This window comes from Amaranthus tricolor, chromosome 6 (genome assembly GCF_026212465.1).
Source record: "Amaranthus tricolor cultivar Red isolate AtriRed21 chromosome 6, ASM2621246v1, whole genome shotgun sequence".
Lineage (NCBI taxonomy): Eukaryota > Viridiplantae > Streptophyta > Magnoliopsida > Caryophyllales > Amaranthaceae > Amaranthus > Amaranthus tricolor.
The window spans coordinates 30,003,343-30,147,521 of NC_080052.1; the positions used below are offsets into that span (position 1 = coordinate 30,003,343).

The 144,179-nt window shown below is 32.3% G+C and overlaps 8 protein-coding genes across 15 annotated transcripts; 6 read left to right on the top strand and 2 right to left on the bottom strand.

Moving 5' to 3' along the window:
• The first annotated feature begins 18,783 nt into the window (after window positions 1–18,783).
• LOC130814926 (uncharacterized) lies at window positions 18,784–22,513 on the top strand. The gene is made up of 2 exons (XM_057681204.1): window positions 18,784–19,509; window positions 21,811–22,513. The coding sequence occupies exons 1-2, from the start codon at window positions 18,882–18,884 to the stop codon at window positions 22,200–22,202; spliced, it is 1,020 nt and encodes a 339-aa protein (XP_057537187.1). The 5' UTR covers window positions 18,784–18,881; the 3' UTR covers window positions 22,203–22,513.
• A 4,813-nt stretch (window positions 22,514–27,326) lies between these two features.
• LOC130814928 (vacuolar protein sorting-associated protein 28 homolog 2) lies at window positions 27,327–29,266 on the top strand. Of its 2 annotated transcripts, none has more exons than XM_057681207.1 (2): window positions 27,327–27,799; window positions 28,232–29,266. In XM_057681207.1, exon 2 carries the CDS (start codon window positions 28,400–28,402, stop codon window positions 29,027–29,029), a length of 630 nt encoding a protein of 209 aa, XP_057537190.1. In that variant the 5' UTR covers window positions 27,327–27,799; window positions 28,232–28,399; the 3' UTR covers window positions 29,030–29,266. The 2 variants fall into 2 exon arrangements, with proteins under 2 accessions (XP_057537190.1, XP_057537189.1); XM_057681206.1 differs by having other exon boundaries at window positions 27,327–27,605.
• A 2,127-nt stretch (window positions 29,267–31,393) lies between these two features.
• LOC130814927 (sphingosine kinase 1-like) lies at window positions 31,394–39,427 on the bottom strand. Its single transcript, XM_057681205.1, has 10 exons — window positions 38,933–39,427; window positions 37,454–37,576; window positions 37,281–37,381; window positions 36,153–36,225; window positions 35,885–35,971; window positions 35,720–35,797; window positions 35,177–35,247; window positions 33,715–34,008; window positions 33,100–33,222; window positions 31,394–32,546 (listed from the first exon to the last, which is right to left on the bottom strand). The coding sequence occupies exons 1-10, from the start codon at window positions 39,267–39,269 to the stop codon at window positions 32,355–32,357; spliced, it is 1,479 nt and encodes a 492-aa protein (XP_057537188.1). The 5' UTR covers window positions 39,270–39,427; the 3' UTR covers window positions 31,394–32,354.
• An 836-nt stretch (window positions 39,428–40,263) lies between these two features.
• LOC130814929 (uncharacterized) lies at window positions 40,264–50,186 on the top strand. Its single transcript, XM_057681208.1, has 4 exons — window positions 40,264–40,494; window positions 47,291–47,396; window positions 48,879–48,999; window positions 49,770–50,186. The coding sequence occupies exons 1-4, from the start codon at window positions 40,379–40,381 to the stop codon at window positions 50,027–50,029; spliced, it is 603 nt and encodes a 200-aa protein (XP_057537191.1). The 5' UTR covers window positions 40,264–40,378; the 3' UTR covers window positions 50,030–50,186.
• Window positions 50,187–56,541: 6,355 nt separating this feature from the next.
• Window positions 56,542–61,675, top strand: LOC130814931 (calmodulin-binding protein 60 C-like). Its single transcript, XM_057681217.1, has 9 exons — window positions 56,542–56,984; window positions 57,077–57,213; window positions 57,977–58,052; window positions 58,431–58,495; window positions 58,847–59,340; window positions 59,554–59,714; window positions 59,803–60,006; window positions 60,307–60,541; window positions 60,636–61,675. The coding sequence occupies exons 2-9, from the start codon at window positions 57,092–57,094 to the stop codon at window positions 61,196–61,198; spliced, it is 1,920 nt and encodes a 639-aa protein (XP_057537200.1). The 5' UTR covers window positions 56,542–56,984; window positions 57,077–57,091; the 3' UTR covers window positions 61,199–61,675.
• A 428-nt stretch (window positions 61,676–62,103) lies between these two features.
• LOC130814930 (anaphase-promoting complex subunit 4) lies at window positions 62,104–94,469 on the bottom strand. 7 transcript variants are annotated; one of them, XM_057681213.1, is made up of 26 exons: window positions 93,855–94,469; window positions 92,131–92,203; window positions 87,450–91,718; window positions 85,728–85,800; window positions 81,047–85,315; window positions 79,325–79,397; window positions 78,590–78,912; window positions 77,624–77,712; window positions 77,365–77,476; window positions 75,190–75,281; window positions 74,306–74,389; window positions 73,831–74,070; window positions 72,212–72,286; window positions 71,604–71,755; window positions 70,843–71,003; window positions 70,657–70,757; window positions 70,507–70,581; window positions 68,618–68,797; window positions 67,269–67,351; window positions 67,081–67,179; window positions 66,208–66,312; window positions 65,545–65,683; window positions 64,567–64,794; window positions 64,315–64,467; window positions 63,138–63,219; window positions 62,104–62,849 (listed from the first exon to the last, which is right to left on the bottom strand). In XM_057681213.1, exons 8-26 carry the CDS (start codon window positions 77,690–77,692, stop codon window positions 62,734–62,736), a joined length of 2,346 nt encoding a protein of 781 aa, XP_057537196.1. In that variant the 5' UTR covers window positions 77,693–77,712; window positions 78,590–78,912; window positions 79,325–79,397; window positions 81,047–85,315; window positions 85,728–85,800; window positions 87,450–91,718; window positions 92,131–92,203; window positions 93,855–94,469; the 3' UTR covers window positions 62,104–62,733. The 7 variants fall into 7 exon arrangements, with proteins under 7 accessions (XP_057537196.1, XP_057537194.1, XP_057537199.1 ...); XM_057681211.1 differs by having other exon boundaries at window positions 77,952–78,912; XM_057681209.1 differs by having other exon boundaries at window positions 62,105–62,849; window positions 77,624–77,723; window positions 77,952–78,912; window positions 93,855–94,468.
• A 24,700-nt stretch (window positions 94,470–119,169) lies between these two features.
• Window positions 119,170–125,667, top strand: LOC130814932 (bifunctional riboflavin kinase/FMN phosphatase). The gene is made up of 11 exons (XM_057681218.1): window positions 119,170–119,477; window positions 120,217–120,334; window positions 121,388–121,574; window positions 122,548–122,675; window positions 122,824–122,893; window positions 123,304–123,369; window positions 123,514–123,668; window positions 123,777–123,872; window positions 124,782–124,933; window positions 125,050–125,133; window positions 125,218–125,667. Exons 2-11 carry the CDS (start codon window positions 120,247–120,249, stop codon window positions 125,371–125,373), a joined length of 1,182 nt encoding a protein of 393 aa, XP_057537201.1. The 5' UTR covers window positions 119,170–119,477; window positions 120,217–120,246; the 3' UTR covers window positions 125,374–125,667.
• A 9,215-nt stretch (window positions 125,668–134,882) lies between these two features.
• Window positions 134,883–136,701, top strand: LOC130814933 (F-box protein At1g61340-like). Its single transcript, XM_057681219.1, has 5 exons — window positions 134,883–135,247; window positions 135,342–135,549; window positions 135,645–135,719; window positions 135,814–135,888; window positions 136,037–136,701. Exons 2-5 carry the CDS (start codon window positions 135,346–135,348, stop codon window positions 136,286–136,288), a joined length of 606 nt encoding a protein of 201 aa, XP_057537202.1. The 5' UTR covers window positions 134,883–135,247; window positions 135,342–135,345; the 3' UTR covers window positions 136,289–136,701.
• Window positions 136,702–144,179: the final 7,478 nt, after the last annotated feature.

The window sequence follows — 144,179 nt, forward strand, 5'->3', positions numbered from 1 at the left end:
TTAAAAATTACTAACCAAACACTTTGTTAATTAACCAATTAATTAAATAGTCAAAAGCTCGAAACCTACCAATAAAATATAGAAAAAGCCAATTTCCATACCCAAAAAAATAGAGATTGTAGAGTATATTAAGCCCCCACGCCCCACAGAGAAAAAGAAATGAAAAACGAAACTTAAATAATGAATTTGTTAACCTATAATTGAGATCGACATACAAACAAATCATGATTATGTTTGTACAATTGATGTATTATACATTTAAATTAAATTTACTTAATTCTATGTTACAACCTAATTATTATATAATATAAATTAAATCCTAACAGAAAATTAAATCCAAGTAAAAAAGGAACCTAATCTATTTTAATTAATATTCTAATCACATGCTCTTTCCAAGTCCATGTGACTTGTCGGCTCCATTTTTTTTTAACATATTCATATAAAACATATAAGAATATTATCCATAAATAAATACATTTATTCCGTCGACAATAAAAAAAACAAAGTTTGGCAGACAAAAAAAAAACCTTTTGTCTTTAAGTCTGGCGACAAAACTAGAGACAAAAATAAAGACATTTTTTGTCGCCAATATTGTTGTTCAAAATTTTTAAACGGTTTATGATAAGTTTGACTGAACAATAAAAACTTGTTTGTGACAAACTCTTTGTCACCATTTTATCTCTCTTAATTATGGTGACAAAACATTTGTCACCAAAACTTTATAAGCTAAGTATTGTGTCATATCTCTCTCCATTTCCTATCTTCCTTCTTTGATCTTCATATTCCTACAATTCTTCCCCTTCCTTAAATCCCCATAAACTTATTTTTACAAGAAGCTTAATCACTTCATTAATAGAAGCTACTACCCTTCATTCTCCTTCCCTCGAAAAGAATACTTATCTTCTCTCTAATTTCAAACCTTTTGAAAAATCTTCCCAATATTGAGTTTTGAATGCTTCGATCTGGGTTGTATTTTCTTTTTTTTTTTCATGTGAATGTTTCGATCTGGGTTGTATTATTGGATCTAAATTGTATTTTTGTTCTTGTTCATGTGGATTTTGGGTTTGCTTTTGTTCTTCGTTTTTGTGTTGTTGTTCAATTTTATTCTTTGATTTTGTGTTTTCTTTTTTTTTTTTCATTTTTATGTTGTTGGGTTTTTGTTTTTGTTGTTCATGTTTTTGTTCTCCAATTTGGTTTTTTGTTCTTCATTTTTTTCATTTTTTTGTTCCTTATTTTTTTTCAGATTTTTTGTGTTGGGTCTTTGTTCTTTTTTTGTTTATGTTCTTCATTTATTTTTCAATTCTAGGTTTTTTTGTTCTTCCATATTATCAGACCATTTATTAATTTCTAGAATTTTATCTATTTTTCAGAATTTGGAAAGGATAATTAATTTTTTTAGAGAATAATTAATCTAATAAAGAACCATTAAAAATTTACTAATTATTTTTTACTTAAAATTTAATTTACTCATTAAATTTTATTTAATTCAATTTTGTTGTGTAAATATTACTTTAATAATGTATATTTGTTAAAAAAAATTAAATATTTGTTGTTATTGTTAAATAATAATAGTAATTGCTATTATTATTTAATAATAATGACAAATATTCAATTTTTTTTATGACCTGTAATCAATGTTAGCGACAAATGAGGAGATAAGTTTTTTTTTTGGCAACAAAGTTTTTATTGACAAAGCATTTTGTCGCCTATTTTGTCGACAAACGTGTTTTGTGACAAAATAAGCGACAAAAATCCTTTGTCACCATATTGCTTTATATTTGTTGTGCGCTTTTAATATGATCATGAACCACGCGCATAATATGTTATAAAGATATCATGTTTATTTGAGTTTTCAAATTCAAAGTGTTATGAATAATAATATAATGTAATTCATGGGATTGTTTTGTTGCCTTTTGACAGAATGTAAACTCTGCTTATTTTCCTTCCGGTGTACCTCCTCTCTACATCCTTAAGTTTTCTTTTCTCCCATGTCTTTAATGTAGTTTTAATAATACTTATGAATTAGCTCTAATGTGCTAGCTTTGTCTGGTATCTATACTTGTGTATAAATTGAATACTACTAGTGTAAAGCACGATGCCTTACTATACTCTAGTCTCTATGGTTTGTTCTTTGTTTATGCTAGATTTATCATGCACCAGACTAGATTTCTACAAGTGAAGCAAGTCAAGTGAGAAAACAATGAATGATCTACAAATTTACCAAGGATGGAAAACAAGTACTAAATACAAACATCCAAAAGCAACTATGAAGACGTTTTACATTAGTTTTTATCCTGTATTTTTACTTTGTTAATAATATAATTAATAATAATATTATTAGTACTATAATAGAAAATAATATAGTAGTATAAAATTTCCCTCTAAAATTAGTTTAAAAAGTAGTTATAATTTACATTACCCACACTTATAACTGTAGAAAAACAATTTATAAATCAATAGGAATTTACTTAATTTCCCCACGCTTATTAGTAAGGATAATGTCCCCACGCTTATAAGTGAGGCTGAAAGTGCATTTTCTCATTAAATGTGTATTTTTCCACACTTATTTAAGTGTGAGGAATTACTTTAGCCTCCCATATAAATATAGACAATAACAATTTTAGGCGTGAAAGGAAACAATTTTTTTTTTGTAGTAACTATGTTCCTTTGAAATTTGACTGATAATGATATTTTTGTTAAAACTTAGAGAGATAAGGAGGAAGTAGAATGAGTAAAAGTTAGAAGATGGAGATGTTTTTACTCATTGGTGTGATTTTTACATTGGTGAACTTCCATATTTATAGGCAAGTTCACCTACAATTACATTAAATGCATTCACATTAGGGTAAATTTATTAATTACCTTTCACACTATATTCATTAATTACCTCTAAAAAAGAGTAAAATATTATTACAACATTTCTATTTAATATTGCCTCGTTAAAAACCTTGTCAGGAAAAACCCAATGGGATAAAAACCTGAACGAAGGGAAAAAGAGTGCAGTAAATATGATTCTCCCCCTGAGTTCAACAGATATTTCGTAGATGACACATTCCAATTTTATATACAAGCTGCTCGAATCTCTTTGATGGAAGGGACTTTGTGAATAGATCTACAAGATTTTCACTTGATTGAATTTGTTTGACTTTTACTATTTTGTACTTCTAGAAGTCATGTGCAAAGAAAAGTTTTGGTGCTATGTGTTTGGTTCTATCCCCCTTTTATGAAGCCTTCATTAACTTGCTCAATACAACCTGTATTATCTTCAAAAATTACAGTTGGAGAATTTATTATCGAGTTTATCCCACATTTTTCTTGAATGTGACCAATTACTGACCTTAACCAAACGCATTCTCTACTTGCTTCATAAAGGGTGATCAATTCTGCATGGTTTGATGATGTAGCTGTCAGTGTTTGTTTCATGGATCTCCAAGATATTGCGGTACCTCCATATGCGAATACATATCCATTTTGTGATTTGGCCTTATGGGGATCTGATAAGTATCCAGCATCTGCATAGCCAACAAGAGTAGCATTTTACTTTGATCTATAAAATAGTCCAAGATCTTTAGTTCCTAGAAGGTAGCGCAACAAATGTTTTATTCCACTCCAATGTCTCTTCGTTGGTGAATTACTATATCTAGCTAATAAATTAACAACGAAAGCAATATCAGGTCTTGTATTATTAGCTAGATACATCAGAGCTCCAATTGCGCTTAAATATGGCACTTCAGGGCCAAGAATCTCCTCGTCTTCTTCACAAGGTCGAAATAGATCATCTTTTGGTTTTAATGATCGCACTATGGAGAGCTCAGCGGACGAGCACTAGTGGAAAAAAATGTATTTGCTGCTCAATATTTGCTGCGGTTTTTGTGTATTAGCAGCAAAAAATAGAAAAACGTATTGAAAAAAAAAATACTCTAATTGCTGCGGTTTTCCTAAGGACCGCAGCACATACCCTAGCATCATGCATTTATTGCTGTGGTTTATGCACAACCGCAGCAAATACCCTAGCAAAATTGAATTAATTGCTCCGGTTTTCTAATGAACCGCAGCAAATGACCTTTGCACAAATAAAACCCGCCATTTCTTTTTATTTCTCATATCTTCTCAAATACGTTATACAGTTGTTCTTCATTGAAAAAACGCTTCATCTTCATTTGCAATTTGTTCCTCTTCAACATCTTCACAAACGCTTCAAAAACGCTTCATTGTGTTCGTTTCTTGTGTTCATCTTCATTTTCACAAACGCTCTTTTATTCATTTGCTGTTATTCATCTTCATTTGTACGTGTTCGTGTTGTTGTTCATCTTCTTCATCTTCACAAACTTGTTGCTGTTCATCTTCACAAACTTGTTGTTGTTCGTGTTGCTTCTTTTCATCTACTGTACATCATCAAACTTGTGTTTTGAAGGTAAATCCTTGTTGCTTCTTGTCGCTGTTTTTATTTTTAATTTTATTTTGAACTTTTGCTGTTCTTGTTGCTGTTTTTATTTTTATTTTTATTTCATCATCAAACTTCGAATTTTCATAAACGAATTTTGTTGCTGTTCTTGTTGCTGTTCATCGAATATATGTTTCTGTTCATCTTCTTGTTGTTGCTGTTCTTGTAAAAAATCTTGTGGTCATTTGAGAAGATGAAGTTGTTTTTGTTGTTGATGTTGCTGTTCATAAACCATGTTTCTGTTCATCTTCAACTTAAAATCTTGTTACGTTGTTGTTCTTGGTTCTTATTCTTGTTGTAAAAAATCGAATATAATCTTGTTGTTCTTGTTATTGTAAACTCAATCAAACAATATATCAATAAAGCAATATCAAATAAAAAAGGGCAGTTTCGTCATGAAGAAGATGAAAGACTTCGAATAGGATTTGTGTACGTAGGTTAGATCAGTCATGAAGTATAATGCAAGAAAAAAAAACTCTTTAGTTTAAGAATATTAATTATTAATTTTGGTCTCTGTTTTCGTTGTATTTATTATATTTATTTTACTAATTTGCATTATTCAAGTTTTTCATATATATGTATGTGTATATATATATATATATATATATATATATATATATATATATATATATATATATATACATATATATATATATATATACATATATATATATATATACATATATATATATATATACATATACATATATATATATATATATATACATATATATATATATACATATATATATATATATATATATATATATATATATATATATATATATATATATATATATATACATATATATATATATATATATATATATATATATATATATATATATATATACATATATATATATATATATATATATATATATATATATATATATATATATATATATATATGTTTTACATTATTCAAGTTTGTTAAATATTTGTGATATTTGTTAAAAATATGGTTTGTTGTTAATTGTTATAAGTATTAGAATTAGAAATAAGTATATATGTTTAAAATTTGTGTATTAATTCTGTTTTGAATCAATTAATCACACTAATTAGGATGACAAACGATCATTCTTGGATGTATGGAAGCATTGAATCGTCGAAATTTATTGATGGCGTATTAGAATTTTGTAGTATTGCGGTTGAACATCAAGTTAGGACGGGGGGAGTTGGTTTTTATTGCCCATGTGTCAGTTGTGGCAATGTATCAAAGGTAGATAGTGTTGATATCCTTAGGGAGCACATACTTCGACGTGGGTTTAGGCCTCAATATCATGTTTGGGTTTGGCATGGTGAGGAGGGAGTTTACAAAGAGAAAAGTGTTGTTGAGGACGTCAATAATGTGGCCGATGTCAATGAGGATGTAGTAGATCATGTTGATGGGTATGAGACAGATGAAGAGAATGTCGATGAGGATGTGGATCGTGTTGATGAGATGATGGAGGGAGTCGAGGATGAGTTAGGAAAACGTCCTCGTGTTGATCGTGTTTTTGACTTGTTGATCTAGCAAACTGTCGACCAGCCCTCCTTCGGCTCAGCTTCTAGGAGTCCACGGGGATTGTTAGAATGGTTTTAGGACCTTGATAGCTAGATCCAAGTACCAAGATTCCATTTCCACTTTAGCCTAGGTCCTGGATGCATAGGTTTGGTCTCCACGTGTCGTGCAAGGTGGTCTGGTCACTAGTTTGATGCTGTCAATTTCGCGTTTTTATTTGTCAATTTCGCGCGTAAAGTAGGTCAAACATGGTTTGTTATGCACGAAACTTGGCACACAACACTATTTGGCATATATTATTGTGTTGAAATGGTTAGACTTGATAATAATAGTCATATGCTAGAAATTAGAAGTTAAGTTGCGATTTTATGCGTTTTTAAGCGCTTTTGTCCATTTCGCGAGTAAAGTAGGTCAAACATGGTTTGTTATGCACGAAACTTGGCACACAACACTATTTGGCATATATTATTGTGTTGAAATGGTTATACTTGATAATAATAGTCATATGCTAGAAATTAGAAGTTAAGTTGCGATTTTATGGGTTTTTAAGCGTTTTTGTCAATTTCGCGCGTAAAGTAGGTCAAACATGGTTTGTTATGCACGAAACTTGGCACACAACACTATTTGGCATATATTATTGTGTTGAAATGGTTAGAATTGATAATAATAGTCATATGCTAGAAATTAGAAGTTAAGTTGCGATTTTATGCGTTTTTAAGCGTTTTTGTCAATTTCGCGCGTAAAGTACTCAAACTTGGTTTGTTATGCACGAAACTTGGCACACAACACTATTTGGCATATATTATTGTGTTGAAATGGTTAGAATTGATAATAATAGTCATATGCTAGAAATTAGAAGTTAAGTTGCGATTTTATGCGTTTTTAAGCGTTTTTGTCAATTCCGCGCGTAAAGTAGCTCAAACTTTGTTTGTTTTGCACGAAACTTGGCACACAACACTATTTGGTATATATTATTGTGTAGAAGTTGTTAGAATTGAAAATCATAGTCATATTCTAGAATTTATGTGTTAAGTTGCGATTTTATGCGTTTTTAACCGTTTTTGACACTAACTTCTATTTTCTCTTAGTGCTTTCAACAACCTCCTTCTTCCGTTGACTGCGGCTACTACGCGCTGAAGTTTATGGACGATATTATAAATTCCGTGAAGGAATTTGGAGTCGAAAATATAGATGCCGTAAGTATTTGTTACGTTCTTAATTAAATATATTATTGGTAAAATCTAAATGTTTCTATATTAATAGCTTTTATTTTAATATTATAATATAGGTTTTAAACGACATTCCGAGGGAAACACGCACTTTGAGAAGTGAAGAGATGCGCGAATTAAAAGACAAGATTGCCGTGTATCTTGCTAATATTTGTCCTTGATAAATTGTAATTAGTATATATTGATTATTTTTTATAGTTTATTTAATGTATATATATATATATATATATATATATATATATATATATATATATATATATATATATATATATATATATATATATATATATATATATATATGTACGTACATTTTATATTATATATATATACGAGCGAGAGTTTATTATTACAAAGAGATTAATGTTGATTATCTGTGATTATCATTGGATTAATCACTGTTATTACATTGTAATATTATTGCATTATTATAAGGATTAAACGGAAAAAGAAAAAAAAAAAGAGACTTATTGCTGCGGTTTTAAGCCTGACCGCAGCAAATAATGCCACACTTATTGCTGCGGTTTTTCCCCCTGACCGCAGCAAATAACACCCATTATTTGCTGCGGTTTTAGCCCATGACCGCAGCAACTAATGCCCTTATTTGCTGCGGTTTTGAACCGCAGCATTTAAAGTAGGACATTTGCTGCTATCACTATTGCTGGGGGCCAAAACCGCAGCAAATAATGGCAAAAAAACCGCAGCAAACGAGATTTTTTCCACTAGTGGAGCTTTGTCCATATGAAATCTTTTTTGGACTTTTTCTGTATAGTTGGATTGGTGCACAAAGATTCCACCCCTTAAGTGCTCCATTTGTAATCCGAGGCAAAACTTTGTTTTCCCAAGATCTTTCATTTCAAATTCTTTCATCAAATATTTTGCAGTTTGTTCAAGCTCTTTGGGAGTTCCAATGATATTTAAATCATCAACATAAACTGCAATTATAGATTATCCTGATTGAGTCTGTTTAATAAATACACAAGGACTGATTTGGTCATTTTTGAATCCTTCTTTCAGGAGAGATTCACTAAGACGGTTATACCACATTCTTCCAGATTGTTTTAGTCCATAAAGTGACCTTTTCAGCTTTATGGAAAACATTTCTCGTGATTGGTGGTTTTTTGGCAACTTAAGTCCTTCAGGGACTTTCATATAAATATCTGTATCAAGTGAACCATATAAATATGCGGTCACAACATCCATAAGTCGCATTTGCAAACTACTGGAGAATACGTTTCTTCATAATCAATCCGTGGTCTTTGGGAAAAACCTTGTGCTATAAGTCGTGCTTTAAATCTAACAACTTCATCTTTTTCATTTCTTTTTCTTACGAACACCCATTTATAGCTGACCGGTTTTATACCATTTGGTGTTTGGCTAATTTGTACAAAAACTTCTCGTTTTTCAAGTGACTTTAATTCCGCTTGAATAGCATCTTTCCATTTTGGCCAATCATTTCTACACTGACATTCTTGTATTATTCCTGGTTCTATATCATTTTCATCAAGTGTTATTTCGGTGGCGATTGAATGAGCGAGTGCATCATTAACAATAGCATTCTTTCGATTTATTTGCCTTTTAGTTGAAATGTAATTAATCGAAATTTCATTGTTATCTTTAATATCATTATTTTCTTCTTCTCTGAGATTTTCATCCTCATCTCCAAAACTTGTTTCTTTACAATTCATTGAAGAAGTAATATTGATAACATTTGCCATTTCATTCAACCTTTTGAATTTTCATTGTTTCAAATCCTATGAACCAAGTGGTCTTCCACGCTTCCCGCGTGCAATAGATTCATTTTCAGTGGCTTTGTTATCAATGGGAATTTCAATTCGTGCCGGAACATTTGCGATAGGAATATATGATTTTGTCACTTGATGCTTTGTTTCTACAAATACATTAGGTAATCTGTTTGCAATATATTGATTATGGACAATTTTTCTAACTTTTTGTTCAGAAGCATTCGTTTTTGGATCATATATTTTCAAATGCATTGCATTCCATGTGAGATCTATTTCCTTCTTATTTGGGTCCACTTTCTCTCCCCCTAAGGATGAAAATATTGTCTCATTGAAATGACAATCTGCAAATCTAGCATTAAATAAATCACCAGTCATTGGTTCAAAATATTTGATAATTGATGGGCATTCAAATCCAACATAAATTCTCATTCTTCTTTGTAGACCCATTTTTGTACTTTGGGGTGGCGCAATAGGGACATATACTGCACATCCAAATATTTTCAAGTGTGAAATATTTGGTTCTCGACCATGCACTAATTGGTGTGGTGAATATTTATGATAAGCACTTGGTCTCAATCTTATCAATGACGATGCATGTATTATTGCATGGCCCCACGCAGATGATGGCAATTTCGACCTCATTAATAATGGTCTTGCTATTAATTGGAGTCTTTTAATCAATGATTTAGCCAGACCATTTTAAGTATGAACATGAGCTACTGCATGTTCTACGTCAATTCCAATTGACGTGCAATAATCATTAAAAGTTTGAGATGTAAACTCTCCGGCATTGTCAAGCGTTATTCGCTTAATTGTATAATCTGAAAATTGATTTCTCAATCGAATGATTTGAGCAAGTAATTTCGCAAATGCCACATTTCTAGTTTGTAGGGGACTTACATGTGACCATCGTGTTGAGGCATCAATCAATACCATAAAATATCTAAATGGCCCAGAAGCAGGATTAATTAGCCCACATATATCTCCATGAATTCTTTCTAAAAATTTAGGAGTTTCAGTAGCAATTTTATTTAAAGATGGTCTAATTATCGATTTTCCTTGTGAGCATGCAAAACATGATAATTCATTTGGGCGGAGAATTCTCATTTTCTTCATTGGATGTCCAACTGAATTTTCAATAATTTTTCGCATCATTCCCACACCAGGATGAACCAATCGGTCATGCCATAAATTCATCATTTCTTTATTATCTAACTTCTGATTAGACACCATGTTTATCTCAATCGGTTTTATATTAATGTGATATAATCCCGATGAGTATGCTGGTAATTTTTCATGAATGCTTTTCTTGCCGCATTTTTCAGATGTGATGCATAAATATTCAGTATGATTTTCGGTCATTGTTTCTAAATGATAACCATTTTGGCGTACATCTTTGAAACTTATGAGATTTCGTCGAGATTTACTCGAATATAAAGCATCATTAATTACTAGGTTTTGTCCCATTAGGAAGTATTATTTGAGTTTTTCTATATCCTTCAATTAGTGTAGTAGTTCCAGAGATTGTGGTGACATCTGCTTTCACCATCTTCAACTCAGAAAAGTATTCTTTGTGCTTTAGGATAGTGTGAGTTGTTCCACTATCTAGAAGGCATTGATATTTGAATCCATTTTTAAACTGATCCATATCTTCATATTAAATAAACAGATAGTTATAATAAAATTTCATTAACGTTAGATGATATAAAAAGAAAATACAACTAAATAAGCACCACAACATTGTTAAGAAAAATTCAAATATCTTCGTCATGTTCTTTATCATTTTCATCGCCATCTAAATAGAAGTCTGAAAGGTCAAGATTAGGCATTGACGTGCTTGCTTTATTATAAAGATCGACATTAGGAATTGAGGTACTTGCTTTATTAAAGTTTGCTTCCACACCTTTTCCCTTTTTCTTTTGGGAAGCTAGATACAGCTCCACCAAATGTTTGGCAGTATGACATGTATGTGCCCAATGCCCTGTCATGCCACATTTGTAACAAATACTTTCTTTTCCTTCTTGATCGCTATTTTTACTATGATATTTAACTTGTTTTCCCTTTCGAGAATTATTATTGTAATGACCATTTTGATAATTTTGGGGAAAGTGGCCTCTACCGAATCCTTGAAACTTTCTACCATGTCCATTAAAATTTCCACGACCTTGTCCTCGTCCTCTTCCTTGGAAATTTCCGCTTCTTTTACCACGGTTATTATAATTTTCACGGCCTTTATTCTCAACAGCATGTGCTTCAGGCACATGTGTTTTAGTAGAGTGTGTCTCACGGATAGCTTAAGATCCAATAGGTCTCATATTATGATTTTTCCAAACAAGATCATTATGTTGTTCAGCCAGTGAGATACCTACACTCAAATCTGAATATCTTTTGAAATTTCTTTCCCTGTATTGTTGTTGCAGAATAATTTTTGATGGATGAAAAGTAGATAATGTGAGTTCAATCATTTCTGCATCAGTCACCGAGTGCTCACAATATTTCAACATTGATGCAATTCGGTATAATGTTGAATTGTATGAGAGTCTTAAAATCAGAAAATCTTAAAATTTTCCACTCATGGCTAACTTGTGGGAGAAGCACCCTTTCGTGCTGATCAAATCTTTCAACAAGAATAAATCTTTCAACAATGTTTTGGGATCTTTTATGAATAAATATTCAGATTTAAGGCTATCATGAATATGATGTCTCAAGAGGACTAAGGCTTTGGCCTTTTCTTGATTTGTAGCTACCTTTATTTTGGTAGCTTGAGTTCCATTTATTGGATCCTTTTCTTTTACTTCTAATACAGTATGTTCAAGTCCTTGAGCTTCTAAGTTCATGGGATCTTCTTTCCATTCTAAGAATTTTTGTCCAGTTAAGTCTAATATGCTGAATAGTCTATTGGTAATTTCTGCCATACTTGCTACATAATATATAATTATTTTGTAAGTGTTTGACAATGCAATAATTCTTGTATTTTCATAATAATAAACCATTAGAAAAATTATGATGTTTTAATTTTATAATCTTCTCCCCCTTGGTTTATTATTATGAATTTGTTGAAGATAATAAATTTAGGAATAAATCAAGAACAAGAGAAATAATAATAATAATAATAATAATAATAATAATAATAATAAGAAGAAGAAGAAGAAGAAGAAGAAGAAGAAGAACAACAACAACAAGGAGAATAACGAAAAAAAAAATTAAAGACAATAAATGCTAAAGAGGGTAAGAAAATAGTATTTACATAATATATTAGTATAATTTATCATACAAAATGCATTAGCAAACAAAAGAAAATATGACAAAGAAAATCATGTGCATTTTGTTTCTTCTTCTTCAAAATAAATTACTTCTTCATAATTATTATAATTCTAATGCTACAAGAAGGACCACTAAACCCATAATTAAGGAGATATATAATTTGAGTTTGGCAAAATTTTCTTCAAATCTAAAAGTATTGGAAGAGGAAGAAGATGAATTGTTTTTGTAATGGTGGTACATTGTCGGTGGAAGGAAGAAGGAGAAGGAGGGTTTTTGATGTAAAGAGTAAAGTTGAAAGGATAAGGGGTATGTGGTAAAAAAATTGGGGTAATATGATTTTAGAGGGTTATCCCAAATTGTACAATATACCGTATTATTTATGTATACTTAAAAGAAATACGTAAAGTAAAAGGTAAATAAAAAAATGCACATGGATATAAATGCAAATACTGCAAATAAAAAAAATGCACATATAAATATACGAGAATAAAAAAATAATACTAACCGTCTATTTAGGCGGTAAAAGAAAAACAATTAATCAGCCATATAGGCGGTTTAAAGAATAACAAAAGAAATAAATAATACTAACCGTCCATTTAGGCGGTTAAAAAAAAAAGTTAACCAGCCATATAGGCGGTATAAAATAAAATAATAACAAAAGCAATAAAGTGTCCTTGTCATCCGCAAAGGTGACGTATTGTCCAATAAATTATTTTATGGGTCATTTAAATTTATCTTGCAACGTTTAGTAATTGTTTCTCCCTCATCATCTTTGGTTCTTTTATTACTTGGTGAGGGTTTATTTTCAGTTGATGTTGTTGGGGCATTATTAGTTGGTTGTGTTGATGAATTATTTGTTGTACTGGTGGAATATTAGTCGGTGGAACTAGTAGATTATTAGTTGGTCGTACATGTGAATTACGAGTTAGTGGTACTGGTGGACCATTAGTATTAGTGGGATTATTATGTCGGAGCTGATTTAAATCAGTCCTTTCTGGGTTTGTAGTGAAGGGTATGGAATTATGCTCAATTATAAAATATAAAAATGTGTTAGAAACACCTTGGATGATGATGTTGACACCATTTGATTGTTGGTCCATTTGTGGATACCGATGAAGAAAAATGCTTAATTAGGTTTTAAAAAAATATTACCTTCTTGATTATTTAGGGTATAGCTGGTGCTGATAACGTGTTGCAACTTAGAAAGATAAGGAGGATGTAGAATGAGTAAAAGTTAGAAGATGGAGATATTTTTACTCATTTGTGTGATTTTTACATTGGTAAACTTTCATATTTATATGCAAGTTCATCTACAATTAGCATTCACATTAGGATAAATTTATTAATTATCTTTCACACTATATTTATTGATTACCTTTCACACTATATTTCAACAATTTGAAAAAAAATTTATCAATAACAATTTCAAAGACAAGAAAAGTACTCCTATTACAAATAGAAAGAGCAAGTGTACTATCTGCTGGCAAAAATCTGGCATATATAAAATGGTCGGCGCTTAAGAGAATTATTACAGATGGGACGATGGAAGTAGCACGTGCGCAGCGCATGGGCCCGCCCCACCTTATTGGCCCGGAGTCTCTGGATCCTCCAACACAACACCCGAAAATAACGGTCCCATTAAAAATAAGTTGACTGTTATTTAACATTATTAAATTTTTATATAAAATTTAATATTACATTCTTCTAGCTTTACACTTCATCTTACTCTTTTGTGTAGGAGACAACTACACTTTTTTTCTACTTCCAGTAAGGCAGTAACTTGAACTAACATCTAATGACTGCTCTTTCCAAGATTGCACTATGTTAATAAATGATTAAATCATAGAAATAGGATAATTTACATATGTTTTGACATAGTTGCATAAATTTAGTAGAAGTACAAATTTTCATTTTGAGATCAGATGAACTAGGGCCATAAACGAAGCTGGCATATAGTGTAACACGTGCTATCGAAAGAAATTGTTAAGAAATTCTAGGTTTGGTCTAGTTATGATCACCGATTGTTAAAGCAAGTGCCAATAATCTTAATGATGACGTTAACTTTAAACATATAATCGAACATGCTTTGTCTTGTACTTTGGAGAAGGTCGACAAAGATGTGTCGGATATGGGTGGTTCAAGGTTTGAAACGGTTGATGAGAGTTGCTTGATCAAAACAATAAGAAAAGAAGCAAACTGTGACTCTGTGAGTGGCTCGACCAGGCGCTCGATCAAGCAATGCCTAACTCGACCGATTGAGCGATGTTGGCTCGGTCGAGTAGAATATCCTGAACAAATCAGTAGCTTCACTAAAAGCTCGCTCGACCGAGCGAGGTAGTGGCTCGATCGAGCGGTAGTCGAACAGACTACATTGAATCCTGTTTTTGGTCAGAATTTGTAGTGATTATGCAATAATGTTGTGCATTACTCTATTGTTTATTGTAATGTATATTGTCATGGTTAATTGGGGTGTTAAAAGTGCTTTATGATGAGTAATTGAGAAGTTCTAAGAATGATACCCACCTTCCACTATAAAAGGGAGTATCATTCATAGAACAAAAATCACCACAAACACACATATTGTTGAGAGGGCTATTGCATTATTAGAAACTTGAGAGTGTTCTTACTTTGCTTTAGTATTTGTGATCTTGAGAGATTGTTCTCAAGATAAGGGAGGTTTATTATACTTGTAATAGTTGAATTCATTATAATAAACTACATTTGAGGGGGAGGTATTCAAGATACCTCATAAACACTTGTGTTCATCTTTTGCATTATGTTTTTCATTTGTTTTTCATTGTTGAACCTCTTAGAGGCTTTCATTTCAATAAATTGAAATTTAAAAATGAATCAGCTGTTGAAAATAAGGCTTCGTGCTTCCTCAATTAGCTGATCAAATTTCAACATGATTTAACAGTTTAAACTTTGGCAAATTACTTTTCGTGAAATTGGATAAATATATCCTGCAACAAGTGCAACAAGACCACTCTCTTCATATGAACAACACAAGGTTAATGCTGGGAACAATACTGAAAACATAAACAATGAAGACACAAGTATTGAGGAACAACGAGCTGGACCCAGTCCATCCCAAGCAAATGAAGCTGATGAACAGCATACAGAGTCCTGTACCTGGAAGAGGAAGAATAAGGAACAACCTGGTGTTCCCAAATGCAGACAGAAGACCCAGCGTGTTCTATTTTAAAGCTTCTGTTTTCTGTTATAGCCGTTAGGATTTTAGGCGCCTTTTCTTGATTGTATAGCCGTTAGAATTGGAAGCCAATTCTATAAATAAGGCTCTCCTCCACTTTGTAATTAGTTTTGAGTTTTGAAATCATTCATGAACATTCATCATAGTTAATTGATCATTCAGAGAACAAGTGTTGTTTCTGTTCGTTGTTTCTGTCTTGCTAAGGTTGAGTGTATTCAATCCAGAGAGAATCATACTTCTCTAAGATCACGTTGATCATTGAGAGAATTGTGAGGATTAAGGCCTTGCAATCCTTAGGGGAATCAGTGTCTTCTTCCAGGATAAGTAGTCATTCAAGATTACTTAGAAATCAAACCCAAACAGACGAATTGATCAAGAAACCTTCTGTTCTTGATCGTCTGTACAAGTGTTCGTGTGATTAAAGGTAATAAACGACATCTTTCACTGCAAACTTGATCCATATCCATACTTCATTGGTACTTTTATCTTGTTAGTTTCTTTAATTTATTATTTATTTTGTACTCTTTGAGTGTAACTGTAGTTTGTTTGTCATGATTTTAACGTAAAGAATAATCTTTTGAGAAAAAAAAGAGATTAAAAACTAATGTGTTTTCACGTTTTTGCCTATAACTCATATTTCTAAGGTCTAGAGTCTTCTGGCTAAGTCCTATAACTCATATTTCTAAGGTCTAGAGTCTTCTGGCTAAGTTCATAATGATATGACAACAATGTGATAAAGATGTTAAACCGTAATACAACACATGTGTTTTTCACAATGAAAAATATAATAAAATATATATCATGATTGTCAAAATAGTAATATGCATGTATTTGTTGTCGGGTAATAAGGATACTTTATCGTTAATTTATTCAAGGGAAATAAATTTATTTTTACCAAATGAAAGCCTTAGTAGTTGATAATTTTTTTAAAATTTTGATATGAAGTTGTTAAATATAGCATGGAGTAGGTGAAAATTTGAAGTTCAAGCATGACATTAAAATTACATGTTTCTTCTAAAACAAATCTGATAAATTATTAATTTATTATATATAGAAAACTGATATCAAATGATTTAGCCGTGAAATGAAAATTTGTTAGTCCTTTGACAACTTCGGAATTTGGGCCCTTGGCAGTGATATCCTCTATATTCACAGAGCTAACACTGGACGCTTAGTTAATATATAATCACTGTTTATGGAAAGAATATAAATATTTCAACCAAATTTCATATCATTATTAATTCATTATATTATGATCTATTTAAGGACTCATTATCAATAAATTATTTATAATATGCTCCATAAATTATCTAAAAAAATTAAATTAATAATCCTAATTCATGTCATTGTATTTAACTAAGTTTTATACCAAAGTCATTTCAAAAAAAAAAAAAGTTTTATACCAAAGTAGTATGTTCACACTAATTTACCACTCACATATCCCAAAATTAAACTTTCTAATTTTTAAAAAATGTTTTAATCTTTTTCTTAACAGCTTGTTTGATTGTTGATATTAAAAGATAGTATTGAAATGACTAGGGCTGAACAGGATTTGGTCTAAACTGTAAACCAAACCGGACCAAACCGTAATTTAAGTATTTGGTCTGGTCTACGGTCTGAATGGTCTGGTCCGGTTTTTTTTTTTTCTTTTAAACGGTTTACGGTCCGGTCCCGGTTTTTAAATTAGTAGACCAAACCGGACCAATAAACCGTAATAGACTCTAATATTAGGGATTAGGGCAAACATTTTCTTCCTAGTTCTCTTGATCCTGCTGCCGTAAATTAGAAAAGGCAAAAGCTGCCCAGGCCCAGCATCCTCTCTTCTTCTTCCTCGCATCCTGCCCAGGTCTGAGACGCCACGCCATCGACTCTTCTTCTTCCTCGCATCCTGCCCAGTGCCCAGCAGCCCAGGTCTAAGACGCCATCGACTCTTCTTCTTCCTCGCTTCCTTCAACTCTTCAAGCTTCAACCCATCGACGACGCTCTGCTTCTGTGGTTCTTCGACGCTCCTCCTCCAATCTTCATTCTCCAATCTCACCATTCACCACGGAATCAAGTGTAGAATCTCGTAATGTAAGTATATTGGTTGATTTTTTGATTTTTTAGGGTTCTTTTTATCAGTTTTTGTTTAAATTCGAATTAGGGTTCTAAATATTTCTAAATATACAGTTTTCAATTTTGTTTATTTGCTTAATCTCTGCTTTTGGTTGATTTCAGTTGAATGTTAAATGAAATAATCTCAACTTCCTTCAAAAAGATTGCTTAATCTTCATTCTGTTTATTTGCAGTATTGGAATTTGGAAGAATCAACATTTTGTTGGATTGTTTAATTGGTTATGGACGAATTAGGGTTCTAAATTTATGCATTGAAATTTATGTGATTGATTATGTGAAATTTATGCGATTTAGAGCATTTTGAGAGTAATTTGATTGGAAAAATTGTTAGGGTTTATGTTTAGGGTCTATGTTTGATTGTTTTTGGATATGATTTGCATCTGGGTGTTTGTTTTTGATATTAAATTTCATGTTAATGAATTGAATCATATAACTTGCCACTTGCATTGCATTAGAACATATAACTTCTTTTGATTCAACACTTGTATTTCCTTGTTTGCTCAACAGGCTTATGAGTTGATTATACTGTTCCACTGTCAACTTGGTGTCAATATGGCTTGATTCTTGTTTATTGACAGCATCAGTAGACAAATATGGCTTGATTCTTGATTCTTGATTCTCACTCAATTAAAAAAATTTCAAAAAAAAAAAAAACCGTAGACCAGACCAGACCAGACCGTTCTAGAACGGTCTGGTCTGGTCCGGTCTGGTCTTTTGACTGGTCTGGTCTGAAAAATTTCCAGACCGGAATTTCTGGTCTGGTCTGATTTTTCTGTCAAATCAGACCAGATCGGACCGTGTGCAGCCCTAGAAATGACATATAGTGTAAATTTTCATAATATTTAATTACGTCATTTATATGTAATAACACTTTGATAATAAAAAAGTTTTTTTATTTTCAATTTTCAATTACCAGTTTATATCACCTTTTTAAATGATAATATATTAAAATGAGTATTATGAAGATTATGAGATGAACTATGGGAACAAGTATAACCGTATAACCATTAAAATTGCCAGTATTTTTTCTAATTAGCTTTATATTATTATTATTACCATTTAGCAGTGATTAATAAATAAGTGGTAACTGGTAAGTGCATGGAGCAATGTGGTTTCTTATAATAGTAACACACTAACACCCATACCTTACCAATTGTCACACTCATCAATACCATTTATATGATCCATATCCAACGGCACAAATTCATCCCCCCATCTTCATAAACCGCGTCCAAAAATCTCCCACCCCACCACCCCCATACTACTCCTATATAACTTATAACATCCTTCTTCCCTACCATCCTCACTCAATTCCCCCATTCACTCTTTAATCCCATAATCCCATATTCAAATATTCAAAAAATCTAATTAAATGGAAAAAATACAACCCCTAATAATGTCCTTGAAAATCATATTAATGTCAATTGGGGCAATCTCATTTGCCATCCTCTTATCCGTTAGAATTCCTAACACTGTCGTCGTCTCCGACCTCACGACGTCGTTTTCCGCCCTCCGATCATGGCTTCAACCACCATATCTTTATTTCATCATCAACGCCATCATCATCACCATTGTCGCTTCGTCTCGCTTCCACCACAACCACCATGCGCCACCGAGTAAAGACACGTCATCACCTCATCTACCACTGCAGCTCCATCATCAGCATGACGTCATATCTGTTCGTGCTGATCAGTTCTCACCATACGGTATCGTTTCACATGTGGCGGAAGCTGTTGGAGGTATTAGGGGGTTTGAGTATAACGATGTCGTTTCTGTTAAGGATGTGATTGAAGAGGAGGAAGTTGTTGTTAAGAAGATTAATGATGAATCTATGGTTGCGGAAAAGTCCACGTGGACTCCTCCGCCGCAGTCTAAGCCGTTGATTAGACAGGAAGCTTTTGAGAAAGTTTCGCCGGAGTTTTTATCGGCTAAGCCACCGGCTACTTCGAGGTTTGGTCATCATCATCGCCGTCCTGCTAAAGCTAATACTCAAATTGAAGGTAAAACACTCTTCGTTTCCTCCTGTTTAAATTTCAAAAGTTTATTTAAAACATTTATGAAAATTTAATTTAAAAAATTTAATCTTTTTGCTCGTTGGTTTTTAAAAATTCCACCTTTTAATTATTGTTTAAAAATTTAAATTTTAATACTGATCTCATTAAGTTACTTGCAAAATTTAACTTTTTTAAAGTACTGACCTCATTAAGTTACTTACAAAATCCAGAAGTAGAGAGATTAAGAATCAAAAAAAGGTAATATAAAGATCGGATTTTTAAAATATAATTAAAAGGTCAAATTTTTAAAAGACAACAAGCAAAAGGTGAAATTTTTTAAATTAAAATTTCCAAACACTTAATTAATTAAATTATTATAACATGGAAAATTTTAAAAACCTTCCCAATTTAAATCAAGTTTGGTGAAAAATTATATTCCTACCTAGGAATATAAGAATAATTATAAGTTAGGGATTTGAATTTATTTTAAATTTAATATTTATATATGAAGTATATTTTTGCGATTTTAAGACACAGGTTATACATCAAACTTAAATTTGTACTAATTAAACTCAATTTCCTAGCAATTTTGTAGTTTGTTAATGTTAATAAATATGAGTGATTTATACTTGGTTTTTTCTCTCAAACAATACTTTTAAACAAAAATCGTAGTTCACTAAAAAAAATACTCCTATAAAAGAGTACACTATATTTTTAAAGCTATTCTCAGTGAGCTGAGTAAAAATACATTAAATAAACTTATTGTTAGTTTTTATTTATTTTATATTTTTTCAATATTGTCAAGTTTATAAAAGAGTCAATTAAATTAATGTAGACTAATATTTCACACTTCTTATTTAATTTAGGGGTGGTCATAATACTTATTTGACCATGTTAAAATCTCTAATGTTTAAACGTAAATCTGTTAAATTAATATTATTTCATTTTTTTCCACAAACAATAAAAAATTGTTATATAAATATGAGTTATTTATTTTAAAATATTATGGTGTAAGATATTTGAGATGTTACGTTGAGGACATGAAGTGTAGGAGTAATTTTTGGATGTTGCTATAATGCTATGTGAGGGTACGGTGTGACATTTGACCAACAACTAAAATATTCTAAAAATTCACTTTTGCTAGAATCTTCATATATCTTAACATATAAAACAAGTGGCTTTACTGTACTGGCTTTATTTTAAAATAATTAATTAAAATTTAGATCTAATGAAGCCGTTACTAAAGTTGACCATGACTTAACACTTTTCTACTTAATCTAATGTGAATACTAGAAGTTTGAAATAATAATAGTATGTTGACCTTTTAATTTAAGGTTATCAACTAATTCAAGGAAATTAGTATCATGTTCATGACGTTTAAGATCAGCATCTCATTTTATTCAAGATCTTAACTAACTATTTATCAACACGTTACATTATTACTTTCTTTTTAATTCATTGCTAATAGCATCTTGCCATCTTTTAAGTTATAAGCTATTGTTATTATATTTCTACTCACAATTTAATTTAATTTAATTTAAATGGTGAGTCGTGTCATGATAGATAAATTATTTTTATAGTTGTGTTATATAAAAGTACGTATGAGATGAGTTGTTATCTCTATCATTAATTTTACTTGTAAAATTGAGATATTATGAACACAGTTAATTAGTTGTGACTTGTAAAGCTGATGATGTTAATGATTAATTGTTAAAAAGAAATTTATCTTGATTGATTTGAATTTGAAATAGGAGTAAAATTTGAAGAAGGATGAATCAAAATGGTCACCTCTTCCCACCAACTCGTACCTAAATGTTATATCCACTTTGATTATTATCCTTTGACATCTAATTAATTAAATAATTAGTATTTTGTTATTCATCAATTACCATCACAAAAATTTCCTTTCTCTCTTTTTAATATGACATCATTTAATTTAAGATTTATAAGAGTTTTTTTTAGTCAAATGATATTATTTTTTATAAGGAATTTTATTTTTTGACAAAATGATCATATGCATACACTCAAGAGATGTTCAAAACATATAAATTGCTTATAATCAAATCGGATTTGACCGGACACAAAAGTGAATTAGCAATTTTGTAAAAATTAATATAAATATAAGACCCAATTTTAAACCAACTCGAATCATCTACTCGAAATCGATCCAACTATCCGAATGAATTAACAACTCAGGGCATAGACCATACTATATTTCCTAAGTCCTAACTATGTTATAATAATGATTAGTTCTAAACTAAATTATTTTTTGTCTAATATTGTCTAATTCACCAATAAATTTTATAGGTGGATCAAAAGCATTGAAGGTACTAAAGCCAAAGAAACAAGATACATTGGAGAGTACTTGGAAAGCCATAACAGAAGGACGCCACATACCTTTGAATAGACATCTGAAGAAGTCTGATACGTGGGAGCATCAAGACCGTCAGATTGACTTGCTAAATGATCCATCTCCTTTTCCAACGGTGGTGAAAAAATCTGAAACGTTCCATGAACAACGAACCAATTATGTTTCACCACCTGTCACGTCAACGAAGTTAAAGAAAGAGCCATCACTGAGTCAAGATGAGTTGAACCGCCGAGTTGAAGCGTTCATCCACAAATTCAACGAGGACATGAGATTGCAAAGGCAACAATCCATGCAACAATTTATGGAGATGATTAATCGTGCGGTTTGATTTATAAATTAATGTAAAATAAATATATATATGGGAGTGGTTTAATGTTATGTACATTAATATTAATCTTCTAAGATATGTATTTTTGCTTAATTGTCATTAATTTTGTTAGTTTAATCAACTACATACTCGAGATTAGAAAAATAGGAGAAAATAGTTTTTTTTTAATAATTTGTTTTTGCATGAAAAAAAAAAAGACTAGCTAGCATTTCTTTCATGTTGTAACTAATAATAATAATGTTGTTTTTTTTTATTCTGTAATTCAAAAAAAAAATAATATTAACATAAAACATATATTTTTCTTTTGTAAATTTCATTTTGAATTATACTTCTATGTAATATTCCTTATAGTATTATTCATTACATGTTGAAATGTCAATTCAATTGTGAATGGTCTTTGTAAAAATCATTGTAAGTTGAAGTACATGGAACATGGGAGTTCCACAAGTACAGAAACAGTTAGGTCACCTGCCTATTATTTGGCCCACCTTGTTTACCAAATTGATAAGTCATTAGTGGAATTCTAGAAACTAAAGAACCAACTCCACCATTCCCCACAAAATTGTTATAATAAAAGAATAGATAACTTTTGTAATTGTTACGATAATGTTAATTCATCTTAAAAAAATAAGTAATTAATTTTATAAGTAAATATTAATTTTGATTAATAAAAAACAGTTACAATCGGTATAAATCAAGTAAACTAATAGTTATCATAATCATAATAATAATAATTTGATAATGTTCAACCATCACAAAATTAAATTGCTCTTGAATTATATTTATCCATAAGCAAGTATATTATTTTTGTGGGGAATTTTTTATTATCTTGCTTATATAAAAAAATGCAAAAGTTATGATCAATTTTGCTAGTCCTCATACTCCTCAACTTATATTTTTCAAATAATTTATTAAAAAAAACACTTCAAAGTGATATACATATATATTAATTAGATTATATATGTATTATATCCAATAATAATTGAAGGACAAAGTTCTTTCTAGACCCCATGACTTTCAGTATATTAAAAACAAATTATATGAATGTAATAAATATAGATGGGACAAAAATTGTCTGACTGTTGCATGGTGTCCCTGCACACTAAAATCTTCAATTAAAAGCTTTAGCTACTTGGAACTCTCTCCTCCTTGTTAGATTAGTACTATATCTTCAATCTCATGCATGTATGTTGAAGCTGAAATCATGAAAGCAACTTTGAGGTATAAATACCTGAATTAACTGACTTCTTTGCTAACTAACTTCTGCCCACCTATTTTTTATTTTATTTTATCGTCTATTAGGATTCAGAACATACTCACACCCTAAAGTGTCCATCTTTAGTTGTAGATAAATATTATAAAAATTGTTATTAGTATTAGATATGATCGACTAATTTTTGTTAGTGATATTGTTTTTTATACTGATTTGTTTTAGTTCATTTAACTAATCTTGTATCGTTAAGATTAAGACAAGATTAAGACTTTTACACTATTTTTTTTGTCGAGAATTGAGTTCAAATCATCAAAAATTATAGTGGGTGTTATTAGTTATGAGCTTTCCTAACATCAATGGCAATGCCTTATCTAGAAAAATTGTGTGTGACTAAACTCTAGCAATATGCAATCTTTATGTATAAGGTTTTTTCTTAGAAATTTCAATTTTTGTATTCCATGCTTGAATTTTTACCATTTGGCACTTGTAAGAGGAGTTTATAAGTCATATTCTTAACCATGGTTGTCATATATTTAATTGCTAATTAACTTCTATTTTTATTATGGAAACTTATAGATGAATACACTCAAAATTCATATAATAACAAATGAAAGGTTTCAATTTTAGGGTTATTGTGTCAATAACTCAATCTAAACATTTTTTTGGTTTGTTGTGAGAGGTGGCCACTTAAACCTTAATGTAATAGACCAATTCAAATTTTGAAGTATTGCATCGCAAATTTTAATGTTCATGTAATAATTCTATTCACTGATTTTTTATTACAATAGCTTTTATATATATACAAATATATACTTCACATGACAAGATGATTTAATTTAGTATTGAATAGGATAGTCCATCTGCTGAAAATAAATCTAATTTTAAAATAGTTTTAAATGAATTCATTTATTACATGAGTTCGGAGAAAAGGTATGACAGGTGCAAATTTTAATAATCGCAAGCGCACGGTTGATGTGTAGCTACGGGTCGAACACAAGGAGGCGAGTCAATCAAATTGGTTGTTTCATGACTACAAGACACGAATCACGAAAACAATATGGTCGGGGAAACTAATACTACGATGCAAAAACCGAAACCAAAACAATAACTTGTATGAAGATAATAATGATGCAACAAACTCTAGGATGTCGGACATCACCTAATTCTAACATGGGAATCGATCACTCTCATGATTGTATAAATTGAGTCATTGCCATAAATAAATGTGATCTAATTAATCTCAAGCTTCCGCGCTATTGATTAATATCGATTTAAGACCAAACTAGTGCTAATCCTCAAACTTCCGTTTTATTGGCTAAACTAGTAGGAATTTAACCTAAAAATATCTCAATCCTAAATTGTAACTAATCTCAAACTTCTGTTTTATTGAAAAAGTTAATAAAGATGTTTAAATCAAGATTCATTAATCGTAGATTTAATTATAGACCCAAATTCACACAATCAATCGATACAATGTCATCCCATGCTTCGAATTAGGGATTATACCCTAACCCTAGAGAAAAAGATTACTCACTAAACATGATAGTAAATATGTAATTCATAATGAATGATGGCATAGGAGAAATACTCAACATAAAACGATGAATAATTTCAATGCAAGAGATAAATAACAAAGCAATTAATAGAGAAAACTTACTAATTACGAAGAACAAGTATGTAAATTGCAAGAGGAATTCATGTAACAACAAGGTTTTGCAACCAAAAACTTCCAAGAAAAATAAATCTCTACATAAATTAATTAAAAACTCCCCTAGAATAAACTTAACTTCTCCCATATAACTAACTCTATTTATAATATCTACTAAAAAAACGTAACTACTGAACAGTCAGGGGAAAACGCCGACTCGACGGTCAAGGACCTCAGTAGAAAGTCGAGTCGGCTTTTGATGAAGCAAAGCAGTGATTTTTCCAGAACTTACCGCCGAGTCGGCGGTCACTTTTCTTCCACAAAAGCCGAGTCGGCGTTTTGCGCTGAAAAGTCGCAGCAAATTCAAACGGTCATCATTTCTTGCTCGGTTGTCGAAATTGGATATATAATATACCGTTGGAAAGCTTTTGAAGTCTAGTTTCCAATGCCGTAAACCTTGCATTAATGAGATCTTTCTATCAAAAGTTATGACCAAAAGAGTGGTGCATATATCAAATTTCACTTTAAAACTTTTGCATTTTAAACACTTTTCAACTCTTTTGCCCATCTTCATTGTAAAACATCTTCAAACGAGAAATAATCTCCTTAGTTTACTCCGTCACCATAAGAATTATGCTTAAAAAATGATCAAAACCGCTCAAAATCAACATGAATAACTAAAATAGGTAAAGTAGCATAGCTCTTAAAAATAAGCACGAAATTACTAACTATAATCATCATTAAGGAGTATCAATTTATCAAGGTATCCCACATCCTGTCTATATGATCAATCTTCTATTTAATGTCATTTTAACCATTTTATAATTCAGCTATTGTTATTTGTTTCATCCTTCTTAAGCAGACCTTCTCAAGTATTAAAAATCATGTGCTATATCTATAAATTAGGTGTCAATTATTGAAAATGAATGTATCTTTTTAGATTTTAAATATATTTTACACAAAATTATCATATTAAATTTGTTCAATAAAATAAATTAAGAATCTTAATTGAGAAGTGAGATGATTTAGTACTATAAATAGGATCAAACCTCAAAATTTGAAGTTAAAATGTAAAACCCTAGATTATTGATTGGTTACACATCCAAACAAATGTTTTAACTTTGAGCTAGGCTGGGTCAGTTCATTATAAACTTACAGATTGGAAATATGGGCCTACGAATTTAGTTAAGGAGTCTTTAATGATTGGGCCTACAAATATAGTTTGTGCATTTGTGTCTGGTTCGGCCATTCTTAGTTGGGCTTTTATAGATTGTCAAGCAACTAACTCCAAATGAAGGCAACATTATCAATAAAAAAAAAACTCAAATTTTTAAGTGAAGCAGTCTTACGGTGATAATATTTTTATTTGATTAGCCTAATATATACTTAATGATTTAAAGTATTTACTTATAATAGTAAAGTGATCACTTACAATTTTTAAATGATCACTTTGTAAAGTCATATGATCCGATTGGTCTAGATTTTTTAGACTTGGGTAATGGATGTGTTAAGGCATTCCAGTAGCTATTGTTTAGCATAAAAAAATTTTTACTCATTCCATTTTTTTTAGTTTATTATTATACCCTTGTTTTGATTCCCCTTATTTTATAAGAGTAACAAGAACAAAGGGAAATCACTTTAGTGTTTTCTTTCTATATTAATGTTAAACAACCAATAAGTTTAACACTTATAAATATTATTTCCTTTACATAACCCTTTCTATTCCATTACTTTTTAGCCTCCACACCAAACGACACCTTAGACAACACTTTTAACCCTATGTGATCACATACAATCTTAAAGAAATAGACTATTTATATAGGCTTGTTTCATGATAAGACAATCGCATACAAGACTTGCTAATAAAAAGAGTGGATTTCATACCAACAGAACAAATATGGACGTAGGATTTAAAAAATTTACCAATATATGCTTTAGTTATTCTTGTGAGATACAATCTCAATGTGATGTTCTTGTGAGATACAATCTCAATATGAGATAATTTCCACATTACGGTGATTTATAAATCATCACAAAAAGACAAAAAGAATAATAATAATAATAAAATAAATAAAAACAAAAAAAGTAAATAAAAATTACAAAATTCTTACCCTATGCATACCATATTAAAGTGATTTAATATTTACTTAGACTTTTTTAATTTAGGGGACCTCCCTATAATGAAAAGGTACCATTAGGCTCAATTTAGGTCATAAATGTAGTGGTTATATTGAGTTAGATTAGGAACAAGAATTGAACATGTATTAAGTAGCAAAAAGCTAAAAAGAGGCAAATAAAGCAAGAACACTTTAGTATAGAGGTAGGGGTATTGAGAGCAGCAGATGATGGCGTAATCAATAGCAGAATTTACATCTTTTTTATCACACGCAACCTCTTACCTTTCTGTCCTCAATTCTACATTTTCTTATCTTTCTCTCTCTTTCTTTCACCTGCTGCACATCTCTCCCTTCCCTCCCCTTCCATCCCCCACTTCCCCAAAACCGCGTTCTTTGTCTCTCTTTTATATTTCTACTTATTTCCTGTATGTATTTCTTTCTCACTTTCTTTCTTTCATTAGTTTTCTCCCCTTATATTCATTGCTTTTTGTTTACCTATAAAGTTCTTGACTTTACCTTAATTTTTCATGAATTGGGTGTTAATTTTGTGCTTTTATTACCTAATTTTTGGTGGGTTTTTCTTGTTCCTTCCGTTCTTAAACTGGGTTTTTCCTGAATTGTAAGATACCCGTTTTATTAAGTTCTTAACTTTATCTTAATACATCATGAATTGGGTGTTGATTTTGTGCTTTTGTTACTTGAATTTGTGGTGGTGGTGGGTATTTCTTGTTTTTCTTTACGTAAAATGGGTTTCTCCTAAATTGAAAGATACCCATTTTATTTTTATTAATTTTGATAAACATTTTATCTTAATATTTGATGAATTGGGTCTTAATTTTTGCTTTTATAGCCTAAATTTTGGTGGGTTTTTCTTGTTTTTTCTTCGCAGAAATTGGGTTTCTCCTAAATTGAAAGATGCCCATTTTACTAAGTTTGCTAAAGATGTGATCTTTATTGCTTAATTGATGGTTATTTATGATCTGTGATTTTTTATATGGGTTGATTGATTATAATCTGATTGTATCTTTGGTTTTTGATTGTTGTTCTTCAGTTGACAAGTATTCTCTGCGCGTGTCCCTTTCCTTCTCCAATTTTAAACCCATAACAATTTCCATTTCAGAAACCCTAAACCTAATTATTTAAAAAAAAACTCAAAAAGAAATCCTATATTTGAACTTTTCCTTATAAACCCACTTACCAAGATCTAGCATTATTCAAGATGGAAGTGAAATTATGGAATGATAAGCGTGAAAGAGAAATGTATGAGAATTTTGCTGAACTATTTGCCATTATTAAGGCTACTGAGAAGCTAGAAAAAGCTTACATTAGGGATATTATTTCTCCTTCAGAATATGAAAATGAATGCCTCAAATTGATTACCCATTTCAAAACCCTTTCTTCTTCATTGAAAGATACTGTCCCCAGCATTGAGAGATTTGTTGATACCTATAAAATGGACTGCCCTGCTGCTTTGAATAGGCTAGTCACATCTGGGGTACCTGCTACTGTTGAGCATAGGGCAGCAGCTGCTGCTTCCTCCACCACTTCGGCCGCTATTGTAGCTGAATGTGTTCAAAACTTCATCACGGCTATGGACTCGTTGAAATTGAACATGGTGGCTGTTGATCAAGTGTACCCTTTGTTGTCGGACCTCTCGTCATCGCTGAATAAGCTTAGTTTATTGCCACCTGATTTCGAGGGGAAGACGAAAATGAAAGAGTGGCTCGGTCGGTTGTCTAAGATGGGAGCTTCTGATGAATTGACTGAGCAGCAAGCAAGGCAACTTCACTTTGATCTTGAGTCATCATACAACTCTTTCATGGCTGCTTTGCCTAATGCTGGTACTTGATTCATTTGGGTGAGCTTGTAAATAATCATATACTATATACTATTTTGTGCTCTTTTTGTTCTTTGTATGTAGTAGTTTATGTATGCATTGGCTGGTTTTTGATGGATCGTGAAGAATCGAATTGTTTCCTTACGATCTATGATGGATTTTACGCCGGTGGTCGCTGTGGAAGTAGGAGAATATTTTGTACCTGTGAACTGACTTCATATGTTAAATACAATCTGTTCGTTATCATTATACATTCTCTTGCTCATTTAGACATTGTCTCACATTTTTGGTTACTGTTTAGAATCAATAGAGCAGAATATACCCTTGATAGAAAGTTTATAGCCCCATTAATTAGTTCTTGATGAAGCCTTTTTCTCTTCTAAACCTTCATCAAATGGCATAACCCTTCAATTTCAGGGATATATTTTTCCTAGTGGGTGCTCTTTCCCTGTTCTTTTAGTTAATTAGTGTATCTTTTCCTCTTTGATGAACTTATTACTCGTGTGGTATGTTTGATAGATTAAGATTTAATAAGAGCGAAGGGAGTTTTTTTCGACTGTCAGTATCTCGTATTTTGATAAGCTTGTTATAGTTTGTTTTACACTATTGTTCATGTCGAAAACACAGAGTTTTGGATGACCTGTAAGTGTTTTTATTTAAAACACGACTGTAATCTAGCATGTAGGTTAGAGTCTCGATAATAAAATAACACTGCAATCTGTGAGCTTCTAAGAGCCTGTGTAGCAAAATGAGTGAGACGGATGGAACGTCTGTTGTGATAATACCAGTAGATATATTATTTTCTTTGGTATACCTTATGCTTTCAACTTCACTGTTCGATGATAAAGACTGCATCACTCTGCGCTGTTTCAATCTTGTATACAATGAACCTAGTCCGCTCATATCATGTGTATTTGATACGATCTACGGCTGCTTATTTTCCTTGATCCTATAGATTCCATGTTGGATTGAAAGGTAGGTTTTCCTAGATTATTGCACAACTTGTTTTTGTTTGGTTGAAGTGGAAAAACTAGGAAGTTCATTAATTAACCAAAAAACAGGGGACAATTTGTTAGGTAGTTCCATAATTTATCCTCAAGTTTTTAGTGAAATGTTTTGAACTGTTTTGTGGGCGTTCTACATACAAACCTGATTTTCTCTTTTGGTGCAAAAATTAATTATATACATTCGACAAGATAAGTTTAGAGCTGTCGGTGTTCAGCATTACAAAGATTACTAGCTTTATTTCAGAAGGAGCAACTGAGATTTATGTAATGTACTACATCATGAATGGAAACTAAGTGATGGAGTTAGTGTATTTAATATATATAAAGTTTCAGTTGTAATAATTAAACTCTACCTAATCTTAGACATGGGCATGGTTATCTTATTGTGTTCATGGACAGCCAAGCACAGATAGCTCTGGCATGGCCTGCCCTGGGAAAATGCTAACGTTTACCAGGTCGGATGGAAAGAATAGTGAAAATGTGAGATTGAAAGTGAATCAAAATGAACAGAATTGAATCGAACCGAATCAAAAGAATAGTGAGAACTGAGAATGAATACAAAGTTGTCTAAATACGGAGTACAATTTGCTTGTTTTAGAAAAATTTAGTGAGTTCCTTACTCCATCCGATATGAGTTAGGATTACGAGGACTTTAAATGCATTGAAAGAGTAGTGAAACGTCGCCCACTCACTGATTTTTATGATCAATATGTTGTCACTTTCTTTATCTCCCTTGTATATTTTGTCATTTGATATTTCTGCACTTTTGGCAAATACTTTTACTTTCTTAGATCTTACGTAAATGCTCAACAATTTTTAACTTTCTCTGTGTTCAGAAGAGAGAATATAATGAATAAAAGTAGCGGAATATATTTAAAAATAAATTTAAGACAAGTTTATTATGACGGACTAATATAAAAAAATAAGACAACTTCTAATCTTTCATTGAAAAATTATTATCTTTTAACCACTAATTATTAGCCAATATTTTGATTTTATTTGGTGACCTCTTTGCGTCATTTAAAAGATCATCCCTAATTCCATGTGTTTAAACCATGTTGATGATTTGCATGATGAGTAGTTGTTATTTTCTTCTTCGAAGAAAACCAAAAATACAAAATCTTTGATCCTTTCTACTAAAAGAAGGTTATATACATACTACTTACAACTTTACAAGTTACAACTAGAATACTCTTGTACAACACGGAAGTTGTCCTAATTCAAGTTCAATTTACATCTGTATCTTATTGTCCGTTTAAGCTACTCTATGAATGTATTCCAAGATTGTAAACTCATTTGAATCCATTTATCAAAAATCTAACACGAATACTAAAGATAAATTGAAAATTATGAGCAAAATTAATCTGATCTGAAATGTTTCAATCCTTTCATATCCGATTGCCAAATGTCTTGACACAAATACTTAAAAGATAAATTGAAAATTACAAGCAAAGTTTATCGATAATTTTTGGGTCGACATAGTGTAAAGATGCGCTAATGGTATTAATACAGTTATTGTAAGGCCTAAATATTAGTCGAATTATAAGATACCCTTGATTATTACACCTTTTCAAGCAGAAAATATCAATTCGTTTGTCTAGCAAACCTTTATAATGCAGCTGATACGATATGATGCAGCCTTGTTTTTACGCTACGATGCAACAACATACCATAGAAAAATAGTGACTTGATTATTCCACCCTTAATTAGACATCAATACATTTCGTTGGTGAACAGCTAACAGTGAAAGGATGGAGCAATAACACCAGAACTTGCAAACTGTACTGCTTATCAACATCTATCTCTTTCACTCTGATGCATTTATCACTTCACATTTCAGAACATGGACATCAAAATCAAAAGATTTAAAAAGCTGATAACTTACACTGATAGATTTAACAGTTACAATACATGATGTATAAAACAGTCACCCCTTGAATAATAATACTAACAGCAACCAATTTGAGATTGAATGAAACTCACACATCTTGCCGTTGTAGTTGCTTTTCTGTCTTTGCGATAGGAGTTCGATTCTCTGTCACCTATAGGAAGAATGAATGCCCCCTTACCCTCTTACTTGTAGGGATTCTCCTTATCATCAAATAAATAAGTGTAGCAACTTGATCAGATGGAGGGGTATTAATCATTGAAAATCCTCAACCATAACCGAATTAATCAGAAAGAGCTGGGGCGAGCAATACAAGCGCGGGAAATCAAGATTTCTTCCCAATCTAAACATGTACGAGCTAAAAAACGCAATCAAATTGATCAATGTTGATAAATATACATGTGTTGGTGAAATTCTAAGATGAAATAGATACACAATTTTCCTATAGAGGACAAAAAAGAGTAGCTAGACCTTGATCAATGGTAATTTGAAGATTTTCATATGACATTAAGGTCTTTTCCTCACATTTGTATGTACCGTTGCCTCTAGCCAACACCTCGCCATCACAGTCTATAATTCCTCCCTTTGTTGAGTCGTTGACACGTGAACCCGGCTCCAAAATTATGGCTTTCACCTGATACCAAATCAATGTGAAATATTAAGTTTAGGAATAAGAACATTACATTTCTTATGTGGAAAATGGATGAAGATTGAAGGACAAGCATCCATCTAGAGTTCATATAGAAAGAACCACAAAACAATTCCTACTGGAGTTCATTACATTGTAAGTAGTTAGCCAAAGGCAAAACAATATGTAAAATGTCACAACCCCAATGATAGTGCAACAACGGCTACATCACCACATAGCGGCCATATCATAAAGGTTTGAGTTTACTACAACCGAAGTATGGGTATTAATAACAGCAAAATCATTCGTATTAACTATGAAATCCATTTCGCGACTGATACCGCGACCGTGACCAAAATCATATTTTTGTACTATGACCCAATGCCAAGTGGCTCTCATCTATGCGTGGTTTGAAGGGGTCAACATATACAACCTACCCTTGTAATAACAAAATGGTTGTTTCTGATTGACCATTGATTGCAAAGACCATTTGCGATTGTATAAAAAAAGAAGAGATACACAAATTGATGGATAAAATTGCGCAACCTCGATAACTCACCTTGAAGTATAACACGTGTGGTGACTTGACATGGTTACCATTGTTCAATTCAAGCAATATTGACAGCAAAGCCAATTTCGAGCAATCCTTAATAAGGATTATATCTAAACAGCCATCTGAAAACTGCATGTAAGCAAAAATTATGCGGTGCATAAATTGACAGGCCGAAGATATAAAGGAAATGTACTGATAAGGGGAGTGCACGGTTGGAACCCTACAAGTCTGAAAGATGGAGACAAAAAACAACCCATATATTGGAAGTGGAAAGGAATATGAAAAGCTTGGATTTCCAAATCCCAATAGCATATGGTAGTTGAAAGAAATGAAGGGCAAAGGAGAACACTAGCAATGATAACATAAGTTGAATTTTTGATTCGTGCAGTTGATTCGACTTCATCAGTTTGGGATGAATTATAATTCCCCAGCTTCAACTAATGTTCAAAAAAGAAATCCTTCTTAGAAGAAATCTTAGTACTTATACAAGATTCATGTTATTTAATATCAAAGGAAACATTATCCACGTGTAGGATGATGGCCATGATTTCAATGACGAGCTCAACATGGCAGCACAAAGTAACAACATGATTGACTTAGCTTATATGTAATAAAACAAACCTGGGCATTTGGAGCTGCCAATGCTTTTTCACTACCCCAACGTACATTATGGATCCAAACTGAAACAAAAGGTCCTTCTATGGTCCTCCAGTTCATGTTCTTTAGATCAATGTCAGGCCCTACATGACCGCTGGCTTGACCATCAGTCTGCTTTATATTCAAAATGGAAAATGGCACATCTTGAATTGATGATACTTTTTGGCTTATCTTCTCTGTGTAATCTTCATAACCAGATGCAGGGACGAAATGAACGCGTCCATTATATTTCCTCAACAGTAATATTCTTTTCAGAGCCTGTGTGAAGAGAAGAAAAGAACACCTTCGAGCAATTAACATGGTTATAACCTTGTGCAATAGAATCTAGTTATTAAACAGAGAAAAAAAACGAAGCAAAATCTTGCATCAGAATTAACATTTAGATTCCCAGCAGCTCCTTTTAGAGTTATGGGTTATTGAAGAATATAAGCTATTTTCAGGAGCTCCCAAGTGTCACCAGCAATGCCTAGGTTTTAATCTCAACAATACGGGGTCGTGCGCAACATGAACAAAAATAAATCTACATGAGACTCAGTGACAAAGATAATGCTTAATCTGGCTTTATATAACTACAAATCTAGAGTTCAACACAATGCCGAAGTCTTAATTCCAAAAGATTCAGGTCGACTACATGAACAAATAAATCAGTTCCAGTAGTCGTTTACATGAATTCTCATTCTCCATTCATTTTGATTTTCTACATCTTAACCGGTAGATCTAAACATTTCATACCCTTTTCCACTCTTATCATCTAGGCCATCTTTGGTTTGCCTCGCCCTCTTTTTAAATCCCCCCAATTGCAACAATCCATCATTATAATCATATAAAAGAAATCAAATTATTGCCTCCCTCGGATTCTGATCAATACAACTTATATTAGAGATAGCTCCCACTAATGGCATGCAATAAACCAACCCAGGACCCAAAAATTCCTTAAACAGCATATTTAAGGCCAATATCTAGAGCAATTGTTTTTCAATACCCATTGAGAAATGACCTCAACAAAAAAGTTTCACTTGGTAACTCCTTGCAGCTGGAGTTAACCTTAATTGGATAGAATGGAAGAGGAACACAACACCACATGTTTATTCACCAGCTTCATTGATCACGAACTCATCAAATAGACGGACGAAATCAACAAATTCAAATCTCAGACATGAGTATGGGGAAAGAAACAGAACATAAATAGGATAACCCTTGTTAAGAAAGAAATAATGGCCAGTGTTTTTTTTTTGAATTGCAGTTTGTAACCAATAAACATGTCACTTGCTCGTTCAGATCCCAATCTTTTCTGAGCTCAGCATGTATGCAGTTTTATAATCAACCAGTTTAAATCAATTAAGAGAGCTTTGAAAGGGGCACAAGTAATTTCAATAAAGCATCACAATGTCTGAAAGGAGATTGAAGGGATTTTAGTACAGCTCACATATAAATCGAAACGAGCACTTCCCATCCACCTCCATATTTCTGATTCGAGGTCAATATCTGCCACGAGCCCTGGCACACAACTCAAATGAAGTAAGAATTCAATTGAAGAACAAGGGAAAGTTCAAGCAGCACATATGACATAGTACCAATGTTACTCATACTCTGATTTTGAATTAAACTTTGCATGTTCGTAGTCCAAAATAATGTGCCAAGCATCTAGTATCGAACAAATGTGCTTGAAGCAAAGTGTAAAAACAAGAGCATCATATTGTATTGTTCAAGTCGTAAATTTTTTCAAATTCATTGAATCTATACTACCCGCATCATAAAAGAAGCGAAAAATGTGTTTTTGGCTGATTCATGGAATATCTAATGGTTTCGGCCAATATTTTACATCACAAAATTGCATCATCCCCATTAACAAATCACCCTGACTGTTCACACAATTGCAATCAAAACAGCATGTTTGCACCGACTTCAAGTCAAATGAAAAGTTATGAGTAACATAGCATAGTAGTCTAAATGAATGATCATCTCATACCCCATGCAAGCATCAAGACACTAAAAAATCTTGTATTCCCTTGTAAAACAGTAGCAACATCGAGGGAGGTCTTGTGCCCTGCCACAGAAAAACACCAGTTGAGTGGATGAAGCAATGACGCAAGAGTAACAAGGAAATATGGCTCGTCAGCATATTAGTACTAACCCCGAATGATTGCAATAGTGGCATTAAATGCAGATAAAGGATCACCACCTGAATCCAACAAAGACTTAGCTACAGCGTTTCCACTACCTACAAAAAAAAATGAAAATTCACCAAAAACAAACATATGACGGATTGATGAATAACATTAGCCTTATATTACATAGCCAAGAACTATAGGTCAAACTAAATGCACAGAAGACCATAAGTTGCCATATTGAATTTAAGTTCATACGCAGCACACAAAGAATATGCTGAGCAAAATGAATACCTGCAGGAATCACACCAATAGGCATCTTTATAGCAGTACTCCAATCGTCTCTTTGCAGCAAGCCATTCACAACCTACTAAAGTCAAATGCCTGTAAATAACATGTAATGCTGTAAAAAAGGAACATTTATAACAGACTTAAAACATTTGAACTTAAATCTGCTGAGCATGCTTGGAGTAGGATTATGCTTCCTTTAACCTCATAGAAATTTCTACTGTTATTTTGGTTAGCAGGCTATGACCTACGGAACCCGGACCCAGATAAAGGTGTTGGATTTGAAAAGACATGAGAGTGATAAATTAATGTAAAATTTTAAAACACAAGAAACACTGTCATTTGGATACAAGAAGCAACAAAAACATTTCATATTATTGGTTGAGGAAAACAAAGTTTAAGAATGAACACAAAACGTACTCCAGATGCAGCTCACTGCTTAACCTGTAAGGTTATACCATGCAAACTGAGAAAAAATTATACTCCTTTTAAATAAAAACAAAGAAATTACGTAGTTTATAACATATTTTTGGAGTATAGGAAAAACTATATATTTATCATAAATAAAAAAAACATAACCTACTTGGAGTAAAAAAGAACAATAGCAATTGAAGACAAGATTTCTACAGCTTTGCCTAAGAAAACTGTATACCTGTCATACACGACATAAACAAATGGGTTTCATTTCCATGTGTTTAAGAAATTGTGTTCTAATGCCACAAAATCAAAGACACTTCTTTGTGAACAAGAACAAGAACATGGAAACCCTTATCATGCTGTATGTGCCCTTTTAAGTCCTAATAGCGGTCTTTTATCTTTATTACCTATCCAAGTTACGAGATGCAACACAAATTGACGTAAGATCGTCAGTAACAAATACATTATTTGGCTTTATATCATACTAATCTACGACCAAGTAAATTAATTCCGATGATCCTCTATACATATTTTCCTCCTCCATTCATTCTTATATATAACAAAAGCTGAATTCAGAGTCTTTATTAACAAACATATAAAAAAATTTATGACCCAAGCCACACAATTCAAATCATCATGCAATGTGATGCAAACAAGTCTCTAGTAGAAGATTTCACTTTATATCATAAAACCACTAAGAAGTAAAAAACAACATACCTCAACCAAGATGCCATCACCACTAACACAAACAACGCCATCATATTTAGTAAGATCCAGTCCGTGAACAAGTTCTTTTGCGTGCAGTTGATATTGAGTTTCTATTAACAACAACACACCATAAGTGACTAAGTGAAGAAGCAGAATGTAACTAGCAAGCACAAAGTAAGAACCTTGCAATGTAAATTGGATTTCGGCATCCTCAAGCAAAGGTTGAACAGTGTTCTCAAAGACATTTGTCGCAGACTTCTTCCCGCCAAACGGGTTCACCAAAATAAATAACCTCTTTGGACGACCTACATCAAGTTAACAGGAACTTTACCTTATTAGTCAATTGTCAATATATGTCATTGCTCATCATAAGATATCCAAGCCTGCAAATTATGAGGAAAAAAAAATAAAAACAAACATGGAACAAACTATTCATTGATAATTCATGGGATTACATCTCTCATAAATCTCTTAATTTATCTCCCGCAGAGTTAAAGTTCCCTACAATATTTGGTGTCTATAGAATACAGAGTACAGACATATTCGTACACCATAATGTCTAGCACAACTTACATAAAGATTAATAAAGGAATGATAGTTAGACAATCTTTGTGCAAACTCTCAGATGGGGCTGCAGTTGCAATGCAAAGACAATGTTGCGGTCAATGCGCATGATTTTGTGGTTATCGCAACCTATATTGCAGTCGCAGTAACTTCAAAAATATTTACAATGTGGTTGCGATACAGTAATAAAACTGATATTTTGCACTATGTTGACAATTTAAAAATCTTGTTGAGCTAAATAATTTCTGATTTTATTTTTACCAATGCCAAGCTTTATTTACGAGGAAAAATTTTGCTCAACGTCCTCATCCTCCTCTTGTTGATCAAAGAATAATAATCTTAGAGTTTAGTTAAAAGTTAAAGGTCAAAACCCTAGAAACACACACGCATGCCACAGGAACAGGCGTTACCACAACCATGAAAAACACATTGCAAATCAATATCAACATAGATGAGCACTAAAACATAGTGAAAACAATCATCCTCGTCATCATATCGCCACCATATAGTTTTTTGAGCTTTACCACAACCGCCAACCTTAACATAGGCGGAGAAAACAACAAAATCATCCGCATTAACATCGAAAGTCATTCTGCAACCACGCTAGTATTAGAGATTTTGCACTATGCATTAGACCACTCAAGCTAAACATCTACCATTTTCAGCATCTCACTATTCACATGTCTTGACATGGATCCACAAATCAATAATACTAGTATTAACTATGGTTTCCTATAAGACCAACAAAAGAAGAAATACATTCAACAGATCAATCATTAGCTAAAATTAGCCAAGGGCATTGAGCAATTGATCATCAACTGAAAAGAAAAAATTTTTGTTCATAACAGTTAAAAATATAAATTTGCCCATAAGTTTAAATTAGCAATAGACATTGTACAATTTGATTTAGCATTTACAATTCATGGGTCTTGATTAGGAATTACAAATTTATCATTAACCCCAAATTTCTCTAGCTAATCATGATCAAAAACTAATATATTCAAATCAATCAGCTACTTAATTTACACCCATATTCATTAAATTCACCAAAATATCTCTACACAATTCAACCAAATATGTTGAAGAACAGTAATTACCAAGAGAATCAAGAAATTCTCGAAGCTTCTGAAACCAAACATGAAGAGATTCATTTGAAGAAACCTCAATAACTAATTTCCTCCTCGCTGATTCCTCGCTAGGGAAGCAAAACAAAATCCCACCATTATTAGTTTTGACTACACATTTGAGAATAATTCTTGAACCTTCTAAGGAAATTCCAAGAACTTCTTTTTCTAAAGACAAGCATTTCTGATTTCCTAAGTCAATCCACTGGAGAGTACCGTTGGAGTTAAAGGTTAATGGAAGTTGGGTCCCGTTAAGAGTAACTGTTTCTGAGAGTATGACTGAAGATGATGATTCTTGTAGAGTATCCATTGATTTGGATTTTGAAAGGAAGTTGTTGGAAAGATTGAAAGAAGAAAATGGAGGAGGATTTGGGTTTAGATGTTAGGTAAATCAATCAAACTTGTTTGACAAACGGAGAAATTAGGATCATAAAAAGTTAATAACAATATAACATCTTCGGATTAGTGGTAGTAAGAGATTGATTTATATCGTAAAATTTTATAAAAAATTTTATATCATTCTCATAATGAAGAAATTTTGATCACAAAATTTTTTTTTTTACAAATTTTCATTTTATCTAATACTACCTCTCCGATGGTAATGCATTGAAATGAATTTTATGAAGAAAATGAGATGATTGAAGTTAGACAAGCATCACCTACTAAACGTGCCGATTAGGTTCATCTTTATTATATTTGTTTTTTTTAATTTTGCTACTGCACTGTAGTTTGGCGAAACATGAGGAAAATTATTTTTATAAGTCTCCAGTTATAAAACATTTAATTCCATTAACTTTGATATTTATTTGATTATTTCTTTCAAAAACACAAGTTATCCCAACTTTGTTCATTTCAAGAGGAACTCATCCATCTCAATTCTCATCATTAAAGGGTCTTCAAACAAAACTACAAGGCGTTTAAACAAAAGAATTATGAGATTGTATTTTATGGCGGTTTTATAACGTTTGAGCCAAACTAAAACAAGATGTAAAACAAAAGTATTAACTCTTCGTGTCCAGTGGTCAAAGATTATTAACACATCAAAATAAATTTTTTTATACCCGTCTTATATGAAACCGCAAGACAGCCTTAAAACAAGAAGCACATATACTAAATTTTAGGCTATTTAATCTAAATATAAGGTATGTCTTACAATAAATCGTCTCATAAGTTTTTTTAAAGTACTTATCTTAATAAATAATTTATCTTAATATTTTAAAAGTGGATTTTCTAAAAGAAGTTATCTATTTAAGTATAATTGTTTTTAAAGCCTAAAATTGAATGATATTTTTGTGGGAGATTGTGTTGGGTTTATAGAATTATTAGTGCTAGAAAACCAAAAATAACGTAAACAAACCTTTTCCTTCTTTCCTCTCCTTGTTACTCTCTCAAATCCTTGCAAGCAGGTGAGCTGTGAGCATGGAAGCAGAGGAAGCAGGTGCTGTGGTTGGTAATGGCATAAGAGGTCATCACATCAACAAGAGAGCTCTTCGTAACAAATCTCTTTCCATTACTTTCAATGAGAAAAGCTTGAGGTATTCATTCTAACTCTCTTTCCCAACTATAACAACAATCCAATATATTCAACTTTGTTTTCTATTCCCCTTTTATGCTCATTAAATGATTTTTCAATCCCAGAAGCTTAATTTATATATATGCTGTTGCCTGAATAGATTGAATTTTTATTTTTGGCGAAGTAATGATCTTTATATGTTATATCTGCCGAGTAAAGTGTTTTAATTTATCAATGCTGGGTTTGTGATATCTCTTGTAATATTTGTTGAGAATTAGGTTTTGGGTATGTCATGAATTTATTACTCATGGAAGAAAAATTTGAGATTATGCTGTATTTGAATTTTATCTTTGGCGAAGTAATGTTCTTTATCTGGTATCTGCTGAGTCTACTGTTTTAATTTATCAATGCTGGGTTTAAGATATCTCTTATAGTACTATATGTTAAGTTATGATCTGGGTATGTTTAGAATTTGTTGTTCATGGGAAAAAAAATTGAGATTCATGCTGTAAATTGAATTTTTAGCTTTGGGTAAGTAATGATCTTTATCTGTTATATGCAAAGTAAAGTGTTTATCTGTTTTATGGTTTAACACTAGTTTTGGGGTTTCAATTATTTCTTTGTTAATCCTTATTCAATTGTAATGGTGATAATATATATACATGAGTTTTCGAATGACTGTTTCTAAATAACTGCCATATTAACTGTTGTACTAAATAACTGCTATACATGTAACTGCAATACATAATCTAACATTCCCCCTCAAGTTGGGTCGTAGGTCACCAACACCCAACTTGCATAAAACTTCTTCAAAGAACTGAGTTCCAACTGCCTTTGTAAGAATGTCTGCTAGCTGATCTTTTGATTTTACATGTGGAGCTTGATTACTTGGGCTTCTAATTTCTCCTTTATGAAACATCTGTCGACTTCTACATGTTTTGTCCGATCATGTTGAACTGGGTTTTCTGAAATATTGATAGCCGCTTGATTATCACAGTATAGCTCACAACTCCTTGTAGGGGTGAATCCCAGTTCAGTTAGTAACTTTCTCAGCCATAGGACTTCTGTGATTCCCTTGGCTACACCTCTGAATTCAGCTTCTGCACTGGACATAGCAACCACCTTTTGTTTCTTGCTCCTCCATGTGACTAGATTTCCTCCCACTAGAGTAAAGTAGCCTGATGTCGACTTCCTGTCATCTCTATCACCTGCCCAGTCTGCATCTGTATATGCCATAAGATCAAGGTGACCATTTTTTGATGTAAGACTTTCTTTCCAGGGCATCCTTTGAGGTACCTGAGAATCCTATGAACTGCGTCCATATGCTGAACCTGTGGTCTGTGCATGAATCGGCTGACTACTCCTACTGCATATGCAATATCAGGTCTTGTGTGAGCTAAGTAGATTAATTTCCCTACCATGCGTTGATACTGCATCCGATATACCAATTTTCCTCCTTCAATCATCTGTAGTCCATGGTTCATCATCATTGGTGTTTCAATGGGCTTGCAGTCCAGCATCCCTGTTTCAGTTAACAGGTCTAGTACATACTTCCTCTGGGATATGAATATTCCTTTGTTTGATCTGAGAACTTCAATCCCTAGAAATTATTTCAGTCTACCAAGGTCTTTCATCTCAAATTCTTGGAATAGTTTTTCAAATTTACTATTTCCTCTCTGTCATCCCCAGTAATGATCATGTCATCGACATAAATTATCAAACATGTTATTCTCCTTCCTCTTTGTCTAAGAAACAAGGTGTGATCCAAATTACTTTGCATGTAACCGAATCTCTTCATCACAGAGGTGAATCTTCCGAACCATGCTCTAGGAGACTGTTTCAACCCATACAAAGCCTTCCTCAATCTGCACCCCTCATTTTCTAAGAACCCTGATGTAAACCCTGGTGGAGCTTCCATGTACACTTCCTCCTGTAACTCTCCATGAAGAAAGGCATTTTTTACGTCAAACTGATGAAGGGGCCAATCTAAGTTTGCTGCAATACCGAACAGAACTCGAATTGTATCAAGTTTAGCAATTGGAGAGAAGGTTTCTGAATAATCAACTCCATACGTCTGAGTGTATCCTTTTGCCACGAGTCGAGCTTTGTATCTTTCAATCGTGCCATCTGATTTGTATTTGATTGTGAACACCCATTTACATCCGACGACTTTCTTTTTATTTGGTCATTTTTCCCATGTGCCATTCTTCTTGAGAGCGTTAATCTCTTCTTCCATAGCTTTTCTCCAGTGAGCGGAAGTTAGGGCTTCTTCGACTGTGGTTGGGCTTTTGGTTGTATCTAGGGTTGCCTTAAATGCCAAGGCACTCTGTGACAAATTTCCTGTGCCAGACTTTTCAATGGGATATCTCGAACGTTTTGCTTCATACTCGGGATCATATCTTCTTGGAGGAACTCCTCGAGTGGAACGAGGAGGTAACATGATGCACTATCTACATTTTGACTGTCATGATTCCCTGTTTCAACTGTATCTGTGACGACTTCCTCATTCAAAGTATCAACAATCACATTATCATTGTTAGTGTCTTCTGGAACAATATTATCAAGATTTGTATGACTCACTTGATGATCAAACAGGATTGGTAGCGGCAGAGGAGTGGACAAAATGTCTTGGTGAGGTGACTCTGTAGCATTGTCTACTTGATCTTTTGGGTCTAGGTTGGACAACCACGAACTAACTAACCATCTGAGATCGTCATTATGCTTCTCCCCCTGACATTGAAGATGGTGGTAGTAGTATTCATTCTCGATGAACTCGCAATCCATGGTGGTATAGACTTTTCTAGTTAAGGGATCATAACACCGATAACCCTTTTGATTCCTACCATATCCAATAAGAACACATTTGACTGCTCTTGGTTCAAATTTGTGTCGGACCCTAGCTGGACAGTGGAAAGTGAACAAAGACTGTGTACCCAAATATACGAGGATGTAGAGTATGTGAGGAAGGTACAGAAAAATGGGTTTGGAGGGTGGCTAAGGGTGTGTGGTATTGAAGGCTCTTTGTGGGAAGTCTATTGGTAAGATAGTTGGCAGTGGCGATGGCTTCAGGTCAAAGATGAGTGGGAGCATGGGAATCAAGCATAATAGCACGGGTCATCTCAAGAAGTGTGTGATTTTTCCATTCTACCACTCCATTTTGTTGGGGTGGATTAGGACAAGAGGTCTAATGTATAAGGCCTTTTTGCTTAAAGAATTGTTGCATGTTAGAGTTAATGTATTCTCTACCGTTATCAGTTCGAAACATGCGGGGTTGGGTTTGGAATTGGGTATAGATCATATTATAGAATTCAACAAACACATGAAACACTTCAAGATTTCTGTCTAAGGAAGTAAATCCAACTCATTCGGGTACAATCATCAATAAATGTAATAAAGTATGAAAAACCATGTAATCCTACGACGGGAGCAGGACCCCACACATCAGAATGAACCAGCGTAAAAGGCATATCAGCTTTATTCAAACTATTAGAATACGAGTGTTTATGATTCCTCGCAAGAATACAAGTTTCACACTTAAACTCAGCTTTTAGCCCTACAAAATTAGGAAAAAGTTTTTCTAGATACCCTACTGATGGATGTCCTAGACGTCGATGCTAAGTCCACAGTTGTTTTTCCTCTGACCCGCGAACAAGAACTGCTTTGCCTTTTTTGAGTCTCCTCTTCCAAGTAGTATAGTCCACCTCTCTCAATACCATGCCCAATAATTTTCCCTGTCTGAACATGCTGCACAACACAACATTCAGGTTTCATGAGAACAGTACAATCAAGATCTCTAGTAAGTTGGCTTACTGACAATAATTTATGTGACAGGTCAGGTACAAATAAACAATTTTTTAAAGTGAGATTTTTTGTGAAAGAAATAGTTCCAGCTCTGCTCACTTTAATCCCTTCTCCATTAGCTGTTTTAATGATGTCTTTCATAGGTGTGTCATGAGTCAAAAAATCGCTCAGGTCATATGACATTGTATCGGTAGCACCACAATCAAAGATCCAACCCCCTTCAAAATAAGATGAAGTATTAAAAGAGGACGAAAAATTTTGGGATGGGAACAAAGAGGCACGTGACACACGTGACCCCCTTCCCCATTTAAAGGGCTGAGGTGCCTCTCTGCCTCACCCACTCCCCTTAACCCTACTGTATTTGTGCCGTTTGAGAGGGAGAGAGAGAGTCTCATTTTCTGCTCTTGGTACCTTTTCCTTCTCTCCTCTTGATACCTGTCACGTTCATGGCTTCTTCTCCTTGTTTCTCCCCTTCCTCCATGGATGCGGGTCCTTCTGTACTCCATCCCACTGTTGCTTTTCCGGTCCGATTTTGATTGGAGGATCGTGCCGGTTTTCTTTCCTCCTTTTTCTTTGTATCCGGCCACCACTCCGGATAACCTATGAGTTTAAAGCACTCGTTTCTTGTATGTCTTGTACCACCACAGTGGGTACAATTTATGTGAGTTTTATCATCTTCCCGCCGATAAGGTCTTCCTTTGGCCGCAAAAACTCCACCGGTGCCCGGTGATTCCAGATCTGATGAGGGCTCCGTCTTCATGATTCCACGCCTTATTCTTTCTCTCCTTATACTCGCATAGGCCTCTTCCACTGTAGGGAGTGGGTCTAGGAGAAGGAGATCTCTTGTAACCTTGTCAAATGTTTCATTGATTCCCGCTAAGAACCGGTACAATCGATTTTGTTGGATTAATTGATTATAGATGATGATGTCGCCTGGATCTTTCATAGGGTTTGATTGTCTCCTGTCAATTTCTTTCCATAGCACTAGTAGCTTGCTGTAATATGTTTCGATTGTGTTTGTTCCTTGTTGGATTTTGTTGGTTTTGACTGTTAAATCGAATATTTGCAGGCCGTCTCTCCCACTACTGTTAAGTGTCTCAATCCCTTGCCACAAAGTTTTGGCTGTCGGGAAATCAAGATACTGATTCACTAGGTCAGAATCTATATTATCCAAAATCCATGAGATAACAATTGAGTCGCTTCTGATCCATTGGTTGTACGCTGGGTCATTTGTGGATGGTGGGTTGTTGATGATGTGATTGAGACGATCTCGTCTAATGGCTAGGTGCATCAGCCTGGACCATTTTGTGTAATTCTGGTTTGTTAATTTCTCTGAGATTGAGAGGGTATGGGTGCTGGTCACGGTTTCGGTGGGCGGTTTGTTGGAGTTTAACTGTTTGAACAGTTGCAACAATTGTCCCATTGTGACCGGTTGGTTTGGTGCTATGACAGTTCTTGATTCATCTTCCATTTCTGGGCTTTAGGTAAGTTAATCGGTATATAATGAAGCTGTAAAAACGATTCAGAATTGTTGCCGCTCTGATACCATATTTTCTGGTTTAACACTGAGTTTTGGGGTTTCAATTATTTCTTTGTTAATCATTATTCAATTGTAATGGTGATAATATATATACATGAGTTTCAAATAACTGTTCCTAAATAACTGCCATATTAACTGTTGTACTAAATAATTGCTATGCATGTAACTGCAATACATAATCTAACATTATCTATGATGGGTTTTAGCAATCTCTTGTAATATGCGCTAAGAATTAGGATTTGGGTATGTTAATATTTTGTTGATCATGGGAAATAATTGAGATTTATGCTGATGTTAATATGTTTTTGCCTGAAGTTGCATAAAGAATTACGAAAAACAATGATGACTGTAAATGATGTTTTTTGTCTAATAATTGTGTCAATATTGATGACTATTCTCTACTTAGTTTGTAAGGAATTGGAGAAGGTTAGAAGTTATAGTATTAACTATTAATGCTGGTGGTTATTTCCAATGAGAAATATGAAGTTAGAGACGTTATAGTATGGATTATGTAATGATAGATATCTTTTAATTGGTATCGCTGAGTAATTTGGTGTGTTGGTAATTTCCAAAGAGAAATGTGAATGTATTATCTATGGAAACATTGTGGAAAACTGTCAGCTTAGGGAAGGATTTGAAAACGATGGAATACGATTTACATGTTGGGCCTATGTAGTGCATAGGAGGAAATAGGAATTACCTGGTTCTGGAAGAGACGAAAGCAAGGAAGACAACTTTGCTCTAGATCTTTAAGGTGTTAGGAATATCATTGGGAAAGGTGTTGGTATCTGAGAAAGTTTTCAAATTGGTTGATAATTGCGTTCGGCTAATGTTATTTTTGGGGTTTTTTACCTCATCAACATCTGATAACATAGATAGAGTGAGTTTATGGTGCTATGAATTGTGGGACCCGACGTGATTATGAGATTGGTGTGGCTCTTAAGCATATGCTTCTTATCGAGGCATTGGTCTTGGTGGCATTGTATCTATTATTTCAAGATGAATTGGCATGGTCTAAACCATTCAATGGTTAAAGTAACTCAATTAAATTTCATGACATGAACAAAATTGTGGGGTTTCTTGAAATGTTTATACTAAATAATTATGAATTATAGTATGTTAACCTGTCAATTCTCTGTGCAATTGAGGGACGTTGTTTTTTCAAGCCACTTCGGCATATTTTCTTAAAATTTGAGCGAAGTTTAGGGTTGCGATCAACTGTCATGTAGCCACTAACCATCTTGTTTGTGAAATAAAATATTGTCTCTGCTTGGAGCTATAATCCAACTTATGTTTTCGCATAGAGTTGTGTTTGAGCTTAGATTTATTAAGGCTAGGGTCATGCTTCTTGTGAGCTTAGATTTATTTAAGGCTAGGGTCATATGTTTTGTGAGCTTAGGGGTGTGAATTTACTGATGTGGTGAGTGCAGAACCTGTTAAGGAATTGCAGAATGTAACAGTGATTTGATTGACACAGGGACTTTGTTGATGGATTTCATAAGCGTAAGAAGAAGCGGAGAAAGGAAGCTCTGAAGCAACAAGAAGAAGCAGAGAGACGCAAGCGCCTTGAAGATCGTAAGTGGGTATGTTCATCATTTGTGTATCCCATATTAGTTATGACTATTGGTGTATTTTGATTGTTCATTTTCTTGTCATTGTATATCTTTAGGTTATTAAGATGAAAATGCTTAAATTTTTATCATGTCATGTATGACCGTATGTGTTGAAGTCTAGTTATGTTTAGCCATAATTGAGACACCCCTGGTTTCTGTCCTTGTTTGTTTGTTTAATTCCGAGACCAATAAGAGATTTTCACTTTTCAAGTGTTGTCGAGTTAAGTCATAGACAAGGGTATATGAGGAAGATTGCATATATATTCAAATAAAATGAATATCAAGTATCATACATACTAGTAATCTTCTATTACCTTTATCGTTTTTCCTTGTGCCATCTGAAAGCTGAACCATGTCTAGTTTTAGTTATATGTTGCTTGAAACCTTGCTTGTTTGCATTGTTGAAAATCTTAATCTAATTATAGGTGAATTTGGATGGGGAAAAGTGGGTCCTATGGAAGATATCAGAAGAGGTGTTCCATATGCTTGTTTTGCTATTGCTTAAGTTTGCACTCTGCCTAACATGGGGAAACTGACCTTTTTCTCTATGTCAAGGAGAGCATAGGGTATTCCGTATATGCTCTTGCTTAAAATTAACTTGTATACCCTGTTTGAAAGTCCTTGCGATTTTTCGACAAGTTTTGCCACGATATGATTGCCTTGAAGCACCATACTTTGAGTTCTCATATCTGCGTCATCCATCTCCTATTGCAAATTTGTGTTGGTATCACCTGGACCTTTTGCTCATGCATCATGTGACAATATTTACTCGTCATGTAGCACACACTCTTAATTTCTAACTAATGTTTGTGAAACTAATGTTGATGAAGATGATTGAATACCAACTGTATAATATTTACTTAATGTTTGTGAAACTAATGTTGATGAAGATGATTAAATACCAATATTTACTTGTATAATAGTTTTATGAAATTCTGTCAATTAATCAATATGAGGGTGTTTGGCAATTGGTTGTTGGCTAGTTCAGTTGGCTTTTTTTATGAGCAATTTACACTTAGCATTAATACTTTTTGTTAGTTGTTCAGCTAGATGTATAATTGAAGTGTTAAGAAGTTGTTAAGTAAAAATTAATCGGTGACCGTGGGTGTTTATCAAAGAAAAAGTGGGCATAAAGCCAAAAAATTAATGAACAAGCGACTTAGCAGTTCTTTTGTTTTGGCTTAAAAGCTAGCTTTTCAACCAGCTTAAAAAGTCATTTACCAAACACTTTTTTTAGTTGTTTAACCAACTGAGAAGCCAAAAGCCAAAAAGTCAAACAATAATCTAGTAAAAAAAAAACCATTTGCTGAACACATATGACTTGAAGCACCAAGAGTTTTGTCCTTCCTTGCTATAAGATCATAGGTGGCAAATATTTAAGAATCAAGATATGACATGGCCTAACCAAGCTTTTGTTTAAAGTGTCTTAACTTGGTTTCCTTTTTGCTACAGAGAAGAAAGGAAAAAGAATATGCCCTGTATGGTGGGACATCGCCACCTGAAGCTGACGCTGCGTTGGATGATGAAGATGTGGAGCATAGTGATAAGATGGAACTAAACCCATCAGTTTCTGGTACTGTCTCCCCTTATGGAAGTCTGCTTTTTCATTAAATTGGTTATACAGCTTGATTTTATTAATTTTGTTTCATTTTTCATATGGTGCAAGAGATATACTTTCTCTAATCCACTGTTATTTTCACCCGTCGCTTAGCTGATTGATTGTGAGTCGGTCTAATACATTAGTAATGCCCTTTTGTGATGAACAAACATACATCCTACAAGTAAACTGAGTCTTGGGTGATACCGAGTCTTGTTTCGCGCTATACCAGTATTATGAATTTTGAGATTTTACCGATGGAGAAATCGTGTCACTCCAATCAAAAGTGGTAATCTTTCTCTCGGAATGACTTCATACACAATAATCAAAAGTCAGCAAAGCATACTAAATACTATAAAATCAATCAAAGGAACTCAAAAAGATTCATACTCTTCTTTATATCCAAGACAACCAATGGTTTGTGACCTTGAAAATAAACTTTTGTTAGCTTTTCAGATGCTATAGTTAATAATGACAAGATTCTTATCTAAAAATGGATTATATATATGCTTTGATACCAATGAATTCCTTTACATTGTCCTATGATACTCTTTGCTTGGAGTTTGTATATCGAGTATCGACATTGACGTTGTTGGGGTGCATGTGAGATACTAGTTTCTTTGGCAAAAGCAGATTTTGCGGATAAAATACAATGTCTAATATTGCTACTTTGTGGGAAGCTGTGGGAAGCTTATGCTTTACTCTTAACTAAATTTTGACACTTTATGCACTTTTTTCTATTGGAGGGATGAAAGCATATGATAATGGCGATATGATGGTTACTGTTACAACGAGGGCTATCACTCGTGAAGAAGATTATCCTACCCAAAAAGCAGCAGCACCACCGTCATCAGTGTCTACTGACGGAGCTGAGAAAAAGCATAATATTCCTGTTAGCAAGAAGAAATCCTTTAAAAAAGTCCGTAAAGGTAGATCCCGACCAAAGCTAAATTCCAAAAGGGATCGAAGGAAAGGGAAGAATAATGCTAATAAGAGACGGCACTAGCTTATGAATACCATTTTGTGACTTTTAATCAAGACTTTCATTTTCTTTTGGTGATTTTGCTTCTGAATATTATCAAGGGTAAGAGTAAGACCTTGCCGTTTGGGTGCCTAGATTGTAACCACTCGATAGCATCGGAGTAATGTAATGTTTTTGATGATTTTGTCTAGTGCTTAAAGCCTTAATGATGAGCTTTTTTAGACATGGTCCACGAATTTCTTTGTTTTAGGCTACCCTTTTCGCAACCATGGAACATGATTGTCTTTCCAGTGTCATGTCGATATAGTTACAATTCATACGCAGACAACGCTAACTCATTAGCCTACGTTCGTCTGTGCCTGTTACTCAAATAATGCAGCTGAGGCATGGCCCTACAATCCTCCTGGGTTCCAAGCCTCCAACTATGTTTTCTGTCATGTTGCAGGTTTCTTGCCATCTTTTTCTTTCTACCAATCTTTTTTGGTTTGGAATTGTTCAAATTTCAAACTCAATTACACCCAAGTACTCCCTGCTGCATATCAGTGTTAACACTGAGATGGGAAAAATGGGTCAAAGGGTAATCACGTGATGATTTTTCAGATTCCTATTCTGCACGTTATTCATCATTAGAAATAAGTACTCTTATCCCTTTCAATCTTAAAAACTTCTATCGAATTAAGTGGCTTTAATTTCCACTTCAACCTAAGTAAGATTTACCACACTTGAATGCACACAATATTACTTTTATAAAAATAAGATATTATTTTTAATTGACTTTTGATAATATACATAATCTGTAAGGCATAACGAAATCATGCGCGACTCCCTGCAACTAACTTTTTGCAGTTTTATAATAATCTGAAACCAATATTAATACTATAGTTTTCAAAGTCTAAATATTTGAGAAAATTTTAGTTGTTCTTTTTAACTGTATTCTTACATATTTCTGAATATTTTTGTGATTTTAATTAGGTGGGTGAGTTGCTCGTATGGATTCACACAAAGGGCGAATAAAAATGCTTTATAATCTATAAATTTGTGTTCGTCTTTCATATATATTTTTCAAAAATTAAACTTATATGTAACTAAAATAAAGAAAAATTAGTATAAGTCAATGTGAATTAATATTAAAGAAAAATTAGTATAAGTCAATGTGAATCAATATTGAAGAAAAATTAGAGCAAAAGAAGTCGAGGAATACCTAGGATAACGTGAGAGGAACAAATTAAAAGTAACATGCATGAACTTCGCCTCTCCAAAGACCTGACTAGGGATACAGACAGTTGGCAGTATCTTATTCACGTCTTAGATTACTAAACTCGTTCCTTTTACCCATCGTTTGTTATTGTTCATTGTCTTTAATTAGCTCTTTTTACCTCCTTCTTTGCTTTTATCTTTATTTTTAATTATTTGTACGTATTCTATTTGGTTTATTTGTAAGTGCAAGTTTCTATCTCTTTGAAGACCTTTCTCGAGCCGAGGGACTGTTTGACCGCACTCTCTTCTATGGATATGAGTTGTCGTCGTTCTTCCCTCTCCAAATCCTGATCATAGTTTTCTATGAACGGGATACACTGAATATGATGATGTTAATAATCCCTTATTTTCAAAATCATATGCAATTGAACACCTTATACAAACTGATTTTAAATCTAATTCCCAATGTCTAGGATTAAAAATTTGTTAGGGCGTAAGAAAGCATTTGTATCCCTAAAGCCAAGCTGAATCCCACATAGAGCAACTAAATTTGTTTAATTAGATGCTCTTATTTTGCATCTGTACATACATTTTGTTCAATTAATGCATTTGCCATCTTTACACCAAATGTTTTCATTTTCCTTTTTAATTATATTTTTTGGGTTTGACTCGTTTGGGGACAACAAATCATAATTACTAGTTATTATATACTTATTAATCTAAGGATTTTTCTTATGTTAAACTTCAAAGTAATTAAGGAGTGACCTCTTTTTGACTTAAACTTTTGTTTTTGTTTTTGTTTTTATTAACTATAGATACTTATTATCCATTGTTTTTTTAATTGAATGATATTCTTTCTGTCCCTACAAGAAAGTACTATATAATTCAAAGATGCGAGAAATTTTTTGAGTCATATGATGTAAATTCAATGTTTTTTGTTGTTTTGCTTAATGTTACAAATTTAAAAAATTTAAAAAGTGTAAAATATTTGATTTTAGTTTAAAAAAAACTAAGTTTTTAATGAGTGATATTCTAAATGATTAAAATAAAAAATAATAAACTTTATAAGAAATAGGAGTATTTCTCTACTCATGTGTCTTCATAAAATTTGATTACCTTTTATTGTTAATTTGAAATGACAAATATTATACTCCATAAAATAAGATACAGAATTAAAATCATATATTAAAATGCAAAGAATTACCCTACTACTAATAATCAGTAGGGCAGTTCCATATTTTTCTTCTGGTCGATTAAACAATAAAAAAATAATTTAAAAGTACAATTAGTGCACTAAAGCTTTACAATTACGTTTCTGTGGATGGACAGTGGACTCATGTGCCACAATGTGTTTTGATTTCACATATTCTAATTTCAATATAGAAATTATGCAATTATTTTTACAAGAATATTCAATTATTAACTAAGCCAATAACAAGTCCCAAAATGGGACCCACAAGTTTATCATTTAGGACTATTATCATTTATGATCATATTAAGCTACTTTCATAAAAATTTACTATGAAACACTATCTTTCAGTGAGATAAGTTCAAAATAAAACAGTCATATCCATAAATTATTGGTTATACTATATACTAAGTCTAAGTCGTTAATTTTAATAATACATGTTGTAAATATGTTATTTTTTTCTCGTTATATATATATATATATATATATATATATATATATATATATATATATATATATATATATATATTTATTTATTTATTTATTTATATCAGATAGCCTCATATGAAAATAATTTGTGAATTAACAAGCTATTAATAGTATCATGCTATGCCCTATGCCCTATGCCCTATGCCCTATGCCCCATTGCATAATAAACAAGATTCTAACCAATCAGAGTATATAAAATAAAATAAATTAATATCAAAATTTGGCCGAGACCGCCTCAAATTGAGATCAAGAGTGGGCCAGTCCAATTTACGCGTGTAACAACATCACATGTTTTTCCTTGTGTCTTTCCATTTTCTGGGCATTTATCAATTTTGACCTTAAAGGTATCAATTTCAACGTAAAGTAATACTTAAACATATCAATTAAAGTAAAAAAAATTTCAATTTGAACCTATAAGTGATCAATTTTAACGTTAAACTGATTAATTTCTACCTAAATATAGTTTTGTTTTACAATTTTAGAACGAAGTTATATAAAATGATATTATTCTATCATTCTATGGATGAATTTCAAAGAGCAAATGAATGATCAATAAAACTATCAATAATAGTGTTAAAACGATTAACATATTAAATTTGAATTAAATGCTATACAATATATCTATACAATTTGAATACCTATTTTTAAAACGATAATTGAAGATTAGAAGTTCAAATATGAGTTAGATTATAAAATATGATTGTCAAATTATATGTCATAATTTAACTATTAACATATTCAATTTGAACTAAAACTTATACAATATCTTTGTATACTTTGAAATACTTATTTTGAAAATGATAATTAAAGCTTATACGTTTAAAATTGAGTTAGATCATAAAACATCAATTGTCAATTTATGTGTTATAATTTTGACTATTAACATATTCAATTTGAACTATTTACAAATATATATATATATATATATATATATATATATATATATATATATATATATATATATATATATATATATATATATATATATATATATATATATATATATATATATATATATATATATATATATAACATGTTGAGGAAAGAGTAATATCACTATTATTGATCGATGGTATGTTCTATTAGAACCATCATGTTGCATTGAATAAAAGAACTTGTATTGTACAATGTTTTAACACTATTATTGATGATGTTATTGACTATTCATTTGTTGTTTAAAATTCATCCATAAAATGATAAAATAATACCATTTTATTAACTTCATTCTCAAATTGTGAAACAGAACCATATTTAGGTAGAAATTAATCAGTTTAACGTCAGAATTGACCATAAAAAGGTCAAATTTGTAATTTTCTATGTTAATTGATATGTTTAAAGTTTACTTTGTCAATATTGAAACATTTAAGATTAAAATTGAAAAATGCCCAGAAAATGAAAAAAATGAGAAAAAGCATGCTACACACCCACTCTTGATCTCAATTTAAGACGGTCTCTGCCAAGACAAGCGATTAATTAATTAATTAACACCTTATCAAATTGGTCGTGCATTTTTTTTACAAGCAAACACTAATTATTTACTTATTACTCTTATTAATTAATAAATGATTATAATTAAGTGAGGAGAGATAATTTTAATGATGAAGCCGACAAAAGAATCTTGAAATCAAACGGCAGGTGCGCAATAAATAACGAGTGAAAAAGCAGCCCCACCATAAGATTAACAAGTCACCATCGCATCTGATTAATATTCCTCTCTCGAGTTCTAAAATTAGCAGTAAAAGTCTTACATCAATCATCACGTGCATCATCCTTGATACTACCAGATATTGTCAGAGTTGATCTCCATTTGAACGGCTCTGATCTAATCAATCACTAAATGAACTGACGGTTTAGCATAATCATCTTAGAATGCCACCCCCACAAAAAACGAAGAATTGGGCACGGTTATTAAGGATGGGGTGGGGTCCATTAAAAAGGGTAAGTAGTAAAGGGTAAGTAGTAAAGAGTAAGCAGTAAAGGGTAGTCGGGTAAGTAAGGTATATGGGGGTATATTCGTAATTACTTGTGTGAACTAAGGATATTTAGGTAAAAAAAGATTGACAAAAATAGAAATGAGACAACTAAAAAGACTTTACCAAATAAAAAAGCGGGACAACTAAATTGGTTCGGAGGGAGTAATTGTTAGTTTAAAATTTCAAATGATATTCAATTCTAATCAAATAAATAATAGTAACTCATAGTACTATATAGTACTTTCTTTGTTGTATTTGTTATATATTTGATTTTTTACGCAATATAATATGATATATTTATATTTTTATTATTTATATATTATATTATACATAAATAAAAATTAATATATGAACCTATGTAATCAAATGATTTAACAATAGCCCACTTAACAGTGTGTTTTTATTACTCATTAGCTGCAATATATAAAATAAATTTAAATGATGAATAATGTAAATAACCGTAATATAACAAGTATTTCAGAAAGAAAGAAGTACATTTTTATGTTTGGTTGTAAAACTACATGTATCATGTACGGTAAATCTTCATTGCAAAAAAGAGTTTTAAAATTGATGTAGTTGAAAAGCATAATTGTATTACTATTATGGATACAAAAGAAAAGCAAATACTTTATCTTTCTCACTTAATTAATACCGTTTATTATGAAAGGGAAATTGAGTTGAAAAATAAGATAAAAACAAACAAATATTATAGATAAATGATTAAAATGTAGATAGAAAATAAATTTAAAAATAAGATAATACAAGAAAGAGAGAAACTATTACAAATACAAAATCAATAAAACGAACAAAAATAAAAATAGTGTTAATTAAGAGGGACACATATATACTTCTATAAGATACAAGTGGAAGGTAAGCCATGCATATTAAAGTTGCCACAATCAATTAGGATTTTGGAGCTTGTCACCAACTAATTTAATATTCATGGTAACACTATATTTTCAGAACATATGCAATTATAAAACGTATACGGTAAATTCAGTATACTAGTATAAAATAGTATAGGGTAAATTCAGTATAATATATAAAATAAGTCAGATAATTATATATTTATTTTGATTGGATTTTCTGTGTTATGTAATATATAATATTAGATAATGTCCGTGCGATGTACGGGTTCATTAAATTTTCTGACATATTTGTAAATTAAGATTTTGTTATCATTTAATAAATAAATTTGAAATGATTTTATAAATAATTAAAAAAAAAATATATGATTTTCTAATATATTAAATGATATGAACTAAAAAATAAAAAAATAATCAGTATGGTTAATATTATAGTCATAGTTAGCAAGTAGTAAAGTCAAAAGTATAAATATTAGTCATAATAACAATGATATCATTATTGAGTTTTAGAGAGAAAAATTTTCTTAAGATTGTGACACGTAAACCAATTTAAAAAGTGATCATCAGCATTTTGTTTTAGTAATAGTTAAGTTATAGATATACAATTTAATATTAATAGATTTTTTTTTTTGAAAATTTAACCAATAAATTGTTCTGATTTTAATAATGTGCTAGGTTAATGAATTTGGATAACTTTATTATTAAGGTAAATACTTCATTTGTCCTATACATCAATACAACCATGAACTATTGTTATCATTCAATCTTCACATGCTGTAGCAATATTCTTTCAAAGAATGAAATCATAATATTCATAATTCATACAATGAATGATACAATCCCGTATTGGTATTTTCTCTAAGGCTAATTTTAGGCTATCTAAAGCATACAATAAAGATAGTGACCCCTCAAAGAGTCAAGGCCCCCACCTCTAAACTTCTCCATACTACAAAATCCCCCAAAACAAAATCAATTCAAGTGCATCTTTCTTTCTTTCCCTCTTTTCAGCAATCTGATTGATGAAAAAGCCATCAGTATTCAAGGAAAAATCCCAGATCTTTCCCTGAATCTTCTACTTTCCTTGCCAACAAAATCAACCCACTAATTTTTTCTTTAAAATTTCATCCTTTTCCCCCTCTTTCTTCCAAGTGTATTTTTTAAGTGTTTGTATGTGTTCAGACTTAGGAGTATGTGTTCAGACTTAGGAGTAATAAAAATCACTTCTTGGTGTTTTTATGATCAGATAAGGCTATAATTGAATCTGGGTATTTTTCTTTTTTGAGTTGGTGAAAGTTTTTAGTATCTTTTTAGTATTTTTTGGGTGTATTGATTGAGATCCATATGATATTATTTTAAGGGAGGTGACAAAAAAATGCAGACAAGGTATATGGAAAGATCAAATAGTATGAGTGGTAGAGAGAAAAGAGCTTTGGATTCAAGCTCTAATGTTGATGAAGATGGTCAACCTGATCGAAAAAGACCAGCTTTAGCAAGGTTTATTCTTTTTTTCTGTCTTGAAGTTTGTAAATTTTGATGCTTTATTTGATGGGTTTTTAGTGTTTGGATTTTTTATAGTGTTTGGTTAATTTTGGTCTTTTATTTTCCTGATTTGTTTTTGGGTTTTTGCTGTCTGTCTGTTTGTTGCTATCTGCGATTCTTTTATCAATATCCAGTGAGTTTTTGAATATGTAAGAATTTTGTTGTTTTAATTCAGTCACTTAGGATGAGAAAAAAATTGAAACTTTCCATTTCATTTGCTTTTTTTGTTTTTTAGTTCATTAGTTTTGGATGGATATTAATCCATTTGCTTTTGTTGTTTGATTTATATTAATGGATGATCAAACTTATTCTTATTAAGGCAGATGAAAGTATGGAAGTTGCAAATGTTCAATATGATTTTAGTTAAAATTATGTTCATTATATTTGCAAGGTTTGAATTTTCACTTGAAAAAGTGGTTTTGAGTTTTCACAATGATGCCTGTTTACACAACCCAAATAAACATTAACATTGTTATAACAATGTATTGGAATCACCTATGGCAAAGTAATGTTACTCACACAACCCAAATAAACATTAAGTAATGGATTTGGTTATTTGATTCATTTTTAACTCTATATAAATGGCTATCAACCATCCCCCTATTGTAACCAGAGATTTGATACTTTCTTTGGTTATACATGTTATGGTGTTGCTTCAATATGTGTATTGCTTATTGAGTGTGATGAAGAGTACTAATTAATATTCGCTTCATTACAGTGTGATTGTGGAAGCCCTTAAAGTGGATAGTCTACAGAGGCTCTGCTCATCCTTGGAACCTATTCTTCGTAGAGTTGTAAGATCTTCCAACTTTTGTATAATTCTTTTCTTCCTGATGAGGGACAGTTTTGGATGATCAGTTTGGTAACTAATAGCTTTTCAAATCCGTTTTCTCATATTTTTTCTTCGAAAATGAAGCAATGAACTGTTTTCAGCTTGACATCTTTGTGAGCGGGTGGGTGTATGGGGGGTGGGAATGCTTTTATAACCTTGCTAGAGTCTAGCTCTACCTTATGCAGATTAGTTATTGTAGTCTTGCAATGAATGCTTGTTACCCTCTACCCTTTCTCCTCTGAAATGTGGTATAGAATGATGACTATACAATTGGTATCTGTTTCATAATACTTGTATCTCTGCACTTCTCTTATGTTTGGTCTCTATGAATCATGAACAGGTTAGTGAAGAAGTTGAACGTGCTTTAGCAAAGTTGGGGCCTGCAAGACTTGTAGGAAATGGAAGGTAAAAATCACTTCTTGTTGGATTCTTAAGATTGTTTACTCTTTTAGGCTAAATGTTTTGTCTTTTTGGTTTTAGTATATACATTTATCTAAAGCGTTCTGAAATTAAACAGCTGCATGAAAGATGCTTCATTTAAACCTCATTTTCAAAAATAGCACTTGCATTTCAATGTTTGTCGCTTGTTGAGATTTGCAGCATCCTAAATTCTAATTAATATGCTATTTGGATGGTTTGTTGCTGCAAATTTTGTCACCAATTTCCTTGCATATTCAAATGCTCACAATCTGATCAAATTGTGATTTTATGACTATTGAGAAAGAACAATATGAACGTTATGTTAAAAAAATGCAGATCTTCTCCTAAGCGCATTGAAGCACCTGATGGAAGAAATTTGCAGCTTCATTTCAGAACTAAGCTTTCTTTACCCCTTTTTACGGGAGGAAAAGTCGAAGGCGAGCAAGGAGCTGCAATCCACATTGTCTTAATTGATGCAAATACCGGGGAACTTGTAACAACAGGTCCAGAATCATCGGCAAAACTGGATATTGTTGTACTTGAAGGTGATTTCAATGATGAAGATGATGCAAATTGGACCGAAGAAGATTTTGACAGTCATGTGGTGAAAGAGCGTGAAGGAAAGCGGCCTCTTTTAACTGGAGATGTGCAAGTGACACTGAAAGAAGGTGTAGGGACGCTGGGGGAGCTGACATTTACTGATAATTCAAGCTGGATAAGAAGCAGACAGTTCAGACTAGGTCTAAAGATTGCTGCTGGCTATTGCGACAACCTTCGCATCCGTGAGGCAAAGACGGAAGCTTTCACTGTTAAAGATCACAGAGGGGAATGTGAGTCAACATTTCTAAATCTATACTCCTCCTGTTATCCGTTCCACTCACTCAATCTGCTACATAGATGACAAAGATCACATCGAGCACTTCAATATAGCAAATTGAATGGGGCAGAGGAGTTAGTCTTTATAAATGTTTCCGTGTGTCCTTTCCTGGATATTTGTATATGCTGTTACCTTCTAAACCATGTGTGTTGTTTGTGTTTTTTAGTGTATAAAAAACACTATCCTCCTGCATTGAATGATGAAGTTTGGAGATTGGAGAAGATCGGGAAAGATGGGGCTTTCCACAAGAGACTCAATAAAGCCGGCGTTGTTACTGTTGAACATTTCTTGAGATTTGTTATCAGAGATCCACAGAGATTGCGTAATGTAAGAACACCAGAATTTTGTTGTTTGATTGCGATGTTGTCTTAGTTATTTGACCTAAACTTTTTACTCTTTCTGAACCCTTGTTTAGATACTAGGAAGTGGCATGTCGAATAAGATGTGGGATGCACTTGTGGAGCATGCTAAGACTTGTGTACTTGGGGGAAAGCTTTATATCTACTATCCCGATGGTCCACAAGGGGTTGGTGTAATTTTTAACAGTATCTATGAGTTTAGTGGCTTAATCGCTGGTGGCCAGTATTACTCGACTGATTCGCTATCCGACACCCAGAAGGTTAGTAGTCCCTAAACCCACTATCTTTCATCTCTTATGTTTTTTTACCTTCTCAATGTTCCTTGTGTTGTGGTTGATGATAATATGCTTATAGTCCAGAAATTGAAAACTAGAATACCAAACAAGTGAACAAATTATGGTCCCAATTCCCACTCATGCCAACACGTTCATGTCATGAGTACCACGTAGAAGATTTTTTTTTTTTGGGTTAAAAGAGGCATTATTGGGGTGAAATCGGGAGGGGGGGACAATATCTGTTGCACGTTCAATACGATGGCTGAAGATCCAGTATGTTGGCAGGTCTATGCCGACACTTTGATAAAGAAAGCGTATGAGAATTGGATGCATGTTGTGGAGTATGACGGCAAATCTCTCTTGAGCTTAAAACAGAACAGGATCGAAGATTCTCCGAGGACTGAATCGCCTGTTACTCAACCGAACACTAATTTTTACAATCATCAAGTCGCTTTACCCAGTTTACCGGTTGCTCCTGCTGTGGAACAGCCTTCTGCCGATCCAGGTCTCAAGATGGGAGGTATATATATATCACATTCATGAAATGCAGCTGTATATTCCACATTTATATTTTCTCATTTTTCATTATATAAATTGGTTTATTTATGTTTCAGGTTTACATGATGCATTGGGTACAAGTTACCCTGTACAGTCGCAAACAATGAACATTAACGGATCATCTTCACATTTTAGTCCCGTTTCCGTTTCTCCTCCGAATCAGTTTATGGGTGCTTCTGGTCTAAACCAGCCTTCTAGAAACAGTAATGGATTGAATTTTGGGTCTACACAACCATCTTTATCGGGATTACAGCCCGTTGGAACTTCCGACTTTGCAGATTATCGAGGAAGTGAGAACACGCTATCAGAGGAAGAAATTCGCATGCGAAGTAATCAAATGCTTGAACATGAAGACATGCAACATTTACTTCGTTTATTTGGGATGGGTGGGGGTCATGGCCAAAATCCCGTTGGTGTGCCAGAAGATACGTACCCATATTCCGCAGCATATGCACCGTCACCGGCAATTAACTTCAATTTTGAGGAGGATAGAACTCGATCTTCCGGGAAAGCTGTTGTGGGTTGGCTCAAGCTTAAGGCGGCCCTTAGATGGGGTATCTTTATCAGGAAGAAGGCTGCTGAGAGACGCGCTCAAATTGTCGAGTTGGAAGAGACATAGATACGCAACCCGGATCAAGTCTTATCCGACTTTGCTAAAACTACTATGCTAAACGGGCCTAACTGCGCACGAAGAATAGGATTTTTCGATGAATATCAATATTGGGACGATGTCTGCTTGCTTGACTTGCTCACTCATGGATCCCTGACGAGTAAAGGACAAAGAACGGGAGTAGAGATGCTATAGTTGACGAGACTTAATTCAGGGATAACCTTCGGCTAGAATTTGTTCGCTCTCATACTCGATTTCCCCTTGAAACTCTTGATTAAGGTCTTATAGTTTATAATAAGAGGCCAATTGCATTTTTCATTGTTTCCCTTGTGTACGTTGTATTGTATGATTACTGGTTAGATGAAGTCTAACTTTAACTAAATCTGTTGTATTTATTACATAATGAGTAACTGTCTGGCTGTTGGTAGTTGGCTTGATTACCAGACAAACTACATGCTTCAATGAATTCATTTGTTTTTCCAATAATGTTTTGATGGCATTCATTGTGTTTCATAGCAGCTTCATCCATGGCTGCTTCATACTTTATACAATCATACTATCGGTCTGTCACGTAGAATTAGCTACATGTACAAAATTCTATTTGAATCGTGTAGTTCAAATAACTGACCAATCATTCTTCCTCTAATCACTTCACTTTGATTTTCACTGTTTTATCAATTAACATGTTTTTTAATCAAATATATATTTTGTTTACTTGAACGGATTAAAGTTTAATAAGACAAAAATCTATATTCTGCTGCTCAAGATTTTGTAAAAAAAAAAGGTACCGCAATACAAATTTGATCCAAATCCACTCCTTTTCTTGACCTTTCATGGTCTATGTAGAGTTGTAGACCATATACGAGTCATTAGATAATTTTAGATAAGACTTTTCAGGATGAAGTTAAAATTGAGTCGTGTATATATTAGTTTTTACAAAAATATAAATACATTTTTAAACTTGAGTTAAATCATATTCGATGGTGTGTCAAGTTTATTTAGAACGCTTGTATTCTAAGTGAAATGTAGATTTTAAAATTTTAACAATATCTAGGCATGGGCTAATTTAAATGTGCAAGCAGAATTTTATACCTTCAGTATTACTGTTACAATTTTAACAGGATAAATATTACAATTTTAATATACCTTCAGTAGTGCTACAAGCAAGAAACAAGAAGAGACTGGAGGCATAAAATTTTACAGGTATCAACTGTATTCAACTACTACGGCCTGTTTAAAGAATCATGAAACATCTACAATTCTACACATTAAGCATACATTAAAACAAGGGTCTCATCAAACATCAAACACCACGAGCTGAGAGTGGAAGACATTTGAATGTATGTTACTCTATCCATTGCATATTCTTTTATTTTACCAATATCGAATAAATTATGATGATACTATCGGTGAAAAACTGGGATGACATCTAATTTCGGGCAGCTTCTAAGCAGAAAAACTTGGACTATCAGTCTTCAAGCTCTAAGGTTGCATGTTATGGAATTGTCTTCCAACTATGAGCATTAGGTTGAGCCACTGGATTCTCAATCCATATCCGAAGCTTCTTCTTCTTCTTCTTCTTCTTCTTCTTCATCTTCCTCAAGAATGTAAACTAAGGCTCGCTTTCTAGCGGCAAAAACACAACCCACGCCTCTGGATGCTGTTACAAATAGAGAAGTTGAATGAAGAAAGTTTACATTAACTCGGTCAGTATAACACGCTAAGACTGATATCTTGAGTTTCACAACATAAAAGGATTAGGGAAACAAAAAAAGGAAGAGCTAAAGAAAAGAAAGAGGGAATGAAAAGATATTCCAAAATTATAACCATGAAAATGGTACTCCACGTCCAATTCATCAATCGTAATTGTATAATCGGCAGTACAAAACTACTTTAACCGTAGGCAAAGTGCCCTGTGCATATAGCTTAAGGTAAAGATATTGCTTACAGCTTACTGCAAGTGGAGGAATCACATTGTGAGGTATACTTCGAACCTTTGCACTCTCCGTTTGCAAAGGCAATATGCAGTCCTACAGTAAACAATATAAACAGATATTTCAATATAATCCAGATCTGACCAAAATTCAGTCATTACCCATCTTATGACAAAATGAAGGTGCAAGCCGCAAGGATATATTACTATAAAAAAAGAACATTTTGAAAGCTCTCAACAAGACAATGCTACCATTTATAAGCTCTAGGTTAAAATTAGAGCATGATCTCTTCATCTGAAATAAGGTGTTTTCATATGAATTTATTAAGGTATATAATCTAATCCAAACTTGATATGGTTAATTGGAAATGCGTAAATAAGAAAATCAGAATGAATCTTTCTTTATGGTCAGTAGAATTTTATTGAATCTAGAATCAGCAATAAACATCTGAAAGTCGAAGAAAACATGCTCAATCTAAAAAGGGAAAGGTGTTTAGTTGCAGCAAGTATGAGAGCCTTCAGCTCGAATTCCTAAAAGACCTTGTCAAAATCCCTATGAAAAGAGTAAGATATTAATCTTGTGAAATAGAGTACATCTCAGTAGCAGGGAGTGGAGTAGGAAGTCATCTTAACCTTTTGCACTTATAATTCACCAGTTTTGGATTTTTTTTACGATGTTATTCATATCAAAATTTAACAGGGATCAGTCATTTGCCCAGTGAATGCTATTAAATTGTCTGACTCAAAATTAGCAGCCCTCTGTCAAGTGTCAACCACTCAACCCTCAATTGCAGAGCCTTCAAGAAAAGCATGAATGATTTAAGTATTTAACCAGCCCATAATGCATCCAACTTTTCTGAGTATAAACTTACGATTTATTTCCTGATCTTCTATTGTTCTACTCCACTTAAAAGTCTCATAATACTAGCGAACAGGGTTTCATTTATGGAGTTTTATGATCCATGAAGACATAGGAAACATAATTACTATATATATAAACCAACAATCCTTCATTGCAGTTCCAGACCTTGAGGGTCTAAGTGCACCTCTCCAGTCTATCTTCTTATTTAAAGACAGAATTAGAGTTCTGAGTAGCAACAGAGAGCTAACACGCAGAAGGTTTTAATGGCAGAAACAGCACAGCAGTCATTCTCTGAATAATGTAAAAATATTCAACTAGTGAAATACCTACCTGCAACTGATCCAAATTCCACAAGTTCAGATTGATTGATCCAGATAAAGGTACAAATGGAAGGTCACTTGTTTGAATCATCATGAGAAGAGCGTTTTTGCTGCTATCAGATGCGGCTGTTGTTCCATTGAACAACAAAACAATCTGGCGTTCCTGTATAAGAGATTCACATCGATGTAAAGATTCAGAAATGAAATTTTGCAAAGCAGCACAAACTGCTAAAGAGTAAACAGGGAAAGTGTTTAGATATACTTTATACAGAGATAAATCAACACAACTGAGATCCTTTGACACAGACAGCAACAAGGCTTCAACTGCAGTATATCTGTTCCTAGTACAGTCTGATTCATCTATCACTCCTCGCAATATGCATACACAATTTGAAGCATGTGCCGAGGTCCACTCAGGTATATGGAAACTGATGTAATCCACAAGCTTTTCTTGATTGGTCCCACATGTTGAAACATCAGGCTCAACATCCTATTTAATTGCAAATCATTAGAAAAAGGAGAAAACTGCAAAGGTTCAATTAGGCAACATTCATTCGAGAACATTGCATGTTTTCTAGAAGATTTTGAAAGTTACTCAGATACAGAAGCACATTCAGAGGAAAAACAAAAAGGGGTCTAATGTCTCTACACATATATGTGGTATACACCGTATGCTTCAACTTGAATACTTGAACTTGGTTACAGATCATCTATTAGGTCCCATCTTTCTCCTTTTTCAATAAACTGGGTTTTAAGCATACATATATTACAACAAATCATGATCAAAGATTTTTATTAAGGCTTTGTATAACTTATCTACACATATGGCAAGTTAAACGACAGTACAACTAATCAACTGCGATAAACACAAAGGTTATTTTCTCGAAAACACATAGGTCTCATAAGAGATTATATTTTCATAGACCTTTGGCAGTGGCTGGAAGCACCAGGGGGGTAACAAGGCTAAGACAAGGGATACCCTTCAACTAACTAGCTAGCGGCTAGCCTAACACATGAGTGAATGAAGTGTCAGAATAACAATGTGTTTCACTTGCTTATATTATATACGACCAAATTAACTTTTATAAGATCAGACCATTGTTGACTCAGCATGCATCAATGAGCAATCTGGAAATGAGCTAAATATAATACACATATTTGCTGCTGAATTTCATTAGTTGCAAGTTATCAGCTATTAACAGGAAATTAATTTCAAAAACCAAGTAAAGTGACCACATACCCGGAAAAACGATATTGATGTGGGCACATAGATAGGGGTGGATGGTGGAGAAGATTGGAAGGAATAGAGAGGCAACATCTGCTTGCAGATTATCTCCTTTGAAACGGTAGTGGAGGGCATATCGAAGGCCTCTTTGAAACTAGATAATGAGATAGATACATCAACATACAGAAAGGAAGCAGGAGAATAATTCCACAAAAATAAATAAGTCTTGCATGTTCATAACTATTCAACATAAATTGATCCAATACAGAATTAGAGAACAATTCTGGGAACATTCTCCTCCAAATACACAAAAAATTCATACATCTAAATTTTCAAACATCTTGTTTTCCGATTACTTACTGCACAAACAGAAAATATTTTCAGTAAATAGATAATGAAGAGAATTGCATGGCACTGCTAATATTATTATTATAAAATTTTTCAGGTCATTTACCAGGAAAAACATGGAAAACTGGAGATTCAAATGATTTTACTGACAAAGAAAAAAGGGTATTTAGTACACAATACAGAACATTTGTATTCTATATTCTAAGTAAAAATGAGGATAAGGTTGCAGATATCCGGCACCCCAAACCTGACCTAGGCGAGAGCCACATGGCATTGGAATAATAGATTTTGTTGTAATCCAAATAAAATTGAGGGCATTCCAAGAGATACCTGGCTTCCATACATTGAAATTCTTTTGCTAAGGTTCTGTGTAGACATTTGGTATCCGCAAAGCCCCCTAGTTTAACAAGTTCTTCAACTTGCTGTATTGTATCCCTGAAGCATTAAGAAGATGACACCGTTAATTTGTAGAGACCAAGATCTGCGTCTATCTGCAAGCTATGTTAAATTCTTTTCACATTTCAGGGTCTCTAAAGCGTACGCATTGCCTAAGTGCTTACGAATCAAGCAGTACCTTGTTTTGAAATCAATTTGACTTAAACTATCAGTACTTCTGGGTTTTACAAGTTTAGTTTAAACATGAAATTTGAAGGTATCAGCTGAAGAGACCCAACATGAAGTTTAGTTTAAACATGAAATTCAACTTTTTGTGTCTTTTTAATAACAAATGATCATAAATTCATAATCTCCAGGTCTAACCCACATGTTAGAAACATTTAGAAAAGGAAGAGGGACCATAGAGTAATATAGGTGTCCCTCTTTATATATAATATATAATACGTTCACGTAAACATACTTTTACCTTGTTACATTCCATTTGTTTCTCATTTTTTGTCTCAACTTATCTTGACATTTCCTACCATTCTTTCGAATTGACAACAGTTACTTTTTTGATTCTTAATTTTACTGATATGATTTTTATAATAGTAGACATGACAGTGATTCATTTAACACGCGAGCTATTTATCAGGTGCCATTCGACTTATATATGTTTCAACTTTCTCAAACTTTAGAGGCGATGGGAGAGGGGAGGTTGCACATATTGTTGTGAGCTTGTGATCAATAATTGCAATGTTACAGGTAGAGAACGACATATAAACAAGGCAAGGAAGACGTATAATCTTTCATGCTTAGATGACTTACTCATTAAGATGTACATGATGATCAATCATAGATTGGTCCAGAAGCAGCTTTACGGGATCACGATCGTAGAGGAACTTCAGAAACATGATTACGAGTTCACTACAAAATGCAGGCGAAGAAACATAATTACAAGAGGCAGATGATCAATCAACTTTCCTAATAGCATCAGAAAAATAAGTAACTAATACCTATTGTAAGGTGGAAGTTGATCACTTGAATCTGACATTAGTATCTTTATACACCTTAATAGCCAACTGAAGAAATTTGAGAACTGAAAGAGAAGTGAAGTGAAAAAATAAATTGGATGGAAAACTGATAACATGAATCCAGCATATATATCTTTATAGACCTTAGCAGCCAGTTGCAAATATTTGGGAGCTGAAAGAGAACTTTAAAGGAGACACTGAAGGGAAGGGGGAAAAAAAAGAAGAAATTGGTATACCAATAAATCTTTAGTAATTTAATAAAATCCGTGGGAGTTCATATATATAGTGTCTTGGGGAAAATTATAAATCTTTGAAACTAATTTCTTCTCTTGCTAGGGTACTATTCAGATTATCCCACTTACTAACCTTGAAAGATGATTTCTTTCTCGGACATAGTGGCTAGGTGAATCTCCAGAATCTTGATGGGTGCAATGGCAAAGCTTGAGACAAATATTGAGGGGTGGGGGGATCAATATAAAATTGAGATAAAAAATAGGGGCAAGGTTTAAACCTATGACCTCTTTGTTATTAATAAAACTAGCTTTACCAATATGCTAACCACTTTCACTTGAATTTATACGGTGTCATTATGTATATTGCATATATATTATTGTCAAAAATAAGTTCGGCAGGAAGAAGGTGGGGGGAGGGGGGCGACACCTTCTCCTACCCTACCTATGTTTCATCACTTGACGGGTGGAAATAGGAAGGGAACTTCTTTCTAGGCGGCTGTTTTACCTTATCCAGTATTATCCAGCATTCTCTAGAGTTCCCTCTCACTTTTTCGAATTGCCTATTGCCTAGGGTGTTGCCGGGAGTTAGAAAAACTCATAACAGATTTTCTTTGGTTCAGGGTAAGAGAGTAAAGAAATGAACATCAGATCAGGTAGAACTTGGACAATGAATCAAAGAGGAGAGAAGCTTGGTTCAGTAATGCGGTTTCTAAAAATCTCTTTGGTGTGAATCAGTCAAAGTCGTTCTGACTTCTTGAGTCAGGATTTCCGACAAAACCCAGTGAGCTACATAACGCCCGATAAACTAGGAGATATCAATCTTCTAAATTCAGTTCAAGGACATTTGTGTTCCAAGTAACATTGTTGTCCTTTTTCTAAATCAAGTATTTGGAGGGAATAGGGACTGAAATTAGACTACAGCAGCAGCCTTGGAAAAAAAAATCCTTGTTCTGATATTATTCCCTCGCTTCTCCCATATTTTGTATCTTTACAAAAAACTAGGCAAAAAACAGATGAAAGAAAAGCCAAAAGAGCAGTAAATGCTGGATAGATTTTCAGTTAAAAATAAAAACAATATAAAATAAATAGCAAGCATACCTGCGGTGTAACAGATGAAAGAATCTGCACAAAACGTACAACTTGTACAAGCAACATTCCTACTTTCTCGGTTGCATCGTGTATAAGTTTCTCATCCAAGCCAATGCCTCCATAGCGCGCCGGCCACCTTGAAAAACCTCTTAGTTCTCCCATTCTAAATCCAATAATTTCAGCTGCTGGCTGGTCAAAAAAGCAAATAATCATGGTTTACAACCTTTGAATGACAGGAATCTATTTCCAAATTCCAACAGAGCTGAAGATGTAATATTCTTTACTTTGGAAAATAATGGATTTTGGATCAAATTAGAATGGCGAAATGAATTGCATGTGCTTCTTTTTACATGTAAATTAACAAAAGGCTTATGCAATTAATTAAGTGTTACATAGGTAACTAAATATTTGTCATTGCAGGGTTAAGACTGCATATTCTAGCCTCCCTTAATCGTTCCTCTTTCCAAGTCTCTTTAGAGGCATTAGAAAGTCAATAATGAGGATTACTGTTCAAATGTTTAGTAACCACAGTGTGAGTGAGACCAAGTTACTCTAATAAGTAAAAATGGCAATATTACGGTTGATTTGGTCAGGTCTAAAAAACTTAAGAGCCGGACCGCACTGGAAACCACATTTTTTAAAAAAATAAACTGTAGACCAGAATGAGAAACCGTAAACCGGACCAAATACTTAAAACTATTTTGCGCTTTCAACCAAACTTTGTGTAGCCCTACAAAAGCCAAGGGAGACCAAACATAAGCAGATCGCAGGGTGAAGAAGGATATGAAGGAACTGGGTCATTGAGACCACAACACACTAGACAAGAACGTAAACAGAGGATTATTGCAGACAATCTCATGACTTAACTTTCTGTTTCATGCAGTCAGCCCATTCCTTACAGATTGAGCTTTGGAATTGATGACACAGATAATAATAATTGAAAAATAATTAATACTAGCTAGAATAATGGTAATAACTGTAATGCATATGAACTATGGAGAGGATGGCGGCTTCTTGTTCGAAAATCTTAAGACTCTTGCAATCTTTGAAACACAATCTATTGAGAAAAAATATTTTGCAACGAGCTTGAGGATCTCACACCACTGCAATGCGCTTGGGGTCAAGACCCCAATCGCCTCTGTGCACCTAGCACCTTTTATACTTTGGATTTGTTAGTGCAGTTTATTCTTGGTACCAAGGAGGCAGATGTTGATGACCAATATGAAAGAAAGTCATTTTGACAGACATGTGAATATAGTAAAAGTATCACTGGTCAATCATAGGAATAAAAATGTAGAATGCTGAGCTAAAAAAAGGAATTAGTAGCAACTCGTCTTTAAAGGGATTTCCTGATTTCCACAATAATTTTGAGGTTCTGTTTCTTTGTCATTGCTATCTAATGAACAACTTGTCCTCTTCTGTACTTTTTTTTACTTCCTCTAATAAAGAGTATCCACCTCTAATAAATATTATTCCCCTAAATGTCAAATTTGTTCACTTCAGTTGAATAATAAATAATTTTCATTGGCGTTACTAGTTCACACATTTCTCACCTAATCCAGGTGCAATTTGATTACGCATATTCGTATATTTTTAGGGTCTTCTCTTCCCCTTTTCTTTTTACAATTATTTTCAACCCCGCTTTACCAAAAAAAAATCCCCAGGTCCAGTCACAACTCTCATAATTTTGTGTGGTCTATCCTAATTAAAGAATGATCTTATTATAAATATAGGTATTTAAATAGTATAGTCTGAGAGATAAGACAAAGGATGGTCTCTTTGGGCCCTTGACAACTTTATTAATATAATTTCTAAATGAGTTAAAAAGTTTAATGGAACTAATGATGAAGATATACAACGCACAAGATGAGAGTGAAGAGAATAGAAAGGAGGGTTACCTGGATATGATCAAGGAGAACAACCTGAAGTTCCTTTGCTGCAGTAGATACAGCCTTTATCACACGCTTGAGTCCCTGTTCAGAATAAACAAAAACATAAGTATATTTAGCTCAGTTTCTCGCTCCCACAGCACATGAGACTGACCATACCGATTCGCCAAGAGAATTGACAAGAAATTGATGAACAGGTGGACTAGTTCGAGCACCTCCTAGAAGGCTCAGAAACTCCTCTTGAGGTGATGAGTCCAGTCCTGCACATGAAACAAAAAAGGAATTCTGAAGTAAAATCCGAACTGAATGGATATAATGCTCTAGTGTGGTCTTCATTTTCATTACCATTGTTAACAATTAGTGTAGATAAAGAATGGAATTTGTCATGGAATATCTGCATGGCATCACACCATTGCTTATACATGATAGAAAGCGATGCACGAATGACCTCAGTTAAATCTTCAATGTTGGAGGCTTGTTGAGCAACTTGATGAAGCTCTTGTTTCCTAAAAAAGTAAGGTCGTCAGCAAACGTGCAAAATTCTTTGATAATTGTAAAAATTTAAAAGTTAGCACTAATTGAGAGTTCATTGTCGGTTGTCAACAAAGGTGCTTCCTAATGTCACATCTTTTATTTATTATAAAAGCAAAAAAAGTAGACTGCCAAACTAAGACCAATAATGAAAGTGGCAACTTCAAGTCAAACATGAAGCAACATCATGCTGAGATGTGTGTTTGTGATCTAGAGATAAGTTCAGAAAAATTAAGCTTGTATCAATTCATAATCATCAATCAACTCTATCAAGTCTTTAGAGTTGAGCCCTTACCTTTAAAAGCAAGCAAATTCTACTAAAACATTATTTCCCTTTGGAAGCTTGGGCACCATAAATTTGGCATTAGCACTTAACGGTTAACACAAAGAAGAGACACTCACAGAAAGGGGAAACATGACTCTCAAATCAAAACACCATCAAAGACAACCATACATTTGAGTAAGACCGCTATATGAAAAGGCAAATGTGCCTCTATAGTGTGTGTAAGTAAACTGAGGAATATATATAGGTTGATCAAGCTACTTATAGATAAAATCCCACTTAACAGAATTACCTCTTGCGGAAAAGAGAGGTGTCCAACACCAGGCAATGCATACCCCGGGTTTGTCGTTCAGCAAACTGCCCATGATTGAACTCAATACTGCTGCTAAATAATTCTCCACAGCATTTGATGATCAAACGACAAAAATCCTTTGACAAAGCAACCTGGCACCACAAGCACAACAGCACAGCCAAATATAGTTGATCACAGAGAAGAAAGGCCCAAAAAATGTTTTTTTTAAAAAAACCTGTAATATAGAATAGCAAGCTGTACCCAATTAACACTGGGTAGACTAATATATCCAAAACTTGGAATAAAAAATCATCCATCTTGAACTTGTCATCTCAAAAAAGTGTAATCTCCACATCATGATGATTCCTTTAGAAATCATTTTCTTAAGAAAGTTATATGCATACTAATAGTGCTTTTGACCATGGACAATGGTCATGTATCCAAACTCCAAATTTAAATCTTCATGCTGGATCGTCTAGAAAACAAAACTTAACAGCATTTCACTTGCATAAAAATCAGAAAAGACTACTAACTACTGTATTTCTGAGTCAGGAACATCTTGGTGAACAAGCAGAAATATGGACAACTATTAATTCTAGAATACTCACCTTATAAATGGTAGCATGCAGGATCTTATATGTTACTTGATCACCGTTGAGTGGAAGAGACAAACTGTGTATGTTCTGAAAGAATTTCAATCGAGACAAAAATTTCCAAGAATGAGCAAAAAACATAATAGTGAACAAAATCACTAACATTAAAACACAGTACATATGAAACAAAGAATACCCATAAGGCCATAAACTTCCTAAGAGGAGTACAACTTCATATTAATTTCACAAATGACCTTAAGAAAGGTAAGACACTGTATCACAGCTCTGCAAGTAGCAGGAAAGTTTCTTCCGCAATTGACGAGAATCAGACAATAACTATTGAGTCTTGTGCCTTTCAATATGGATAGGATAATATAATAACCTGATTCTAGAAGCAGTCCAAACCTAGGAAAGAGAAATGTGCACTGATCCTCATATAGCAGTCTCTGGAAAGTCAGTTCTTGGGATCTAAATGGAATAGTTCACTAGTTGCAGCCTTTCAAAAAACAGGTTGTAAACTGTCCATTCAAAAAATAAAATTAAAAAAAAAAAAAACAAAGGCCTCATATTTTGCAAATAAAACAATATTCCTTTATCTCAATGCCATTAAGTGGCTCAGATAGGATTTGAAGGGTCGGATGTACACAACCTTACCCTTGTTAGTCATAACAAAGAGGTTGGTTCTGATTGACCTTTGGTAGCACACATCCGCAACTTCACGCAAACAAGAAATGCACATGACTTAATAAGCCATTTTCATAGTCTTTTATAATTCGAAATCAAAGAGAAATAAATCTTTGGCCTATCGAAATAAGGGGCCGTTTGCAAATAAAACTGTAATGACATAAACAATGCTTATTACAAGGCTGAACAAGGCCTATTTTAATAAAAAGGGAGGATGAAGGTACGATTTTAAAACAAGAACAATAAATGACTGAAAATGCACTTTTAGAAGAGGAAAAGCAGAATTTTTAATATGCGTAAAGCTTCAAGATTAGTAGAGGTGGACAAGTAACAACATAACTTGACATGTCAAAGCAGGTCAAACTTTTACTTGGTATTTGTGTCACAATTAGTCAACATAGCTGCCGGTAAAAGTCAACCAATTAAATTAGTGTTTTTTGTTCCTACATTAAGTGGTAATACTATGGACATTACGGCGAGTAGTTATAAAGCACAAACCTCTTCCTGAAAATAAAATGACTATGCTATCATATGATTTTCCTATTATAGTCCTTTTTCAATTACTCCTGGTTATTGCAAAATGTTTTGTATTTTCTACTTCTATTAATGTAGAAAAGTCACTAAACTGATCAAAATCTTAACTTGATGGGTAAGCCCAGAAACGTTTGCATCTGAACCGCAAACTTCCATTTTTAGGCTCATTCAGGCTTCTACAATTACAGATCGCTAACCATAAAATAGTCCCGCGTTCATTTTCACCAATCTGATTTTAAGTTTTGTGAAATTTTTCCAAATCTCAAAAAATAAATGAAATTAATATTAAAGGAAGATCGGAGAGTTCTTTGTACTTGTAAAAATTAGATGAATCCACTACATAAGGTGCTAGTTTTACATCTGCAAGTTTTGAATTGAGCGCCAATATAATGAAAAAAGGTTGTCAAGTTACTCACAATTTTCCCAATGGGAAATATACCAAATATGCTAAAGCAAATGCCTCCATCCTTATCTGCACTGCACAGAATGTTAAAACGTTGATGTGAAGTGTTTAGCAGATCCTGAAATGAGTCTTCAATGTTATCCATAAGAGTGGAATCTCCAGACACTACTCCAGACATCCGTGGTACTCTTGGGGCAGGAGGAAAGAAACGCAATGTACGGTCTTCATAGGACCCGGCATTTTCTCCATTGTCCTGTATGTATAAGAAAATAAGAGTAGGAAAAAAATTATGTAAAATAAACAAACAAATGTTTACAGATACATATCCAAGTATTCCAGCAACATTAATGAAAGAATTTGGCATAAAAGAATCCTTCCAGAAGAACTCCTTTTTATTTTACAAGTGAGGAAAATTTTCTTAAAAAAGTATTGGAAAGTTTTAAGAAACAAGAGAAAAGGATAAAAGGAAAAAGATACACTTTAGTCACCTGTCCATGTCCATGATCTTCTTCCCAGTTAAGACAAACTACAGCAGCACTATGAGACTTCATGCTTCTTAATAATTTCCCATTCTGCATATAAAGCAATCAGAACTAAAAACATTTTACTGCGCTTATATACAAAAGTGAACTCTCAAGTGGTTAAAGTCATTTAGACTCCTGTCCGCCTATTCTAGTGAACATAATATATTGATGCTAAATCAAAAAAAATTAATACATGGTGCCAATATGTGTCAGAACTTGGAAATTACAAATACAATGGAGTTAAGTGTCTCTAGTAATTTAACTAGAAGAAAGTTTTCCACTCAACCAACAAGACAAGAATAGCAGAATACAACAAATTCAACAACAAAACTTGCTGGAGGTTTTGGAACATCATGTACGAAAACTTTCTGGATACTAAAAGAGTCACATTATTACTGAACAAAACAAACCAGTATGCCATATATTCTCGAGAAATAAAGAATAAGACGAGAGAAATGATGAATATATACATGGGCCACAGGGTGATTTTTGGTAAACAGAGTAAGAGAAGTCTATTGCCTTCGCTCAAAGCTAAAAAAAGGAAATTTGAAGGTTTCTTCCATTTTCAAAACCAATCTAGTCAATTCCTAGTCCTACTTCATCAAGACCTCGCTCCCCTAACCACTCCCCCCTTTTAGGAGATGAAGAGGCCGGGAGATAGTCACTAGAAACCTACTTTAGGAAGAAAACCACAGACCTTGTAAAACAAAGAATAGCATTAGGAAAATGAGGGGGCAGCTTAAATATGAAACAGTGTCTTATATATGTAGTAACAAATTGGAATAGCATCACCAAGAAAGTAATGAAAAAAAAAAATGCACCGAAAACTATTTATGTATGGTACTAACTTCAACATCATGCAACGATATGGTTCCATCTTCAAGTCCAACTGCTATGACTTTACCATCAGGCCGCCAACATAACGATGATATACACTTTCCTAAAAATTAATTTGGCAATATCAATTATTGAGTTATAAATGCAAGACCTTGCTTAAAATATGACCCAAATATATTTAAATTTCAAAAGAATTTATGGAAACTATAAATACCACAAGAATCAAAATATTACTATTATTTAAAAGTCATATAGAGAGTGATAAATACACATCAAGCTAGAGCACCCACTATTTCATCCACCCCACATCATCTTTGAAACATACATATACATAAGGCAGATAACTACTAGTGGATAAACTACCTATATCGTAAAAATCATAAAAATACTTAAAAAATACTTTGCATATTAAGTTACAACAGTCTGACAGTCATGCTTGCCAATGCACGACTTTTACTATTAGTGTCTTTAATAATCTGAGAATTGAAGCTATAGAAAGTAGTGACGTTAAAAACATCCTTTGAGACAAATCAAACATTTTACTTGATAACATTTATTTTTCATTTATTAGCAAGTAAATCGTTTAAATTAGCATGTAAGTAGTACAAAAATCGGGGTGTTGCAACTAAAAATCAGGAAAACAACTGTTTGTGGAAGATGTGAGCATAGCAAGTTTAACTGTCCAAGGTAGCTTTTAAAATCAAAAAATGGTATAAGCAGGAATAATAGACCCATATAGAGCAAAGGACATGAGAAGAGAAATCAGTGAAAATTGTTTAGCGCTCTAAGAAAGTTAAAGGAAAACCACAATACAATATTGATTTAGCAGCCACTAATATAGAGGGGAACGGCACAAGATAACCATAATCATAACACTCATCACATGGAAAGGTAGAGATCAGATTTAAGGAAAATGAGATCAGCTTTCAAATCATATTTTCCATAGTCCCAACTCTTTAGTGATATTCTTCTACTATAATAATATTCATTTTTTTCTTTTCCACATTATCCGTATACAATCTTAAGTCTTAACTAGTCCACATAACTAGACTTATTCAACAATTCCAACACGACTTACACAACATAATATGCAATTTCATACACCAAATTCTATGTTGACTCTGTAAAGTGTGCTTTGTTCTGCCCCCTGGTAAGCCCAAGTGAGGTGACAAAAGTCACAACGCCCAAAACCCTACAAGCTACACCATAGAACTAAGCACATTGCAGAGGACTTTCTTCACTTCTAGTTCACCATAGAAGACTTTGAAATTTAATAGCCCAAGTTTTCAATTAGAGGTATTAGTAAAAATGCTATGAATAAGGCTATAAAAAGCCCTAATTGTATAAAACCCAGATTTTCAGTATCAGCAATGTATCAAACACTTAAAGAGTGTTGTCCAGGTAGAGTGTATCTTGCCCCCTTAGTGGTGTTCATGTATCAAACGAACCCTCTACCAAATCATAGTAGTGTATCAATATGTAGGAAGCACAGAGTTGTTTGCCAAAATAGCTGACATAAATCACAAATTCTTGTGAGGGACGGTCTCTTTAAGAGACTATCTCTAATTGGGCCGGCCCATTATATAGTTTTTTAAATATTGTAAGTAGACATTTAAAATATTGAAAGTAGGCATTATGGATACGGTAAGTAAGCATTAAGGATACTGTAAGTAGGCATTAAGAATACGGTAAATAGCCATTAATCTTTAATAGGCTAGACTTGAGATCCGTCTCTCAAAGAGACAGTCTCTCATGAGACTAGCTGGACATAAATTAAATATTTGGTTAAATTTTGTCTTACCCTAACAGTAGGGTGTCATGACATTCTGTTCCAAAACCAATAGGCAACAGAAGCCTAGAAGGAATAGTTAAAATTATAGATCAGTGATTATTCTTTTTCTCCTTTCCAATATGGTAATAGACTGGAGTTTGGACTGAATGGAAAAAAGGATTATTGTTAACAAGCTTATAATCAGATTTTTGGTTCTTGTAGCCGACCAGTCTATTAAAAAAAAGACTTTGGCATTGTTGGTATATTTCACCATTGCAGCACGACACTGAAAACAATGGAAAATACGTATGTTCATTTTACACATGTATAACCATCTCAACATTTTTCGCTCACAAAAAAAAAGTTACTTCAAACCTAACAAAGCAAGCAATGATCGAGCCAAATACACACATACCGGGTGAAGTTGTCCACAATCGCTGCCAATTAAACCGATGCAATATAATTTTTGAGTCCTCCGTCACCATTGCCAATAAATCCTTTTCAGGATTCCACTCCCCCAATTTTATCTAATCAAACGCATAGTAAAATAATCAAATTCAATAACAGTTACTATATCAATCACTATCACAACTAACCAAGTGCAAATTAATAAAGTTAAAAGGCAGATTGAATCAAACTATTTAATAATTAAGGCAAAACGGTATCACAAGAACCTGAGAAGGAGCAGGTTTGTCGAATTGAAGCTGAAAAGGAATGACTCGCTCCGATTCATCAGTCTCCATTGCGATATTAGTCAGAAATTCTGCAAATTTTCTAGAAAAGATAATGCAATCAACAGAAAAATATACGTTGAAACCCTAATTGTAAATGGAGTAAGTAGTTTAGTGAAGTGAATAGATTGAGCATTTTAAGAGAAAATCTGCAAAATTAATTTGGGAAGTTCAAATGATTTTAGAGATTCAAGAAATGAGAAAGAAAATGTATGGATTAGAAGATGAAAATCAAAGCGGAGGAAAAAGAAAAGAAGAGTTTTTGAAGTACCTGAAGTGAAAAGTAAGAAAGGAAGCAGGAATTGCCCGAAAAATGGAACTTAGGCGGGATTTTGGAAGGTTTTTTTTAACCTCTTATAGTTTAATAAAGTTTATGGAGTATGGCGGCAGAGGCCTGGATTAGCTCAATTCGATTTAAAATATCCCTTTTTCGCTTAAAAATCAGATAATTTATCTAAATTTTAAATTGAATATTCGATTTTTAAATTGGATATCGGATTCGGATCGTCATAGTAGTAAAACGGACTATTTAGTTATCGGATTTCCCAATTTTATTTTTAATAGAAAAAGTCTACTGATGTTTTTGAACATACTAATATCTACAATGCAATCGTCAAGTACATTTAAGATGCATAATTTATCAATTATAAATTAATTTAGGCATATGAACCCTCAATCATATTTTCAAAATATCTTTCCAAACTATAAAAAAATTTAATTAAATAAAGAGAAGTGGATTTGATGTATGTGCGTACAAAAGCCCAAAATAAAAACATTATTTTTTAAAAATCGGATATTTGGCATCCATTCTGACATAAATCGAGTGTTCAGATTCCATTTCATCCGTATCTTAATCAAACCATGATTTTTATTGTTAGATAATCGAATATATGTAACAACCCGACTTACCGTTGACTGGGTAAACAGGGTCGTCACGGGGATTATTTCCCAAGAAACTTAAATCATATCCCACAACCTGGGCAAAGGAATCACCAGCTCTATTACGAAACCAACACAGCTAAATCTCAAACCAAATATCTAATCTAAATATAAAGTAACCATACAACTCACTACGAGTCCATTATAATCAACATAATCAGAACTAATATACATTAAACAAATTCCTAATACAAGCTATAAGCTTCCACGGTCTCGGCTCAAAAGGACATCCTTAACACTCTCATCAACATTGCTAACCCGATTATTCCCGACCGGATCCGATCTGTAATCAGCTAAAAGATGGAAACAACAAGGAATCAGATTAAACTGAGTGAGAAGCAACAATCCAAAACAATTAAACACAACAATTCAAAACGATGGTTTAAAAGCAACATCAGTTTCCTAGATCTATGTGCGCACAGGGAGTCTAGTTGAGAGGAACATCCATAGCTCTAAGGCTATGTCTCTCTCGGGTGAAGCTAGTCAATATCTCAATGACAATTCGCTTCAAAACAGGGAGTAGGGAACCATGTTCCTCAACTCCGTCAATGACCAGCCCGCAAGCCCGATCCATTGACCATATCAATATCAGCATAATCATTCATAAACATTTAACACATTCATATAAATTTCACAAACTTTAAATAAACATTTTACAAATGGTAGCCTGGCCAGACCCCTTTTTAAGGGACTGTTACTACTCACCAACAAGACGCTTCAAAGAGCCGTGATTGATTCGCGGCTAACAGCTAGAATGGTTCCTTGATGACGTCGCCTCCTGTAGCATAACAAACATAACATCACAACAAAGCGTTCGATACCACAAACTAGGTTCAAATAGCTCATTGCATCTCCTCCTAAGACCGCATCTTAGTTCCATCTTCTATTCTAATAATTCTAATTTCAAAGATTGCGCAAGTTCTAATTCTAACCCCAACATATGTGAAAAAAAATATAACCTTGTTTAAGACTAGCTTATAACCTTGTAACGATCATGCGTCTCCACAACTCTCTTTATATTTCCAATTCAAACACTTCTAGTTCATTTAACTCAATCCAAGAAACTAAACAAGATTAACCAGCTATCCTAAAAGAAGAACACAACTAATTTATCCATTCAACTAATAACTTCCACACGAACCCTGATACTTTCAAGAATAACCAATCGTATAAAATCAAGGGTTATATCCAACACTTACAATTACCCAACTATTAAATAAATAGCTACAACAAAGAACTATCCACCACTAGCAAATTCACATGAATCAACTAACATTTAAGAACATCAAGTTTCCATAAACTTCCCACATTCAATATCCTATCGATATTCTAATCTTCGTAAATTCATACTAATTAATAATTCCACAATTAAGTTCTTATCACCACTTTGACCCATAATTATCATTAACAACATTCAAATCCAAATCCTCACCACTACCTATACACCATCAAGACACTACGAATCCATTCCCACAAATTGTTTCACAAGTATCTAGTATTACATCTAAGAGTATCAATCTATTCAATTATTCACCATTATCATATCTTGTCAAAACTCTTAGTTGCTAACAATAATTCAGCAGCTAAATATACATATCCAACAGCTAGTCTCAATCAACAAAACTCATCTAATTAGGAATCCCGTAATGGTTTTAGGACACCTCTTACTAAAACAGGCATAACTCACTCATACGGAAACCAATTGAGACGATTTAAGTGGCTACGCGACCATTACTCAGAGCTCTACTATTCTTATTAAGACACTAAAACCCAGAAACAATTAGAACGATCCTAAAATAGCCAAAACAGAAGGTTCGTTATGGATTTCCAAGACAGCCTGCTAGTATTTCACTATTTTGAACATAACTCTCTCATATAAACTCATTTTGGAGCGATTCAAGTGCCCACGTGATCGCAACTCGAAGCTCTACAAATCTCATGAAGACACTAAAACCCCAAAACGACTAACTATTTCAAAAACAGCAACACAATTCGGACAGAACAAAACGGAACCTCATTGTTGATTTTTATGACAGTCTACTAGTATTTTGGACATAACTTCCTCATACGAATTCATCTCGGGGCGATTCAAGTGCCCACACGACCGCGACTCAGAGCTCTACAAATCTTAAGAAGACATAAGAACCCAAAAACAATCAGAACCATCCCCAAAACAGCCAAAACAGAAAGTTCAGTTTATGAACTGAAATTTCAGAATCCCAAATACTCAATTTGATACTAGAACTCAAATAAACCCAAATAACCAATTCTAATCAACACTAAAACAACTCAATTACTAATTGAATCCATATACTCATCTTAAATTCAAGGTGATGCTTAAATTTGATTTAAAAACCCCAAATCAATTTACAAAACTCTAACATTTAAATTTGAAAACAAAACAACAAAAGAGGGAAAAGAGGTTACCAACAATAAAGGGAGGAGGAGAAGTGGTTGCTATTGGTGGTGGAACTCGTGGCTGGGCTTGGTTGTGCCGCCGCTGTAGTTGAGGGGAGTGAGACGTGAGAGAAGAGGGAAGAGAGGGATTGAGAGTTTGAAGGTAAAAGATGACGAGGATGAAGAAAGAAATGGGGAAAGGTATGTCGGTTTATTGTGGTAAAATGGGTTTTTATTTTTAGATTTGACCCATAAAATTCTATTAAAGTCGTCTCGTCGTAAGACAATTTTATATAAGACATGCTGCAAGGGTATAATAGACGATTTATGAAATAAGTAATATTTCGTAATTGGTAGTATGAATAAGGATTGCATTTAGGAATATATATATATATTTTTTTTCAATACTTAATTAAATTTTTTTTTTTTTTTTATAAAGATAAGATAGTAATCAATTAATAAAATATAATCAAAATACACTTTTATTGAAGTACTCTTTATACGAATTTTATATATTAAATAAAATATACCTCTTTCTTGAAAATGTTAACAAATCAAATACTTGAGTCCATATTATCAAAATAATAATATTATTACTCGAATTAACTTACTTAATAACCCCAATCAGCTTAATAAACTTATAATCAAGCTTTATTAAATGTAGTCTATTTCATTCTCCCCAACTTAAAATAATTTCGTCCCCGAAATTATACATACACTTCTGATCATTCTTAGTCATAACATATAACTCAAATTTTCGAGAAATGAGAACCAAATAAACTTTAGTTACTCCCCAACTTTGATTATGGACATACTATATCTATAAGTTTTCAATCATATAAGATGAATTACATATTGGTAACACAACTAACCTCAATTGAATTACTTCAAACCTTTAAATTTGAAACTTCAACCTCGATTTACTTTACGTGAACGTTCACATGTACTTTAAATCAACCACCTCACTTCAAAATCTTTTTATACCTTTAATTACATATTTGGTCATTTCAACCTTTTTATATCCTTAGTTTGAGATATTAAATCATCAACTTACTTCTTGTTTCCCAATTACAATTAAATTTTTAATTAAAAACTCTTATAACTCTCGAGATACTTTGAGATGAATACCTTAAGTCATTTATTGAATCTCATATTCATTAAAGATATCCACAATCATTTTTCTATCGACTTTTAATAACTCAAAACTCGATCATCGTCAACTTATTTCGAATTATAACATTTATAACCCTACTCTTCATTTAACGCTTAAAACTTCAAATTCCATAACAAATTCATCCGAAATAACTTCAATAACCTTTAGACGTTCAAATTTGTTGTTTTTTTTTTTTTTTTTTTTTCTAAACCATTATTCTATTATACTCACGTTTTACCATCAATAAAACCTTTGTAGAGTCCCAAAGTTATCATTCATTCATTAAAAAACATTGAAAGCTTTCTCAATCATAATTTTACATTATCCTCAACACGTATAGGCCATTCAATCAAACTTACTACAACATAACTTTAAATTACTATTAATTGCATTAACCTTTGTTTCCTTTCGAATTACTTTCCTTAATTAAAATTTCTCACCCCATAATTGAACATGTCACAAATACTTTTTTTTTTTTTTTTCATTCCTTTATAGATTTTCAATCTTAACACACAATTAACGCATAACTTTCAATATTCCAAAATGTTTCTTTTAAACTCTTTGCATCGAATCATTCTTGCACAACATCATCGCAATTCTCGATAAGTTTGGTCCTCAACTCCTTTTGCCAGTTATCCGAGTATATATAATATCTTTTGGAAAACAATTTCAAAAATACTTGACTCGAGTATATATATATTTCAAGTTGAAATTTTGAGATCTTTTAAAAACAACTTTTTTTTTTTCTTTTTTCTTTTTATTTATTTTTTTATTTTTTTTATATCATGTGTATTTAGGATCATTCTCATACTCATAATTCTCTTAAACTTACTCGTCTTAAAATATTAATTTTCCCGAATGTTACATTCTACCCAACTTGAAATGAACTTCGTCCTCGAGGTTAAACCAAGTCTCAAGCACATACTCAATATCCGGCTATCATACATATCATAAGGCTATGTTACCCAATTACTCATACTCTATGCACTGAAAGAATCTATATCACTCGTACTAACTATGTGAACCCACCAAACTTTAAGGCCTAGCATAGATAAAACTTAGTATTATTCCGAAATCTTATGATTCTACCCAACTTAGAATGAAGTTCGTCCTCAAACTTAACTCACATATACTAAGGAGATGCAATAGCTATATAGCGATAAACATAGAAATGCCTAAGCAAACAACCAGGGATAATCGCGTCTCATGGCATCTACTGCCTCCCACGTGGCTTCTTCGGTAACGTGATAAGACCATAGCACCTTCACAAGTGCTACACTACCTCGACGAGTATCACGCGTCTTCTTATCTAGAATCTGAACGGGGGTCTCCTCGTACTGCAAGGTATCATCCAGGGTCAACTGTTCGGCCGAAGAACGTGTGAGTCATCTCTGATGTATTGTCTTAGCTGGGATACGCGAAACACGTCATGTACTCGGTCAAAAGATGCTGGTAACGCAAGACGATAAACTACCTCACATAGGTTGATATCATGCACCACTTGCCAATCAAAGCCTAATGAATTCATAAGTAACTTGACCCATACTGAAACCAAAGTATAGTTTATTATAACCTCAATTAAACATTTATTTGCATTCTTCATCCAAATCTCTAGACTATAATCCTTACAAGCTTTAACTCAAACATAAATTCTTATTATAACTGCTACGCACAACACTTCAATAGTAACAATTCTAATATTGACTATTTTCACATATACCTACTAAGATCATGTATGAGGTGTTCACAATTTTACCAACTACTATCTCAATCAAATAGCCTATAATCTTTATAACCCAACATCTGAAACTTTAAATGCCATCTTTACAACATATAAACCATACTATTTTGATAACTTAAGTCTATGACTTAAGATCCTTTATAACAACTTTTGTTAAAAACCTACTTCTATTCTTGATGTTGATACAACCTTCTTATACTTAACAAAACCTCAAGTTTACCAGCGACCTTCCATCCTTAAGTTATATTTGCACTTCTAACCAACAAAAGAAACTTGGTACATTCTTAATGATAATCACACAATTTCTAATAACTCTACTAAATCTATAGGCTCCATTATTCAAATAGATTACAACGTATGACAAGATCCAATAACACTAAAAGTTCATCGCTTACATCAGAATATGAACACTATATGCAACTCAATCACTAGGCTTAAAAATCAATATCAATTGCTCTTAACTTAAGCCTTTCCATCAATGATGTGCAGTACTTTGTCTTTACTAATTCTCCTACTATGTCACAATCGTTTCCAAAGTTCAACTCACTTACAACAAAACACTAACGATACATACTTCACAACCCGATGACCTTGCTTTTATGCACCAACCTATAATCACAATCATGGATCAAAAAAATAAAAGCTGATAGAAAAGGGCTAGCAACAAGGTGACACGATTCGCAACCTTAAGACATACTATTCTAGCTACTAAAACGATAATCGACAAGGAACTATGATAAGCAACAAAACATTGGCATCATCAGAAAACAAATTCTAACGCTGCGTCGTTAAAACGAATCTTCTTGTCGTTACGATCAATCGTTAAGAGCGTTTTCCCGTTTTACCCCGTAATTCTCACACCTTATATCCTACATTTTTAAGAAAAACCTGACTAACTCAAACACCTAGGATAATACCATAATCATGTTCATTTCTGTTCCTATCTCTTATCTTAAACATCTAAATCCTCAAATCACGTTCTTCCTTACTCCCAAGATTGTATGCCCGCTAGATGAACTAACCCTAAGGTTTAGCCACGGTCGCGGTTTGGCTCTGATACCAACTGTAACAACCCGACTTACCGTTGACTGGGTAAACAGGGTCGTCACGGGGATTATTTCCCAAGAAACTTAAATCATATCCCAAAACCTGGGCAAAGGAATCACCAGCTCTATTACGAAACCAACACAGCTAAATCTCAAACCAAATATCTAATCTAAACATAAAGTAACCATACAACTCACTACGAGTCCATTATAATCAACATAATCAGAACTAATATACATTAAACAAATTCCTAATACAAGCTATAAGCTTCCACGGTCTCAGCTCAAAAGGACATCCTTAACACTCTCATCAACATTGCTAACCCGATTATTCCCGACCGGATCCGATCTGTAATCAGCTAAAAGATGGAAACAACAAGGAATCAGATTAAACTGAGTGAGAAGCAACAATCCAAAACAATTAAACACAACAATTCAAAACGATGGTTTAAAAGCAACATCAGTTTCCTAGATCTATGTGCGCACAGGGAGTCTAGTTGAGAGGAACATCCATAGCTCTAAGGCTATGTCTCTCTCGGGTGAAGCTAGTCAATATCTCAATGACAATTCGCTTCAAAACAGGGAGTAGGGAACCATGTTCCTCAACTCCGTCAATGACCAGCCCGCAAGCCCGATCCATTGACCATATCAATATCAGCATAATCATTCATAAACATTTAACACATTCATATAAATTTCACAAACTTTAAATAAACATTTTACAAATGGTAGCCTGGCCAGACCCCTTTTTAAGGGACTGTTACTACTCACCAACAAGACGCTTCAAAGAGCCGTGATTGATTCGCGGCTAACAGCTAGAATGGTTCCTTGATGACGTCGCCTCCTGTAGCATAACAAACATAACATCACAACAAAGCGTTCGATACCACAAACTAGGTTCAAATAGCTCATTGCTTCTCCTCCTAAGACCGCATCTTAGTTCCATCTTCTATTCTAATAATTCTAATTTCAAAGATTGCGCAAGTTCTAATTCTAACCCCAACATATGTGAAAAAAAATATAACCTTGTTTAAGACTAGCTTATAACCTTGTAACGATCATGCGTCTCCACAACTCTCTTTATATTTCCAATTCAAACACTTCTAGTTCATTTAACTCAATCCAAGAAACTAAACAAGATTAACCAGCTATCCTAAAAGAAGAACACAACTAATTTATCCATTCAACTAATAACTTCCACACGAACCCTGATACTTTCAAGAATAACCAATCGTATAAAATCAAGGGTTATATCCAACACTTACAATTACCCAACTATTAAATAAATAGCTACAACAAAGAACTATCCACCACTAGCAAATTCACATGAATCAACTAACATTTAAGAACATCAAGTTTCCATAAACTTCCCACATTCAATATCCTATCGATATTCTAATCTTCGTAAATTCATACTAATTAATAATTCCACAATTAAGTTCTTATCACCACTTTGACCCATAATTATCATTAACAACATTCAAATCCAAATCCTCACCACTACCTATACACCATCAAGACACTACGAATCCATTCCCACAAATTGTTTCACAAGTATCTAGTATTACATCTAAGAGTATCAATCTATTCAATTATTCACCATTATCATATCTTGTCAAAACTCTTAGTTGCTAACAATAATTCAGCAGCTAAATATACATATCCAACAGCTAGTCTCAATCAACAAAACTCATCTAATTAGGAATCCCGTAATGGTTTTAGGACACCTCTTACTAAAACAGGCATAACTCACTCATACGGAAACCAATTGAGACGATTTAAGTGGCTACGCGACCATTACTCAGAGCTCTACTATTCTTATTAAGACACTAAAACCCAGAAACAATTAGAACGATCCTAAAATAGCCAAAACAGAAGGTTCGTTATGGATTTCCAAGACAGCCTGCTAGTATTTCACTATTTTGAACATAACTCTCTCATATAAACTCATTTTGGAGCGATTCAAGTGCCCACGTGATCGCAACTCGAAGCTCTACAAATCTCATGAAGACACTAAAACCCCAAAACGACTAACTATTTCAAAAACAGCAACACAATTCGGACAGAACAAAACGGAACCTCATTGTTGATTTTTATGACAGTCTACTAGTATTTTGGACATAACTTCCTCATACGAATTCATCTCGGGGCGATTCAAGTGCCCACACGACCGCGACTCAGAGCTCTACAAATCTTAAGAAGACATAAGAACCCAAAAACAATCAGAACCATCCCCAAAACAGCCAAAACAGAAAGTTCAGTTTATGAACTGAAATTTCAGAATCCCAAATACTCAATTTGATACTAGAACTCAAATAAACCCAAATAACCAATTCTAATCAACACTAAAACAACTCAATTACTAATTGAATCCATATACTCATCTTAAATTCAAGGTGATGCTTAAATTTGATTTAAAAACCCCAAATCAATTTACAAAACTCTAACATTTAAATTTGAAAACAAAACAACAAAAGAGGGAAAAGAGGTTACCAACAATAAAGGGAGGAGGAGAAGTGGTTGCTATTGGTGGTGGAACTCGTGGCTGGGCTTGGTTGTGCCGCCGCTGTAGTTGAGGGGAGTGAGACGTGAGAGAAGAGGGAAGAGAGGGATTGAGAGTTTGAAGGTAAAAGATGACGAGGATGAAGAAAGAAATGGGGAAAGGTATGTCGGTTTATTGTGGTAAAATGGGTTTTTATTTTTAGATTTGACCCATAAAATTCTATTAAAGTCGTCTCGTCGTAAGACAATTTTATATAAGACATGCTGCAAGGGTATAATAGACGATTTATGAAATAAGTAATATTTCGTAATTGGTAGTATGAATAAGGATTGCATTTAGGAATATATATATATATTTTTTTTCAATACTTAATTAAATTTTTTTTTTTTTTTTATAAAGATAAGATAGTAATCAATTAATAAAATATAATCAAAATACACTTTTATTGAAGTACTCTTTATACGAATTTTATATATTAAATAAAATATACCTCTTTCTTGAAAATGTTAACAAATCAAATACTTGAGTCCATATTATCAAAATAATAATATTATTACTCGAATTAACTTACTTAATAACCCCAATCAGCTTAATAAACTTATAATCAAGCTTTATTAAATGTAGTCTATTTCATTCTCCCCAACTTAAAATAATTTCGTCCCCGAAATTATACATACACTTCTGATCATTCTTAGTCATAACATATAACTCAAATTTTCGAGAAATGAGAACCAAATAAACTTTAGTTACTCCCCAACTTTGATTATGGACATACTATATCTATAAGTTTTCAATCATATAAGATGAATTACATATTGGTAACACAACTAACCTCAATTGAATTACTTCAAACCTTTAAATTTGAAACTTCAACCTCGATTTACTTTACGTGAACGTTCACATGTACTTTAAATCAACCACCTCACTTCAAAATCTTTTTATACCTTTAATTACATATTTGGTCATTTCAACCTTTTTATATCCTTAGTTTGAGATATTAAATCATCAACTTACTTCTTGTTTCCCAATTACAATTAAATTTTTAATTAAAAACTCTTATAACTCTCGAGATACTTTGAGATGAATACCTTAAGTCATTTATTGAATCTCATATTCATTAAAGATATCCACAATCATTTTTCTATCGACTTTTAATAACTCAAAACTCGATCATCGTCAACTTATTTCGAATTATAACATTTATAACCCTACTCTTCATTTAACGCTTAAAACTTCAAATTCCATAACAAATTCATCCGAAATAACTTCAATAACCTTTAGACGTTCAAATTTGTTGTTTTTTTTTTTTTTTTTTTTTCTAAACCATTATTCTATTATACTCACGTTTTACCATCAATAAAACCTTTGTAGAGTCCCAAAGTTATCATTCATTCATTAAAAAACATTGAAAGCTTTCTCAATCATAATTTTACATTATCCTCAACACGTATAGGCCATTCAATCAAACTTACTACAACATAACTTTAAATTACTATTAATTGCATTAACCTTTGTTTCCTTTCGAATTACTTTCCTTAATTAAAATTTCTCACCCCATAATTGAACATGTCACAAATACTTTTTTTTTTTTTTTTCATTCCTTTATAGATTTTCAATCTTAACACACAATTAACGCATAACTTTCAATATTCCAAAATGTTTCTTTTAAACTCTTTGCATCGAATCATTCTTGCACAACATCATCGCAATTCTCGATAAGTTTGGTCCTCAACTCCTTTTGCCAGTTATCCGAGTATATATAATATCTTTTGGAAAACAATTTCAAAAATACTTGACTCGAGTATATATATATTTCAAGTTGAAATTTTGAGATCTTTTAAAAACAACTTTTTTTTTTTCTTTTTTCTTTTTATTTATTTTTTTATTTTTTTTATATCATGTGTATTTAGGATCATTCTCATACTCATAATTCTCTTAAACTTACTCGTCTTAAAATATTAATTTTCCCGAATGTTACATTCTACCCAACTTGAAATGAACTTCGTCCTCGAGGTTAAACCAAGTCTCAAGCACATACTCAATATCCGGCTATCATACATATCATAAGGCTATGTTACCCAATTACTCATACTCTATGCACTGAAAGAATCTATATCACTCGTACTAACTATGTGAACCCACCAAACTTTAAGGCCTAGCATAGATAAAACTTAGTATTATTCCGAAATCTTATGATTCTACCCAACTTAGAATGAAGTTCGTCCTCAAACTTAACTCACATATACTAAGGAGATGCAATAGCTATATAGCGATAAACATAGAAATGCCTAAGCAAACAACCAGGGATAATCGCGTCTCATGGCATCTACTGCCTCCCACGTGGCTTCTTCGGTAACGTGATAAGACCATAGCACCTTCACAAGTGCTACACTACCTCGACGAGTATCACGCGTCTTCTTATCTAGAATCTGAACGGGGGTCTCCTCGTACTGCAAGGTATCATCCAGGGTCAACTGTTCGGCCGAAGAACGTGTGAGTCATCTCTGATGTATTGTCTTAGCTGGGATACGCGAAACACGTCATGTACTCGGTCAAAAGATGCTGGTAACGCAAGACGATAAACTACCTCACATAGGTTGATATCATGCACCACTTGCCAATCAAAGCCTAATGAATTCATAAGTAACTTGACCCATACTGAAACCAAAGTATAGTTTATTATAACCTCAATTAAACATTTATTTGCATTCTTCATCCAAATCTCTAGACTATAATCCTTACAAGCTTTAACTCAAACATAAATTCTTATTATAACTGCTACGCACAACACTTCAATAGTAACAATTCTAATATTGACTATTTTCACATATACCTACTAAGATCATGTATGAGGTGTTCACAATTTTACCAACTACTATCTCAATCAAATAGCCTATAATCTTTATAACCCAACATCTGAAACTTTAAATGCCATCTTTACAACATATAAACCATACTATTTTGATAACTTAAGTCTATGACTTAAGATCCTTTATAACAACTTTTGTTAAAAACCTACTTCTATTCTTGATGTTGATACAACCTTCTTATACTTAACAAAACCTCAAGTTTACCAGCGACCTTCCATCCTTAAGTTATATTTGCACTTCTAACCAACAAAAGAAACTTGGTACATTCTTAATGATAATCACACAATTTCTAATAACTCTACTAAATCTATAGGCTCCATTATTCAAATAGATTACAACGTATGACAAGATCCAATAACACTAAAAGTTCATCGCTTACATCAGAATATGAACACTATATGCAACTCAATCACTAGGCTTAAAAATCAATATCAATTGCTCTTAACTTAAGCCTTTCCATCAATGATGTGCAGTACTTTGTCTTTACTAATTCTCCTACTATGTCACAATCGTTTCCAAAGTTCAACTCACTTACAACAAAACACTAACGATACATACTTCACAACCCGATGACCTTGCTTTTATGCACCAACCTATAATCACAATCATGGATCAAAAAAATAAAAGCTGATAGAAAAGGGCTAGCAACAAGGTGACACGATTCGCAACCTTAAGACATACTATTCTAGCTACTAAAACGATAATCGACAAGGAACTATGATAAGCAACAAAACATTGGCATCATCAGAAAACAAATTCTAACGCTGCGTCGTTAAAACGAATCTTCTTGTCGTTACGATCAATCGTTAAGAGCGTTTTCCCGTTTTACCCCGTAATTCTCACACCTTATATCCTACATTTTTAAGAAAAACCTGACTAACTCAAACACCTAGGATAATACCATAATCATGTTCATTTCTGTTCCTATCTCTTATCTTAAACATCTAAATCCTCAAATCACGTTCTTCCTTACTCCCAAGATTGTATGCCCGCTAGATGAACTAACCCTAAGGTTTAGCCACGGTCGCGGTTTGGCTCTGATACCAACTGTAACAACCCGACTTACCGTTGACTGGGTAAACAGGGTCGTCACGGGGATTATTTCCCAAGAAACTTAAATCATATCCCAAAACCTGGGCAAAGGAATCACCAGCTCTATTACGAAACCAACACAGCTAAATCTCAAACCAAATATCTAATCTAAACATAAAGTAACCATACAACTCACTACGAGTCCATTATAATCAACATAATCAGAACTAATATACATTAAACAAATTCCTAATACAAGCTATAAGCTTCCACGGTCTCAGCTCAAAAGGACATCCTTAACACTCTCATCAACATTGCTAACCCGATTATTCCCGACCGGATCCGATCTGTAATCAGCTAAAAGATGGAAACAACAAGGAATCAGATTAAACTGAGTGAGAAGCAACAATCCAAAACAATTAAACACAACAATTCAAAACGATGGTTTAAAAGCAACATCAGTTTCCTAGATCTATGTGCGCACAGGGAGTCTAGTTGAGAGGAACATCCATAGCTCTAAGGCTATGTCTCTCTCGGGTGAAGCTAGTCAATATCTCAATGACAATTCGCTTCAAAACAGGGAGTAGGGAACCATGTTCCTCAACTCCGTCAATGACCAGCCCGCAAGCCCGATCCATTGACCATATCAATATCAGCATAATCATTCATAAACATTTAACACATTCATATAAATTTCACAAACTTTAAATAAACATTTTACAAATGGTAGCCTGGCCAGACCCCTTTTTAAGGGACTGTTACTACTCACCAACAAGACGCTTCAAAGAGCCGTGATTGATTCGCGGCTAACAGCTAGAATGGTTCCTTGATGACGTCGCCTCCTGTAGCATAACAAACATAACATCACAACAAAGCGTTCGATACCACAAACTAGGTTCAAATAGCTCATTGCTTCTCCTCCTAAGACCGCATCTTAGTTCCATCTTCTATTCTAATAATTCTAATTTCAAAGATTGCGCAAGTTCTAATTCTAACCCCAACATATGTGAAAAAAAATATAACCTTGTTTAAGACTAGCTTATAACCTTGTAACGATCATGCGTCTCCACAACTCTCTTTATATTTCCAATTCAAACACTTCTAGTTCATTTAACTCAATCCAAGAAACTAAACAAGATTAACCAGCTATCCTAAAAGAAGAACACAACTAATTTATCCATTCAACTAATAACTTCCACACGAACCCTGATACTTTCAAGAATAACCAATCGTATAAAATCAAGGGTTATATCCAACACTTACAATTACCCAACTATTAAATAAATAGCTACAACAAAGAACTATCCACCACTAGCAAATTCACATGAATCAACTAACATTTAAGAACATCAAGTTTCCATAAACTTCCCACATTCAATATCCTATCGATATTCTAATCTTCGTAAATTCATACTAATTAATAATTCCACAATTAAGTTCTTATCACCACTTTGACCCATAATTATCATTAACAACATTCAAATCCAAATCCTCACCACTACCTATACACCATCAAGACACTACGAATCCATTCCCACAAATTGTTTCACAAGTATCTAGTATTACATCTAAGAGTATCAATCTATTCAATTATTCACCATTATCATATCTTGTCAAAACTCTTAGTTGCTAACAATAATTCAGCAGCTAAATATACATATCCAACAGCTAGTCTCAATCAACAAAACTCATCTAATTAGGAATCCCGTAATGGTTTTAGGACACCTCTTACTAAAACAGGCATAACTCACTCATACGGAAACCAATTGAGACGATTTAAGTGGCTACGCGACCATTACTCAGAGCTCTACTATTCTTATTAAGACACTAAAACCCAGAAACAATTAGAACGATCCTAAAATAGCCAAAACAGAAGGTTCGTTATGGATTTCCAAGACAGCCTGCTAGTATTTCACTATTTTGAACATAACTCTCTCATATAAACTCATTTTGGAGCGATTCAAGTGCCCACGTGATCGCAACTCGAAGCTCTACAAATCTCATGAAGACACTAAAACCCCAAAACGACTCTAACTATTTCAAAAACAGCAACACAATTCGGACAGAACAAAACGGAACCTCATTGTCGATTTTTATGACAGTCTACTAGTATTTTGGACATAACTTCCTCATACGAATTCATCTCGGGGCGATTCAAGTGCCCACACGAACGCGACTCAGAGCTCTACAAATCTTAAGAAGACATAAGAACCCAAAAACAATCAGAACCATCCCCAAAACAGCCAAAACAGAAAGTTCAGTTTATGAACTGAAATTTCAGAATCCCAAATACTCAATTTGATACTAGAACTCAAATAAACCCAAATAACCAATTCTAATCAACACTAAAACAACTCAATTACTAATTGAATCCATATACTCATCTTAAATTCAAGGTGATGCTTAAATTTGATTTAAAAACCCCAAATCAATTTACAAAACTCTAACATTTAAATTTGAAAACAAAACAACAAAAGAGGGAAAAGAGGTTACCAACAATAAAGGGAGGAGGAGAAGTGGTTGCTATTGGTGGTGGAACTCGTGGCTGGGCTTGGTTGTGCCGCCGCTGTAGTTGAGGGGAGTGAGACGTGAGAGAAGAGGGAAGAGAGGGATTGAGAGTTTGAAGGTAAAAGATGACGAGGATGAAGAAAGAAATGGGGAAAGGTATGTCGGTTTATTGTGGTAAAATGGGTTTTTATTTTTAGATTTGACCCATAAAATTCTATTAAAGTCGTCTCGTCGTAAGACAATTTTATATAAGACATGCTGCAAGGGTATAATAGACGATTTATGAAATAAGTAATATTTCGTAATTGGTAGTATGAATAAGGATTGCATTTAGGAATATATATATATATTTTTTTTCAATACTTAATTAAATTTTTTTTTTTTTTTTATAAAGATAAGATAGTAATCAATTAATAAAATATAATCAAAATACACTTTTATTGAAGTACTCTTTATACGAATTTTATATATTAAATAAAATATACCTCTTTCTTGAAAATGTTAACAAATCAAATACTTGAGTCCATATTATCAAAATAATAATATTATTACTCGAATTAACTTACTTAATAACCCCAATCAGCTTAATAAACTTATAATCAAGCTTTATTAAATGTAGTCTATTTCAATATATTGAATTTTCTTATACAAATCGATTCGATATATAATGGACTAAAATGTTACACTCATTCACAGATACATTACAAAGTACTTTAACATCCAAGTGAATAGAAAATTTTAGGACAATTTTTTATCCAATCAAAATTTACTTGAATTAATACTCCTTTTATTGTTAATGGTGACTCAAACTAGATAGCACTATTGAAGAAGATGAGTGAGGGTCGAAGAAGACCTCCGCGGGATGCGTAGAACTCCGCGGGGTGCGGAGTTGCCTCTGCCTCAGGTCCGCGGGACGCGGAGCTGCTTCTGTTTCCACTTCGCGACTCGCGCAGTTTTACACGGCTCGCGTAGTTGCGGTTTCTTTTCACGGGAAATGTCTTTTGGGAAAGTTACCTTTATTTGTGGTCGGTTATTTGTGGTTACTTAGACCCTAAAACTGTCTTTCAAGTTGGTTTTATTATAAATACACCCTCTTGTTAGCACTAGGGATTTATGATTCACAAATTAAGAGAGATCACAAGAGAGCCATTGTAATTTGTGAGCGTGATTGTAATTCATCTTGTATTCTTCGCGATCATAGTGAAATTATTTGTTCTCGGTGCCGGTGGACGTAGCTATCACATTGATAGTGAACCACGTTAAATTTCTTGTGTCATTTTCTTATTGTTTGCATTGAATTTCTTATTGTTTCATTGTTGTTCATCGACCTTACTTCCGCTGTCGCACAACAATTGGCATCAAGAGCTCAGGTTTTAAGTCCTTGGAGAGTTTTTGAGTGAAACAATGGCTGGAGGTTCCACAATAAGAATTGAGAAATTTATCGGGAAAAATAGCTTCGGGCTATGGCAAATAAAGATGAAGGCTCTGTTGAAACAGTAGCAAATCTGGCATCCGTTGGCTTCAAGGAGTACTACTGCGGGGTTGGATGATGGATTAACTGAAGGACAATTAGCAGTAATGGAGGAAAAGGCTCATTCTACCATTTTGCTAAGTTTGGATGATCATATCATCACGGAGGTAGCTGATCAGGATACAGCGGCGGAACTTTGGATGAAGTTGGAGTCATTGTATATGACTAAGTCACTGACCAACAAATTATTGCTGAAGCAGCGGTTGTTCAGCCCCCGAATGCAGTCAGATACTCCCTTACGGGAACATCTTGAAAAACTTAACTCTATTTTACTGGATTTGCGTAACTTAGATGTTAAAATAGATGATGAGGATGCTGCGTTGATTTTACTTGTGTCTCTACCGTCTAGCTATGAGAATTTTATGGAGTCTTTTGTTGTTGGTAAAGACTCCCTAACCCTAGAAGAAGTGAAGGCAGCACTTCATACTAGGGAACTTCGTCAGAAAGCTATAGGTGATAACGGGGAGAGTGGCAGTGGGTTGTTTGTTAAGTCCGGGAAATCTAAAAAGAAGAAGGGGGCTAACAAGGGCAACAATACTGGGTCGAGTGCTGGAAACGACAATGAGGGATCTGGTAAGACTGTGGGGAAGACCTGTTATTACTGCAAAGAACCGGGTCACTTTAGGGCTAATTGTCCGGTAAGGAAGGGCAAGTCCCAAGCTGCTGTAGTTGAAGTAAAACCGAAGGAGAACTATAATTCGGAGGAAGACTTGGTTAGTGAGTTCTGCTAAGTCTGGGGATCTTTCTGATGATTGGGTTCTAGATTCGGGGTATTCGTTCCATATGAGTCCGCGTCGAGATTGGTTTGACACGTATGAGTCTTGCAATGGGGGTAATGTTATTGTAGGTAACAACGCACCTTGTAAGGTTACGGGTATCGGATCCATAAGATTGAGGACTAGAGATGGGCGAAAGTTGACATTGACTAGGGTGCGGCATGTCCCTGCTTTGGGGATGAATCTGATTTCATTGGGTGCCTTGGATGATTTGGGGTACAATGGAGCGTTTTCAGATGGGAAGCTGTCCATTTATCGAGGTTCGGAGTTAGTACTTATAGGTACCAAGAGGAACACTGTAACACCCCGTAATTTATCGGGTTTAAAAATAAATAAAATATAATAAAATAAAGTATAACAAAATAAAATAAATAAGTAATATTAAATTATATTATTTTACATAGTTAATTATAAGAAATAAAGTAAGCTTAATTTTAACGGTAACGAGTTTTATCGCGTACGATGTTATCGCGTGACGTTTCTTTGCTATTTTAACAATAATATAATAATTACTTAATTAATTAACAAAAAAAAAATATGTTGTGGGAGGTGAAGGGTGGCCGGTTGGTGCTAGGCATGGGAGGAGTCTTGTAACTCCTCTCATAAGTGAGCATTATGAGCATTATTGGCACATTAAGTGAATTATCTCCTTAATGGCTTTTTAATTCCATAATCCCTCACAATCCTAATCCTCCAAGTGAACACAAAATTCAGAAAAAAAAAAATATTTCTCTTCTTTGCTCTTCTTGTTTTCGGCATCCAAAAGAAAAAAAAAAATCTTGTTGTTCAATCCAATCTTTTGATCAAATGGTAAGTTTAATTGAATTGTTAATTATAGATTTTATATACAAAGATTTCTAAAAGAATTATATTTTATGTATGATGATATCCTATAACTTATAAGAGGATTGAATATTTTTCTTTTATATATGAAAATTTTCTCTAAATAACCCTTTAATAAACTTTAATTTGTTAAAAGGATTAAGAAAAGAACTTCTTGATCAATATTTTTTAACAAAATTTATATTTGTTATAAGAATTAAGTATTTAAAGTTATATTGAAATTTAAATAAATTTCTTATGGTCTATTTTCTCTAACAAAATTTCAATTTGTTAGATGAAATTTAAATGGTATGAATCAAGTAATCTAGTCATCCAAGAGTTTAATAATCCTTTAGCAAAATTTGATTTGTTTGAAGGATTGTGTTATATTTATATATATGTGTCTTGATTTAAAAGGGTGAATTGGTTTTGTAATTCTCTACAAAATTTAATTTGTTAAGAGAATTAAGTATTTAATTTAGTTATCATAATTTATGAAATTGTAAGTCTCTTGAAAGATTTTGTGAATGTGACCTTGCTAGAGTTATTTTGGTCATGAGATTTAAAAAGGGTTGATAATGTATATATAAAATAATAATAATAATAATGAAGTTAAAAATATATATATATATATATATATATATATATATATATATATATATATATATATATATATATATATATGTATTCGGGCAGCAGCTGTTCTGTCTCGTTAAAGGTGTCGATCTGGAAAAGTTAGTCGTGTTCCGTTGTTTTATGTACCGATACGTTAAAAACTCGTTAAACACTTAAAATAATTTATGAAATTGACGCATTCCGAACGCAACGGCGAAGTCGGATTTTTCATTTGAATTTCCTAAACTATCCAAATCAATCATTTAAGTTTCTGGTTAAAGTTTACAAATTGGAACTATTAGGAATTTGATGAAAACATTTAAAATTATCAAATCCTAGTGATGTCTTAGTAGTATGGAGTGGATTAAATGTGTAAACACGTTCTAATACGTGATTGTTTTTGTGTGTGTATGATATTTAGGACCTCGATTCATAAGAGGGCGAAATTTCTATCGTGGTTAAATATCGTTTGGTTGCAGCGCTTAAAGGTACACGCTTAGACCATACTGTTTATGTGGTTGTGCAAGTAGTGTTGTTTCATTTCTAATCGAGGCATTGTAAATCACATAAGGATTAGACACTTCAAATAATTTGAAAGAAATTAATTGGAAATTGAGAATTTATGTGTTTGTCACCCAAAGGGGTTGACGTTTGGTTGTATTATGTTACCCTAAGGGGTTAACGTATTGGTTTGGATTATTATAATTATTGTTCCCATGGCAGTTTTGGATCATTACGGTCACCATGGGGGTATGCATACTTTAGCCTTTGACGACCAGAACAGGACGGACAACGTCTTAGGTCGGTGGTTGCCTTGGGATTAGCTCTCCCAAGTGTATTCCTCCAAAAAGATTTGGATTTATACTTGAACAACCCAAATAGGACGGGCAACGTTACAAGTTGGAATTAGCTAATAATGAATGATTTATACTTGAACGACCCGAACAGGACGTGCAACGTTACAAGTTGGGATTAACTAATAAAGAATGTATTAGAGCCTATGCATGCTAGGATAAACATATTGCTTGTGTTCAACCTGATTGATATTTGTATGAAGTCTCTGACGTGTATTGGTTTATTTCTTTGGAACCTACTGTGTGTTGTCATACGACGACTAATAGGTTGATTGCAGGTGGGGTCTGGAGTGAGGTCTCGACTTAGAACCCGTAATCATCAAGACTATGCTATTATCTTTTTGTATTGGATCATGAGTAGAAAGAAACTCTGTACTTATGTAACAGGAGATAGTGTAGTTTTCTTTTCGCTTCCGCTTATTTCAATTAGTTTGTCTAGAGGCCTTTAGGTTCTCGAGTTGTACGTTAGAGCTTCCGCTGACATATTTTCTTTGACGTTAGTACTGTTTTCTATTTAGTTATATTTCTTTATCGACGAAACGTTGACGATCCTAGAGAAGACTTTTCTCAAGAGCCCAAGGAGTGAACCGGAATTTGTATTTTCATATGGATTAACGGGTCACTTAAATCGGGCCGTTACAAACACCCTCTATGTCTTTGAGGGTGTCACACTGTCTAGTTCTGCGGTTTGCGCATTAGTATCTCACCAGGAGATGACCAAGATTTGGCACATGAGGCTTGGTCATATGGGGGAGAAGGGGATGCAATTATTGTCTAAGAGGGGTCTACTATCCGGGATCAAGGTTGCCAACCTTGAATTTTGTGAGCATTGTGTGTTTGGGAAGAAACACTGGTCAAAGTTCAGCAAGGGTGCTCACATTACTGATGAAGTGCTCGATTATATCCATTCAGATTGCTGGGGTCCATCTAGGGTTGAAGGTGTGAGAGGTTTCCGCTATTTTATGTCATTTGTAGATGACAAATCCCGATACACATGGCTTAGGTTGCTTAAGTCAAAGGATGAGGCCTTCAAAGCTTTTAAGCAATGGAAAGCTTTGGTGGAGAATCGACAAGATAGGAAGATCAAGAAGCTACGAACAGAAAATGGGCTAGAGTTTTGCAAAGAGGAGTTTAATTAGTTCTGTGCAGATGAGGGTATTGGTCGGCATCAGACCGTCAGGATGACACCACAGCAGAATGGTGTTGCAAAGCGGGTTAATCAGACACTGCTTGAGAGAGTTCGATGCATGCTTTCTAATGCAGGGCTTGGGAGGAGGTATTAGAGTGAAGCTGTGATGACAGCTTGTTATATCATTAATAGGGGTCCTCATTTGGAAATTGACTTTAAAATCCCGTTTGAGATCTGGAGTGGTAAGTTGCCTAGTTTCTCTAATTTGAAGATTTTTGGTTGTGTTGCTTATTATCATGTTATTGAGGGTAAGCTGGATCCACGAGCCAAGACGGGGTGTTTTTTTGGGTACGGTGATGGTGTGAAGGGGTTTAGGATCTATTCACCTTCGGAGGGTCGGGTCATTCTTAGTAGGGATGTCACTTTTGATGAAAGCACCATGTATTCCAAGAAGCGCTCGGATTCTTCTGATTTGGGGAAGAAAGGGGAGAACATACTGCAGACAGATGGGGTGCTTGAGGTGCATCTCCATTGCTGATTTACCTCGAGTGCAGTTTATTGATGATGATGCTGAGGTTCCAGTGCCGAGTACTCCTGAACCTGAGGTTGTTAAATCTTCTCCCAACTCTGGGGAGGAGGTGGAGCAGTCTAATCAGGGGTCATCTAGTCAATCTGACACCATTCTTGAGAGACCTAGACGAGTTATCAAGAAGCCTGTTAGATTGATTGAAGAGATAGAAGGAAGGAATTGCTTTGTTGAGAATTTGACAGGTTATGCATTGAGTGTAGCTGATGATGTAGAGTCATATGAACCTGCCACATATAAACAAGCAATTAGTTGTAGTGAGTCGGCGCAATGGCTTGCTGCAATGGGTGAAGAGATGCAGTCTCTTTACAAGAACAGAGTGTGGGAACTTGTGAAGGTACCAGAGGGGAGAAAGCTTGTAGGGTATAAGTGGATCTTTAAGAAGAAAGAAGGGTCATCTGAATCTGAGAAAGTTTGTTTTAAGGCTAGACTAGATGCAAAAGGGTTCAGTCAGGTAGAAGGGGTTGACTTTGTGGAGATATTCTCACCGGTGGTTCGACATACTTCTATTCGTGTGCTATTGTCAATTGTAGCACATTATGACCTTGAGCTGGAGCAGCTGGATGTTAAGACGACTTTCCTTCATGGCGATTTGGAGGAGGAGATTTTGATGAAGCAGCCTGAGGGATTCGAGATTCCAGGGAAAGGGCACTATGCATGCAGATTGCTAAAGTCATTGTATGGACTTAAGCAATCCCCTCGGCAGTGGTACAAGAGGTTTGATTCTTTTATGGTTTCGCATGGTTTTGACAGGAACTCGTATGATTGCTGTGTGTATCATAGTAAGTTGGATGACGGTTCCATGATTTATTTGTTGTTATATGTTGATGACATGCTTGTTGCCACAAAGAATAAATCGGATGTTGCTAGACTTAAAGAGTTGCTTAGCTCGGAATTTGACATGAAAGATTTGGGTCCAGCTAAGAAGATTTTGGGTATGGAGATCTATAGGGATCGGGCTAGAGGTAAGCTTTTCTTGACTCAGAAAAGTTACATCGAAAAGATTTTAAATCGTTTTGGGATGGAAAAGTCGAAGCCTATAAGTACACCAACATCTAATAACTGCAAATTGTCTTTGACTATGTCACCTCAAACTGAGGAGGAGTTGGCGTATATGTCTAGAGTCCCTTATGCCAACGCTGTTGGTTGTTTGATGTATGCTATGGTCTGTACTAGGCCGGATATTGCGCACGCTGTCAGTGTTGTGAGTAGGTTCATACTAGAAAAATTAAACTATCATTTACCAATTATGATCTCATACTATATTACGCAACCTACTTTTTGTGTGATTGATTCCGTAATTGGATGAAAGATTAATTAAGAAACACTTGAATAATCAATTAAATGTGAATGTATTGTGTTTTTAACAGATTGCATTAAGCAACAACTTAAAATTAATTTCTCAAAGGGTGTGATCAAAAGTTAAAGAAAATGAGAGGACGCGAGTTTCTGGAGTAACATTTCCAAAGTTGAAATTCGGCCAAAATTTAAAGCATTATATATTTTATCATGAAAATTATCAAAAATAATTTAAAAAACACAAATTAATAAATCCAACTATTGAATAACTTAAAAGTATAACCATCTATTGTAGTATCCATCACATAATAATCAAAAATTTTATTATTCTTCTCAAAATATACCTAATTTTTAAATTGAAAACATACCTGGATCGAATTATTATGAGAATGAAACCGAAATAGTTGTGAATATTCTAAGTTATTCAATAGTGGAGTTTATTTTGAGCTATTATGTAATAGTTGGAATTATTTTGATAATTTTTTTCCTATCATATCATACAATAGAATAAAAGAGTTGGAAAATTTTAAATGTGAACTTATTAGTGCTCTGATAAATGGAATAAATAACATTGTTAGTTGCTTATTGATCACATGAAAATTTGATTAATGAAATAATATTGATTTAGGTTTTTAAGAGTTTTACAATCATACAGGATAATAGAAGAGATGAAATATTTCATGCCAGCTTATTAGAGCTATAAAAAATGAAATAACATTATTTATTGATAACATGACAATTTAATTTATGAAATAATACTAATTTAAATAATTAGAAGTTTTAAATGGGCATAATTTATTGATAAATTTAAAGACTATGTTAAATTAAATAAATATTAATATGACATTTAAAAACTTTATCAAAAAATTATTTTTAAAAAAATTGAGAAATTCATTATAAGTAATAAAAAGATATCTTTCTTCAAATGAATAAAAATTCATACCCACTGCTCATCGCGGGTATGAGTTTTCATGCTCATATCCCCCAAACATTAAATTCAAATTTATATTCGCTCTAAATATGACGGATACGGTACAAATTTGGTTAATTTAACGCGTCTGCCATTTATAAGTGTTAGAGTATATATGTAACATATTTTAGAGTCTTAACCATCAGTTTAAGCTGGTGATTTAAGCCTCAACCAAAAGCCTAAGTTGATAGTTGAGAGCTCCAGATATGTTATATACTCTAACAATAAGAAGTTGGAAGCCCAAAACATTAGCTAGGCCATGACTTAATTAGTTGCTGAGCACTTTGTCCTTTGATCGTGCCATAAATAAAGTTGGAATAAAATCTCCCAACTGATTTTAAGATCAAGTCGATATGTGCATATAATTATTCTAATTATAATAAGGCATTTCAAGTGTTCCATGATACATACTTAATTCATTGCATCATTTATATAACAGACGATAGTGATGATAAAGCGTGAGAAGTGGTCATATAATTAATTATATACTAGCTCATTTTATATTAAAACATAATATTCTATAAGATAAAATCAATTCAGTAAATTAAATTTAGCTCATTTTATATTAAAACAAAATTTTCTACTGTCAAATTAATTATTCTTATGATATAGTCCTTCAAACAACATTTAAGACAATTGAACGCGAAAGTGTTGAATTAAAATTTAAAAATTAATTGAAATACTATTTTATCGAACAGTGACAATGTTAAATTTTGAGTTGATTTAATTTGAAAAATGGAACTAGACTCATTAAAATGATAGAGTTCAACCTGATTTGATTCAAACCAACAAATAAAGAATTATATTTTTATTATAAAGTTTTCCAAATATCATTCATATTTTATTTATTTTATAATTCATCTTTCTATGGTAAAGAAACAAGATCATTATTTAAGTCTTCCATAATAGAGGAAATATTGACCTCAATTGATTGAAAATATAGCGGTTTTTAACTTAAACTGATGATACAAAATTAAAATACAAATAAAATTTGTAAAACGGGTTAGATAGGGTTCGGGCCAACTTTTTTAAGTTTTTGGATCTAGCTCATGTCAATAGTTTTGAGCTACGTCTCACTAATCTTTGGTCGATCGGTAATAGACAAATCTAATTGCAGCATATTTGATAGAAATTCGCAAAAAGGGAGAGAAAAAAAAACAGAATATGAAATAATATATTACAAAATGAATTTATTTATTTTATTAGGTTAAACATAATCTTTATGTCTACTCAAAAAAAAAAAAATATTTTTATGTATGTTGAAGTCCTAAACTTATAAACAAGTAAGTTACTCATTAATTAGTTGTACCGAAGTATAATACGTGAAAGTGCGATAACTAGATAGTTCTTCGATTCTTCCTGTCTTCCCATCTCATAACTCAATATTTATATACATATTTAATACTCTTAAAATTATATAATAGGAGTAAAATTCTATACTTTAATAATCGAGATCTAATAAGATTTTATATGGATGTATTTTACATTCTACAAATACATGAACTTTTATGTATAAATTTCTCTCTAGTTATATATAATATTCCTTGTGGGAATATCAAACGAGAACAGAGGGAGTACTTCTACATGTTGTGTAAGGGCCTACGACAATCATTGCCTTCACCTCTGCAAAATATAACATCAGCAATAGGGATCACAAGTTAGGTGGGTGGGTGCGGTATGCCCTTCTCTTACTCGTACCTACCTGATTAAAATTTTCATATCCACCACCTAGCTACATCCCATTCATGGTGGGTAAAATTTTCTTAGCCACTCCTACTCCCCTGAGTATGCATTCAAATCAATCCCAACCCACTATAACCAACTAGGTATACCCACCTTATATCCGTCTAACATTCACTCCAAATTCACGCTATATGTAAAATCGCAATTCTTTACAAAATTAATGGTCAACCTAAATTTTATTTGAAATATATAATGTAATAAATAAAACTAATATCCTTACTTTTTTGTCAAAATAGTCTTAATGAAAATATACAAAATCAACATAAATTAGTACGTTGTAGATATGATCAGATGGAGTTGCGCGAGTATGGGAGGATCGAGTGGATATGTGACTGGGCGCGTGGATATTAGGCGGGTATTAAGGCCTTATACCAATCGGGCCACAAGGCCATCCCTATTCATTGCTCATAACGGGTATGACTTTTCATACCCATATCCACCTACTACCCAACAAATTCATATCAATACCCACTACAAATTAAAAGAGGCAAATACGATACGAAATTCGTACAATTTTACCTGTCTGTCATCTCTAATAATAGGAAACCCAACACATTAGCTAGACCTTGACTAATTAATTAGTGGTTGGGCACTTCGTGATCCTTTGATCGTATCACAAATTAAGTTGGAATAAAATCTCCCAACAGATTTAAGATCAAATCGATATGAGCATGACAAGCAATTACGGCGGCAACTCATATCCATAAAGGAGAGCGCGGCCAAAAGAGTCCCCCGGCTCGAGGAAGATAAAGAGACGTGATTACACGTGATAGATAACTTAAAGGCCTATAAAAATAAAAATAGAACCACTACAAAAGAAAGCAAAAAACTAATAGAAAGGAAACAATAAAAGTAAGAGTTTAAGGACACTAAAAGGTAAACTAAGAAGACATCAGTATATAACATTCTTTGTAAGAGGACACTTAAAAGGTAAATTATTTCACCATGATGCATAATTCTTTGTCTCATGTATATAACATATCACAATGATGATAAAGCATGAGAAGTGGTCAAATTAAACTCCAATAAAACTGTGGCATTAACAATGAAGCTGCATGCACGTACATGATGAAGTCTACCCAAGTTTCAGCTATATATATTGAGGAGAGTCGAAGATGAATAGCATCCACGCACTAAATAACTCAATTACCAAAGAATTAGCGAGTTAATTATTAAACATATTACAAGTGTTTGTTTTGTAGTAGCTAGTGAAGAAAAATGATGAAAAAGGGTGATCGTTTGGTACTTGTACTTGCTATTATTTTTATTGTATTTGCTTTTCAAACTCAAACCAGCTCGGCTTTTCTTTCAAACTTTCTTGGATCTGTATGTAAAAAAAGAAACGAGGCCTGTAATTTAGCCCCTGGTAATCATTGTTGTGGAACTTTAAAATGCGATCATTTTAATACTTGGAAATGCTTTTAAACAGTTGGAAGTGCCCCCAATAATACATGTTCGTGTATGGTCAAAAGAATGAAGATTGAAAATGCAGTATTGCTCTAGCTATGCTACTAATTTTTTTACTTTGCTTTTATGTGTGTTGCGCGCTCTTATAATCTTATATATTCCTAGTTACTTTTCCAAGTAACAGGGTTTGGAATAAACTTTACATTTCTTGTTTGTTACTTGTGCTTTGCTATGTAATTTGTGTTGGAAATTAATATATAAGTATATAAGTATATTTGTTACGTAATTTTCTTTATCTTTTGATAATTGATCATAATAATAAGCACTTCCATTCCTAAATTAGTTTAGTTTAATTTTTTTTATTGAAAACTAAATTTAATTTTAAAGCCAATTTAGTTTTAAGTGAAAATGATATCAGAAACCAACTTGATTGAAGGGTCACAAATTCGGCTGCTCGAATCTCGTCTATCTGTCAATTCATATGAAAATTTATCTGCTTCTCAAATTCGCCATATGTTTGATGGTTCAAGTCTCATTTTTAAGGTTTATCAATCTAAGCAAATACCATTTTTCTCAAGTAAGATTTTTGATTTAATTTTATTTTTTCTTGAGCATGCTCTATAGTTGAAACAACATGTAGTAAAAGAAGTGGTAGAACAAATACACAGCAGATTAGCTTCATAAATTAAATTTGTGATTGTTATTCTTTATATATTGAATATTGTACGCAGAACCACGAGAATCATGGACGTAAGCAATATTTTAATATATTTCATCATGCCCTAATCTAGAGGGCGCGTATGAATCGCCTTGATCTGTTCCTCAAATTTGGTGGTATGAATAATCACCCCAGTATTATTTTCTCCATCCGCTTGGATTATATAAATGTAAATAATATTTAAGGAATAAATAAAAAAATTAAAGTAGAAAAATAAAATTAATTAGTTGAATGATTTAAGGAATTTAATTGTTAAAAGAGGTGAAAAAATTAGTAAGAAGGTAATAAAAAATAAATAACATAACAATTAGTTTTCTCATTTTAGGTATAAATTTACCCTAGAAGAGGATGAGAAAATTCTTTTCCTCCAAATAAAGTAAATCATCCTTTTTTATTTAATTTTTTTTAGTTCACTTTTATTTTACCTCTTTCACAATTAAATGGGGGAATTCTTTTCTTTCAAATAAGGTAAATCATCCTTTTTTTATTTTTTATTTTTTTAGTTCACTCTTATTTAACTTTTTTTCACAATTATTTTAATTACTTCATTTGCATATCTAATTACCTTTTCTCCGTTAAATTGACCTTTTTACACTTTTAAATATTTACTCTTGATCCAAACGAATCCTAAACAAAACTTCAAACCTCCGAGCTTTAAGATGATCAATCCTCATATAAATGCGATCTTAATTAATTCTTAAATTGGCCATATATATCTCATGAATCCATTAATTATGATTAATTATTTGCAGTTCAATTCATTATATAAATTCATTTAAAATATATGCTGTTAATTATAACTAATATAATTTATTACATCACTGGCCAAACTTGGTGAAGAAATTGAGGGGCTAAAACGTACACCTAAATTAATTTTGTATTAAAATTTGAGAACGCAAAGGATTAAACTCTGACCTTTTGGATATAAAGAGCTTAACTTTGCCGCTAAATTTTTCATTACCCTATACTATCATAAATAGTTTTGACCTAGTGATAACAAAGAGAAAGTTTTAAGTTGATTTTTAATAGTAAATATCATTTATAAAATTTCAATTTTACATAAATAAAAAGTGCATATTATTAAATGAGCTATTTTACTGTATTCTATTATTATTTGACACCTAAGAATTATAAATCTTTTGCACCGACTAAATACGAAACATTGCCACTAAACAACCAATTAGTATATAATTTTAAAAGCTATTATCATGTATATATTGAGAGTGTTTGGTAAAATAGTTTATCAAATAATTTTCATTTATTTTGATAGAAAAAGATGGTTGAGTGGCATCTAATGCTATAATTTGGTATATTAGCTGGCTGAATCAACTTGCTATTATAAAAGCACTATTTTTAAACAATTTGCTCATGATAGCCACATGTTCAAAATCAGTTAGTCCAACCAATCAATAAAATCAGTTGTTCAAATCAGTCATTTCAATCAGCTATCTACTAACAATAACTCTATTTGCTCAACACCCCATTATATCAGGGAGTTAAAAGGGTCGCTCCTCCCGCTCCAACTATGTTTATCCCTAGTTACATTCTAAATTCATTGATGTCATGTTTGGGAGCGATGATTTCATTTGAAAATTTGAAATTGGTTCAAATTTATTGTTTGGCAAATCAAAAAATTATTTGGATTTGGATCAAATTCCACCATTATTTCTAAAGTAGTTAAAGTTGAGAATTTAAGAATGACTACCCAAACCTTGTCATTCTCAAATTCTTCATTTATGATTTCATAATTGAAATCCATAATTTAAAATGAAATACTTGTTCCCAAACACTACATGAAGGAAATCAAGCATTAAATTAAGAAATCTTGTTTAACAATTATTTAATTGAAAGAAAGGAGATGTAGATGAAGCTTCACAAAAAGAGATCATATCAGCACTTCCAACAATTTAGGAGGCATCAAGAAGCAAGCACATGATCGATGGAGTCTAGTCTACCCAAGTGTTAGCACTATATATAGAGAGGATACTCGAGCTTCAATGACATCCACACACAAAATAACCTACTACTTCTACTACTAGAGAAATTAATTAGTAAGTAAGATTATCAAAAAAAAAAAAAAAATGTTGAAGATAAAAAAGGGTGTTAGTTTGATTTTCTTACTTGCTCTCATCTTTGTAGTGTTTGCTTCCCAACCTCAAATTGCCTCGGCAGGTATATTTGACTCGGTACTTGGGTGCAAAAATGAGAGGGAGTCTTGTAATTTTGCACCTGGTAATTGGTGTTGTGGAACTTTAAAATGTGATCATGCGGCTACTTGGAAGTGCTACAATTGGTAATTCACCAATCATTACACCCCAATAACAAAGTTCATTTGCTAAACTAAATAAGTAGTAGCACTGCTCCAGTTGTGGTTGTTTTCTATGTTATTGTGATGTTTTAAACTGTTAAGGGAATAATAATGTTATCCTATTTCTAGTTTACTTTACAAAGTATGTTAGGAGTAGGAGGACTTAATGTTTGTTTCTTGTTGCTTTGCTATGTAACTTGTGTTGGAAATTTTAATATGATATGATGTATTGTTGAATTATTGAGTTTAATTCTATTGTCACATTATCTTCTTGATAAGTGCAATTATTTGCATTTATTTATATCATTTTATACTCCTTAATGATGGTCGTTGCTAGTAATTTCGTGCTTATTTTGAAGATTTATGCTATATTACTCATTTTGGTTATTCATGTTGATTTTGAGTGGTTTTGATTGTTTTAAGCATAATTCTTATGGTTTTAATGATGACGGAGTTTACTAAGGGAAATTTAGCTCGGTTGAAGATGTTCTACAAAGAAAATGAGCAAAAGGGTAGAAGAGTGTTTATAATGCAAAAGTTTTGCGGTGAAATTTGATATATGTCTACTCTTTTGGTTATAAATTTTTATAGGAAGATCATATTAACTCAAGGTTTAAGGTATTGGAAACTAGACTTCAAGAGCTTTCCAACGATATATTATATGTCCAACTCCGACAACCGAGCAAGAAATGGCAACCGTTTGAAGTTGCTGCAATTTTCCAGCACAAAACGCCGACTCGGCTTTCATGTTGTTTTTGGTGCAGCCGACTTAGCTTTGAGCGTCTGTTTTGCTGCACGGGATTTTCATCCCTTTAATCTTTGAATTAGCTTTTAGGGTTAAGTCCTCATTAGTATAAATAGGTCCTAAAAAACTGATTAGGGCTTCTTCTTCCCCTCTCCTTCTTCCTTCCTCTAGACTTATTTTACTCATTTTCCATTAGTTTACTCTTAATTTCATCTTTTAATTTAGTTTTTCATTAAGTCTACCATTAATCTTTCTTTAAGCATTGTATGTTTTCTTAGTATTTAGTTTTCTTTGTCTTTAATTCCTTATATTAGTTTTAATCTTCCTTTAGTGAACTTTAATTATTGTTATTAATCATCCTTTAATAAAAACTAGTTTGTTCTTCATTTATTGTTCTTTGAATTAATTGTTGTGTTCTTTGGTATTCAATTATTGCTTCTCTTGAATTTTTCATTATTATCATATTCATCCATGTTTAGTATCATCCTAGGGTTTGTGTTTATTGCTTTTACCATAATTAGTGAGTAAATCCATTTTCTAAGGTTAGGATTTAAACCTATAAGTCAAGTATGATTTGATTACCAAAAGTGTCTATGAAACAAGGATTAAAGTGGTTGAATTGTGCCAATAACCCTAAATTAAATATGCTTTGTTGGATTAGTCAATAGAACTAGCGTGTGAGATTAGGATCAACTTAGCTTTAGGGTTGTTGGCTCTCTTAGGTTTTGATGATGACTACACTTTATACAAACAAATGTATTTTAGAGATTGTATGCAGGTCGATATCCGGTCGTGTTAAGGATTATTGATAGTGCCTATGACTTAGTCTATGAACGTGTACTAGTCAAAAGAATCCAATGAAGTTAGATAAAGTATATCGCTTAGGATGTCAAATGTAGACAGGAGGTCTACTGTTCTCAAGTTTGATGATCTGACGTTACTGGAAAATGGAGACAAAGCATTGTTCCCAGACTGGAGTCTGAAGAAGTTACGTCAGCTGGAATTTCTGTTAAATTCTATTTTATGATTTTTTAGTTGATGTATTAGTTAAAATTAATTAGTTGCATTATTTATTTAATAAGTTAGGTGGAATATTTCTCTCCTTATTTTTCTCCTTTAAAATAGGCTTGTGTTTTGGATCTAATTAAGAGATAACTACTTTGCCTATTATTAGAAAAAAGAAACCGTGGGTTTTTACTTGTAAATCAAGCTTTCATCTATTTATCTTTTATTAAGGAATTAACCGTGACTTTTATTCTTTAGATCGAAGAATCACTTAATTCTCCCTAATCTTAGGTTTAAGGATGAATGGGTAGTTATTCTCTTTTTACTAGCCACATAAATTCCTATAAATAGAGGACTTATTTATTCTTGAAAAAGCATGCGTGTGAGATTTGTTGAGAGCAAGTATCCCTACGTGAGAGATCAAATTAAAAACAAGAAATATTTTTGTTCCAAAAATTGCCAATTAATTTATGATATTTTCTTGTGCAACTCTTTAATTTTATCTTTAGAAATTTATCTTTGTAAAGGGTTTTTGAGAGAATTGTCGTAACTAGACTTGGGTAAGTCTAGGGGAGAATTAGAAAGCTTTGAGTAAAGCTAGAGAAGAGAGAAGCTAGAGAAGAGAGAAGCTTCGAGTGAAGCAAGTTGAGTTTATTTTATGTAATTGTAATAAATTGCCTAAACACATTGGAGAGTTTTGAAATCCCGAAGGGTCGTAGTTTTTCCTTCTATTTAGGCCTAGAAGGTTTCCACGTAAAATTGTGCTGTCTCTTTTACTTTTTCGCATTAAGTTTAAGTTTTAATCCTTCAATCTAATTCCGCAAAAACAGGGCAAAAACGCTTAAACTTACAAAAAACAACAATTCACGCCCCGCCCCCCCCCCCCCCCCCCCCCCCCCCCTTGTTGTCATTCCCCATCTCTAACACTTTCTACAAGGGTAACTTTTAGTTAAATTCTTATTAATTCGTTCAATAAAACTAGCGTGTAAGAATCGAATTAGTAGGGTCTAAATCTAATAGTTAATCAACAGAGTGAGAGTTTGAGATTGATAAGATCATGTTTAACCACGTAATTAATCCGACATTTCATAGGCACTAATGAGAATTTGATCATATATACAAGACTTTAGGGGATCCCCGACACCCTAGATCTCTTCATCATATAGTTTAATCCATATTTCTTATCGCATTTGTACTTTGTTAGAAAACAACCAACCACATATTTTTCTCTCTAAGCAATAGAATTAGTAGAAGTTAGCAAGTTTCTTGTCTTAACTTCCTTGTGTTCGACCCGCATCTACATCGTGCGTTTGCGGTTAATTAAAATTTGCACATCAAGTTTTTGGCGTCGTTGCCGGGGAAGCTACAGATAATTAATTTGTTAATTTTTATTGCATATATTGCTTTCTTGTTGTGCCTAAATAATTTTTTTTTAATTATGTTTTGCATCTTTATCCATGGCTAGATTCTCTTTTTCGCAATATGAAGGTGAGCAATTCCACGCGTATTTCTCTAGATTTCAAGATTATGTGGAATACTGGGCCTCTTGTGGTTACACCTTTTACTATGAGGATTTAGGCCATGTGATATAGGAGGGGTTAAACCCCGAGTCTTAGAGTCTAGCAAACAATATGGGCAATAGTCAGATACTTGACATGGATGACGGTCATTGTTGGGATTTTTTTTGCAATATGTTTGCTCAGTGTTTGCAGGATGAACGTCAAAAATCTTTTTCTAGACAATTATCAATTATCGATCAGATCCTTGACATGGAACGAACAATTGGCTGAGCAATCAACTAGTCTTGCTCGTAATCAAGCAATTATCGATCAGATGGTAATGGACAATGAGAAAACCAGTGGTGCAACAATTGAGCTTGATAATTCCCCTTCTTCAAAGGATAATGTGGGTGAGTTACACTTTCCAATGGAACAAGGTGATAGCCTTTATAACTCTGACTTGCCCATTGATTTATCTTGTGATAACTCATTTATTGTTCCTTCTATAATGGTGTATGAATCTTTGGAAATGACTTGTGCTAATGATTCTTATGTTGAAACCTTGCCAAAGGAATTTTTGAGTCTTTGTGCTCAAGCCTTTGAGCAAGAGGTTGAAATTATGCATTTAAATGTCAGTAGCAATAAAGCTCCTAATTCATCTTATAAGAGTCATAATGGTGAGGAGGTAGAGGAGTCACTTGGTGAAGATTTTGCAATTAATAACATGTTTATTGATGATGAGGAAGTAAGGTTAGTGTCTAATGCTATTGAGTCTTATGATATTACTTCTTATGATTGTGCCTCCCCATCTCCCTTCATTCATTCACCACCCATTGAACGTGAGTCCACCATTGACCATCCCAACTTTGTTAATGAGGAGTGTTATTCCAAGTCTATTTGGGAACGTGAAGTAGATGTACTTGAGATAATGTTTGAGGGTAACGGAGTCTATGATGAAGAAACATCAGCAGTGGTTAATTCTTTTGATATTGAGTTTCTTCATCTCGAGACTTCTTCATGTCTCGAATTGTTTTTGGCTGAGGAAGAAAAGTGACTTATGGTTGCATCACCATCTTTAATTCATAAGAGTACTATAGAGTTTGTTAATACCGCTTTAATTCCTGATAATTGTGTATTGACAAACTCTCCTGTTATAGTCTCTTTGACCATGAACCATATGTGCTAAATTGTATTAATGTGCATACTTTTCCTAAATGTGCCGCTAGACTGTTTGACAAATTGAAAAGGGCTCTCACCTTTATTTTTGTAGTTGATTTTCTTTCGAACTACTTGTATTGTGTTGGTTTAAATTTTTCAAAGGAGTTCGATAAGATGCTAAGAGTTTTGTCAACAAAGTAGGAGGAGGACTTAATATTTGTTTCTTGTTGCTTTTCAATGTAACTTGTGTTGGAAATTTTAATATGATATGATGTATTGTTGATTTATTGTGTTTAATTTTATTGTCACATTATCTTCTAGCTAGTGCCACTTCAAATTGAAACAACTTTTGATTATCTACTTCATATAACAAAATACTATGTTGTATTGGAGAAAATTGAGGGAAAGAAAAAGGAGGAAAAACAAGGGGAGGAAATCAAATGGAAGGACTCATTCACATTCTAAACGATACAATTTAGACATTAAAAAGACATGAAAGGAACACGTCAATCTCTCTTCTCCTTTCTTTGCTCCCCTCCCTTCCCTTCATTCAAACATAGTGTAAACGTCTATACACTAGAAAAATAATTATACTCATATAAGTATAGAGGAAATGTTTAGAATTTAGTAATTACATGCACGTCTTATGATACCATGTGTTGAGCTTTTAAAAGAATTGATAGACTACCAATATCAATAAGATGCATCTTCTTTTCAAGAGAGCCTATTTACTAAGAACTTTGTAGTGAAGCGTGCTTAATGGGAAGTAATCTTAGGATGAGCTTCCTCCTGGAATGTTTTCTTGGGTGCGCATAAATGAGGCTAAATTGCACTTAAAAGACTTATGTTAGTATGTCGGATCAGTTTACAACATCCATTCATAGTCACCGGTGGTCCAATAGAACTGAACTTTGTTACAATTATAAATAACACATTCATGGATCTTGACAAAAAAAAGAGATTAAGCATAAGATAGGAAAAAAGGCAGCCATCACTCAAGAAAGGTCAAATTTGGATGAAATCCAATTAGATATCCAGTTTCACATTCATTTTCTTAGCCTAGAATCAAATTTCGATTCAAATCCAAATATCTAAAAATATAAAATTCAAATTTACATTCAAAGGGTCTAAAAATATGAAATTTAGATTCAAATTCAGATTTATAATCCCACGGATTTGCGTCTAAAATGATTAAATCCAAAACACTTAGTTTTGAACGATTTAATAATACAACTTAATATTTGCATGGTTATGAAAACTTATTGCAAATAGGTTCACTTAAGTTCAAATAAAAATGATAATCGTTTTCGTTTGTTGACCAAGGCACCTAGCTATTGTTACAACAAAATGAATACTCATTAAAAGAGAGCTATCATTTATAAATTTCTCAGCTATGCTAACTTAACTACACTATGTTAGTAGTTTTCCCCCTTAAAAATAGAAAAATAACGGTGAATAATATCAATTTAGGAGGTTTTTTCCTAGAATAATACCAACTTTAGTTTAATAACTAATTTATCAATTTTTTGTCATATAAATCTCTTATGACTTGATTTTTAGCATGTTAGTTATATTCTAGAAAAACACCCTCTAAGTTAGTATTATTCATGGTTAGTCAGAAATTAATATTATTATAGGAACATAACCAAAAAGTTGCATTATTTCTGATAATTTTTCCTTAATATCAATTTTTTTTTTAAAATTTGGTAGGACCATGACCCTTCCATGCACTACATTTAATCCACCAGTGCTTATAAATTCGTTGTTTTAGCAATCTATTGACAATCAAAATGATAATTTTTCTAGTATATATATTAATTAAATTTATTTAAAAATTAACATTTAGTAAAATTTAACACGGTATTAAACAAAAATATGAAAGATAGCAACACAATATTTATAATAAAGCACAATAATATATTAGAATTTCTGATACAAGTACATAGCAAAGCAACAAGCAACAAATAATTCCTATTCCGAAATCAATTACTTCTTAAAAGTAAATTAGGAATAGGATTACATTATTATTCCCATCATAAGTCAATACAACAACAAAACAATACAACACGTAATAACATCAACATAACAATTTCATTCGTTCTTTGATGAATCAAACATATTTATGGGAGGTGTAATAATTGGTGAATTACCAATTGTAGCACTTCCAAGTAGCCGCATGATCACATTTTAAAGTTCCACAACACCAATTACCAGGTGCAAAATTACAAGACTCCCTCTCATTTTTGCACCCAAGTACCGAGTCAAATATACCTGCCGAGGCAATTTGAGGTTGGGAAGCAAACACTACAAAGATGAGAGCAAGTAAGAAAATCAAACTAACACCCTTTTTCATCTTCAACATTTTTTTTTTTTTTGATAAACTTACTTGCTAATTATTATTCTCTCTAGTAGTAGAAGTAGTAGGTTATTTTGTGTGTGGATGCCATTGAACCTCGACTCTCCACTCCATATATAGTGCTAACACTAGACTCCATCATGTGCTTGGTACATAATGCCTCCTAAATTGTTGGAAGTGCCCATGTGATCTCTTTTTGTGAAGCTTCATCTTCATATCCTTTCCTTCAATTAAATAATTAAATTAGATATATTATTTTAATGATTTCCTTTAATGAATTTAGAATGTGACCTAGGGAGAAACATTGTAATTAAGACGAGAGGAGTCTAAACTTTTTTTTTTCCAATTATAATATAGTTGGTTTTGTATCAGACCATCTCACTATATGATAAGCCTATGTAATTAGTCTATATTTAATTGATCACTTTTAAATTGTAAGTAATCACTTTAACATACTAAATATACATGGGTTAATCTAACAAATGTGGTCTTACCATAAATTTTCTCATTTAAAAATTTTTGATTAATTATATTCATGATAACACCTTTAAAAATTGTATATCAATCATGGTTGATTTTGTGTTAGTGTCTCTTATTTTGATTCGGATATGTAGGGTTTTTTTCGTTTCAACTTTTAAATTTTAGTAAAACAACTCATCAAATGATGTGTGTTTCTTATTTATGTAAAATTAGATATGGCATTTGTTACCGTCTACTTATGGTCACTTGAAAACAACCTTTTTATTTTTACTTACAAGGTAAGATTGCACATATCAGACCCTCCAAACCCTACACTAGGCAAGAACCACTAAATGGCATTGTATTACCATAATGGAATTGAATGGAATGTTGTTTGTTGTATGCCTCGTTCAAGGCATACCCAATATGCATCTTCTTTCCTTGTTCAAGGTAGTTCTGCCATGTTCAAACACTCCTTATGCACCTCATTGATCACCTCATGTAGTGATACAAACCGCTACCTTTTATACTTTCATGCACGCAAACTTCTTCCTCCCATGTACAAGCTATAGAGTGGGTTATAAGATAATCAAAATCATCTTTCGAATCAGGAGAATTAACACTTGCACTAATATTAACATCTTCATAACTAAAAGGTCAAGAGTTTGAACATTTACTCTCGTTATTATTTAACACAAATGTATCAATGTTTTTGCTTTTTTTTTTTTAACCAAGTTTAGAGTACTTAAATGAATAGATTTTGTATGAATTTTCTAATGAATTAAACTGCTTATAATTAAGCATGATTCATCATATATCTCGCCAATTTAGATAAAAACTTTTTATGGACAAGACTCATCATGCTCGTAGTGGGTGAAATTTAATTTTATAAGGATGGTATTAATTCCAACAGAAATAAAACTGGATTCAATAACAATTAAGATCGCTATTAAGTAGGATCCATTACCTATTTATTCTCGGAGGTTACAACTTTCCTTTACAGAGATAAAAAGACTTTACGTACTAATTATTCATACCAGCGAATTTGAGGAGCAAATCAAGGAAATCATATGCATCATTGATCAACAGAAGCATGCATATAATGAAATCTAATATAAAAATCTTACGCCATGATTCTCGTGGTATTAAAATCACAATAATTAATATATTCACAAATATATTAATTAAAGTAACATGGCTAATAATCAATCTTATAATAACTTAAATCCAACGAAAAATCTGATTTTAATTAAGTGACAAGTGTAATCTTTTGATTAAAATTTTTATTTTAGCAATGGTGGAGTAAAAATTGATAAATTCTTTAAAGGCTCGCAATTTCAAAAATTATGATATTTTTCTAATAACTTTGTATCGTTAAATACTTAATATATACTACGAAAATTTAATATTGAGTCTCCTAAATTTTTTGAGCCCTATGTGACTGAACATATTAAACATACTCAAAACTTTCCCTTTACATGACTTACGCATTTGATGCATAAGTTAACTCATTTTCTTTCTCTTCTTATTTAAGCATTCAAAACCAAATTTTTGTTTAGAGATTTATAAAAAAAAAATTTTGAGATGAGAGATTTATAAATTAAGGAAGAAGAGAAAGAATATTAAATTAATTAGGAAAGGGAGAGGCAGAAAAATTGTCAAATAACATAAAATATTTTACATTTTACGGAAACTTTAGTGTGGATTATTACACAAGATAAAATAGGAAAACTTATGAATTAAGTGCTTCAGTTAGAAAAATTATTTATAGTTTTGAGAGTTATAAATTAGCCTAGTAGTTTAAGATTTTTGCTTTCATCTTTGCAACAGATATTTGAATCTTTACACTTCTACTTTGTATTTGTTCTACCACTTAAAGTGTATGTTTAGTAGCAAATTTTAAAAATAATGGAAAAAAAATTAGCGTAATATTTCAGTAAAGTTATTATAATCAACTCAATTAAAACTTAATTAATGCTTGAAATATTTCAGGATATGTTAAATATATTTTATCATGTTCTTTCATACGAGAAATTATACATATTCTTTGCACACATAAAATTATATATTTAAATGAGGAATGAATGAAATTTAAACCGATAACCTTTTTATTATGTTTTCTTCTCATAATGTAAAAGGACTAACTAAGTAGCCTCAAAACTAAGAAAAGCACTAACTAAGAGAGCATGTGATGTTATGTGTGCTTTTCTCATGTGAATTACAAAACAAATACGGGTAGGGTAAAATTGTCTTTTACTTTGAAATATTGCACTTTGTACAGATTTATCGAATGGGATCAGAGTCGTTTGAAAATTTTAAGATTCTGTGTAAATTTTTTTTCTACTTATTTATAGTAAATATATTTACTTTATTAATAAATATAATATATATATTTTTATTAACCTTTTCATATACGACAGAAAGGGAGGAGTAACACGTATATTGGTTAATTGTATAGTTCAATTTTATGCCCCAATTCATGATTTTGATTGTTTAGGTAGCTTACTCTAAAAGGTTTTTTAACCTTTTTTTTATTTACTATTTCATATATACCAATAGAAATTGAATAAAAAAAACTAAATTCCTCTAAGGTAGTCTTGTCGTGCTTCTATTTGGCTATCTAGGGCGGACAAGCGTGTCAGTTCGACCCACTTTCATTTTTGACAGAAGACTTAATGATATTTCAAGTTATTGAAGTGACCCTACATTCCAGCAAGACGTGATTGGTTAATAATTTCATGCGCTTTTGATATCTTTCCCAATTAGTTTTAAAGTGCCAATAAACAGTAAACTTGTTAATTTTTAATCTGACTCGAAAGTAACATTTTTATGTTATTTGCTCCCACATTGCACCCAAGAGGGGCATTTAAAATTTTCTTTTCCATGTTTCATGAAAACATCAAATTTTGATTTCAGTTCATCACTTTTACTTTTACAATATTTTTTAACGATGTTATGTTTTCAGATATTGTGTATTTTATTTCCTTTTAACACTATTCACACATTTTTGATGTCTCTATTATTTTCTTGTGGTAAAAAAATATTTTTATTATTTTCTTAATAATTATGCTAATCTATAGCATAAGAACAGTCCAACAAAAAAGTTTTTTTTCTTTTATATTTTATTTGTCCACTTTACTTTTTATATATATTTTAAAATAAATTTAAAGTCTCAATTCACTTGACTCTACGTCATAAAAATAATTATAATTTATAAAACAATGCATTAAGAAAAATATAACAAAATCCGATATTAATATATTTTGTTTTCAATATATATCTAAAAAATCTAAATTAAATATCTCCTTTCTAAGGTGAAAGAACTTTACTGGAGAAAAAAAAATAAGTAGAGCCATTAATATGTTAATTATTTTGTTATCATAAAATACAATTTGCAATTGAATTCGATTTTAAAACCAATATCACGAATTGCAAAACGCAAATCAAAAGAAATACTGCAATTTTGAGATGCACACTCAAACCGATTTTAGTTTAGTTTAGGGTTTTTTAACTAAAGTTTAACTCTTTAAAATTAGTTTTGAAAACAATAAATGATCATTTTCCATATCCCCTATCTACAATTTGCAGGCTTCTCAATTCTCAAACTTTCAACAACCACAAACTTACGGTATCATTAATCATCTTGATTTTTAATTTTTTTTTTGACCAAATTTACATGTTTGTTGTTTCCGATAATCCCTTTCTTTAATTTTACCATTAACAGTAATCTTTTCTATTTCATTTTCTGCTAATCTTAATGCCCACTAAAACTATGTTGAATTATTGATTGATTAACCATTAATGATTAAAGAATTAGCATCCCTTTTGAAGTTCCTCAATTTAGCCCAGTAATACTTGATTTTAGTATTGTTGTATGGACTTTTCATCTATAATTGCTAGGAATTTATGAATCCTCGAAGTGGGTCATGCTAACACTTAGCTAATTTGAACTTAAATTCTGCTTAATTTTAGTGTAATTGCTGATATTTAATTGAAAAGTTTTGTTCTTTATCGACTGAACTTTTCAGATTTTCTGCTATCTTTTGCTAGGTGTTGTGTTTGAAATTGTGTTGCCATTATGCATATGTACTTGGTGGTTAATGTGGTTTCTTTGAAATAATTAAGTAATGATTTAAATTGAAATTGTGTTATATTTGATTATATTAGTAATTACTGATATTAAATGGAAAAGTTGGGTTATTTTTCTGATGAACTTTTGATATTTTCAGTTTTTGTTTGCAAATTTATGTATTGGAAATTGTGTTGCCATACCATATGTATTTGGCGGGTAATGTGATGTTTTGAAATAATTGAGTAATGATTTAATTTCTTTAATCACTTTTGTAATTCAATGCTTGTTTGTGTAGATATAAAGTAGAAAGGTTTAAGAGCGTCATATGATTGGGAAGATGTCAACGGCGAAACCTGTTAGGAAATTGGTTTCTTCTGTCATCCTTGATTTAGACGGCACTCTTCTTAATACAGGTAAAAGAAACTTTGATGGGTGGTCTTGTTGAATGCTTATAAAGTTTTTCTGATTGGGATTTGTGTATTTGCACTCTTGAAAATGTGACTGTAGTTGGCATGGAAATGTTAAGGAAGCATAAATTTCCATTGTGTTTCTATCTATGACATAGTTAGTAATTACCCATCTGTTTTAAGGCATTATTTCCCTCAACATAAAGAGGTCAATATACATTTTTGTAACATAATCTACTTTAGAAAGGTCTATTGCATTGTCACGTGATTCACTAATCTCCTAGCAAATCATGAATCAAAAAGAGCAAATTAATCTCCTAGCAAATCATGAATCAAAAAGAGCAAATTATGGTTGTTTTTGGACTATTTTAGAGTCATTTTGAGCGAATTGCGAATTCAAAAAGCGAATTAATCGGCGAATCATGCTACACTGGCCTGTTGTGTTGAGCTTTTGAAAATTGAATCTTAACTTTTTGTATTATCGTTCTCATTTCATGTTCTTTGTGGATTGCTTTTGTAGTTATGCTAGTGTAGAGTGGAATATGAGGAGAGAGAGATGAGAGTCCGTGTGTTAGGTAGTGAGGGAAAACCTTTGATAGTTAATTGCTTACTGTTGCTATTCTAGTATTAGAGGTTTGTCTACACATGGCAGCTATATGGAAAAGATATTGACGAAGCGGTGTCTGATTTGCGGTGAAAATACGTTTCTCATGTTTTAAGTTTTGATTAGTTGATGGTGACTGGGAAGCAATCTGTTCTGAAAGCTACCTATATTTGTTGTTTGCGATCCACTGTACATGACTGAAATTATTTTCAGGGCTTAAGTATTCACTTAGTGAATGATAGTTTATTGAATCTATAGGTGCTTACTCTCTTTAATGGATGGGCACATTTGATCAATGTTTACATATTCCTTGCTTATTTGAGTTCATTTCCTGTTTTGAGGTGTTCGTCCTTGCATTTGAGATGCATCTATGTGCTTCTTTAGCTTTTCAAATAATCCTGAATAATGAATGCTGTTTAGTACTTAATGTTGATTTAGTTTTAATTTTAGGACAGATGGAGTAGTAACCAATGTTTTGAGGAGCTACTTGGTTAAATATGGAAAGCAGTGGGATGGAAGAGAGGCACTTAAGATAGCTGGAAGGACCCCTTTGGAAGCATCTGCTGCTGTTGTTGAAGCTTATGAACTACCTTGCACCACAGAGGAATTTGTTAAAGAATTCACCCCAATGTTCTCTGATCAGTAATTCTCTTTTTACAATCTCATATCTCTGGTCGGAAATGATGCTTCTACAAGAATTACTATTCAAAACTTTTGCATTACTGTACTTGTATTATCTTGCTCTTTGCTCAATGTTCATTAGAAAATATTAAGTGATCATTCCTCTCATTTTAGTCTTGACTTTAGTTTTTCTTCTATGTATTAGTGATTATTTCACTCACTTCGGTTAGTGGACATATTCAGATGATTGTTTCATATTTATATTTTTGCTTCATTTTCTTATGTCGAATTATTCTCCTCTATAAGTAGTCTCTTTTTAATTTTTTAATTTAATCATTCTGGTCATTTACACTTATTTATGTGAAGTTATCGAGTATATTTTAAGTCAAACCTTTTTGTTATTAAAAGGGTAAGGTTGTGTAGATGTGACCCCTTAATCTAGCCTAGGTGGGAGCTACTTAATGATGCTCGTAATGGAATGTTGTTGCAACTATCTTGGTCATGATATGGTCTAATTATGTTGGGTGGTAGTCTCTTATGTTTTGGGCTTAGCTTTCATTTGGGAAAATGATATGGTATTGTTCGATGATGTGTACATAAATGTTTAATCATTTCTTTGTTATTAGAGGTGTTTAAAACAGACCTGATAACCCAAAATTTATCCGACCTTATAACCGAACCCGATTTGACCTGACTTTAAAAATGATTTACAAGTATGCAAAAAACAATATGGACACAAAACCCGATTTTAAACAGAACCGAAAAACCTAATTCGAAATCAACCCGATGACCTGAATGAATACTTCTTTTTGTGATCGTTGTTCATGGAGTTGAGGCAGCACAGTTCCCACTTGAATAGTCTTGGTGAACTATAATGAAATATGTGATCCTTATATAAGTTTATCTCTTGCTGAGTACTTGTAGGTTGGCATGTTTCATCTTGTTGTTGGGTATTTGTAGTCTCTTGAACATGTCATTTCCATTTTGTCTGTAGCTGGAGCAATATCAAAGCTCTTCCTGGAGCTAACCGGTTGATTAATCATTTGTGCGCACATGGAATACCAATCGCCTTGGCTTCTAACTCTTCTAGATCTAACATAGAGGAAAAAATATCCAGTCATGGTATGTATATATGTTTTTAACATTTTTTTATCGATGACATTGTTGTCTAAGACAATGAAAATTCATCGTAAGAGTTTGAGGACTCTTTGAATCTGGGTATATTTCTCTATTCAGCATTATACACTTATACTCATTTTTCCATTTGCAGGATGGAAGGAATCATTTAATGTCATAATTGGTGGAGATGAAGTAAAAGCCGGGAAGCCTTCTCCTGATATGTGAGTAAGAGTATACTTACAAGCTTGTTTTTTGAATATAGTACCTTTGTATCTATCCTCTCTTCCTTTTGCATGATAACTGTGACGGCCCGTTTGGTTAGTAGTACTAAATAGTGGTAATGAGAATGATTTATAGTGTAAACCTTCATCAAAAGTCTCATGTCATTCCCATGGTAATGAAACTTTGATCACAAAAAGGTTCTTTTGTTTACAAATTTTCATTACCACCTAATACCATATCTGCCAATGGTAATCCATTGGAATGAAATTTATGAAGAAAATGAGATGATTGAAGTTGGACAAGCATGACCATCAATGTAGCATTTGTTCGAGGAACAATGTTCCATGAAATAGAAGAGGAATTGAACAGTAATTGTGCCTCATCTAGGTGTTATATTTTCAATTGGCAGATTTCTCGAAGCAGCCAAACAACTTAATGTTCAACCTTCCAAATGCCTAGTCATTGAAGATTCTATGTAAGTGTGCTACAAAAAATAATAATGCGGAATACCGTGCTTACTTATGGTTAATTTTTCATGGTTAGCTCTATATTTCACGCTTTATTTCATATATTGTATTTGGAATAGAATGTCACAAGTTTAATTGTCTGGCTGATTTAGACCCGGTGTTACTGCTGGCAAGGCTGCTGGAATGGAGGTGGTTGCTGTGCCATCAATTCCGAAACAATCGCATCTCTACACGATGGCAGACGAAGTCATAAATTCTCTATTGGATCTTTATCCAGAGCAATGGGGCTTGCCTCCTTTTGAAGATTGTACTGCAATGAACCTAAATCTTAAAATCAATTCTATGATATAATAATCAGCGTACTAACCCCAAAATAGCAGTATATGTCGCTGAATATGTACATCACTAAATGCAGGGATTGAAGGAACCCTTCCTGTAGAGCCTTGGCACATTGGTGGTCCTGTCATTAAGGGATTTGGCCGTGGCTCAAAGGTACTTGGCATCCCCACAGGTGTGTCTTATTTCTTTGCTAGTATTCTTGCTGCTATGATATTAATCTCTTTGACATCTAGTCGACTACCATGTTTGAGCTTGACAGTTGACATTTGCGTATTTGTTTGCTGAGTCCACAACTTTCCTTTGATGATGCTTGGATAGAATTTGACTTCAAACCAGAAAGTTTGCCGGAGCAGATTGAATAAATTGGAAACTGAAACCCGATCATTTGAGTTTTGTGATTGAGGAACCATATTTGAGATTGTACAAGCATTCATTGAGTCATTTTAGTTGAAGCTAGTTGATTTCTTATGTCAAAATCTGAATACTAAAACATGATTAGGGGTGTTCAATGGAAGGATAAGGGCCAGGCTGGACTTAAGTAAATATAAGCCGGGTTGGATAAGTGCCCTTTAAACTTATTATGGGCTTTAAATTGGTCGGGTTTTGAAAGCGCGGTCCAGCCCAACCTGGCCTACTTTTATTACTATAAATTAATTAAGTTAATGTTAATTATGCTATTTATAAAGGCCCGTTTTTGACCCTTATTGCACTCTAATATAGCCCGCTTCATTTTAACTATAGTAGAGCCCTTTTTGGCCCGGCCCTTACAAAGCCCTTTTAAAAGCAAGCCGGATTAGGGCTCAAAATGGGGCCCAGCCCATTGAACACCCTAAACATGATCAACATTTTTACGTGTTTTATCATACGTCTTTAGCATCTTAGAGGCCATATGTTGGTGGATTTGTTTTTGTCTGCTTCATGTTGTTCTTAGAGGCCTTCAGAATCTGTCTACAAGTGACTGCAATCCTAAGTTCAATCAAAAGAGCTTGTTCAATTTGTAAAGATGCATTATAATTCATAACCTGATATCGCATAAGAACCTTATATCGTATGTTCTGATCATATCTCCAATGTTTTGTAGCTAATTTATCCTTAGAGGGCTACTCAAATCTTCTATCGGAACATCCATCTGGTGTATACTTTGGTTGGGCTGCTGTTTCTAAAAGAGGAGTTTACAAGATGGTTATGAGCATCGGCTGGAACCCATACTTCAACAATCCAGAGAAAACTATTGTGAGTGCAAAATGAAATATCGATCCACTGTTCAAACCTATTTGTTTTTTTTTTTTTTTTTGTATAATGAGTCGTGAGTGTAGCATTAATATCCGAGACCCTTTTGATTTTCGAAGGAACCTTGGTTGCTTCACGAATTCAAGGATGATTTTTACGGGGAAGAATTGCGCCTTCTTGTTGTTGGTTATATACGACCAGAGGTAAAATATTACGATTTCATCATCCACTTTCCATCCTTATCAATTAGCCAGGATTATTTATAACCTTTTCGAACATGATTATAGGCCAATTTTCCTTCTCTGGAAAGCCTTATATCAAAGATTTATGATGACCGAAAAATAGCTGAACAGGCACTCGAGCGTCCTATCTACTCAAAGTACAAAGACGACCCCTATTTGAATAGCTTGTTGGAGGCCACTTGTAGCATAACTCATTCTTGAGTTGCAATCAACAGCATATTATGAATTATATTCATCGACTTCTATTGTGTTTGGTAATTGGGAATATGATTCCAATCGTAAAAACGTTGCAGCAGTAAATTTCTGCTATGTATGTATAATGTACTAATATTTTCAAGCATGTCGACTCGTGTATATGAATAAAGTGGCTCTTAGCTTCATCAGTGCCCTTTGTGACCGAAGAAGCAAAGCGTTGTCTCTAGGAGTGCTGATGGTGCACTTTTTGCAGTGTGATGTTTGTCGATTGGAAATCAAAGGTTCAACCATTTATACCGACACCTGTTTGCTACATTCTTAATGCCGATTGTATTTTTTGCAGTGTGATGTTTGTCGATTTTTCGAAGCTTGAACCATTTTTACCAACAACCTATTTGCTCTATTCTTAATGCCGATGGTGCACTTTTTGCAATGTGATGTTTGTGATTGGAAATCGAAGCGTGAACCACTTTCACTGATAACCTGTATTGCTGCGTTTTTTTGCACAAATGAACAATGCAGATGTCTTTAGGGGTTTGAAACTTGTACTCCCTCCTATTCATTGATTTAGGGACATTTCCCTTTTGCACTAATAATTAGGTGGGGTGGAGGACTACTTAAAAGTGGGTGGAAAACTCACTTTTTCCATAAAAGATATTGGTATTTATGTATTATAGTGTTGTTGTAGTAAAGGTAAATGGGTAAAAAAAATGACAAAAATAGAAATGGAACAATCATTAATTAACCCAATAAAGAAATGTCCCTAAATCAATAAATAGGGAGTATGATTTTTTCTTTTTTTTTAAATGATTCCAACTATTAATTTGCTAAGTTTTTATGAGTTTTAAACATTATGATTTTCATTACATTTATATTGTATAATCGGATAAAAATAAGTTTTGTATAGATTTAGTTCACTCTTAAATATTACACGCCTTTTAAAAAAATTTGCTCACTTTCTACTTAAAACAGTTGTTATACTCTTTAAATAAAGAGGTGTGTAATATTTTAGTATAGAATAAGTCCATAAAATATTTTTACACTTTAATAAATAATGTGATATGAAATGGCGTTATCTACCTACAAGTTCTCTAATTGGAAGGCATAGTGGGAGTGAATTAAAAAATAAAAATTAAATTGCATTTATCTATATCATTTAGATCAGCTCATTAACTATAATTATTGTATTTCCTCTATATTTTATTTGTATTGAAAATTTTCACATATTTCAAACAAACATTTATAAAAAACACATATGACAGTTATTAACCGAACTCTTCATTTACCTTCGAGTATTTGTTTTAGTTCCTCGACACTCAAAATAAGTGATTTTAGACCAAAATTCTATTTATTTTTTTTTTTCAGAATTTAAGACACTCGTGTGTATACATATGGGAAATTGTAAAGAAAGCATGGAACGTGCAGAAAAGTGGATGGGGCAATCATAGAAAGAAAGTGTACGCAATAATGGGGATGGATCGAGATGGAGATGCTAAAAATGATACTTCCAAATCCCATGTGCCAATTTTGATGGTGTCATACCCAACTGAGTTGGCCACATCTCACTATAAGTGGAACTCTTATGACTTATGAGTATCACAACATGCATACAATTTTGTAACCACCACTTAGATCTCTTTGCCCTAACTTTCCCTTAGAAAATACATCATGGACTCACTAACTGCATTATTTTTTTACATTTTCAATTATGCTTATTTCATTTTATAAATCACTTTCTTTTAATTAATTTTATTTATTGTAAGGTGTAAATTAGGTAAACTAATATGTATTGTAGGGTAGACTAGAAGCATGAATGATGTTACATGTGATTTATGTACACACTTGGATATCATGATCACTCTTTGATTAAGAAATTGTACTAAGTTGTTTTCGTTATATACATAATAATCACATATATTATGATCTTGTGCATCTATTCTTTGAAGAATAGGTTCCTTGTAGAATATTATTCAATAAAATCTAATTTCAAAAAGAATTATACTCCTTCTCACTACAAGAAATAGTCACAAGTACAAATGGGACAAACATAAAAAATTGTGAGTAAAAGTTGTAAAAATGAATATTTTAAGAGCAAATGAGAGAAACGCATGAATAAATATAGTCGATCAAATCATCAGGTTTAACACTAAATTGAAATCTGATTGTTTTTATTATCGAGTAGAGAGAGGAAAGACTGAAAAGAAAAGGCTATATGAGAATTGAATTCAAAATATTTTCTAAAAAGTGACAATTTCCAAAAATAAAAAGGTTGAACTAGTGTTAGTTGGCAAAGATGTAAAACAAAATCATTTATTTGACTCGGAACTAATCTAAATTCTCATCCAGGCGAAAGTGAATAAATCCCACTTCACAAACAAGATTAGTAGGACACCATAAATTGCGCCTACAAAAAAACATTGACAACGAAGGCGTCACCAATAATGGGCACAAAATGGGTTTTGGGTGGCAATTGGTAATTTGGTATTATTTTATCACAAATTCTTGTGAAAAACGGTCTTTTAGAAAGACCATTTTTAATTGGGTCGGACTATTATATATTTTTTAAAATATTATAAGTAGACATTAAGAATGATGTAAATAAACATTTAAGATATTAAAAGTAGACATTAAAGATAATGTAAATAGGCATTAAAAATACGGTAAGTAGATATTAATTTTTAATCAGATGGGCTTGAAATATGTCTTTTAAAGAGACGGTTTCTCAAGAGATTAGCTGTTTTTCCATACCAGTAATCCATCCATTCATAAATACTAAGTACCTTTGTTCTGATATAGCTCCTATAAAAGTATTTTTTGTACTGTTCGTTATTTAAATTTATTTTATATATTGCGACTAATATATATATATATATATACATATATATATATATATATATATATATATATATATATTATAGTCAAATGAGATGTTGTTTAAATCATCTAATCATACTTCCTCTGTTCTATTATACTTATTATTGATAGTGAAGTCTTCCACACAACATGTCAAAATTAGATATAAATATTTCAAAACTTTGGAAAAATATTTTTACAATCTTAAATTTTTAAGATTTTTCATTATGTTCAAGATATATATAATCACAATCGCATTAAAAAAGCATTAATAAATACTTATAATGAAATAGATAAGATATAATCTATGATCGGAACCTTCCTCAAGAGTTGACGCGTATTGACTCCTTTACACCCTATCCCACACTAGTCTACCATTTCTCATTCAATACTCTATTGGATTCCATTTTTATTACTAGAAGCTTGGACCTTTGGTAATTGGTTCGTTGCCTTTAAACCAACAGCTACAGCCGCCATTCTAATTTAACGATTAGTCCAATTAGTTGGCGTTCATATTGGGTCAACCCCCATTATTCTAAATTCATCCCATCAATTTCTACTATCTTCACATTTTCACCCCTTCTCCATCTTATTTATTCATATATTTGTCCTCTATTATTGTTTTACACTTTGCACTCATTATAATCTTAACCTAGTGGTATTTTTTAAATAAAATTAGTAATATATATATATATATATATATATATATATATATATATATATATATATATATATATATATATATATATATATATATATTATAGAGTGAGAGATAGGATCAAATAAGAAGGATTTTAAAATGAGAAGGGTAAGAAAGATTTTTGTTTGATTTTGTTTTGTTAATATATACAAAAAAAATACTATGTTATAAATTAAAAATTTTTTTTAAATTATTTCATAGTTACCTTTCTATGTAATATGATTACTTTTACAATTATGTGTTTTTGGAATCGTGACCATAATTTTTTTTCATTTTAGTGAAATTAAAGGGTGTAAATATCTTCTTACCCTTCTCATTTTCAAACCCTTCTCATTGGATTCCTCATATATATATATATATATATATATATATATATATATATATAAGCGATCAAAACTAAAAATATGTGTGCATATAAACTTAAAATGTGTACATATTTGGTGGCAATTAAATAACTAAACATTTGATAAAAAAATATACATACATGTTTATTTTAAGTTTAAAATTTTTATCCATACATAACTCATTAAATAAACAAATCAGGTAGGAAAGACTATTAGCATGTCGGATTAGCTTTTACTGGGACTATATAAGTAGAGTAATCTTACATTATTTAAGATGCTTCAGTGAGAAAATTTGTTTTTTTGCTGTTGTTTTCATTTTTTTAAGGAAAGGAGTATATATGTGAGAATTAAATTTATATTTTTTTCTTAAATATAATACTGTGGATTTATATTTATTAATTTTCATGAGCAAGCTGCAAGTATAGATGTTAAAACAATAAGTTATCACCACTTATTCCAAGCTTGTCGGATCAATTAACACGGTGTGCAATTTGACACCACGTCTTCAAAACTAAACGAAAAAATAATAATTCTCCACCATTATTATTGGCACTATCTTTTAATCTGTAATCGTACACTAGTGATTTTTTTTAAATAAACCCCGGCCATATAATAAAAAAGGGGAATTTCATCATATACATGTTAAAAGGTATGATTAAATAAACATAGTATAATAATGAATGAGTAGAAATCACACAAGTCCCTTACATAGTTACATTATTTCATAGAGAAGTACTAATAGTGTAATTTAAGATGCTTTTGTGAGAAGAAAAACTCTAAAACTTTCACTATAGTTTTGAGACAATTAATACATCACTAATTCTTAAATGAGACGTTCTCACAGTGAGATCATTTTTATTGGACTGGTCCAATATATTTTTTTTATCTTAAAGTGCTCACTTATGACATTAAAGTGATTACTTAAAATTTTAAAATAATTACTTTTTATGGTTTTAGAGTGATTACTTATAACCTTAAAACAATCACTTACGATCGTAAAGTAATTAATTAAATTAATGGGCTAATTATAACCTTAAAACAATCACTAATTATAGCTTGGGCCAGGGTTGTGATTTTCGACCAATTAACTAAATTGGTTATGTTTGGGTCATATGAGTTATGACCTTTTTATATATGACAACGCTTGAACTCAAATCCGACTCAATCTGATTTGTTTGACAGGCCTGATAAATTCTTATTTGTGCATGAACAATTTTTTTTTTTGAGCTGAGTAATCTGATCTGTTTGAGAGGCCTAGTAAATTTTATTTGTGCATCAATATTTTTTTTTTTTTTTTTTGAGTTGAGAGAATGAACAATGTAAAACCTTATTTAGAAGTAAGTAGATTATAAATACATCATTATTGATTGTATATACTGATGCTTCTAATCTTACTCTATACGGAGTACGACTTTATTTCCAAAGTAAAGTCGTGTTAAAGGGTGTATAATCAATAATAGAGAACAACGTGTAATGATGATATAAAGGGTGGAAAAGTTTCTTTTACATGTTATTTAGATGCTTTTGTGAAAAGAAACTTATGCTTTTGTCTTCACTAAATTGTTACATCTATGAATCTTCTCATCAATTATAATTTATTTAATTATATGGGAAAAATACATTTTACTCCTAACTTTATATCTACTAATACAATACAATAAACTTAAGATATTCAATGAATCGTACCTAATTAAAGATCAATATCAAGATTTAAACTTGAAATTAAAACACTAATGATCTTTTACGGTTTTACTTACTAAATTAATTACAATTTTTCTAACCTATGCACCTACATAAGTTTAGATAATAAATTTGATAATTATTTTGAATGTTTTTTATAGGAAGATATTTATTTTGCATTTAATAAAAAATATCTTATAAAATGTGCACAAAAATAATAATATTTTAGAAAATATTCTTAAAGAAATTAAAAATAGAAACCTGGTATAATTAACATTAGGAAACATTATATGACACTCCTATTAATTAAAATCCAACTTTATTACCATTAGAATGATAACACATTTTATTAAATTAGTGGCAAATATAGATATTAACATAGGATAAGTCAAACATTTATCTTTGTATGTGATCTTAACTCACTAGATAACTGAGGGTCATTCTTCTAACTTATGAGTCATATACTTCATATTATACACTGCAAAATCAATTTTATTGTAAATCAAATACTTACTATAGGTAGGTAGGTCTAAACCTAAATTTTCCTAATTAAAATTAACACTATATTTATTCAAATTTTTAATATTCATTATTTTTGCTCTAGGAGCAATAAGCATTCTAGAAATTCTATTAAGCCATTATAAAGTGCAAGAGGTTGAGGAACTAGTACACGGTACACCTAATCCTTAATCATGAAGATAGAACTTACACATGGATGTTGTTAAAAAATAAAATATACATTGTACTTGCAACAAGAAAGATAATGATGCAAATCAAAAATAATTTAAATTATGTACTTTAATTAAAATATAAAATACGAAGAAGAAAACAATTAATGAAAAAACAAAGGTTTAGCGGAGTGAAATAGGAATCAAATTTCGGGATTAGTGACAACCAAATTATGCTTATCAACAACTTGGAAAGCATATTCAGTAATCATCCGCATAAACATGATTTTACTTTTGGATAATTCAACATTTAGACATTATATTATAATTAAAGTTCTATAAGGATTATAAGTTTATAAATGTATGCAATATTTTTATTCATGAGATGCTCTCATATATGAGTTAAATATTTTCTTCGTTTTATTTATTTATTTGACTTTTTATGCAACATAATGCGTTATTTTGATAATTTATATATTGAATTATGCATAATTAAAATTTTAAAAAGTTGATATTATGAAAATATGCAGTTAAAAAATTCAAACAAGATCCTACTTAACTATATTTTCTTATAAATTAGCCAAAATATATTTTAAAATAAATTTAAACGATAAATAATATCAATATCCTAACAAATATTTCTGAAGTATGTATAATGTTACATGTCAAATATTTCCGTATAAAGCATTAAAACATTTTATATTCCATTATTTTAGAAATTTATCACAAAACTATATGTCAATTGATTTATGAATATTCAATTTATAAATTATAGGTGATTTAAGTAGGGGTGAAAAATCGATTTGATTTCCCAACAATAAACATTGTAGAGTATATATATATATATATATATATATATATATATATATATATATATATATATATATATATATATATATATATATATATATATATATATATATATATATATATATATATATATATATATATATATATATATATATATATATATATATATATATATATATATATATATATATGTATATGAGATTTTAAGTTTAATCCTTGCTTGTACAAGCAACATTTTAAACTTATTAATTTTAGGATATAAATGCAAATTAAGAACTTAAGTAATTTAATACATCAAACTTAATTAATTTAATTTAATTAATAGACAACTACTCGGAGACTAAGAGTACTTAGATGTGACATCATCAACTAAAATTGTTAAATAAATAATAAATTAATAAATGGTAGAATTTGAGCCCTGTCAGCTAGTTTAATAACCATTTAATATCCATTTAAAAGAAAATTAATATTGCCTAATCATCGATCAAGGCGAAGATAAGATGATAAAAATGGATGAAGTCAATATATAATTAGGATTTGAGAATCACAAGAAATATACTCTGATGGAGTTGGGATAATGTTGGAGTTTGATAAAATACTCCTACCACTACCACTATATACAAAATAAATAAAAAAAAGCAAATGAATATTGTTGTCTTTTGATGATAAAACTTGCAACAAAATAAAACTATCACAACTAAATAAATATTTTGAAATAAAAATATTTCTTCGTTCAAACTATGGTTATTATATTTAGATTTCAGATTTAATTAAATCATTTTTTTACTTTCACTATATTTTTTATGCATATATATAAAAGATTATTCGTTTATGTTGAATTTGTATATTATAAGATGTTGGTTGATAAAAAAGTAATACGAAAAGAAAGAGTTTAATATTTGATCAATTGCTGCTTGTCTTACAAAAATATTAAAAAAATTAGATTAATTATCTATACAAATTTCACATCAAGTGTGTCGTCATTTGATAATTTTGCATCTATATATCCCACTACATCCAACCTTAATGTAAGACTTGTGCTCATCACAATAAAGACCAACGTAAAAGGACTACACCAGCAACTAGGGGTATCTAAGTGATGAGGACATTAAGGATTAAATTTTCGCATTTTTTCATTTTATAAAAAGTCGTTAAAAGATTATTGATGAAATTAATGTTTGGATTTGAGTCAGAATTTGAGAGGTCTTATAGAGGGGATGGAAATCAATCGTAAAAACATTGGCCTGCTTATCTTATGTAATGTAAATATTGTCTCGCTATTAACTAAGCACTTGCCTTGTCTTGAGAATGAATGGAAACAAATGCAATTCCAAATGTCAATTGCCTCCTTAGCATTGACAATGATAGAGTCATAATGCTTCAGAAAGTTGACAATATGATCATGTGGACTTTTAGAAGTATGTTCATTAAACTGATTCTTCTTAATCATCTGAATTAAGAGATCCTAATTATAGTGATTTACATCAATGTCAAGCTTAACGATGCAAGAGATAGATAAATAAGGGAGCTTAAAATTTCTAGAAGACATCACTTTATATAGGAGAACAATATAGGAATTCATTATCATAATTCATACCAACTCTTTAGTATTCAAAATTGACATGGTATTGAAAATTTGTTTATGTCAATAAAAAGTTTTAGTAACTTTTTAAGAATTTAACAAAAAATCCCATAAACTAAAGGCAAATTATTGAAAATAATTTAATATTTTACTTATTTGCTGCGAATAATCTTTTTTTAGATTATTATTTGATGATTTAATTTGTGCTATATGTATTTGCTTTTAATATAATTTGTTATTTGAGCCACCACAACCTATCATCTGAATCACCACAACTTTAACTCTCTCCTCCCAAACCAAGTATGTTGAAAGTAAATATATACTAAATGTGGGATTATTAAAAAATAATTAATAAGTATGATTATACATAACAGATGAATAAAAATTTTGGAGATTTTTAACAATTTTCCTAAATCAAAAATTTTGATGAGAATTTATATTTTATGTGGAACAACCAACAACTATAAATTGTAAGTAATTATCAAATATATAATCTTAACTTTTTAAAATTTTAATTTAATTAGTAATAAAAATTAGCCACACACGTATCTATAGTACCATAAACTTTAATTAAACTAAAACTAAAAAAACATAATATGGGTTCACCTAGCCCACATAAAAAACATTATATTTATAATAATTAAAACATAAAAACCAACCAAAAAATAATAAAAAGTGTAGTTGACCTAAACAAAGTGTCCGTGTTGAACAAGACCGACATTACCGCCCTATAACCTACACATCAAGAGTACTATCCCACTTCTTCCTAGCAAAAACAAAAAAAAAAAAAAAAAAAAAAAAAGAACTTTGCCACGTGTACCTTTATTTCTAACGGCTATTTTTCATTTCCTATCATTTTAAATTCTGACAGCCCTTATGTTCCTAAATTTACAAATTTGCCCCCATATAACACAAAAAACTAAAATTCTGAAGAAAACGAGTATAAATCCATAACCGCCATAGTTGAACTAAAGATTTTTCTGGGTCCTTCGTCAGTAAGTCTTTAAATTACTACTCGTCCACATATCATTTTCCAAATAATTAAAAACTTCCCTATTTATTCTCTTTCTAAAAATTTGAAATATATTTATAGCTCTATTTTCAGTAAATTTCTAAACCAAACTCTTCTCTCCTTTCTTTCTTTCTTCTATAATCCTTATTTCCATTAGTTTTTAGAGTTTTATGAAAGTATTTTTAATCTTAAACAGATTTGAAAAGATTATCGGTTATTGAATCTCTTATTGTAAGTTTCTTTCTCTCTTTATTCGTCGTTTTTTTTAGGATTTTTATTTGCTAGAATTTATGCTCATTTCTGGTAAATTTGGTTGTTTTTGCAGAAAAATGGCGTTAACAAAGAGCTTGAGTTTTTCACTGAAAAGAAAAAGAGTACTAATTGATAATAATAGCTGTAATTTGGAGCTATTTGGTGCAGATTACGAGTCTTATTCTACTCCTTTGAAGAGATTTTGTAGTGGTGATGAGCAGTTTTTTGATGAGCATATTAGCAAAGAAACCTCAACTTCTTCTTCGCCTCGTGAAGTTCACGTAATTATAATTTAAAAATCTTGTTCTTTATTATTTTGAATTTATTGAAATGAAATAATGGAAATTAATTGATTTTTGTGGTTTAATTTGAGCAGTTTTTTGGTGAGCATATTAGCAGTGAAACGTCAACTTCTTCTTCCTCTCTCGAGAATTTGCCTTATGAAGTTCTGGTAATTATAATTTAAAACTACTCTTCTTTATTTTGAATTAATTGAAGTGAAAACAATGGAAATTAATTGGTTTTTGTTGTTTAATTTGATGTAGATTAAAGTTGTTTGTTGCGTAGATCATGACGACCTCAAACGACTAATTTTAGTCTCTAAAAGAGTTATGGAAGCGGTAAGTAAAAGATATTTGATTAATTCATATTTTAATTTCATTTTTGACATAGTAATAGTTGCTAAACCCTAAGTTATGGATTTAAATTTAATTCAGCTTTATTAATTCGATTTAATTGAAGTTTTGTTATTGTGTTCAATACTCGCAGACATTAGAAGCAAAAGAGTCTCATTTTGCTTACAGTACACCATCAAAGACGAAAGTGTTTAAAAATTCAATTGATTTGGTGAATAATCCAATGGAATTTGAAGAAACTGAAGCTCCAAATGCTCCAAATCAAGCTAGGAGAAAGTGTCGTTCTCCAATTGATCGAAAAATACTCGACAATATTGCAGTCGCATTGTTCTCTGACGATGAAGAGCAAGAACAGAGGTGGCCTAGGAGGAGCTTATTCATGTAGCAGTTGAGTTTTTCCAGAAATAATCCTTAATTTTTTTTCTATTTAGTAAGATACAATTAGAATTTCCAATGTAAGTAAATTAGGCATACAGTTTTTGAATTTTCTGTTAAAATCAAAATTTAAAAATAAAAAAAATTGTATAAATTTGGTTCACCATATTTTAGTATGTATTAATTAATAATAGTAAATATATATTACTGTTAGATTGATGCATATTAAAATAGTGTGGACTATATTTATACGAAACATGTACGGAAAATACATCAATTTGTACAAAATTAAAGCCACAATTTTGTTTTTATTCTTCAATAATATGGTCATTGAAGATATGAAAATATAATAGTTGCTTGTATCTTATAGTGTAATATAATTTTTGATATTGTGATGTTAATTATGGAAATTGTTTTTGTTAATTGAAAGATTTGAAATATATTCTAGGTTAACTGTTGATTCTAAAGGATTCTGTGTTATTGTATTTTGAGTAAATTATTAAATGGTGATTGTATAACTCCCGGCAAACAATGTGCAATGAGCATCTGCCTAGGAGGTAGACGAAATTTGATTCTATTTTTAGGTTAAGCATTAATATCAGTTATTCTGAAAAAATAAAATAAACTCAATTACAGATTCACATGTTAATTTTGGTAACATTCATCCTTCCTTCCACAATCTACAAAGATTGAGCTGCAAACAGCGTTTGTTTAGTCTGTGACATGTTTCCTTGTTAGTTACCAAACATTGGAATTTTCTAGCAAGCTTTCTTTGTTAAATTCCTAGGAATGTAACCGTAGTTTCAAATAATCATGGGGTCCGTATAATAAGTTAAATTCTATAGAGCATAGACAGGTATATTTTTCAAGAATTGAAGTTGAATAAATAGGAGTATAATCCTAACATAAATTATCAAATAAGATAGTCTTATTATAATTATTTATAATCATAAAGTAATTATTTATCATTTTAAATTAATTAAATAAATAAGCTAATTATATACGCTTGTATAATAATGAGATGGTCTCATTACATACAAAACTCGAAATTTTCATGGCATTTAGGCGTAACAAACAAGTCAACAATGATGACTCACGATGTTTCATAAAAGTATAAATATATATTTTAGTTTTTATTTTCTTTTAGTAGGAAATTTAAAATGAAATTAGTACTAAATAAAAGATGGATGAAAATGTGTATACATTTGGCAATGATAGACGATTTGGTAGAGATAAATTGATGTGTGACAATACATTGACATCCATACTTTAAGATCTGTAAATTGTTAACATTATAGCATGTGGTTCATGTATCATGTAGCATAGGATTCCCGAAAAGACGGTGCAAAATACTGCACCTTGATAAATTTAAATTGTATACGTAGAAATTATTTTGTTAATGAATGAATTGTCTGGTATTGTCCCCTTTTGTCCTGAATCAAATGGGAATCCCATTGGTATACGATGCCAAATTACAATTTACAACTGAAATATTGCGGTGATGAAGGATTATACATTATAATATAATATTATACTATCTTAGTTAGTTCTTATCATAATATTTATGAAATGTGTAGATGAGATAAAAATATAAGTTTTTTTTAGAGAAATAAAATATAAGTTAGATGTAAATGAGAGAGTTAAAAGAGGAAGATTGGCTTATTTTGAAGAAAAATTAAATAAGAAAATATAACAAACCTATGAGATAGACCGAAATCAATATAGCGAAATTTATATGTTAAAGAGGATATTCACTACAACATAATTTACTTTTAGTAGGATATATTTAGCGATATTTAATTTAAATGTTACTATTTTAAATTTTTAATAATCTATATAGTGGATTTATTGACATTTATTGGACTCTTTAGCAATATCAGATTTAGTGAAATTTCTCATAACTGTCACTATAGACTATAGTAACAATTATATATGCCACTAAGAGCTAAATAAAGTTTCATTAAATCACTTTATAGTAAAACTTAAAATAAAAACCAACAATTATTACATATAATTAGTGACATTTTTAATGTTACTAAATTTATGTCGCGAAAAGTTAACTTTGTTGTAGTGAGTTTTATTATTTTATTATTATTATTATTATTATTGGAGTAAAATACTTGACATTGGATAAAAAAGACAACTTCTATCCATTTAGATGCATACCATTTGGTAAGTATGAGTAGTTGTATTGTTAAAGTTTGTGAAATTGAAGATTTTGTGAGGAAAATAAGGGATTTCTTTTTTTCTTTTGGGAATTAAATAAGGGATTTCATCATAAACTAAGTGCACTAAACTTTCCATTAAGGGAAAAAAAATAGAAATAAGGGTTTTGCTAAAAATGAGGGAAGTTTTAATACCACTTTACAAAAGTGGATAGCCCATTACTAAGCTAATTAAGATAAAAGTTAGCCTATAATAGAAACAACTAACAAGTGGAAGTTCCACCATCATGATTCTTATCTCTTTGAAAAATAACTTATAACTTATTCCTTCACTATTTTGATATTCAAGACAATAGTATACATACAATTTATTTTTTAATAAATTTTTTATGTTATAAAAGTATGTTACGTAATTTATATTAATAAATTTTTTAAACAAATAAATAGAGTTATAGCCTACACAAATCTCTGACCTTAAAATTCCCGCGAACAACGAAAAAGAGCAAGGGCCAAGGAAACAACATTCTAAATTTAAGTAGGTGCACTTTAAGAAATCATCATCAGTGTATTCTGTTTATAAAATAGACACCTTAAATCTTAAAGTGGACACTTTGAATTTTGAAATGCCAATTATAACATTAAAGTGACCATTTTTTAAAGTGACTATTTTAAAATTTTTAGTTTTAAAGTGATCATTTATAATTTTAAAGTGATCGCTAATAATGTTAAAGTGAGTGACTGATTAGAAAAATGATATATATATATATATATGTTCACTTGAAATTTGACTTTACAGTATTGAAAGTAGTAAAAATAATCAAGAAAAAATCATGTCTCAACGCTTACTTACTTAAGTGGAAAAGACAAAATGATGGAGTTATAATATATTGGGTGATTAATTAAATTTGTATAAAATTTAATTAAGAAATTACGTCTTCACGCTTAATTAAATGGAATAGACAATATAATGGAGCTATTTTAATTAATATAATTAATTAAGTTTGTAGAGATGCTATCGCTTAATTAAGTGAAAGGACAATATAATGGAGCAATTTTGAATGGGTTGAAAGAGTAGTAAAGGAGATATTTAACATTTTGAACATGTGATTAGCCTTTAAGTTCAAATGCATGATCTAACCATTACTCAAAATTATATCGTTGTTAATTACTTTCATTAATATCTAACCATTACTCCCTTTGTCAAAAAAAAAAAAAAAAAACTCATTTACCAATTTTAGTCTATTTTATTAAATTAAACACTTTTCTATTTTTTTTGTTATGACTACTATTTCTTTAATTCTTTTATTTATTTATTAATTTAACTTGTTTGTTTCCTAAGTAAATTTATTCCACTTTCTCATAAAAAATTGTTTTCTTTGGGATAGAGTATCACTCATTCAACATTATTATTTTAGGACAATGACTCACTAGTTTCTTTAAACTTATATTTTCTTTTTTTTTTTGATTACAGGTAGGTTGAGAAAAGAAAAGTGCTAGGTAAAAATCCATCCTAAGACCTTATTTGAGAAAGACGGTATCTGTTCTAACTGAGATAAGACCCAATTCTATATGTGCATTATACATCTTTTAAATTTTATCTACGCAATTTATTTTTTTTATTATTACTAAATATATTAATTTTTTACTTTTTTGCTACTAATCCAAAAAAGCGGAGTAGAGCCTAGGTGTAGCTAGGGGCCCTTGTGCCAGAACCTGAATTGCAAGTTTGGCCATGCACGAAGGATGCGATCATCATAAATAGAAGGTTGGAGACTTGGAGTAGTGTTTAGAAAAGTCTAGAGAAGGCTATAAGAAATTAGATAGACTATAAAGTACATGCAATGATGACATTTGCTGAAAGATAGTTTGAAAAGTTTCAAGTAGATATGGGATGGTAGTACTTAAAAAGAAACCTCATGAAAATCCGCTAATAAAAGTTGAAATATATAAAAGGGATACTTGAGATTATAAGTTTATATAACATTTCTATAATATGTAATTTTAATGTGATATAAACTTATGAGTATGTAAATACTAATTGTACATTTGTACTAGCCATGTCTATGAAAAGATAATTCGAGATGATTATCGCTTGATACTAATTTGTGTTTGAGCTGAATTGAAGTATAATAATCTACATCCATAAAAATTTGACTTAACACTGACTTTTGAATAAATATATAATTGTGATTTTGTTTTACATTGATTCTATCTCAAAACAATTTAAGATCGACCAAAAATTTGGATAATCAACTTGTGGTTGACCCAAATTTGTAAAAACTTAACCACAATGTAACCAAATTTAAAATCAACTTGAACTTTAAATGAGTCGACCTGAATTAAACCAAATATAAGCAACACAATGACATGTGTCACAAATTTTTCCCATCGAAACTCTTACGACTAAAATAAAAAATATTTATTTCCATGTATATCAATATTCATGATAAATATAAAATATTCTCATCATAAAAATTTATTTAGATATAATATCAATGACTGAATTAACTTATTTCGTGTATTAGCAGAGCGAGTCAAACTAGTCCTTATAAAACAACGTTGGAAATAATGAGTCCCACATTGTATCTAGATTTATCTCAAACCAGCCCATTAAAAATTAATATTTATTATATTTTAATTCGTACTTACATTATTCTAAATGCTTATTAACTGTATTCTTAATGCTTATTTTCAGTATTTTAAATATCTACTTACATCTTTTTTAATGTCTACTTATAATATTTTAAAAAATATATAATGAATTGATCCAAATAAAATGATCATTAAGAGAGACCGTTCCTCACAAGAATTTGTGTTATAGTTCCCTTCCTGGCTGGGCCGGTTGAACAAAAGGCCCAACATTCACTTAAATGAAACCCAACAAATTTGTACAAGTCGGTTTATTTTACTCTTCATTTCCGTTAACTTCATTTATTACTCCCCAGAACCCTCTAATTGCTTCTCCTTCCTCGGGTAATCTTCGTGTTGTTCTCAAAATCTCAATCAGATGACTGCAATTTGGGTAATTTCATTTACTTATTAAATGTATTCATTTATATTCGTTTATTATAACCTGTTTTGGAATTGGGTGTTTCTTGATTTGGAAATTTGAATGAAATATTTATAGGTCTCTGCTAACTTTAGTTGTAAGACATGAATTTTGAATTTCTATGAATTAAATTATGTTATGAATGTCAATTTATTCGTGATAGGATGGATTCTTGACGTTGAAAGTGAAAGAATTCTGTCCCAAAACATTACTGGCAATTACTAAATTATATTTACACTAAGCAAAAAATATTGTGGTACCGTGGCATTATTATTATTTTTAATTTATTTTTGAAATATTTTTGTTGTACTAGGGCACTAGGCTATAGGGCATTATTATTTCTCACCTAATATATATTACAAAAATTCTCAAATGATATTGTTAGTGTTAAGGCTGCTAAGTGTAGGGTTGAAATATATGTTATATATATATATATATATATATATATATATATATATATATATATATATATATGCAACAAGAAAGAAAGTGGGCCTAGAAAGAAAGTGGGCCTAGCAATAATACAAATAATAAGCCCAAGAAAACAATCAATACTATTACTGCTCCGTAACAGTTAGGGTTTTACGCTTAAGGTTATATCACTTATAACTCTAGAGAAACCGACTAATTATACATATTATATATAAAGGGGTTAGGGTTTTGATGGAAAACAAACTAAGAGGTACTCTAATCTACTCATTTCACATTAATATTTCTCTTATACAATTAAAGATTGAATCGTTGTTCTTTTCCGTACATGGGATTATGGAAATAATTCGATATAGGTGGACTAATTAGAGGGATGATAATTGAAAGTTTATTTTGGTGTTACTACAAATAATACTTCAAAGTATTTGTTTCTTACCGACCAGTCAAGTCAAGCATCAATTGAAGTCATGGTTGAAAATCAATGGCTGTCTATTAGGACTACCTTTCTTTTGTAGAGCATAAGTAGAAGTGATGATTAATTTAGAGCGTAGTAAGAGAGGACCATATAAAGAAACTAAATAAATTGAAAGCTTAAGTTGATGGTCGTAGCCCATAATGTTATACAGTATATCACGCCCCTGCATATGCAACACATACCCTCGTCATAATGGGCGCTAATAATTCCCTTACAAGTTGGGTTTATGTTGGATTTTCTGATTAATTTAAAATTTGTTTGCATGGATAACTTGAAACATGTTTCGGTGAATAATACTAAGATATTATTATTGTTTGAAATCATTGTAGCTGACATTAATTGATTAAGCGAGTAGTTCTTCAGTTAGAGTTTAGACATCTATTGCTTTCTTTCAATATAGGTGCAATCACTTGATTTAAGCGGACAAACACTAAGCTTATATGACAGTTATAGTTATGAATGGTGAACTATTGACTTTTATAATGTTCTGGTCTATGTTAGTCGGACTTTTCGTTTTGCTACACATACCCGTGTTCAATCCTTGATGCTCAGACATTAGTATGGCATTTAGACACTTCATTTTTGGCGTAAAATTGAATATTTAGACGTATTTGACATTTGGACAAGTACCAGTATCCAACATTAGTACCCGAGTCTACGCAACATAGGTTCTGGTTGAATCTGATCTGTCATCTAGTGACTATGACTTCTAGAAATGAATTATGATAAGTTGTACTTAGCACTTAGGCATCAATCTTAACGTAACATATTCCGGATATTTGGAGGCTGTAGAAGGGGTTTTGTATAAGAATATGACGCAGGCGGAGGGTCTGTTCATTTGCGATCACGGGTGTCGGCTCTGGTTTTGGACATCCATACTCGAACTATTCAAGCCCCTCACTGGACCTCGATCTGGTTATTAATGGGTGTTTAATCAAAAGCCCCAGTCCCAGTTTAGGCAAGTTCGAGCCTAGATTCCTCCTACTTGTATTGACCGAGTTTTTTGTATGTCTACATTTGCAGTCTCATCGTATGGTTCTCCAAATCCCCCCGAGAATTTCTCATTCTGAGGTATATATATCATTTTGGAACTACACATTATTACCGAAATAGATATTAAGAATGCTCTCTATAATTGTAAATTTTGTCGATATATAACTATTGTTGTTCTCTTATTAACAATTGAAAGAACGCAAATTGTTGTTTGAGACGATCTTATCGCGAGACGTGTTCCATACGTAGTTAAATAACCCATCTAAACTAACATATGAACTTCTTGTATAAAATCATCTCATTGAGAGATAATCTCTCAGAAGAGTATTTGTACTCCCTACACAAGGAGGATTAGAGGAATGTGGTAAATTTTACCTAAAAAAAAAAACCTACATAAAAGGAAATGAGTAGAGGTGTCATTCGGGTTACGGATCGAATTTAGACGGGTGTCATTTTATTCGGCTGTATTTCGGATCGGTTATATTTAAGATGCATGTTGCGACAGGTCATATTCGGGTCGGGTCGATTAGTCACGGTTCGGTTGAAGATCGGTTATTTGAACTCTCGGGTTAGTATTAGGTCGGTGTCGGTTAAAGCTCGTGTCGAGTTTCAATCGGTCTCGGGTTGTCATCGGTTAATAATTGGTTCGGTTTTACCAGGTACAGATCGGGTTCGGGTATTTTTCAAGTAGAATTCGGCTACAAATTGCGAATTACTAATTACTATTGATCGAATCAGTATCAGATTAAGTTGTTAGTCATTTTTTAATTGATGATAAGGTTCCTTTACT

Excerpts from the sequence above, each read along its gene's own strand:
- LOC130814926 (XM_057681204.1), top strand. The coding sequence starts at position 18,882 with ATGGAAAAAATACAACCCCTAATAATGTCCTTGAAAATCATATTAATG. Across the intron at positions 19,510-21,810 it reads AGCTAATACTCAAATTGAAG|GTGGATCAAAAGCATTGAAG; the intron begins GTAAAACACTCT and ends TAAATTTTATAG.
- LOC130814928 (XM_057681207.1), top strand. The coding sequence starts at position 28,400 with ATGGAAGTGAAATTATGGAATGATAAGCGTGAAAGAGAAATGTATGAG.
- LOC130814927 (XM_057681205.1), bottom strand. The coding sequence starts at position 39,269 with ATGGATACTCTACAAGAATCATCATCTTCAGTCATACTCTCAGAAACA. Across the intron at positions 35,972-36,152 it reads TATTGGTGTGATTCCTGCAG|GTAGTGGAAACGCTGTAGCT; the intron begins GTATTCATTTTG and ends TTTTTTTTGTAG. Across the intron at positions 32,547-33,099 it reads CACACGTGTTATACTTCAAG|GTGAAAGCCATAATTTTGGA; the intron begins GTGAGTTATCGA and ends ATTTGGTATCAG.
- LOC130814929 (XM_057681208.1), top strand. The coding sequence starts at position 40,379 with ATGGAAGCAGAGGAAGCAGGTGCTGTGGTTGGTAATGGCATAAGAGGT. Across the intron at positions 47,397-48,878 it reads GCCTTGAAGATCGTAAGTGG|AGAAGAAAGGAAAAAGAATA; the intron begins GTATGTTCATCA and ends TTTTTGCTACAG. Across the intron at positions 49,000-49,769 it reads ACTAAACCCATCAGTTTCTG|GGATGAAAGCATATGATAAT; the intron begins GTACTGTCTCCC and ends TTTCTATTGGAG.
- LOC130814931 (XM_057681217.1), top strand. The coding sequence starts at position 57,092 with ATGCAGACAAGGTATATGGAAAGATCAAATAGTATGAGTGGTAGAGAG. Across the intron at positions 58,496-58,846 it reads AGACTTGTAGGAAATGGAAG|ATCTTCTCCTAAGCGCATTG; the intron begins GTAAAAATCACT and ends AAAAAAATGCAG. Across the intron at positions 59,715-59,802 it reads ATCCACAGAGATTGCGTAAT|ATACTAGGAAGTGGCATGTC; the intron begins GTAAGAACACCA and ends ACCCTTGTTTAG.
- LOC130814930 (XM_057681213.1), bottom strand. The coding sequence starts at position 77,692 with ATGGAGACTGATGAATCGGAGCGAGTCATTCCTTTTCAGCTTCAATTC. Across the intron at positions 75,282-77,364 it reads ATTGTGGACAACTTCACCCG|GAAAGTGTATATCATCGTTA; the intron begins GTATGTGTGTAT and ends ATTAATTTTTAG. Across the intron at positions 68,798-70,506 it reads TTCTCCTTGATCATATCCAG|CCAGCAGCTGAAATTATTGG; the intron begins GTAACCCTCCTT and ends TTTTTTGACCAG.
- LOC130814932 (XM_057681218.1), top strand. The coding sequence starts at position 120,247 with ATGATTGGGAAGATGTCAACGGCGAAACCTGTTAGGAAATTGGTTTCT. Across the intron at positions 120,335-121,387 it reads CGGCACTCTTCTTAATACAG|ATGGAGTAGTAACCAATGTT; the intron begins GTAAAAGAAACT and ends ATTTTAGGACAG. Across the intron at positions 123,873-124,781 it reads GGTACTTGGCATCCCCACAG|CTAATTTATCCTTAGAGGGC; the intron begins GTGTGTCTTATT and ends AATGTTTTGTAG.
- LOC130814933 (XM_057681219.1), top strand. The coding sequence starts at position 135,346 with ATGGCGTTAACAAAGAGCTTGAGTTTTTCACTGAAAAGAAAAAGAGTA. Across the intron at positions 135,550-135,644 it reads CTTCGCCTCGTGAAGTTCAC|TTTTTTGGTGAGCATATTAG; the intron begins GTAATTATAATT and ends TAATTTGAGCAG. Across the intron at positions 135,720-135,813 it reads ATTTGCCTTATGAAGTTCTG|ATTAAAGTTGTTTGTTGCGT; the intron begins GTAATTATAATT and ends AATTTGATGTAG.